Below are 144,179 nucleotides of genomic sequence, written 5' to 3' on the forward strand. Positions count from 1 at the left end.
GTTTTATCAGCAGCACACTTCTCTGATCGAACCAAATTAGTCATTTTTTGAGAGATGGGATGCTGCACACCGGTATACCATTTAACTATGGAGTGACTGAATTTCCCCCTTCAACATCCACATATCCATACTTTCCAGAAGCCATGAAGATGGCAAGGAGTAGCAACCATAGCTTAATGTTTTGGGATTCCCTCAACCACCACCTCAGAGGCCTAAGGTAAGGTCAATTGCTGTCCTACTTAAGATCACTTACCTTAGTGATCAAATGTTGGAACGACAGTGTTAGCCCTCATGCTGCACTCATTTACTATTTTGTAATATATTCTATCACCCCTTTCGAGAAAAAAATGTCTTTTGCTGCATTACAGCCATATTTGAAGCACTGAAATTGCATCCAACTTATCACCATTTTTGTAAAATAAAATGTTTATCTTCCAAAATGGTTTACTGTCTCTCAGGAAGCAGCGTTTCTGCTACATTTTACTGAGTATTTGCATTGGGTACACAATGAAAGTTTAAAAAAAATGCACTTGTACATTATCTCTTAATTAACAAACACTGGAAAAAATACAAAATCATGTAAGTTTCATAATAACATACCAAATGAATTAGGTAAACCCCCTCCTCCCCCCACCTCACCCATTATAAGATAACTTTATTCCACTTGTATCTGCCCTTCCCACCCCCCACACCCCAACGCCCCTACCCCAGAAGTCTTTGATAAACATACAGAACACTACACTTTGACCTCTGCCAACTTTCTAAAAGTGGACAAAGCATCAGGAGGGTTCCCCTCCACCCCATCCCAAACTAATACAGACTACATACCATCACCACTGAAAGCAGGTGCAAAATTGGTTCTCTCCATCTAGAATAAACAAAGTTATTGTCTTTTTTCTATTGAAGTGGGTTTTTCCCCCATTATTCATAATCCAGTACTTTTTAGTCTAAATGTTCAAGGTTTGCAACGAAAAGGTTTTTCCCGGAGAAGACCATTTTGTTATAAAGCTCCGTTTCTGTTTCAGGAATGCAGGCGAGGCAGTCAATGTAGGAATACTGGGCTGAGGAGAGACCATCAATTTGACTCGGTGCTTGTTTCAAAAGACTTGCATAAGGCAGAGGTTTAGGCCACCCTGATCACCTGACCCACTATTTCTTCATACTGCTGCTGGTGTTTCTACAGAGAGGGGAAAAAGGAAAAGGTTAATTTAAGTCTCTGTAAAATGTCAAATGTCACACAAATAAGTTTGATGTAACAACTGATTCAGAAAACTACTAGTTAAGAAATGCTCCCCAACAGATTTATATATTCTTCCTGAATTAAAGGGCCTAAATAGTTCATTTATGGGAAGGGTAGGTATAAGGACAAAGAATAAGCTGAATTGTAGAGATCATCTGTTCCAAGTTTACCTTAATGTCTCTGAAATAACACTACATGGACTTTAATTGATAGTGGATTCTCTGGCATTTTCCATTAACTTAGGGGTTCCTCATAACTTTGTCTTCTTTCTCACTTGGTCCATTTCATAATACCCTCTCCACATCGATGCTTATCCACTTATGCTGAAGATTCCATTCTATGATCAACTTTCTTGAGAGCAGCTCCTCGCTAAACACAACCTCCATTTCTCTCGCAGTGCAATGGCTGAATCTCCTCCATGTTCTTTGATATAACAGCATTAATCTTCCTTTCAAAGCTTTTTCATGTTTATTGCAAAACTAACCAATAGCTACATCTTTTACCTAGATGTCTCTATCGTTAATCCTTCTTGGCCTATAGAATTAACAAATCTCCATCATTTCTACAGCTGCCTCCAAGAAGCCCAGATTCCTTTTTCATGGTAAACACTTTTTCCCCTTCCCCAAGAACTCTTAATATTCTGTGATAGCTAAGTCAGTCCAAGACCTGAACATTTCCATACTTCAGGAAGCTTTAATACCTCTTGATATCTGATAGGTGATCCAGTTCTTACGTCTAGCCTCCAAACTCTATCACAACCATTCCTGTCCTCCCTTTATTTCATCAAAGTCACTCTGGCTAGTGCTCTAAGCTTTCCGGAGATGCACATGCATCCATTGCCTTAGCTTTTAACTGTTACAGTCAAGACTTGTCATATTCGCCTAATGTGACTCAAATCAAAACTCTGTTGGCTCCCTATATCCCTACCTCCTCCCTACAATCTTCAGGCTTTTAAAACCATGGCTTCGCATCACCTAATAACAGTTTCATTCATCTATACGCTTTTAAACCTTTTCAACCTTAGTGGAGTCATGTAGGGGTACTGACTGTCAATCTTGGCTTCTCAATGAAAAGAAAACTCTGAAAGACTTCTCCGTTCCACCACTTGCAAACACTTCATTAACATTTTATGATGCTGCTCACTGCTGTGATAAAGTCTCTCATCTTATTGTGCACCCTCATTAATCAAGGTCAATCCAACGCCACAAAATCTGCTAGCATATTAATGACCTCAGAACAACATATTCAAGATATCTGATACAGTGCGTCACAAATAAACACAAGCCCACTTTACACTGATAGAGCAAACTGAAACTGCTGCAGTACATATGAAAACGAAAAGCAGAAATAGTCAGAAATACTCAGGTCAGGAAACATCTGTCAAGAAACAGAAGTCAATGTTTCAGGTGTAAAACTCTTCCTTCGGACTGAAGAACATTCTGTGACCTGAAATGTCAATTGAATGACTTTTGCTACTCCGCAGATGCTGCCACACTTGCTGATCATTTCCAGCTTTTTCTGTTTTTGTTTTTAGACTTCCAACATCTGCATTATTTTGCTTTTTGTTTAGCTTGTGTGAACAGTTCCTTGAAATACTGCGACTGTTGCTCAATTTCTTTTAATTGGGGTGTCAAACTGAGGAAACATCCAGGGATGGTAATCAGACAGCAACAATTAAGACCAAATATCAGCAGCAGCAGAAGCAGAGCCACTGACTTAAGGAACAAGAGGGAGCTTGGGCGTATTATTTTGGTTAAGTGCTAGGTTGTTGGTTTATCAAGTAAAGGAGCACTTACTAACATTGGTTTCTTTCAAGATTAGAGTACTGGGGTCAGAGTGTAACTTTTCAGTTTACCAAGTGCTAAATGCACCGCCTCAAACCATGGTCAATGAGCAGGTTTATTAATATGGATTCTGGATAAGAGTACCAGATTAAAAAAGATTATACTACTGTATTGTAATTGTGATACATTTTCTGTGGTCAAGAAGATAGATTCTGTAACTTAATGGCTTTAATAAGCTCAAGTGTGATAGATTTATTACTCTATTTTCCCTATTGTCAATACTACCTCAACTGAAACTGCATTATATGAGAACTTCTGTTGAGGAGAATCTGAGAGTGCAGGGTGAAGATGGTACCCCTACACCACTCTGAAAATGTAACAGAATAATACTTTACCTTTTTTGTTTTTTCTACAGCCTACTCAGAAATCATTCAGGCTGTTGAATAAATATAAATATACAAATAAATATCACAGAAAACACAGGTGGCAACCTTAAGGGTTAGTTTTCAACAAATTCTTAGGGTTACATTTTTCACAAGGATATAACTCGAGGGGTGGAGAAAATAAACTGTATTGACAGTCTATGTACAACTTTCAATATTTTCCTTTTTACTGTACACATTCTAAAGTGGGAGAGATAACAAAATAAACTGTATACTCTCAAGAAACATATGACAGGATTTCCCCTTAACTATATTGCATTGCATATATGCTCATATATATCTACGTGTTGTAATGTTAATGCATACAAAGCTTATAACATGCAGCCGATAAAAGATCAGGTTAATTAGGTAACAGTTACACAACATTGGAAATATACAGCAGATCTGTCAGCTCTGAAAATAAATTGTGGGTTAATGCTTTGGGTAATGCTTTGTCAGAACTCAAGATATTTCTACTTTTTCAATAGTCCTTTATCCACTGCAACTGCCATGTGATGTGATCCGTCCTCTTTACTATTGGCAGTTTTGTAAGCATTGTCTTGATCTCTCTCTTTCCAGTATTTGCATGTCTACATCAAAATTACTTTGGTCTTCAGTTTCACACCAACATGTGCCAATTTTAATAAATTACATTGTTTTTTTTCTATCAGAAATTCTCAAAGTTGCTCAATGGATGCAAGCCACTGCCTGTTCCCTCTTCCCTTTCACTTTTTCCTGATCCCTTTTGTCCTTCTATCCCCAATGTTGTTCTAGGTTCTGCTAGGTTTTTACATCCTCTGACCTCCTCCTTATATCACTCCAAACAATTTGTTCTTCTTACATTCTTGCCAAGTTACAAGCTTGACATGATGCTCAGCTCTTTTTCTGATGTCTTCATTTCTGTGCTCCCTCTTCACAGCTCCTCCACCTCTTCTCCCAGAGTCCTTTTGGAATTTTAGCATTCCCTTTGTTGGTTGAGAGCCGCCAAATAGTTGTTCTGTACTCCCTTTACTCATTCTAAGCTACCTCTCTGACTCTTCTTGTTCTTTTAAATTCCCAACCTAGGTTGCCTTTATGATGCTATTCTGTGGCACTATTACAACATGCTATCTTGTTGAAAGGTTCGATGATAGGTGTTGTTTGAGACAATGCGTGGGTGGAATTTAATCTGGCCACAAGAAGTAGGTGGAGTGGGGGGCCGTGGGAGGAAGGGGACATAGAATCAGGAGGGAAAATTAATTGGGGGGGAGGCAGTGGTTGGAGTGCCAGTCACCTTCCAAACTCTGTAATTGACTCAGTGGTGGGGAATGGGGGAAGGTGGCCCGTCCGCACAGGGATCAATTAAGAACAACTTATGGGTTTCTTCTCGTCGTGTGGTGGTGGCGTCCCTGAGGGCTTGGGGTGGGGTCCCTCCTTCCCTCACCAAAGAGTTCCCTCCCCAGCCAGTCCTGCCTGCCTGGCCCCGGAAAGCTGGACCTCACTTACATGGTTCCAGGGAGGTGTCCACAAAGCTGTTCTGGGTTGGGTGTAGTTCCAGCAGTGGCCATTGCTCCCGGTGGTGGTGCTGGGATTGAAGAGCTGTCAGCTCAAATTAGCTGTCAGCTTTGGAAGTGGAATCTGTGTGCTTAAAGGGCAGGCGTCCTGACACCAGATAATCAATCGCCTGAGGTCACAGAATTAGGTCGGGGCTCCCGAAACGGCCGAGGCAGGTTGCTCCCTGCTTTGCTGCCCATCATTGGGAACACTACCATCACATTAAATTCAGTTCTATGTCTTCTGAGATCCTGGATTTTCATATCTTGTCTTTTGTAAAAATAATGTGGCCCAAAGTAGGAACTGCTCAACTCAGTTGGCTAACAGTGTGATTCAGAATAATGCAGTGCAGGTTCAATCCGCGTACTGGCTGAGGTAACTCTCGGGGGCCTGCATCCTCACCTTCCCCATGGTGCAGCTGCCAAGCTACCGAGACATCTTGGATCCTCCTCACCTCTAGGATCATGTGAAAGCAACCAAGAGAGTGGAGGCAGCAGCACACACCCTTCCTCCACTATAATAAAACTTGCAACAAACTTACATTCCTTTAATGGTCAAAAAGCCAGCAAGAAAAATGATCCAACCATGGGTAACAAGAGAAGTGAAAGGTTCTATTAGGTCAAAGGAAAAGGCACATAAAGTTGCCAAAAAATGTAGTAAGCTTGAAGTTCGGGGGCATTTTAAAATTCAGCAAAGCACAACCAAGAAATTGATAATGAAAGAGAAAATAGAACATGAAAGTAAACTAGCGAGGAACATAAAAACAGCTTTGTAGACACCTCCCTGGAACCATGTAAGTGAGGTCCAGCTTTCTGGGGCCAGGCAGGCAGGACCGGCTGGGGAGGGAACTCTTTGGTGAGGGAAGGAGGGACCCCACCCCAAGCCCTCAGGGAGGCCACCATCACACGGCGAGAAGAAACCCTTAAATTGCTCTTAATTGATCCCAGTGCGGACGGGCCAACCTTCCCCCATCCCCCACCACTGAGTGAATTACAGAGTTAGGAAGATGACGTGCACTCCAATCCCCACCCCCCCCCACCCCGAAAATCATTTTCCCTCCAGATTCTATGTCCCCTTCCTCCCGCCCCTGCCTATTTCTTGTGGCCAAATTTAAAAAAGCTTCTATAGGTACGTAAAAAGAAAAAGGTTAGTAAAGACAAATGCAGGCCCATTACAGGTAGGGAATGGAGGATTTGCAATGGATAATAAGGAAATAGCAGAGAAATTAAACAAATATTTTGTGCCTGTCTTCACAGAGGAAGATACAAAAAACCCCCCTGAAATACTGGGGAGCCAAGGGACCAATGAGATTGAGGACCTGAAAGAAATTAGTATTAGTAAAAAAGTGCTGGAGAAATTAATGGGAAAGTTGATAAATCCCTTGGACCTAATGATCTACATCCCAAGGCATTGAAAGAGGTGATTGTAAAGAGGTGGCACCAGAGGTAGTGGATGCATTGGTGATCATCTTTCAAAATTCTATAGATTCTGGAACGGTGCCTGCAGTTTGGAAGGTAGCAAATATAACCCCACTATTTAAGAAAGGAGGGAGAGAGAAAACAGGGAACTACAGACCGGTTAGCCTGACATCAGTAGTAGGGAAAATGCTAGAATCTATTATAAAGGATGTGATAACTGGGCACTTATAAAAATGGTTGGATTGGGCAGAGTCAACATGGATTGCTTTACAAACCTGTTGGGAGTTTTTTGAGGATGTTACTAGCAGGTTAGATAAGGGAGAACCAGTCGATGTGGAGTATTTAGATTTTCAAAAGGCTTTTGAAAAGGTCCCACATAAGAAGTTAGTTAGTAGGCAAAATTAGAGCATATGGGATAAAAACTGAAATGCTGGAAAAACACAACAGCTCTGGCAGCATCTGTAGAAGGAGAAACAAGGTTAACGTTTCCAGTCTGTATGACTCTTCTTCAGAGCTAAAGAGAAGTAGAAATGTTTTGGATTTTATACTGTTTATATTTCAGATTTCCAGCATACACAGCATTTGCTTTTATATTCGAGCGTATGGGATTGGGGGTGATATACTGGCATGGATTGAGGATTGGTTCATGGACAGAAAACAGAGTAGGGATAAATGGATCATTCTCAGGTTGGCAGGCTCTGACTAATGGGGTACCACAAAGATCAGTGCTTGGACCCCAGCTATTCATAATCTATACAAATGATTTGGATGTGGGGACCAAATGTAATATTTCCAAGTTTGCTGATGACACAAGAATTGTTGGGAATGAGAGTTGTGAGGAGGATGCAAAGATACTTCAAGGAGATTTAGACAGACAGCGAGTGGGCAAGAATATGACAAATGGAATGTTATGTGGAAAAACGTGAAGTTATCCACTTTGGTAGGAAAAACAGAAATGCAGAGTATTTCTTAAATGGGGAGAGACTGGAAAGTATTGATATCCAAAGAGACCTCATGTTCTTGTTCATAAGTCACTGAAAGCTAACATTCAGGTGCAACAAGCAATTAGCAAAGCAAGTGGTACATTAGCCTTTATTGCAAGGGGATTTGAGTACAAGAGTAAGGAAATCTTGCTGAAGTTGTATAGAGCCTTGGTGAGATCACATATTGCGTGCAGTTTTGGACTCCTTACCTAAGGAAGGATATACTGACCAGAGTAAGCGTGTAACGAAGTTCACCAGACTAATCCCTAGGATGGTGGGATTGTCCTATGAGGAGGGATTGAGGAGACTGGTTTGTATTCTCTAGAGTTTAGAAGAATGAGAGGTGACCTCATTGAAGTGTACAAAATTCTTACAGGGCACGACAGGGTAGATACAGGAAGGATGTTTCCCCTCATTGAGGGGTGTCTAGAGCCAGGGGACACAGTGTCAGGATAAGAGGTTAGCCATTTAGGGCCAATATGAGGAGGAATTTCTTCAGTCAGCGGGTGCTGAATCTTTGGAATTTTCTACCCCAGAGGTCTGTGGAGGCTCAGTCATCAAGTATGTTCAAAGCAAAGGTCAACAGGTTTCTAGACACAAATGGCATCAAGGGATACCGGGATAATATGGGAAGATGGCATTGAGGTAGAAAATCAGCCATGATTGAGTTAAATGGCAGAGAAGGCTCAAGGGGCCGAATGGCTTACTCCTGCTCTTATGTTTCTAAATCCTTAGCATAGGTTTAACTGTAAAGTGCAATTTCGAAATCATTTACAACTTGGACATACTTGAAAATTAGGTGTCTACCACAATTACTGCTAACCCAAACTAGCTACATAGGCCTGGTGTATATTAAGATTCAAATCATTCTCTAATAACACATCTTACAGCAATGTTGTTATAACTTCCCTTCATTTATTTATCCAAAATGGATATCTGGTTTGATTTTGGCTCTAAGCCCAAATATATCACGAAGATAGGAATTCCTTTCTTTGGTAACTGATCTTCCCTCATCTGATGCACGAATACTATATTCAGAATACATCCTGCTTTCATTTTGCTGATCGTTCAGAGTGACTGGATGAAGGCTCTCTGTCATATTCTACAGAAGTAAAAGTTTTTAGCATGCTCAGATTTTTTTGCGGGGGGGGTGTTCCTTGATTGCGCTCTGGACTTCCTCTTGAACCAACAGTTGTTCATTTTGTGCCCCCACAATAACAACACATGGAATCACGTCTGGTAATTTTGTGCAGCCATGCAGTTCCAGGTTGCAAGGGGTCACAAGCTCACTGGATTTAATGAAATGCCTGATGGTTGTCCAATATGGAGAATCTAGCTTACTCCAACCATGGGCTCCCCAGTGCTCATGAGACCACAAAATGCTATTTGCTCAGACTCAGGTTTTTAATTTCTTGATCTAACAGCCATAAAATTATCTGGAAGATCTCCACAAAATGATCCACCAGTATTAACTCATTGAGTATTTTTAATCATCGCCCTCCAACCACAGTTTTTAAGCACCTATTTGTACTGCTAACTCTTCACAATATGAACACAGGCTTTACATTACACTTTAAGTTTACACCCATATGCTCCTGGTGTGAAGTCAAAACAACAAAAATGGTTTAATTCCATCATATTCAAGTATCCACTGGAGCTAAATCTGAAGTACTTTACCACACACAGATAGTATCAGCTTCTCCAGCCATATTTCTTTATCTGATTTATGTTCATTCACTAGCGGTTCAAAAGCAACCCCCTTCCTTAAAATTTGAAATAAGGCCAGATTAATTATGCTAATATGTACCGAATTATGTGCTGAATCCCATAATGTAGCTCCTTTCAGCTTATGTTCTCTACCTAATGGATATAAAACTATTCTTCCTTCCCTAGACACACTGGCATGCTGTCTCCTCTCTTAGATTTCTCTTCATTTCCAACATTGCTACTTCAATTGACTTTTGACCTGATATTTGCAGCATTGCTTTTTCATTCAGATAGATAGTTAAAAGTAGAACCTATTTGATCTCTGACACGGATCCCATCTTCACCTAGGCTCCTCACCAAGGCTCCTTCCAAACTCTTGATCTCTACCACTTAGAAGGACAAAGGGAGCAGATGCACGGGAACACGACCACCTGCAAGCTCCATTCCAAGACACTCGCCCTCCCGATTTGGAAATATATCGCTATTCCTTTATTGTCGTCGGGTCAAAATCCTGGAACTCCCTCCCTAACAGCACTGTGGGTGTACCTAAGTTACATGGATTGCAGCGGTCCGAGGTGGCAGCTCACCAGCACCTTCTCGAGGCAAGGAAATCTGCCATCTTTACCTGTGACTACATGTGACTCCAGACCCACAGTAACGTGGTTGACTCTTAAATGCCCTCTAGATCAGGGCAATTAGAGATGGGCAATAAATGCTAGCCTAGCCAGCAAAGCCCACATCCCATGAAAAGAAAAAAAAAGCTTTCATAAACTGTTAAAGTTGGGATTTTGAAATCTGTTGTTTCATTCAAGTGGCCCAAAGTTTCTGGAATCAAACATCTCAAAGTCAACCAAAATTAGTGCCTTTTGTTTACTGCCCTGGTAAAGAAAATGTAGCCCAGATCAAACAATTTACCCTCAATATGCTAAACTGTAAACTTGGTTCTTGTAGGATTCTCTCTATTTGACACTAAACTAAATTTGTTTCTTTTTAAATAACTAATCCAATTTATTTACATTGAAATATACAGATGAAATGTTCGGCTTTTATTCTGTCTAATCAAGACTTGGATATTGGGAGTGGGTGGCTCTAAACACATATTGGAACCAAGCAAAGGGGTATTGAACTTGTGGTCAATTCCTCTGAAGAAAGAAATTTCACTGATGGGAGAAACTAGGTGTTCTATAATGATCCTGCTCATCACTGATACAACAGGGAGTCTGCTTTGTGTGAAATCAGAGTCTATCACAGGAAACTTTCATCCATAGCAGCCAGTCATTTCAGGAATGATAATAATCAAAATTCCACCTGGCATCAAACCATAACAAATACATTAAAAGAATCATAGATAGTGGCTCAAAGCTGCATGAACCAGCTTCACAGTATACAGTAAGTAGCTGAATTAAATGATATGCTTCATGAAAGAACATTTAACATTAAAAAAAGCTACCTGATCTAATTTTACAACAACAAAGCCAAGTAACTCACTTTGAAATAAGGAAAGTATCTTCACAACCAATTTTTGGAAAAAAAATACACTTTTAAAATGTTCATTATTAAAATAAAAGATCAATATTCAGAATCTGTGGAAGGTGTAAGAACATCAACCTGGCTGAGACTTAACAGCAACAATCTGACTCCTCTTCCCACCCCTGGCTGTAGACTGACCCTGTTATTGAACACCACACCATTATCTCCCAGGCAGTCATGGATTTCATCTAGATATCTTCCCCAATACTTCTCCAATCTCTAAGTCTCCCAAGCCATACTGCCACTTTCTACCTTCTCCCCAAATTTCACAAACAGGAAGTTACCAGGACCACTTGTTAATCTTTTTTCTTGTCCCACTGAACTCATATCCTCTTATCTTATAAAATCATACAGCATAGACAGCTATCATTCAGTCCATCATGCTTATGTCAGCTCTTTTGAAAGAGTTATCCCAATTAGTCCCACTCACCTGCTCTTTCCCGTAGTCCTTCAATTTAGATTTATGTTTAACACTTGCCATGAATTCACTGGCAGAAACTCAATGGGCCAAGTCACTTCCTTCTGTGCTATTCTATGAATTCTCACAATTGGTTGTATTTTTTTCTCCTGATGTTTCTTTGTGAAAACGCTTAATCTCGTTTCCGGTTTCCTTCTCTGTTTGGATGAATTCTTTGTCCTCTGTCAAGAGTTTCCTTTGTTGTGGTTGGCAAGTTGTTTGATAATGTCTGTGTCATTACCTGTGTCTCCAGTCTCACACCCAATAGCAACCACAACAGCTTCATGTCCCATTCTACTTGCAGCCTTGTTTGCTAGATCATCTTTCACTAACAATGTAAACTACCATTCAAAGCACATGATTTCCCTTCTCAGCATTCCAGGGGAAAATTTCTCTCCAACAAAACATTCACTTTTCCGTCACCTCTGCTTCATGAGCTCCTCTCTAGGTACTTTAATTTTAATAGCTCAGTGGGTAGCACTCCCACCTCAGACAGACTAAGAAAGTGACTATCAGAGCAATGGACCCCAACTCTTACATTGCAGCTTTTCAGAGTAAGCCTGGATCAAAATTTTAAAAAACATCACCAGAAGGGCGTGGGTTCAAGCCTGTCAGGAATAATTTTCATAATATTTTTGGAATTTATTATAAAATAACGATGTCTGTGTCTGTATTTGTGTGTGTAAGACTTAACTGGATTAAAGGCAGCTGGTCTGAAGGCTTTGATGTAAACATGGGGGAAGTTTAGAAACAGCGGGCTGAATTTTGCCGTCGGCGAGCAGGGGGCGGGGCCTACTCGCTGACGCACTAAATGGCGTAGGATGACGTCAGGGGAAACACCCGACGTCATACCGCCCCATTTAAATTTTCAGGAAGGCAGGGGCACAGCCAAATCAGCTGTGCGCCCGCCGACCTGTCAATGGCCAATTGAGGCCATTGGCAGGATAATTAAAACAATTAAAGGACCTGCCCGTCCAACCTTAGGGTTGATGGGCAGGCCAGGAGCCCCGGCGGGCTTCTGAAAAAACATGAAACCTCATCCACCAGTGAGATGAGGTTTCATGTAGGGTTTAAAAAACTTTAATAAAGTTTCAGTGAAATTTATTAACATGTCCCATCTCGTGTGACATTGTCACATGAGGGGGACACGTTAAGGATTTTTTTATTTTTCTATTTTTAATGTTTTAACAACTTTCAGCGATCTCCCTGAGGCAGCAATTAGCCTCAGGGAGATGTACGCTTTTTCGTGCGCATGCACTCTCGCATTTGGGGAATCCCCCCTGCCCGCACAGGAAGTAGCGCTTCCTGCCGGGTGTCACGCTGGGCGGGCCTTAATTGGCCCGCCCACTTAAAATGGCAGCGGGGCCCGCTTCTCCGGTGGGGATCGGCTCCCCGCCCGCCGGAGATTGGGTCGGGCCCTCCCACCCAGTAGGCAGAAAATTCTGCCCAGTGTGTTTATTTCTTCCCAAGGATTACTGGTAAAATTTAGTACTATGAGAGATTTTTATTATCATAAAAGTAAAGCCCAAAGACATAGTGGAACAATGGGTACTTGCATTCAAAGGGAAAATTAGGTATAAAGGAGAGAAAGTTGTGAGTAAGGGTAGATATTTTTTTAAGATCCAAAAGGTGTGAAAAGCCTTCAGCATCTATGTCTTCAAAGAACTGAAGTTAAGAAAACTCACTTTGAATTCCACTGGTTCAGGGTCTTGTGTGTCACCTTGCCTGGGTCTTTTAAAATTTGTGTCTTTTACTGTTGCTTTAACAAAGTGTAACTGGGGGTCAGATTAAGTAGGGGATTTAGAAGTTATTATAGCAGTAATTTGTAGATATATGTATGCGCTTAAAAATCACTTTTCTTGTTAATAAATGTTTAAACTAGTTTTGTAAAAACTTATAAGACTTGGTGGTCTGAATTCAAGGCACGCATCTCGAAATTTAGACAAATTGTAAAACAAGTTGTGGCAGTTGTTTCAAGTTTCCCTTTGGGATTTGAACAGCTCAGCACTTATACCATCGGCTGTGCCATAAGAAGTCCCACTTCAGACACTTGAGTAAAAAAATGTAGGTGGACACTTCAGTGTAATACTGAGATAATACTGCATTGTCAGAGGCACTGTCTTTTGGAAAGGCATAAAGCCAAGCCCCGACTACTCTCTTAAGCGGATGTACTAGATCCCATGGCACTATTGTGAAGAGGAGCTGGGGAGTTATCCCTGGTTACAGGTCAGTATTTATCCCTCAATCAACGTTATAAAAAGATTATCTGGTCATTATCACATTACTGTTTGTGGGAGCTTGTTATGTGCAAATTGATTGCTCATCACCTACGTTACAACAGTGATTACACTTTCAGAAGATACTTCATTGGCTGTAAAGCGGTTTGGGACCTCCTGAGGTTGTGTATAAATGCAAAGTCTTTCTTTTCTTTCTGAGCCCACCATAACAGATGAAACAGCTGTCAAGTCCTTTCTTCGTGTGTTGCTAACTAAACACTCCTCATGTGGCAGACAGTGGTTTGTCAAATATAGCACATAATATTTTTAAATATCAAAATTTTCAATCTCTTCTGTAATGAGGAGATCAAGTGCAGATTGAGTAGTCCCTCTACCTGACATTGCTGATATGTTTTAATGTATGATCTGACTTCCCTGTGCATTGCCACATCCATTGAACTTTCTGTGCTTATCACCTTAACACTGTTTCAACCACAGCCATATTATGAATTCTGAGTTCAGACTTGGCTGTTTCTATTTGAACGTTTTGTCTTATTTATCTTGCACTACACTCCCTTCTATTTATGAGCTGTTTTACTCACCTTTTCTCTGTCTTACGCCTTTTCACAGCCTGACTGAGATGACCTTTATAAAAAGAAAAAAGTATCAAAAAGTTTAATTGTTTAAAATAACCAAATTTTGATGATGGGACTCTATCCAAAATGTTAACCTATCTTTACTTCAGACGCTGACGGACCTGCTGTATTTTTCCGATATTATCAGTTTTTATTCCAGGTTGACAGCATATGCAATTTCTTTTCTTTTTACACCTCGGTCAAAGTCAGGGAGAGTAGAGAGGATATACTAAGACAGTGACTACCAGAGCAATGGACCCCAACTCTTACATTGCAGCTTTTCAAAGTAAGCCTGGATCAAAATTTTAGAATACATCACCACTGCAAGACACAAAGAATTATGATTGATTTGAAAAGCTGTTTGATGCACTATCCTGCTCCACACCTTGATCATTTTTGAACAAAAAAAACTTTTCAAAAGTGTTGCACACGAGGTATCACAAATGTCACGTTACAATATTTTTCTGACTGGGGAGAAGCAGGGTATTTACAAACACTTGCTAACCCTATAAATAAATTAACCCACGACATACCTACTTCTACTTACAGGTGATATAACCTTTTTTTGTTTCAGCCTATCACCTGGTTTAATGTCAGCACACCATTGCAGATTTGCTGGTGTGATTTAACTAACAAGCCTGGGTGGCACCTTTGGGGTACCTTCTTTAAGGGGTACTGAAGCCAGCAGTTGATGGAGTTGTACTAATGTCAACTGAAATAATTATTCTATGATAATCCAGGGTTGGCTGAATGTGAATTCAATTCCTTCAGTGGTGGGATTAGCAATATCTTCAAACCAGCACCCCGCAACCACCCCAGGAACTATCTTCTGCTTTCACAGTTTACATAAAATACGTATCATAAATGGTAAAAGCCAAAGGGAAACGAGGTTGATATAAATTTTCTACAGACTCATTTTTATTGAGGCTCTTGATAATGAGACTCGTTCTTTAAAATGTAGATTTTTAAATAATATTTCACTGAATAATTTGGTGCCAGTGCCTGTTTATAACAAACCACTCTGCTTTTAACACTTAATAACAGTAGCGATCAATGAGTGGGTTATCATTACCTACACAGGAATGATCTTTTACTGATTTATACAGAATCTGTTAAATATAGCACTGCGCTAAAGGTCTGATAAGCTACAGAGAAGGGGCTATTCAAACGATTATGCACTCGGCACCACAGACAGAGCTGCTGCAATGTACATGGGCAATGGTATCTTCATTACATCAATCCATAATGTCCCTTTGTAAGAGCTAAATGATCAGTTCATCCTTTGTAGCAATGATTCTCAAATTGTAGGATGAAACATGGTCCATTCTCAATAAATACAGTTTAAACATTCCAAATAAAAGTTTATTTTTATGCTGGTTGGCATTGGGTTATTTCATGCAAAAGTAAGTAAAAGAATAAAGAGCGCACAACACATCATCTAGAAAGCTTTGTCAAGGCTTGGAGTTTAATTTACTATTTGGGAACTGTAGAAATTACTATAAATCACATAGCATGTACACTATCTGAAGTGATCAAAGTCACATAAGGAGTAAATATCTTTTAAATTTTATTACCAACACCAATATGCATAGATAGTGAGGAAGTACAAGCTTTCTGAATCTTTTTATTAGGTGGGCCAGTGGAAGTTTGAGAGCCATTGCCGGACAGTATAAACCTTTCTTTCATAACATTTATATCCAGATAAACAGAACTTACAATCTCATCACCCTCCTTGGGAGAAAAAAAACGCCCGCCTTCTCCACGCTTTCGCTGCATTGCGTGGCGGTGACGTGACTCATGGAGGTATTTCTGTAAAATAAAAGCTACACGGTTACAACAATAAATGAATGGTTATAATAAGACAACATTTTAACTCATAAGAACAGCCTATTTAACACCAGCAGACAGAAGTCAGATTACCTATTTTGCAGGTTGTTTTCACATACCATGACTGGGCCTAGGTTCCCAAGACAGAAAAAACATTTGGGCATCACCCCTTTAAGAGATGGTCATGTCATTCATATGAAGTTCCCTTTCCAAATATTATAAAACACATTTCCCTAAAGTTAGCCTTATTACTTTCACAGTTTGCTATTTAATATTTTTAAAATTGTTGAAGTATTATGGGCTGGTTGGGTGAGATCTGGGTATGGCAAAGACAGATAATTAGCCATAGTCCGCGAGGGACCATAGGCATCTCTTCTCTGTTAGAGAGGTACAAGTTAAATAGCATGTGGGGCATTACTCCGCATCAAGCATGGGGCAAGGCAAGGAGGCAGGCATCAATGAACCAGCCGGTACAGATAATGAACTCGTGCCACTGGCGTAATTCAGCACCACAGTCTTACCATCTAGCTAACTGAGCTAACCAACCCCCAGTGACCAAAACAGGCAGCCTATACTGTGCCAATGCAGAGCCCTGTCTCTGTCTCATAGCAAGTTGCTTGCTAAGTTTACCAAGTTAAAGGAATGAGTATAGGGCTAGAATCATCTTCCCTAAGAGCAGAGACCAAGCTTTTGGATAAAGAAGAAAAGATTAACTTCCAGTCACTCTTTAACTGCACCCTTCCCACATTTCCAACTTTAGTGTGAGCTGTCATTTGGAGTAATGCATATTTAACAGGAAGGGGACATTTAAAAAAATCTAAGAGAAAAGTAAAATACTGCAGATACTGGAAATCTGGAATAAAAACAGAAAAGCTGGAAAAACTCAGCAGGCCTGACAGCATCTGGGAGAGAGAAGCACAAACGCTAACTCTGTTTCTCTCTCCCCGGATGCCGTCAGACCTGCTGAATTTTTCCAGCATTTTCTGATTTAATTTTGTCTTAAAATATCTGGCCTAATATGGGATAAGTTTAAACTCTTCTGGGACAGATGTCCTCTAGGCGAATTCTGTCCTGTGTATGTGGTGTTGAGTTTGAGACTGTGTATCCTTATGTATGTTATTTCCCCAAGTGCTTTTATGCTATTTACTGTTTCCTAATTTGTTTTGTATCACTGCCTTGTTTTTATATATTACTCATAATAAACATGATCTTTGTTGTACTTGCTCGTTTCTCTTAATGAAAAGTAGTGCAAAGTGCATCTTTGCTCTACAACACCAAAAGTAGCTCCATTTGGCAGCAGGATGGAGAGAATGCTCCCAAATAGGAGGAGGCTTGGGTCAGATGAGAGGAGGTCCATGTGGGACACAAATGGCAGCATATATCAGTTGGGCTAAATGGCCTGAATCTGTGCTCTCAATTTGACATAAAATTAACTTATTTCTCTCTGCCAATGTTAGAAATTCAGGTTCCTTTAAGAGTAAACCAGGACAAGCTTCAGAGTGAATTGAGAGCAGGTGATGCTCATTGAAGCCTGTACTTAAAAGTTGGGTTTTTCCCCAGTACAGGGGTTTTGCTTCTGGACAGGGAAAGGGTCTAGAAGGGAAGAGAGGTAAATGATATTTATATTGAACTATAGTTTAACAAAAAATCAGTTGTGATTCACAGAATGTCTTCTGCTGCCTGATTCGGTTAGTGGATATCCACCTATTGAACACTCTCTACTACAGTATAGCGCTGGGTAACCTTTTAAGTGGTCAGAATATGTAGGATTAAAACATGGTGTTGTTTTTGGATGATTCTAAAGAGCTGAGGAGATTTCACTGCTCATGCAACAGAACTGACATTCAGACTGTAAATGAAATAAAAATATGAACAGTTGATGATATTTTTCAAGCAAACATATATAGATTCTAGTTGCAATGAGATACGGGTTAGTAATCTAGGCATACAATGGAAGGAAATAAAGCCAATGTGCTATTTTTTCCCAGTCTTCCAAAATATTGTTATTAAAATTTTATTACCAGAACAAACACTAGTAAAAATATGGGAATATAGTTTAGCCACCACAAAAGATCATTTAATTAAAAACATTTGTCTGTGGTCGGTAAAATTTTATTCATCTCAGGGAGGCAGACCTACTTCATGCTATTTTACTTACCCTCCTTTCTTTTGGGATCCGACCTTCTGCCTCTAGCTTGGCTCTTGCTTGTCGCCTTTTTAAGATTCGGTGATACTGTTTGGCGTTTACATATAACGGTTCTTCTTCAAGTAGCTCTGCACCTGGCAAGGGGATTCTCTGCATAGCTGGAACTGTACTAGCCCCTGGTACCATCTGCATGAGTTATCATAAAAAAAGCCATTGGAAAAATTAATCAGGTAGCTTACTCTCCAGTATAGATTGTTAATTTTGCAACATATATATATTGTACATCCATCATGATTTTGTACTTTAGTGTATCCTATGAAAACCAGCAAACCTCAAACTTGCTGCTTACCACAGCTTAGGTGACACAAACAAGACATGTTCCTGTCAATTCTATAGGAAATGCAGTACCATTTCCTCAGTAAAATAAAAGCTATAGCAAGCAGCTTTTTAGTAGAGCATATGGAATGATAAAATGCAGATTTATGCCAGCAAGGCAAAATATCAACCAGCTGTTGGAGATTCTCTGGCAATGGTTCATTGGGGTTATGGAATATTAAAGATAAATCACTCTGCATCACTCTCATGCCTTAAATCGCTTGTTCAAGAGTGTGACGGCAGTAGCTTACGAGCAGATTGTTCATCTTCATGGACAGTGCCCAGAGACAATGGAGAGGGGTTAGGACACAAGGAACAATCACAACAATATAATGAGATAAATATTCATAGAGATTACATTAATGATTTTGTGGCTATTTACATTTCTCACTCTACTCATAAATAGAAAAAAGAAAAATAAAGGAATGGGCAGGTGGGCAACCTGCCTCAACACACAACTGGTCTGCTTTACTTTAAGGCAAATAGGAAAACCAGCACATGGTGAGGCGATTGCGTGGTGGTGTTGTCGCTGGACTAGTAATCCAGAGATTACCCAGGTCCCCATGGTAATGCTCTGGGGACCCGCGTTCAAATCCCACCACGGCAGATGATGGTATTTGAATTCAATAAAAATCTGGAACTACAATTCTAAATGATGAACATGAAACCATTGTCAATTGTTGTAAAAGCCCATCTGGTTCATTAATGCCCTTGAGGGAAGGAAATCTGTCGACCTTACCTGGTCTGGCCTACATGTAACTCCAGACCCACAGCAATGTGGTTGACTCTTAAATGCCCTCTGGAATGGCCTAGAAAACCATTCAGTTGTATCAAACAGCTACAAAGTCTCAAAAAAATGGATAAAACCAGATGGACCACACGTCATCGACCTAAGCACCAGAAACGACAATGGCAAGCTCAGCCCTGTCGACCTTGCAAAGTCCTCCTTACTAACATCTGGGGGCTAGTGCCAAAATTGGGAAAATTGTCTCACAGACTAGTCAAGCAACAGCCTGACGTAGTCATCCTCACCGAATCATATCTTACAGATAATGTCCCAGACATTATCATCACCATCCCTGGGTATGTCCTGTCCAACTGGCAGGACAGACCCAGCATGGGTGCTGGTACAGTGGAATACAGTCGGGAGAGAGTTGCCCTGGGAGTCCTCAACATCGACTCTGGACCCCATGAAGTCTCATGGCATCAGGTTAAATGTGGGCAACCTCCTGCTGATTACCACATAGGGCCCTCCCTCAGCTGAAGAATCAATGCTCCTCCATGTTGAACACTACTTGGAGGAAGCACTAAGGCTGGCAAAGGCGCAGAATGTACTCTGGGCGGGGGACTTCAATGTCCATCACCAAGAGTGGCTCGGTAGCACCACTACTGACCGAGCCGACTTAGACCTAAAGGACATAGCTGCTAGACTAGGTCTATGGGCAGGTAGTGAGGGAACTGACAAGAGGGACAAACATCCTTGACCTCTTCCTCACCAACCTGCCTGCCATATATCCATGACAGTATCAGTAGGAGTGACCACCGCACAGTCACTTTGGAGATGAAGTCCCACCTTCACATTGAGGATACCCTCCATTGCGTTGTGTGGCACTACCGCCGCGCTAAATGGGATAGATTTCGAACGGATCTAGCAACTCGAGGCTGGGCACCCACGAGGCATGTTGGGCCATCAGCAGCAGCAGAATTGTACTCAAACACAATCTGTAAACTCTTGGCCTGGCATATCCCCCACCCTACCATAACCATCAAGCCAAGGGATCAATCCTGGTTCAATTAAGAGTGCAGGAGGGCATGCCAGGAGCAGCACCAGGCATACCTAAAAACGAGGTGTTTTTAGGTATAACGAGGTATAACACAGGACTACTTGCGTGCAAAACAGCATAAGCAGCAAGTGATAGACAGAGCTAAGCAATCACAGAACTAATGGATCAGATCTAAGCTCTGCAGTCCTGCCACATTCAGTCGTGAATGGTGGTGGACAATTAAACAACTCACTGGAGGAGAAGGCTCCACAAATATCCCCATCCTCAATGATGGAGGAGCCCAGAACATCATGCAAAAGATAAGGCTGAAGCATTTGCCACAATCTTCAGCCGGAAGTACCAAGTGGATGATCCATCTCGGCCTCATCCAGGGGTCCCTAGAATCACAGATGCCAGTCTTCAGCCAATTCGATTCACTCCACGTGATATCACGAAACGGCTGAAGGCACTGGATACTGCAAAGGCAATGGGCCCTGACAACATTCTGGCAATAGTACTGAAGACTTGTGCTCCAGAACTTGCCGCGCCCCTAGCCAAGCTGTTCCAGTACAGCTACAACACTGGCATCTAACCGGCTATGTGGAAAACTGCCCAGGTATGTCCTGTACACATAAAGCAGGACAAATCCAACCCAGCCAATTACTGCCCCATCAGTCTATTATCGATCATCAGTAAAGTCATGGAAGGGGTCATCAACAGTGCTTTCAAGTAGCACTTGCTTAACAATAACCTGCTCACTGACGCTCAATTTGGGTTCCGCCAGGGCCACGCAGCTCCTGTTCTCATTACAGCCTTGGTTCAAACATGGGAAAAAGAGCTGAACTCCAGAGGTGAGCTGAGAGTGACTGCCCTTGCCATCAAGGTCACATTTGACCGAGTGTGGCATCAAGGAACCCTAACAAAACTGGAGTCAATGGGAGTCGGGGAAAAACTCTCCACTGGTTGAAGTCATACCTAGCACAAAGGAAGATGGTTGTGGTTGTTGGACGTCAGTCATCTCAGCTCCAGGACATCACTGCAAGAGTTCCTCACGGTAGTGTCCTCAGCCCAACCATCTTCCACTGCTTCATCATGTGGTCAGAAGTGGGGATGTTTGCTGATGATTGCACAATGTTCAGCATCATTCGCGACTCCTCAGATACTGAAGCAGTCCATGTCCAAATGCAGCAAGACCAGGACAATATCCAGGTTTGGGCTGACAAGTGGCAAGTAACATTTGCATCACACAAGTGTCAGGCAATGACCATCTCCAACAAGAGAATCTACCCATCGTCCCTGGATATTCAATTGGCATTATCAGCACTGAATCCCCCACTATCAACTTCCTGGGTTTACCATTGACCAGAAACTGAACTGGACTAGCCATATATATACTATGGCTACAAGAGCAGGTCAGAGTGTAGGAATCCTGCGATGAGCAACTCACCTCCTGGCTCCAGAAAGCCTCTCCACCATCTACAAGGCACAAGCCAGGAGTGTGACGGAATACTCCCCACTTGCCTGGATAAGTGTAGCTCCCACAACACTCAAGAAGCTTGACACCATCCAGGACAAAGCAGCCCGCTTGATTGGCACCCCATTCACAAATGTTCACTCCCTCCATCACCGACGCACAGTAGCAGCAGTGTGTACCATCTATAAGATGCATTGGGGATTCACCAAGGCTCCTTAGACAGCACCTTCCAAACTCACGACCACTACCATCTAGGAGGACAAGGGCAACAGATGCATGGGCACACCGCCACCTAGGAGTTCCTTTCCAAGTCCCTCACCATCCTGACTTGGAAATATATCGCCGTTCCTTCACTGTCACAGCGTCAAAATCCTGGAACTCCTTCCCTAACAGCACTGTGGGTGTACCTATATCATGGACTGCAGCAGTTCAAGAAGGCAGCTCACCACCACCTTCTAAAGAGCAACTAGGGATGGGCAATAAATGCTGGCCCAGCCAGCGAAGCCCACATCCTGTAAGTGAATTTAAAAAAATGTAGCATGGCTGAGATTCCCTCATGTCTTCACCTGATGTATCACTTTTTTTTTGCTTAGCACACTGCCTAATCAGGTTGACTAATGGTTGGATCAGAGAAGAGAACCACAGAAAAGAACTTACATCTTCCCATCTTACAACTCAATACATCTTTATCACACAAGTTAGACAGATAACCAGTGATTCAAAATGTATTTGTCTCAAGGGTGAAATCCCCTCTTTGCGATCTTAAACGGCCTTGCTATGATTTGAGGAATAAATATTCTGTAAATGGTTAAACTGTAATCTATACACAAGATTGCTCAAAACTAGACTTACCATCACCATACCGCCTGCATTGACCATACTTCCGGCAACTGGTAGTGTTACCGTTACAGTGCCTTGGCTGCTATTTGTGGTGCTTGTGCTGGCTCCCGTCTGGACAATTTGGGCCCCAGCAAGGCTGGCAGCAGGAATCGTGATCATGCCTGTAACAGGGACTGCAACTTTAGCACGTAACACAAAGAGGGGAAAGACAAGACAAAAAGGAGACAAACAAAAAAGAGGGAAGAGTGCAAACAGAGAATAGGTTTGAGACAGAGAGATGTAAGAGAGAACAGAGGGAAAAAGAAAAATGAAAGGAACAAGATTAATCCCTTCACTTTTCAGGAAAATATTAAATATAACCTTTAAAAACTTGAGTAAAAATAATAAAATTAAAAGCAAAGCAAAACAACCCCTTGCTCAGAACATTGTAATTTAAAAAAAATAAAACTGGTCTAAAAGTAATGCAAAGCAGAGATCATTGCAAATTAAAATGGTCCAGATTTTCAAATATTTCGCTAATATGCTTTAATCCTGTTGTGAACAATGTCACTGCCACTTTCAAAAACAGTTCCTCTGACATGTCTTCCTTCTTCCTTAACCGAGGTTTTCCACCCACGGTGGTTGACAGGGCCCTCAACCGTGTCCGGCCCATCTCCCACGCATCCACCGTCACACCTTCCTCTCCCTCCCAAAAACATGATAGGGTCCCCCTTGTCCTCACTTATCACCCCATCAGCCTCCACATTCAAAGGAGCATCCTCCGCCATCTCCAGCATGATCCACCACCAAACACATCTTCCCTTCACCCCCCCAGTGGCATTCCGCAGGGATCGTTCCCTCTGGGACACCCTGGTCCACTCTTCCATCACCCCCTGCACCTCAACCCCCTCCAACGGCACCTTCCCATGCAACAGCAGGTGGTGTAACACCTGCCCCTTTATTTCCCCTCTCCTCACCGTCCAAGGGCTCAAACACTCCTTTCAAGTGAAGCAGCATTTCACTTGCACTTCCCTCAATTTAGTCTACTGCATTCGCTGCTCCCAATGCAGTTTCCTCTACATTGGAGAGACCAAACGCAGACTGGGTGACTGCTTTGCGGAACACCTTTGGTCTGTCCGCAAGCACGACCCAGACCTCCCTGTCGCTTGCCATTTCAACACTCAACCCTGCTCTCATGCCCACATGTCCGTCCTTGGCCTGCTGCAATGTTCCAGTGAAGCTCAACGCAAACTGGAGGAACAGCACCTCATCTTCCGAATAGGCACTTTACAGCCTTCTGGACTGAATATTGAGTTCAACAATTTTAGATCATGAACTCTCTCCTCCATCCCCACCCCGCTTCCGATCCCCTTTTTTTCCAATAATTTATATATATTTTTCTTTTCCCACCTATTTCCATTATTTTAAAATGTATTTCCATCCATTGTTTTATCTCTACCTTTTAGCCTATTTCGATCCCTTCCCTTCCCCCCACCCGACCCCCACTAGGGCTATCTGTACCTTGCTCGTCCTGCTTTCTACCCTTAATGTCACCTATTAGCACATTTCTTAGCTAATATCACCACCGTCATCATCTCTTTGTCCTTTTGTTTATGACATCTTTTGGCAATCTCCACCTATCAATGGCCCTCTGTCCAGCTTTACTTGTCCCACCCCCCCATAAACCAGCTTATATTTCACCTCTCTTCTATTTTTCCTTAGTTCTGTTGAAGAGTCATACAGAGTCGAAACGTTAACTGTGTTCCTCTCTGCAGATGCTGTCAGATCTGCTGAGTTTTTCCAGGTATTTTTATTTTTGTTTTGGATTTCCAGCATCCGCAGTTTTTTGCTTTTATCTTAATGTACTACCTCATGTGTGCTTTGTGCAGAGTTTGGAGACATTTATGATATAGTGTGAGTATAGCAATATTTTGGGGTTAAATTTTATGATCAAACATGGAGCGAGCTCCCAATCTCAGTGATGCTACGGGACCACAGCAGTGAAATGAAGCTAGATGCTTTTCCAGAAAAGGAAAGTAAGAAAAAACAAATCACAGGTTATGTTACCTTGATGACATGCAGTCCATTTGACTCAAAAAAGTATAACAGAGATCTGTGAAAAGGCTGCTTGCCTTACTGACCATAAAAGAAATATGACCCAAAGAAGGGCTGGGGAAAGGGACAGTAAGTGATAGATTTTTGTTGAAATTTAAAGCAAATTAAAATAAACACTTTTTTTTATCTCTGGCATTTATGAAGTTAAAATTAATAGGCCTATTTGTAATGGAGTGATTTTTGCTTTCTAATCTAAATGTTGATACCATTTATATATAATGGAAAGTAAGTACTGGCTTGATGCAGGAAGCTTGATTCATGGTTGCTTTCACTGAGCACAGTAGTTCTTACTTAGATATATTTAGCCAATACCAAAATGGCATCTCTGAATAATGCATATAACTCATTTAAATATTCTGCAGTAAATGTCAATGCTGACCACTTCATCTTTTGCTTAAACTTTTAAAATTTCAATTAAATGTTGAAACTCCTCCTAATGAGAACTGGAGAAACAGCAAAATGCTATGCCTCCCAGTAGATAATACTGCACAAATCCTTGTACCCTGTAGTGCTGGCTGTGAATGTAGTAGCATGGTCCAAGAAGGCTACGACAACAAAGCTGACTTTCTCTCTCCTATTCCTACCTCTGACTTTTTATTTTTAATCACCTTTGCTCACCAGCTATATTTTTCTGGAGCCAGCTGCCAAGAGCTGTGCCAGTACATGGGGTAGGTTTGTCCTTCAATTCTCCTCTCCACCACAATGTAGGGAAATACCCTGCCTCAAATCAGCATTTCACACTAGCAGAACTACAGAGACCTTGGATTGAGACACCCACAGTTGCAAGGGTGGCCTCATTATTGTAACACATTTTCAATACATGATTTAGAAACATACAAAACAAGCAAACTCTGCTAGGTGCTAATAACACGAGGCCCTTATGCAAACAAACACAGGTCCGTTAGTGCATGCATTGATGTAAGAATAATGAAGCAGGTTTTCTTGTTCCTACGCTTGGGGCTGTTGGAGCGTCTGGAAACAGTGAATATCAGACAGGCTCCATTTGTGCATATATTCCTCCCTAACCAACTTTCCTGTAATTGCTGTACCCAGGAAATCCTACAACACAAGATGCAGGAAGAGGCACAGTTGAAGTGGAGCTGCATCATGCAAAAAGAGCTTGCCTTTTCAATCAACATCAAGCTGCTGCAGAAAACCAGGTCATTTGTGGACAATACTGATGATGATGAAGAATAGTTCTTGCATCTATATGGTGGGCAGCACTATTGATAGGACTTTTGTGAAAATTATATTTTACAATATCTATTGCATCCTGCATTTCCTACTCTTAGTAACAGCAAACCTATTCCGGCCCATATGGATGTGTTGAGACTGGACAACCTCTGGAGATTTGGTTTGCTGAACAGAAATGATATGAAAAATAAGGGTGCCACATGGCCATTGCATTCAATTGAAGAAATATAAATTGGAGTGAAAACTGTGAAAGATCAGGAAATTCCAGTCTAACGATAACTTAATTATCAATTCCAAAAATTGACTTACGATAAGCGTCTGTAATTGTTTTCCTAATGTGCAATTTCATACATTTATTGCTGCTAATAGCTTACCTCAGTAAATTTTGTTACTTTTGAAGATGCTCCTTGAAAGAGCAGGAAATATCACATTTAACCCTTTTATCCTTCATACCTTTTAATTTTATTATTCCCTCTTTTCAAAAATGCATAACCAGCTCTTGTTTTTCTTGAAGACATTCAAGTCTGATTTTTTAAATTAAAAAGTCCACTTTTTCTACTTGCTTTGCAATACTTGACCATTATTATGACCATCAAACAATTCTCACCATCAGCAAAGAAGACATCAAATCTCAAGCTATGACCACATTCTTCCCCTGCTCTCTGTTTAGTGTTGGACTTGGGAAAAGTGGCAACACTAGTTGTCTCAAGGTTGACACTGTTATGAGTTGCATGGTGTACTTTACTAAATTGTAGAAAAGTGATCACCAATGCATCCATTAGCAACTTGGTTTTACCACAAAAGTAGGCTCCTCTGTACACTAGCCATACATTGCATTTAGTTTTCAAAGCACAAGTCAAACAACTAACCCATTGAGCAGTCACACACAAGTCACATCAGTTTTGAGCCAGAGTAAGTGCACTGTTAATGATTGCTCACCCTATCAGAAGGGATCAGAAACTAAATTTAACTTACATTAGCAGCTCATAACACATTCATAGGGAAAATACACAAAATTCAAATAATGAACAGTTATTCATAGAAATGTGGCCAAGAGACCCATCAGAAATTCTACAGTGACAGTAGGAAAGAAGAGGGGAAATCATCTGATTGAGTCACTACTGTTTGCTTTTATCATTTGATCAATGCCAAAAAATGAATTCCAACAAACTTGCTGATTACCTTGCTGGAGTATGGTGCCGTCTGCATTAACTGGTTGATACACAATTGTCTGCCCCTCTGCAGTCTGTGCCACCTGCTGTCCTTGCACTATTTGCTGTTGACCATATTCAGTTATGAAAATAATTAAATATTATTTTTTGCCACTGTTCCAAATTAAATACAGTTAGACATTTATACATTGCTTGTAATTTACAGAACATGTAACAGGGAGATAGCCATACACAGAGTATTTTAGACAGCTCAATGGAACTAATCTGGTTAGCAATTTTAATTTTAAGTTATAACTTTGTAGATGCCAGCTGTAATGATGTTGATGACCAATGAATCTTTTTAAACAGGTAAGTAGGATGGATATTTGGAAGATGTTGTCACTGTGCTGTACAGCCACTGGCAGTAGGTCAAAGCTGGCAAATAAGTTCAAAGAATTCCTTCTGGCTCAATCTCGTTGAGGACATTAGGTAAATATTCACATGCATAACCCAACATTTTTTTTCAGCTATTCTCTGGCTTTGTCTTACACTTGCCATAACAAATGCCTCCCTCTAACTACTAGTTCAGGATAAGGTCCTAATATGGTCTTCTCAGAGGCTGCTGGGAATGGCTACTAATAAGTATCATTTAATAGGAGGAGTTATAGGATATCTTACTTTTATCATCCATCTTGACTATAAGCTGCTGATATTCATTCATCTAGGCCAAATGGATTGGGACAGCAAACAGTTTTTAGATTCTGACAAGGAATTATTAGGCTGTAACCTTTCTCCTATTTGCACCAATTAAAACATAAGTTTGAAACATTTTGAGAATTGAAAATTGCAAAGATCAACTTAGCTTTATTCATAAAGGGACCATGTCAATTTTTGGAGTTTTAAGCCTTAACTGGTTGAACAATGGCCTTTGGAGCTAGTTTCAGAGAAGTAATTTATATAATGACATTTTTAAGAAATAGGCCAAAATGTTTCAGATACAAATGACTGTCCTGTAAATGCAACAAATATATTTCAGCAGGCAAATATAGTAGCCATCTGGTATGTACCTAATTCTCACCAGCAATAGTGAGATGAATTACATTATTAGTGGTGCCAATTGAAGGAAGAATGTTGGCCCTAAGTATCATGGGGTTCTTAACATTCAACTTAACAGTAAAGGTTGGGTGGGGGGGCACCTTGGTTTAATGTTTCATCTGAAACATAATGAAGCATTTCTTCAAAACAGCACAAAGTGTCAGTCTAAATTATGTTTACATGTCTAGAGTAGGACATCAGAACTAATTGAAATGTTAACTCTGTTTCTCTCTCCACAGATGTTGCCAGATCTTCTGACTATTTCCAGCATTTTCTGTTTTACAACTTAGAGTAGGGTCGGAAAACATAAATTAAGTCAGAGGTGAGAGCGATACCAATTGAGTCAAGCTGGAACCTTTCAGCCAAAGAGGCCAACTCTCACCTTTGAAATAGACTGTAGAACTTGGAAGGTTCAGATAAAAAGGGTAACTAACATTCTTAAGTCCCTTTTTAAAAAGGAGCACATTATAAATAAGGCTAAAGTTTAGATACAGAATTAAAACAATAGAAACTGATAAACAACACATAAAAAACAAAAATCAGATTGAAAGTGATTTAAGTATTTATCTTTGTCATATAGGGTTAACGTTCACAAGATTTAAGTGGCTTTAATATTTTAATACAGAATTAAGTTTCAGCATTACATGTGCATGCTGAAAACTCTCGATAGCTAATAACACTACTGTCAAAACATAATGGATGTGCTGTCAGTATAATCAAGATGATCGATTTCAACATGCACCAACAATGATTTTAGATTAGATAAAAGTCTGTTTGATTCATTAATATATGGAAATATAGCGGCATAATATAGACTGAGATTTGTAATTCTAGGTGTAAGGTGAAAAAGACAAGTGTAAATGGAATGGCGAGTTGCCAATTTCCACACTCAAACACCTCTCCAGTCAGTTGTAGGAGTGGTACCGATGAGGCTTGGCTTCTGTGTAAAATAGGAATTATGCATTTGATGAGGTACAAGGAATTATGGACTTGTCATCCAGAGGCCAGGGTAATGCTCTGGGGACACAGGTTCAAATCCAACCACAGCATTTTTTGAAATTTAAATTCTGGAATATAAAGCTAGTCTCAGTAATGGTGACCATGACAACTATCATCAATTGTAAAAACCCACCGGGTTCACTTTAGGGAAGGAAATCTGCCATCCTTACCCAGTCTACCAACCTTACCCAGACCCACAGCAATGTGGTTGACTCTTAAATACCCTCTGAACAGGGCACTTTAGGATGGACAATAAAAGTTGGCGTAGTAAGCGATGCCCACATCCCATGAACGAATATTTAAAAAAAACACACACACACAAAAATTGGATTACTTCTAGGATAATCAGTCATCTAGTTTCATTCATGGATCAGTGGTAGCACTCTCGCCTCTGGATCTGAAGGTTGTGGGTTCAAGTCCCATGCCAAGACTTGAGTACAAAATCTAGGCCAACACTCTTGAGCACTGCCAAATGCGATGTTAAACAGAGGCCCTCCCATCCCTTTCAGCTGGACATAAGGGATCCCATGGCGCTATTATGGCCAAAGTTTGCCCCAAAACCAAATCACTAAAACTGATTATCTGGTCATTTTTGCATTGTTATTTGTGGCACCTTGCTGTGTGGAAAATTATCTGCCACCTTTCTGCCATGACAACAGTGACTAAACTTCAAAAATTACTTAATTGGTTATGAAGTGCTTCGCGACTTCCTGAGGTTGTGATTTATATAAATGCAAGTCTTTCTTTTGAACTGGACAGTGAACTTTATTGAATGCTGCAATTTTTAAAAATGTATGCATAAGCAAACCTGTTTTACCAAAGTAATATCATCTGTTGATTCTGGACTGGGCAAAAGCTGGCAATTCTATGCCATCTGGAGTTCGAACACAAGAAATCTTGGAATGAGAAAACTTAATTTCTACCATCAATCCTATTCCTTCCAAATATGAATACCTCCTGCATTATCCCCTTCCCCACCCATCCCAATAGCATCATGGAAACATATAGCACAGAAGGTGGCTATTCGGCCCAATCTATCTGTGCTGCCTCTCTGAAATAACCACCACTCCACTTGTTCTCCATAGCCCTACAAAAGTTTACTTTTTATGTATGTATCCTATGCGCTTTTAGTATTCAGGTAACTTACCTGTGTTTGTCCTGCTGTTACAGCTGCCTGAGGCTGCTGAATAATAATTTGTTGCGCCTGACCTTGTTGGTTCTGGACCTGAACAGCCTGTCCACTTTGAAGCTGGAGCTGACTTGGTTGAACCAGCTGAATCTAAAAAGAATGCATAAACAGTCCATATTAGTAACTACAAATTATATGAAGATGCAATAATTGCTTGTGGTTTAGAACAAGCTGAAAGTCCTGTATGTTCTTTGAGTCTGGCAAATTATATCAATGACTCTATTACAAATAGAAAGCTACAAGGTACACTCCTCATGGATATATTATCAACAGGATCCACTACTGGATACCGGAATGAACTGAGCTACTTTTGCTTTAAGTGATTATTGTTTTTTATAAATTATAATGGAGCAAGAAAAGGTCATTCCAGTTGCCAATGAGATCACTGCTGCAGGTAGCCTTATTCACTGATTCCCTTTACCTCAGTTCAATCCATCGATCATCACATTGTTCCAAATTGAAGTTCTCAATATTCAGCATATGCAAAGTTATGCTTATATTTTGAAGCCCCAGAAAAAAAAAACAATTTAACTAGCCAACAGCCCAATAAAAACATACTTAGCTCCATCTAAATTAGTCCACTGTGTCTGTGCTGCTTCTCTGTCAGCCACCAATCAGTCCTATTCCCCTGTTCTTTTCCCAAAGTCCTGCAAATGCCTCTTTACTTAGTCAATCCTCCTTTAAGATGCTCCTTAAAACCTACCTCTTTGGCTGAGCTTTTGGTCACCTGTCCAAATATCTCCTCACATGGCTTGATGTGAAATTTGGTTTGGTAATGCTCTTTTGAGGCATCCTGGGACATTTTATTACTTTAAAGATACTATTATAAATGAAAGTTGTTAACAGGGACGCAAAATTATGAATTTATAGAATGTCAATTTATTAAGCAAAGAAAATCCAGCAATCCAGAAGTAAGGTCACTGTGGTTCGTTACCGTTTGGGGATGTAGTCTATCAGGTGACATGACAGAACACTATTGGAAAAAATCATATCAGGGAACTATTACAACGGCCTCTGTTTGGGAATTCACTTAAGCCAGTTTATATGCATCATTCTACCTATATATATATTAAAAACAATTTCCTTCATTCCTCCCTTGAAAGTGCTGTCTCTTGCTTGCACAGAGAGTGGTAACCTTCTCTGAGACCGTACCTCATTGGCCATCCTTCATGTGTTAGCAGTGAGTGTTGTTAGGCTATTCAACAAGCAAACATCATTACTGAGCCTAATGATGTCCTGACCTGACATCTACAACAAGTGCATTTTCCAGCAGGTGTCATCTGAAAGTAATCAGTGTAGACCCCTGGCTGATTTTAAACTTTCAGAAGTATGGAAATCAATTGAATTACACTACCTATCTCTGGCTGAGATTGGTCAACTCAGCACAGGGCAGGAATCAAAGCTAGTCGGAATAGTTTAGTACATCCACACACTATTTTGTTACAATAGTTGTGGATCAATACAACAGAAATATTATTATCCCTAAATCAAAGGAATTAATAGGAGGAGAAAAGAGATTCTTTTATGAGAAAGAACTATATGCTGACCTGTTGTATACCTTGTCCTCCGGAGACAGGAACCTGCATAATTGTCTGTCCCTGACCTGTAGGTACTGCCTGAACCATGATTGGCTGACCGGTTGACGTGATGAGCTGACCACCACTAACTTGGACCATTAATGGCTGACTCTAGACCAATAAACAATAGAGAGGGATAACATAAAAGATAAAAGCAGAGTATTAGTGCTGTCTTATTGATACACAGAAGCAGTGCATGTACAACACCTATATCATTTTCGATGCTCTGGGGACCTGGGTTGGAATCCCACCACGGCTGATGGTGAAATCTGAATTCAATAAAAATTTGGAATAAAAAGTCTGATGATGACTGAGAAACTATTGCCAATTGTTGTAATATATAATGCCCTTCAGGGAAGGAAGTCTGCTGTTACATTGCTGTGGGTCTGGCCTACACGTGACTCCAGACCCACAGCAATGTGGTTGACTCTTAAATACCCTCTGAATAAGGGCAATTAGGGATTGGCAATAAATGCTGGCCTATCCAGCGATGCCCACATCCCATGAATGAATTGGAAAAAAAACTGGCCGCATTGCCCATACAGCAAATTTCTAGTCTTGCAGTTGATTTCGAGGAAGGACAGGGAAAAGAGTGAGTTATCCATTCCTGCATACCACCTGAAGACTGGCAGTAGAGTACAATTTGTAAATGCAAATCACAGTAAACCACATGCACAAATGGAAGTATTTGACCTATTGGATTCATACCTGTTGTTGAATCTGTCCCTGAACCACTATCTGTTCAGTTGAATTGCTGTTATTTGCCGTGTACTGTTCCATTATTAACGTGAATATGTAAGCAGATTCTTGGCAGAATGTTGTTCAAATTGAACAAAACCTAAAAAATAGTTAGAGCAAGATGTGAAATTCTAATTCATTTTGTAAACTTTCTGGTATCAATTTTAGGTACTGCACAAATTTTCTAGATTTATCACAACACTCCAAACAATATAAGCATATGTAGGTAAGACAGGCAAGACAGCGAGATACAGGTTGCATGAGGTTTAAAATTCATGATTGAAATATATAAATATGCATAAATGCATCCAACCAAACATATTGTAGGAAGAGTCTGACAATGGAGGTCATACTATGAAAATGTCCTTTTCTCCTACCTCCTTAATGTTTCAATAATGGATTGCTCAAAATCTATACAAAATTGTAACTTAATTAAGATCTTGTACAACAATACCTCGTGGTTGTTCTGTATTCCTTCCCTTTGCTTTCTGCCCTCAAACCTTAGGAGGTTGTCACGTAGGAAAGTGCTCATAATCAAAGGCCAGACAGCAGGTAAGCAAGCATGAGTTTCTCAGGCTAGTGTTTTTGACCTAAAAAATCTTCAGCTGCTTCATCAGCAAGCCTCCCTCCAATCCAAGGTCAGAAGTGGGTGTGTTTATTGACTATTCCACAGTGCTCAGCTCAATTCAAAACTCTCCAGGTTACAGCAGGAGCTGGACAACAGTAGGCTTGGGCTGACAAATGGCAGTCATCATTATTTTTATATATTCTTTAATGGGATGTGGACATCACTGGCAAGGCCAGCATTTGTTGTCCATCACTAATTGCCTGTGAGAACGTAGTTGTGAGTCCCCTTCTTGAACTGCTGCAGTATTGTAGGTACACCCACAGTGCTGTGAGGAAGGTGATTCTGGAATTTTGATCCAGTGATAGTGATGGAATGATGAGTGGTTTGGAGGGGAACTTGCAGGTGGTGGTGTTCCCATGCATCTGCTGCCCTTGTCCTTTTAGGTGGTAGAGGTCACGGGCTTGAAAGGTGCTGTTGAAGGAACCTTGGCAAGTTGCTGCAGGGAATCATGTATATGGTACATACTGCTGCCACTGTGGAGGGAGTGAACGTTTAAGTGATGGAGCAAGAGGACTGTTTTGTCTTGGATAGTGTTGAGCTTCTTAAGTATTGTTGGAATCCCCCCTGGCTAAAGTGAATTGGCAAATTAGGTTAAGGGATAGGTCAATAGAGATACAATGGCAAACATTTAAGGGGATATTTCAGAGTACATTCCAACGAGTCAGAAAAAGTCCAAGGGACCTTTAGCTAGAAAGGTTAAAGATAGTATCAAACTTAAAGAAAAAGCATATAATTGTGCAAAGGTAAGTGGAAGGTCAGAAGATTGGACAAAATATAAGGAACAGCAAAGGATGACTAAAAGATTAATAAGGAGGGAAAATTTAGAGTACGAGAGAAAGCTAGCCAGAAATATAAAAATAGATTAAGAGTTTCTATAAATAGTTAAAAAAGAAAGTTAACAAAGTGAGCGTTGGTCCTATAGAAAGTGAGTTTCGAGAATTTATAATGGAAAAAAAAGGAAATGGCAAATGAATTGAACAGGCATTTTGCATCAGTCTTCATTACATAGGATACAAGTAACATCCCAGAAGCAGCTATAAATCAGGAAAAGGGAGAGAGGGACTCAGGAAAATTACAATCACCAGAAAAGTGGTACTGAGTAAATTGTTGGAGCTGCGGGCTGTAAAGTGCCTGGGTCCTGATGGACTTCATCCTAGGGTCTTAAAAGAAGTGGCCAGTGAGATAGTTGATGCATTGGTTTTAATTTTCCAAAATTTCCTAGATTCAGGGGAGGTCCCATTAGATTGGAAGATAGTAAGTGTAACTCCATTATTCAAAAAGGGAGGGAGACAGAAAGCAGAAAACTACAGGCCAGTTAGCTTAACATCCGTCATAGGGAAAATGTTACAAGTTATTATTAAAGAAGCTATGGCAGGACACTTGGATAAGTTCAAGGTTATCGATCAGAGTCAACATGGTTGTGTGAAAGGGAAGTCATATTTAACCAACTTATTTGAGCTCTTTGAGGAAGTAACATGTGCCGTGGATAAAGGGCAACCAATGGATTTACTGTACTTAGATTTCCAGAAGGCATTTGGTAAAGTGCCACATCAAAGGTTATTGCGGAAAATAAAAGCTCATGATATAGGGGGCAACATATTGGCATGGATAGATGATTGGCTGGCTAACAGGAAGCAGAGAGTAGGCATAAATGGGTATTTTGCAGGTTGACAAAATGCAACGAGTGGTGTGCCACAGGGAACAGTGCTGGGACCTCAACTGTTTACAATTTATTTAAATGACTTGGATGAAGGGATGGATAGGATGGTTGCCAAATTTGCTGATGACACAAAGATAGGTAGGAAAGTAAGTTGTGAAGCGGACAAAAGGAGGCTACAAAAAGGTATAGATAGGTTAAGTGAGTGGGCAAAGATCTGGAAAATGGAGTATCATGTGGGAAAATGTGAAATTGTCCATTTTGGCAGGAAGAATTAAAAAAGAGGCATATTATCTAAATGGAGAAAGATTGCAGAGCTCTGAAATGCAAAGATATCTGGGTGTCTTAGTGCATGAATTGCAAAAGGCTAATGTATAGGTACAGCAAGTAATTAGGAAAGCTAATAGAATGTTATCATTTATTGTGAGGGGAAATGAATACAAAAGTAGGGACGCCATGCTTCAAATATAGAGCACTCGTGAGACCACATCTGGAGTAGTGTGTAAAGTATCGGTCACCTTATTTAAGGAACGATGTAAATACGTTGGAAGCAATTTAGACAAGGTTTACCAGACTAATACCTGGTCTGGGTGGGTTGGTCTGATGAGGAAAAGTTGGATAGGCTAGGCTTGTATCCGCTGGAGTTTAGAAGAGTAAGAGGCCACTTGATTGAAACATATAAGATCCTGAGGAGTCTTGCCAGGGTGGATATGGAGAAGATGTTTCCTCTTGTGGGAAAATCTAGAACTAGGAGTCACTGTTTTAAAACAAGGGGTCTCCCATTTAAAACGCAGATGAGACAAATTTTTTTCTGAGTCACGAGTCTTTGGAACTCTCTTCCTGAAAAGGCGGTGGAAGCAGAGTCTTTGAATATTTTTAGGCAGAGGTGGACTGACTCTTGGTCAAGGGGGTGATAGGTTATCAGGGGTAGGCAGGATGCAGATTTGAGCCATGATCTTATTAAATGGCTGAGCAGGCTCGAGAGGTTGAATGCCCTACTCCTGCTCCTTGTTCGTATGTTCATATCCATCCATGCAAGTGTAAAGAATTGTATCAGAGACCTGACTTGTGCCTTTAGATAGTGGACTAGCTTTGGGGAGTCAGGAGGTGAGTTACTCGCTGCAGAATTCCCAGCCTCTGACATGCTCTTATAGGCACAGTATTTAAATGTCTGGTCTAGTTCAGTTTCTGGTCAATGATAACCCCCACGATGTTGCGTTATGAACCCAGCTGATGTTACTACTGGACAAGTCATATCCCCAGGGTCGAAACTGGCTTGATAGATCCTAACTTTTATTTTTGGTTTAGAAACATGGATACTGAAAAGGGTCACAGGAGTCTGATGAACTTATAACAAAAAAATAAAACATTTATTAAAACAAGAATAAGATGAACTATATTACACTACTCCTTCACCCACAACCATACCTTTACAGATACATACAGATTCGTAAGGATAACACAAGTTACAAATTCTATCCAACACTCTAATGTTCATAGTAGGTATACAGTGCACATAAACCAATACGCAACCTGTGGTCAGACACACCACACTCCAAGATCAAGTGATGGATGCCACCCAAAGCAGATGCTATGGATCTTTCATCAACTCCCCCAGACACTCGTCACGCTGTCAGCCAACTGGTCTCATGGAAATTCCATTTTTCATGCAAGGGTTTCCAATCTCCATTCTTGAAGAATACACCTTGGAATCTTCTCCCGAACAACACCTTCTCTCAGATATCTTGAACAAGGATCCACCTCCAGAGCTTCAATCTCTCTTTCCAATGTTCCTCTCCCCTGGTGCATTCAAGCTTCGCATTAGATGCGCTGTCTAAGATCCTCAGCCATGCTAACAGAACACCACTGCTTCACAGGCCTGTAGTAAGGAGTCACCAACCTTTGGCTGTTTTGTTTTATTATTCATTCACGGGGTGTGGGCATTGCTGACCGGCCAGCATTTATTGCCCATCCCTAGTTGCCCTTAAGAAGGTGGTGGTGAGCTGCCTTCTTGAACTGCTGCAGTCCATGTGGTGTAGGTACGTCCACAGTGCTGTGCGTGAAGGAGTTCCAGGATTTTGACCCAGCAACAGTGAAGAACGGCGATATATTTCCAAATCAGGATGGTGAGTGTCTTGGAGGGGGACCTCCAGGTGGTGGTGTTCCCATCTATCTGCTGCCCTTGTCCTTCTAGATGCTAGTGGTCGTGGGTTTGGAAGGTGCTGTTGAAAGAGCCTTGGTGAATTCCTGCAGTGCACCTTGTAGATGGTACACACTGCTGCTACTGTGTATCAGTGGTGAAAGGAGTGAATGTTTATGGATTTGGTGCCAATCAAGCAGGCTGCTTTGTCCTGGACAGTGTCAAGTTTCTTGAGTGTTGTGGGAGCTGCACTCATCCAGGCAAGCAGTGAATATTCCATCACACTCCTGACTTGTGCCTTGTAGATGGAGGACAGGTTTTGGGGAGTCAGGACATGAGTTACTCGTCGCACGATTCCTAGCCTCTGACCTGCTCTTATAGCCACAGTATTTATGTGGCTAGTCCAGTTAAGTTTCTGGTCAATGATAACCCCCAAGGTTGTTGATAGTGTGGGATTCAGTGATGGTTATGCCATTGAACATCAAGGGGAGGTGGGTGGATTCTCTCTTGTTGGAGATGGTCATTGCCTGACACTTGAGTGGCACAAATGTTACTTGCCACTTGTCAGCCCAAGCCTGGATATTGTCCAGGTCTTGCTGCATTTGGACATGGACTGCTTCAGTATCTGAGGAATCATGAATGGTGAACATCATGCAATCATCAACGAACATCCCCACTTCTGTCCTTATGATGGAAGGAAGATCATTGATGAAGCAGCTGAACATGGTTGGACCGAGGACACTACCCTGAGGAACTCCTGCTATGATGTCATGGAGCTGAGATGACTGACCTCCAACAACCACAACCATCTCCCTTTCTGCTATGTATGACTCCAAACAGCGGTCAGTTTTCCCCTGATTCCCACTGACTCCAGTTTTGCTAGGGCTCCTTGATGCCACACACTGTCAAATGCAGCCTTGGTGTCAAGGGCACTCACCTCATGAGTTCAGCTCTTTTGTTCATGTTTGAACCAAGGCTGTAATGAGGTCAGGAGCTGAGTGGCCCTGGCAGAACCCAAACTGGGCATCAGTGAGCAGGTTATTGCTAAGGAAGTGCTGCTTGATAACACTGTTGATGACCCCTTCCATCACTTCTCACAAGCCTACTTTGTTCTGAGTCTGCTCCTGCAGCTCTGTCCCTTTAATTCTGAGCCTTTTCCTCTGCTCCTCACTTAACTTCACTTGACAGGACATTTTCCAGATTCCTGTTCTTTTCCTTTGACTAGAAGGTCTTCTTGGGACCTCCCCCTTGTCCCACTCCCTGGTTTTGGGACCTTTCTTTGTTCTGAGACTTTTCTGTCTTCACCCTGTGGTTTCCACATACAACTGAACTAAAACTGCTTTCTGTTTCTCCCTGTATCTCTGTGGGTCTCTCTCTCTCTGGGCCCCTGTTGCTAAGCAACAGCACAGTTTTTTCTACCTTGTGTTTGTTCTAACTTGGTAACACAACTCTTCACTTCAAGAGTCCAAAAACCTCATTAAAAATGCAGGTATACAAACAGGGCTTCAGACCTGCCGGCTCCATCTCAGAGAAAAATTCTAAATGAAGCTGGACCTAGGTTTCACCTTAACACACAAAAATAAAAAATAATGTAAAATTAAAGCTATAGTTTATTCCTAACACCCACAAATACAAATATATATTACTTAAGCTATCTCTAGTTCCTAACAGTTGATAGTGGGGGATTCAGCAATGATAATGCCATTGAATGTCATGGGGAGATGGTTAGATTCTCACTTGTTGATGGTCATTGCCTTGCATCTGTGTGGCGCGAAAGTAACTTGCTACTTATCAGCCCAAGCCTGAATGTTGTCTAGGTCTTGTCCCATACGGACAGTATCTGAAGAGTTGCGAATGGTACTGAATATTATGGAATCATCAGAAAACATACCTGCTTCTGATCTTATGATGGTCATTGACGAAGCAGCTGAAGATAGCTGGGTGCAGGATACTAACCTGAGGAACTCCTGGAGCAATGTCCTGGGACTGAGATGATTGGCCTCCAACAACCACAACTATCTTCCTTTGCAATAGCTATGACTCCAACCAGTGGAGTTTCCACCCACAACCTGATTTCCATTGACTTCAAGTTTGCTGGGGCTCCTTGATGCCACACTCAGTCAAATGTTGCCTTGATGTCAAGGGCAGTCACTCTCCCCTCATCAGTGCCATACAAATGCCAGACTTTACTATTTCCAAGTCCAACCCACTCCCATCGACCTTCAATGGCACACCAATCCCCCAATTTCAACAGCTTGGGAATCATTGACCAGAAGCCTAAATGGTCCAGCCATACCAACACAGTGGCAATTTCAGTAGAGGTTAGATATTCTGATGAGTGGCTCACTTGATTCTTCAAAATTATCATCTACAAGGTGTCATTCAGGACTGTGATGGAATAATCACTTCTTACATGGATGGGAGCATCTACAAAAATATTCAAGAACAGAATGGCCTGCTTCATTTGTACCCTTGGCGTTGGAAACAATATCTACCCTATCCACCATCAACACATTGCAGTTATAGTATGTAATACCTACAAGATGTTCTGCAGTAATTCACCTAATTTATTTTGACAGCACCACCAAGCCCTGTAACCTCTACCTTTGAGAAGGACAAGCGTGGAAACATCATGGAATACTGTCAATACCAAGTTCCCCGTCAAATCATACACCATTTCTAACTTGGATCTAGATCAACACTCTCTCATTGTGGTTGGGCAAAAATCTTGGAATTGCCTAACACCATCAGTGAAGCACCGTGTTCACAATGAAGCTAGCAGTTCAAGGAGGCAGCTTTTTCATGGCAACTAGAAATAGATAATAAATGCAGCCTTCCTCAAGTCACACACATCCCAAGAACAAACAAGATAAGTATGGTCACATTCACTGTAGTGACAAGTCTTTTTTTCAAACCCTCAGATACTTGGATGTTCCAAATGTAGCCTATGATTGTGGACCCCAATCCATGCCTGTCCCGGTTAGCAACACAAAGAACAGAAAAGCTGAATAACAGAAAGTCCCTAGCTTATAAGCATGTTTTTGTCTTGATGTACAAGCAATTAAGATGATATCATCCATGATCTTGATTACGATAATCTTCAATGCAATGTCATCCATTACAGTCATGTCTAACCTAATCTGCAATTTACATTGATCCACCATTTGCTTAACAATTATGGGAACAAAGGCCACATGCTCCACCATTCCGTTTAAATGCGAGAATACCAGCCTATAGTTGCAAGCTACAAGTCATAGAGACGTTAATTTAAACTGCCCCATTCACTAATTGATAATCTCTAATTTGACTAATAATCAAAATTTCTTAGGGTTTTGAAACAAACAACTATCTAGTAGGCATTAACTTTACAGTGATATACTTAGGGCTACTACTTTAATGGGAAACAATGATGTATGTGTCATAAAATGAAAATTCTATTTTCATTACTTAAGTGCGTAGATAAGTGGTGAGAGCAACGTCTGTAAACTTGCTAGGGGGAATTCACAATCTTGGGATATTCCTTCAACTTACCAGAAAGCATTTTGCAAATAAATTGATCAATTTGTTTAATAAAGCTAATAGTCAAACCGCTTATTTTCAACTTGTTTAATTGCAATTTCCAATTTTTAAACAATTCATTTATGGGATGTGGACATCGCTGGCTAGGCCAGCATTTATTGCCCATTCCTAATTGCCCTTGAGAAGGCAGTGGTGAGCTGCCTTCTTGAATTGCTGCAGTCCATGTGGTGTAGGTATGCCCATGGTGCTGTTAGGGAGGGAGTTCCAGGATTTTGACAAAGCGACAGTGAAGGAACGGCGGTATATTTCCAAGTCAGGGTGCTGAGTGGCTTGGAGGTGGACTTCCAGGTGGTGGTGTTCCCATCTGTCTGCTGCCCTTGTCCTTCTATATGGTAGTGGTCGTGGGTTTGGAAGGTGATGTCCAAGGAGCCTTGGTGAGTTTCTGCAGTGCATCTTGTAGATGGTACCATTGGTGGAGGAGGGACTGAATGTTTGAGGAAGGGGTGCCAATCAAGCAGGCTGCTTTGTCCTGGATGGTATCAAGCTTCTTCAGTGTTGTTGGAGCTGCACTCATCCAGGCAAGTGGAGAGTATTCCATCACACTCCTGACTTGTGCCTTGGTGAGTCAGGAGTCGAGATATTCATTGTAGAATTCCTAGCCTCTGGCCTGCTCTTGTAGCCACAGTATTTATGTAGTCCAGTTCAGTTTCTAGTCTATGGTAACCCCCCAGGATGTTGATTGTGAGGGATTCAGTGATGGTAATGTCATTGAACGTCGAAGGTGATGGTTAGATTCTCTCTTGTTAGAGATGGTCATTGCCTAACATTTGTGTGGCATGAGCGTTATTTGCCACTTGTCAGCCCAAGCCTGAATATTGTCCAGGTCTTGCTGCATTTGAATATGGACTGCTTCAGTATCTGAGGAATTGGTGCTGAACGTTGTGCTGACCTTATGATGGAAGAAAGGTCATTGATGAAGCAGCTGAAGATGGTTGGGCCTAGGACACCACCCTGAGGGACTCTTGCAGTGATGTCCTTGAACTGAGATGATTGATCTCTAACAACCGCAACCATCTTCATTTGTGGTAGGTATGACTCCAACCAGCAGAGAGCTTTCCTCCTGATTCCCACTGACTCCAGTTTTGCTAAGGCTCCTCGATGCCACAGCCATTTCTGGAGTCCAGTTTCCCCCTCTACTTTGAAGGGTGGAAAGTTTTCTTCATTGCAATTCCTGCTTACATGGAACTGTGACGTACAGAAATTCTGCTCATCACCTTTGAACTTGAAGCTTTTACCTCTCATTCTGATTGGGTTTCTTTTGGTCAACATGTCAGTTTAAACCAGTTTCCACCAGTTTGTTAGTATTTGTGTGGGTGAGGAAGGACTGCAAGTCCAATTTCCAGGCAGCTCAGGAAGAGTAACACTGTGATCTGCCACTGCATAAGCAAGTGGTTGCTTTGAACAGTCTCAAGAAATTGAGAACTCAAAAGCCAGTAGCACAAAAGGTGACATTTCTGAATCTTATGTTTCTAGAATTCAAAGGTTTCATGTTATTGTTTTTAACATAACAGCTCATATAAGCATTTTTCTCTTGGGGTGCTATACTGTATTCACCATTGCTGTAAGATATATGAAATTCAGGCAAACAAAAGGTTGTTAAGAATTAAACCAGTCTTGTTTTGCCACTTCCCTCATGATCACAATTGATTCAAAATGTTCCGCTGCAGCACCATCCAAACATTGTTGTTATTGGTTACAGAAGCCTTAAATATCAATAATTGTAGTCCACACAGGATAGACTACCCAAATCTAGTGTGTTGATGAAATTGAAAATAGGGACTGAGGAAAATGGAAGCAGCCACAATAGCATCTATTTTAAATTTTCAACTTCTGTCTCTCATGTTTATTATATTTTCAATAAAAGCTGTACTAGAAATATTAGTACATACTCCCTTCATATGCCATTGAAGAAAATAATGTTCCCTTACTGAACCACAATGTGCACTACTGGATGAGGGGTTGAAAAGGAAGTGGAGACACCAGGTATAATGAGTATCAGCAACTTTGACTGAAATATCGATTCCAAAAGGACAATTTTAATTATGTTAAGATCTTCAAAACTGTGGGACTGTTCAAGGCTGTTGTAGTGCTTATTTCCTAACACATGAGGGAACTCTGCATAATTCTGAAGACCTAGAAATTGAAACATAATAGACATCTGATAAAATACTTAAAAATGTTTTTTTGCTCAGTGTGCCACTTAAAAACTTTCTTTCAGTACCCATTTCTATCAATAATTCAAAGTAGATTGCTTCTACTATTCAATAAAACACTTTCACTGGCAGAAATACATTGGCAATTCAACTAGAGATCAGATAGACTGGATAAATGCTACTTGAAAGGAACAAAATAGACATTTGGGCAGTAGGAAATGACCATTATTTTTAAATCACCACTTACACTGTAAGCTTTTACATCATTTATGTATATCTTATATGCTGAAATAGCAAAGGTTTATTGCAACTGAATGAGGCCCATATCAAACTTGCTCAGATGTACAATCCATAGCTCAGACTTCATATGCATATTTCATGTTTATTTTACTCTTTCATGGGACAGGGGCTTTGCTGGCAAGGCCAACATTTATTGCCTATCCCTAATTGCCCTTGAACTGAGTGGCTTGCTAGGCCATTTCAGAGAGCTATTAAAAGACAACCACATTGTGGATCTGGAGTCAGACCAGGTAAGTATGGCAGATTTCCTTCCCTGAAGGGTATTAGTGAATTAGATGTGTTTTTATGACAATCAATGACAGTTTCATGGCTACCATTACCAAGGCTAGTTTTATATTCCCGATTTATCAGTTGCCATGGTGGGATTGGAAACCTTATCCCTGCAGCATTAGCCTAAGTCTCTGAATTACTATTGCAATGATATTACCACTACACCACCATCCCCCCTCAACATCTAAACTATTCAACTAAACTATGTTAACTATTTTTGAAATGAAGGGCATTAGTAACAGCAGAGACAACTCATATAGCTGTCTGTGAAGAAGCTGATTAATAGTTTACTCCTGTGGGGCGCTTGCAAGGTTCCCACTTGCTATGTGAGCAAATGAGACATTGGCCAGATTACAGGCAACAAGGCTGAATTTACAGGGAGAATTCAGGAGATTTAGCATGTTTATAGACTGAGGGACCTCTCAAAGTATCTATTCCCCTCTCTCAATTTTCTTCCCTTATCCCATTTTGGCTGAACTTGGCAGTTCATGATATCCCCTGATGTATCACGCAGATACCAATTTCCAAGTGTGGTGTATCAGAATCGAATTTAACCCCCAACAAATTATCTACATATTTGCACCTGCTAGAATGAATTATTGGATAGAAGTCAGGAACAGGAATTTTATCTTATTTTACCTTCCTTCTATTTCAGATGGGGTGTCTTCATATAACTCACCTTTGCTGATGGCTGAAAAGGCCAATCCTTGAGAGGCAGGTTCTGCCAGAAGCGCCACACATGAAGCTACTGGGTGTCGTTGTGGGCTAATTTTTTGGCGTTAGCGCCTGTTGCCAAGCCACTGTAGCCACTAGGTCACTGCGGTGGTGCAAGACAGCTCACAGGTGTTGCCATTTTCCTCTAACTAGTGCCTCCCAGATGCAATAATCAATGCTTAGGGCCTTCACGCCACACTTGCAAGCACCCTTGAAGCGAGTTTTGGGCATCCTACTGGTCGCCTGGCTCCGACTACCTCACCATACAGAAAGTTCTTGGGTATGTGATTGTCATCCATCCTGTAGACGAGCCCAATCCAATGAATCTGCCTCAGTTTGATAACTGCTATCGAACTTGAGAACTCTGTCTTTGAGAGGACTGCCCCATTTGTGACTTTGTCCTGCCAGGATATACACATAATGCTCCACAGACAGCAAAAATGGAAATTGTTGAGTTTCTTTTCTTGATAGCCGTAAGTCGTCCTTGTGAACGTCCATGTTTCACAACCAATTAGTAAAGTGCTGCAAACACAGCCTCTATGAATCATCAGCTTGGTCCTAAGGGTCAACTTGATGTTATTCCATGCGCATTTTGAGAGTTGGCTGAAGGTGCTAGCTGCTTTCCCTATGCCTGTATCAAGCGACAGAGTGTCTGCCACCGTGCACCCAAGGTAGCAGTATTTGCTTTTTCCAGTGGGACGTATATAGTGTGATCAGGAGCTGAGATGTCCCATGACCACAATTTTCTTGATACTCATAGTCAGGAAGAACAAGTTTTGGCATGGGAGAGGCAGTCCATGAGTCTTTGTATCTGAGCTTTTATGTGGGTGACCAGCACAGTATCATCAGCACAGGGGAGTTCTTTGATCAGGATGTGAAATGCTTTTGTCTTTGCTTTTAATCTTGATAGATTGTAGAGCCTTGCCATTTGATCAAATATGCAAGTAGACTCCTTCCATATCGGCAGGGAGGGCAAAGGTCAGAAGCATGAAGAAGATACCAAACAGAGTGGGGCTAGGACACAGCCCTGTTTCACTTCATTCTTCACTCTGAAACTGTTGGAAGCAGAGTCATCAAACTGTACAATACAGTGCATATTGTCATGGAAGGACATCACTGGAGCAGGGAGGGGGTAAGGCCATAAAGGAATTTAAACACAGGAGTTTAAAATGAGGCATTGTGGGACCAGGAACTAGAACAGATCAGCGATGATTTGGATAATGGCCCAAATGTGGCCTGGTACTGGGTAGGATACAGGCAGTAGCAATTTGCATGTATTAAAGTTTCTGGAAGGCAGAGATGCGAGAAGAGCATTGGCGTCATCAAGCATAAAAGATGAGAGTTTCAAAAGGATAATGTTGCAGATGTAAAAGTAGGCAGTCTTTTGATGGATATGAGTTAGAAGCTCAACTCGAGGCTAACTAAGATCCCAAGTCTGTGAACGAACTGGTTCAATTTGAGACAATGGTAAGGATTTTGTGGCAAAGACTGAAGAGAGAGTCAGTCTTCCCAATGATTAGCTGCAGAAAACTGTTCCAGCCAGGATAATGTTGGACTAGCAATCTTATAGCATAGATGCAGTGGACGAACTCAAAAGGAGAGACAGATACAGCTAGGTGGCATCAACATACATGTGGAAGCTGGCCACATATCTATGGATGGTGCTGTCAAAGAGCAGTATGTAAATGAGGAAAGGGCTGGGTCTAAGAACACTGCCTTGGGGAACCCCCGAGGTGACTTTTCATAGGTGCAAAGAGAGACTAAGATCATAAGAAATAGGAGCGGTAATAGGCCATTTGGCTCATCAAGCCTGCTCTGTCATTTAATAAGGTCATGGCCGATCTGATTGTAGCCTTAACTCCACTTTCCTGTCTGCTCCCTCATAACCCTGGACTCCCAAGTCCATCAAAAATCTGCCTAACTCACGAATATATTAAATGACATAGCATCCATAGCTCGCTGGGAAAGAGAATTTCAAAGGCTAACAACCCTCTGAAAGGAGAAATCCCTCCTCATGGGGCATCCCTTATCTTTAAACCGTTCCTCCTAGTTCTAGATTTCCCCAAGAAGGGAAACCTCCTCTCAACATCTACTCGTCAAGCTCCCTCAGATCTTACATGTTTCAATAAGATCACCTCTCATTCTTCTAAACTCCAATGAGCCCAACCCTAAGACATCCTCTTCATCGCAGGAATCAGCATAATGATCCTTCTATGAACTGCTTCCAATATAGTGCTGCACACACTACGTTTGGTGCGATATCACCAAAGCCCTGTACAGTTGTAGACTTCCCTACTCCATTCTCCTTGTGATGAAGACCAACATTCTATTTGCCTTCTAATTAACTCCATCGCTGAAGGCAGGAGTCCAGTTATGTTTTCACCCCTGTTTTTAAACAATACCTCAAAAATTAATGGACGAATTTCAACAAAACAGATAGGGTATGGCCCAAGGAAAAACTGTTTTGGGCAATGATGTGGGTTTTGTTACGATTGGGAAATAAAGTGAACTGATTTTCAAAAAAAAAAAAGAATTTTGTGGGCTGTTTCATTTAGAATGTTGTTGATTGTCTCACCTGCTGTGCTGGAATTTGTCTGTTATCAAAATATGAGCAGAGTTTTCAGAGCAGGTTTTGGATGTGGATTGGCCTGAAGCCTCCTCAGCAAGATGGAAGCTCTTATTAAAAAGATTTATTTTTTCAGATTTGTAATTACAGAGCATCAATCAAGCAGGAAAAAGCCTAACAGCTGCATAGTTGTAATCGCGTTGAGTTAACATAGTATGGCAGAGATATACTCTCTGAGTGCCCTTGAGACTTGCTGCTCCTGCATGCTAACTTTGTGGTTCACGTACAAGGATACCTAGATCCCTCTGTACCTCATCATTCTGCAGTCTCTCTCCATTAAAACAATATTCTACTTTTTTTATTCTTCTTGCCAAAGTGGAAAACCTCACATTTTCCCAGATTACGCGCCATCTGCCAAATTTTTGCCCACTCACTTAACTTATCTATATCCCTTTGCATCCTCCTCACAACTTGATTTCTTACTTATCTTTGTATTAGCAGGAAATTAGGCTACAATACAGTCAGTCCCTTCAGCCAAACCATTAATATGGATGGTAAATATTTGAGGCCACAGCACTGATCCCTATAGCACTTCACTCGTTAGCTTACCAACCTAAAAATTATCCATTCATACCAACTGTTTAGTTTCCTGTTGGCTAGCCACTCCTCAATCCATGCTAATATATCACCCACTACATCATGAGCTCTTATCTTATGCAGTAACCTTTTATGCGACGCTTTATCAAATGCCTTTTGGAAATCCAAATATACTACACCTACTGGTACACCTTGATCCACCTTGCTTGTTACATCCTCAAAGAACGTTAATAAATTTGTCAAACATGATTCCCCTTTCACAAAACCATGTAGATTCTGCCTAACTGTATTATGATTTTCTAAATGTCATGTTACTACTTCCTTAATAACTATTGATAAAGATCCTCTGGCTACAATTGGGCAAGTAAAAGTGGAATCAAACAAGGGCAGTCCCATCAAGCTGGAGGATAGGAATTATAAGCGTGCTCAACATTTTCAAAAATTTGCTTCTGGGATGTAGGCGTCGCTGGTTAGGCCAGCATTTATTGCCCATCCCTAATTGCTCTTGTTCAGAGGGCATTTAAGAGTCAACCACATTGCTGTGGGTCTGGAGTCACATGTAGGCCAGACCAGCGAAGGATGGCAGATTTCCTTCCCTAAAGGACATTAGTGAACCAGATGGGCTTTTCTAACAATCAACAATGGTTTCATGGTCATCATCCAGATTTTTATTGAATTCAAATTTCACCATCTACCATAGTAGGGTTCGAACCTGGGTCCCCTGGAATACCAGTCCAGTGACAATACCACTATGCCACCGCCTCCCCTGTAGCAAAGACTGCAGAGGGGTCCAGGTGGAAAAATGCACCACAGCCATTCATAGGAATGCTGTTTGTAACTTTGGTTAAAGACATTTTGATGTTATCAGGAACCCAATTAGAGGGATTTAGTTGGAGCTGTGGAATCTTTGGAGAATAAATGGAATTGGTAATGGCATAGGCTTCAAGAGCACAGGGTTGCTTATTTGAGAAAGTGGTGATGGCAGCTGTTTTGAAAAGGGAGGAAGGGAGTTGTCAGTGACGGAAGAGATGACAACAACTTGAAATAGACAGTGAAGATAGGGCTGAACAAATAGAGCTGTAAATGGAGTGCCAAATTCTAGGCAGCTGTAAACAACATAAAGGAGATTGCCCAACAGTGAACATATTAGGAAATGAGGTTGAAAGGTAGTGGGGAGGGGGGGTTTGAGGTGGTAAGGAATATAAGGAAGTGATCAGAGATGGCTCATCAGTAATTGAGAAGCCATGGGAGATACCAAGATCAAGGCGGTAGCCATGAATATGGGTAACAGATCTTAGATTATGGAGGACAGGAGGATAGTAAACTCAAGGAGAATGTATAGGGGAAGCAGAGTTGGAGATTGAAATTGCTGGAGATAAGTTACTTAATGAAGAGGCAGGAAAGAGAATACCAGTTCCTAGACTTTGACGAGAATCGCCACAGCAAATCAATGTTCAAAAAGAAACAAAAAGGTTTATAAGAGTGAAGAAAAAGCTCTCTAAGGAATTCTGATGTCATTCATTCAAAAATATGAAATTTAAACTGACTAGCTGCAAGAAATGTACATGTAAGTGTGACAAAAACACATTTATCTAGCTCTGAAAGATTAATATAGTAGCTTGACAGTAAATTAGTGTAATTTCAATAATTTCCAAAAAAAAATCATTGTTTTTCATTTTGAATAATTAATGATAGTGGTTTGCTGACTGCAAGTTTGTGTCAACGTTTGTTACTTGTTTATTGGTATGTTCAGTACCTTTCCAATTGTCATTCATTCTTGTTTAACAAAATCATTTTAATCAGCCAGGTGCAAATGTGACTGAATCTTTGTGGTCTGATGAATGCATTAAGTACAAGACTTTTAGAAACTGTTTCAAAAGAGATGTCACGGGTGAAAGCATCTGCTTATCATGTGCTTAGAATATCTGAAGAAATGTGTACCAGCTTTTATTTTTTCAATTATTTTCCATCTAATTTATCAGCTTGGTACAGGCAATAGCCAATTTAAGAAAAAAAAACTCAGTAGTAGTAATTATACCAAATCAGACTTCCACAGATTTTCCCAATTTGCATTTATTAAAAATCTTTGTATCTGTTGCATTTCCTATTTTGTCTCAGCAAGATGTTGGCAGGAAAATGGAGGAGAAAGATACGAACGGAGCAACAAAAAATAACGCAGGTCTTTGTAAGTTTGTTCATAAATTTCATGTCAATGGATGTGAAGTTGATTAATGAGCTAGTAATGGGGCAGTCGGGAAATGTAAAATATTATTTACAAATTGCTGTTACTAGTTACATAGCAATTGTAGGTGCAGGAAAACAAACAGAAGAGACTAAAAAAATTAAGATTTCAAATTATGATAAATGTTTGCATCATTCACAGCATTTCAGAAAACTTCAGTTTTATAAATAATAAGACAGGCACCTGTATTTCTTATTTACATTCTACAGTGTACAGCTGAGTTTCATTATGACAAAAGCAAAGCATTGCAGAAGCTGGAAATATGAAATAATATTTCCAGCATATTCTGTTTTTATTTCAAGTTACTGTACATTACTGATTTTTCAGCATCTTCAAGATCTAGTATGGCAATGCTGTCAAGAGGGGTACTTAGAACACTGGTGTCCACATGATAGAAGAAGAATTTGCAATTAATGTGTACTACACACCCTTTGTGATGTTTTTAAGTCACCACATCCAGGCATGTCAACAGAATTAAAGCATTAATTGTGGATCTTTTGACACATCAGTACCTAGCTTTGCTCACGATTATTTTTTTCAATGGCCACAGGGTGCTCTGATGGCTCATTGGGTGAGGTGAAATCAAATCTTGCAGGCTAGAATTCAACCACATTGCAGATGGTGAATCTTTTATGAGTTTGAATGCCATAAATGTTAAAATGCAGACTTTAGGTTGTGGCATGTCAACTTCAGTTGTAGAATTTCTGTTGTATTTTTGCCTTCTATATAACTAAAATTTGCATTCCAAAATATTTGAAGCAGGTCACTGCATGGAAACAACATGATCAATGATCATGATCAATACAGGTTACCAATGAATACTGCGGACATGATCAATATTTTTCCTAATCTTCTATGGTATTCTTTTCCAACTTGCCATGTACACCATTTTCAACATGTAAAACATAGGTTGCTCATAACTGTGCTATAACATACAAAATAGAAAGAAGAAAAAAAGTGATTCTTCCCTGCTACTGATTTCAATTTTGGGCACTTGTTCAGTAAGAAAGATCACATTGAAGTAGGATGGTTAGCAAGCAATTTCTGTTATATAGCATCGAGTAAACTTAATTATTTTCTATTATTTACTGACAAATGGTAAAAAGGAGAAAATGGACAAATGGAGATCTGCGTGCTGCTCATTCTTTCACCACATTTTTAAAAAATGATTTCTCCGTATCACCATTGTAATCTAACCAGCATCAAGTTCCAGATATCCATTGCTTTTGTCCTTGTTGACCTACACTGTTTCCTGGTCCAATTTTAAATTCTCTCAACACCACATTCAAATCCTTCTGGCCATACCCTTCCCTAACTCTGAAACCTCCAACCTTACAACTAAACACTCCCGCCACCAGAGCTCTGGGCTTCTCAGACTTTGACCTCTTTTGGAACCCTGCCATTCTCTGCATACCTTTAGCCATCTGGCCCCATATGTCTGGAAATGCCTCACAAAACCTCTGTCTTTCTCTACTTCTGTAAGGCCCTCTTTAAAATGCCATATTTTTTCGTTTGGCATCCAATTTCATCTATGTCTTTCTGAAACACCGAGATATTTTTCTACTTAAAAGGTGCTACACAAGTGTTAGTTATTGTCAGGTTAGTGAATTGGACAGAACTTTGGTAATCCTTCATTATGATTCAGCAGTTTGCTAGATTCACAGTTTACCTTTGCTAGATTTGACATTTCCCAACTTTATATTCTACTTATTTCCAAATGCAAACTCCCAAGTACGTTAATCATTTAGTTCAGAAAATCTTACAAGATGCCCTGTGATATGGGAGTTGGATGCGCCTAGTGATATCTCCAATAATTACTTATTTTTGGATTTTAAACAAGGCTATTCACAAAATTAAGGGCTTATATGATCCAATTAATAAATTCTGGCACTTTGAAGATCCAAACTTTTCAGTACAGTTGTGGAAGCTAACCTTAATGGTTACACTTCCTTTCTCAATAACACTCATCTTTATGCATTTTTAGATCACCATATCATTCGAACTGATTAATCCGATTGGTCTAAAACATATTGAAATCTATTTAATCTTTAATTACTGTAAGCAAAAAAAAAGTAAGAAAAACAGCACAAGAGGAGGGAGCAGATAAAACAGCTGGTGGTCCCCCCAGAGCAGGATGGGGAGAGTGGGATAGGAGCGGCAGCCTTGGTGAGATTTAAAAAGGAGTGGGAGTTGAGAGTCAGAGCGGAGATTTAAAAAGAGAGGGGCTGAGAGGAGCGTGAAGACAGAGTGAGAGCTCCGGGGAGATTCGGGGCTGAAAGGGGTGTGAGGACAGAGCGAGAGTTCCAGGGAGACTCGGGGCTGAAAGCGGCGCGAGGACAGAGCGAGAGTTCCAGGGAGACTCGGGGCTGAAAGCGGCGCAAGGACAGAGCGAGAGTTCCAGGGAGACTCGGGGCTGAAAGCGGCGCAAGGACAGAGCGAGAGTTCCAGGAGACTCGGGGCTGAAAGCGGCGCAAGGACAGAGCGAGAATTCCAGGAGACTCGGGGCTGAAAGCGGCGCAAGGACAGAGCGAGAGTTCCTGGGAGACTCGGGGCTGAAAGTGGCGCAAGGACAGAGCGAGAGTTCCAGGGAGACTCGGGGCTGAAAGCGGCGTGAGGACAGAGCAAGAGTTCCAAGGAGACTCGGGGCTGAAAGTGGCGCAAGGACAGAGCGAGAGTTCCAGGAGACTCGGGGCTGAAAGCGGCGCAAGGACAGAGCGAGAGTTCCAAGGAGACTTGGGGCTGAAAGTGGCGCAAGGACAGAGCGAGAGTTCCAGGGAGACTCGGGGCTGAAAGCGGCGTGAGGACAGAGCGAGAGTTCCAAGGAGACTCGGGGCTGAAAGTGGCGCAAGGACAGAGCGAGAGTTCCAGGGAGACTCGGGGCTGAAAATGGCGCAAGGACAGAGCGAGAGTTCCAGGGAGACTCGGGGCTGAAAGCGGCGTGAGGACAGAGCGAGAGTTCCAGGGAGACTCAGGGCTGAAAGTGGCGTGAGGACAGAGCGAGAGTTCCAGGAGACTCGGGGCTGAAATACGAGGACGACACGATTCAAAACGTGACGTGACGCGGGGGGGCAGCTGATTGGTAAGTAGGTTCAGGTGAGTACTTCTACTTTTTCTACTAATTAAACTGCTGCAGTCCATTAGCTTAAACAAAATAAGGTGAGGACTTTGAACTGTAAAGGAGTCCCCTGTGGCCATCCCCCTCTCTAACAGATATACTGTTTTGGGTGCTGTTGGGGGAGGTGACTTCTCAAGGGAAAGCAGCAGGAGCCAAGTCCATGGCACCACGGGTGGATCTGCTGCACCAGAGGGGAAGAAGAAGAGTGGCAGGACTAGAGTGATAGGGGATTCAACAGTAAGGGGAACAGACAGGCAGTTTTTCAGTCGCAAAAGAGACTCCAGGATGGTATGTTGCCTCCCTAGTGCTAGGGTCAAGGATGTCTCGGAGAGGCTGCAGAGCATTCTGAAGGGGGAGAGTGAACAGCCAGTGGTCCTGATGCATATTGGTGCTAATGACATAGGTAAAAAAAGGGATGAGGTCCTACAAGCTGAATATAGGGAGTTAGGACATAAATTAAAAAGTAGGACCTCAAAGGTAGTAATCTTAGGATTACTACCAGTGCCACGTGCTAGCGAGAGTAGAAATAACAGGATACATCAGATGAATACATGGCTGAAGAAATGGTGTAGGGGGAGGGATTCAGATTCCGGGGACATTGGGACTGGTTCGGGGGAAGTGGGACCAATACAAATAGGATGGGTTGCATCTGGGCAGGACCGGGGCTAATGTACTTGGTGTGGGGGGGGGGGGGGATGTGTGTGTGTGTGTGTTTGCTAGTGTGGTTGGGGAGGGTTCAAAACTAGAATGGCAAGGGAATGGGAACCTGAGCAGGGAGACAGAGGAGGGGGAAACAAGGAAAGAAACAAAAGACAGAAAAGAAGCAAAAGTCGAAGGCAGAAAAAACAAGGGCAAAAAAACAAATTGGGTCATAGTGCAAAGTAAAGCTAAGATGTCTAATAAGATTAAAAAGACAAGTCTAAAGGCATTGTATCTTAATGCGCGGAGCATTCGCAATAAGGTAGATGAATTAACAGCGCAAATAGATGTAAAGGGTTATGACATAGTTGCAATTACAGAGACATAGTTGCAGAGTGACCAAGGATGGGAACTGAGCATCCAGGGGTATTCAATATTTAGGAAGGACAGGCAAATAGGGAAAGGAGGTGGGGTAGCATTGTTGGTAGAGGAGAAATCAATGCAATAGGAAGGATATTGGCTTGGCAAATCATGATGTGGAACCTGTTTGAATGGAGATAAGAAACACTAAGGGGCAGAAAATATTGGTGGGGATTGTCTATAGGCCCCCAAACAGTAATGGAGATGTAAGGGAAGGCATTAAGCAAGAAATTAGAGACACATGCAATAAGGGTACAACTGTAATCATGGATGACTTTAATCTACATATAGATTGAACAAACCAAACTAGCAATAACACTGTGAAGGAGGATTTCCTGGAGTGTGTACATGATGGTTTTTTTTAGACCAATATGTTGAGGAACCAACTGGAGGGCAGGCTATCCTATACTGGGTATTGTGCAATGAGAAAGGATTAACAAACAATCTTATTGTGCGGGGTCCCTGAGGGAAGAGCGGCCGATCATTACATAATAGAATTGTTCATTAAGATGGAGAGTGAAGAAGTTGAATCTGAAACTAGGGTCCTGAATCTAAATAAAGGGAACTATGAGGGTACGAGGCACGAGTTGGCAATGATGAACTGGGGAACCTTACTAAAAGGGTTAACAGCGGATGGGCAATGGCTAATACTTAAGGAATGTATGCATGAATTACAACAATTATTCATTCCTGTCTGGCGCAAATGTAAAACAGGAATGGTGGCTCAACCATGGCTTAGAAAAGAAATTAGGAATAGTATTAGAACCAAAGAGGAGACATATAAAATTGCCAGAAAAAGCAGCAAGCCTGAGGATTGGAAGCAGTTTAGAATTCAGCAAAAGTGGACAAAAAGATTGACCAAGAAGGGGAAAATGGTGTATGAGAGTAAACTTGCAAGGATCATAAAAACTGACTGTAAAAGCTTCTATAAATATGTGAAGAGAAAAGGATTAGCAAAGACAAATGTAGGTCCCTTACAGTCAGAAATGGGGAAATTATAATGGGGAACAAAGAAATGGCAGAAGAATTGAACACACATTTTGGTTCTGTCTTCACAAAAGAAGCCACAAATAATTTCCCAGAAATGTTAGGGAACCAAGGGTCTAGTAAGAGGGAGGAATTGAAGAAAATCAGTATTAGTAAAATAATGGAGAAATTAATGGGGTTAAAGGCTGAAAAATCCCCAGGACCTGATAATCTACACCCCAGAGTGCTAAAGGAAGTGGCCCTGGAAATATTGGATGCATTGGTGGTCATCTTCCAGAATTCTACAGACTCTGGAGCAGTTCCTATATATTGGAGGGTGGCAAATGTAACCCCACTATTTAAAAAAGGAGGGAGATAAAAAACAGAGAATTACAGACCAGTTAGCCTAACATCAATAGTGGGAAAATACTAGAGTCTATTATAAAAGAAGTGGCAACAGAACACTTGGAAAGCATTAATGGGATTAGACAAAGTCAGCATGGGTTTATGAAAGGGAAATCATGCTTAACTATCTACTGGAGTGTTTTGAGGATGGTAACTAGTAGCATAGATAAGGGAGAACCAGTGGATGTGGTGTATTTGGATTTCAAGAAGGTCCCACATAAGAGGCTCGTGGGAGAAATTAAAGCACATGGGATTGGGGGTAATATACTGGCATAGATTGAGAGTTGGTTGACAGACCGGAGATGCAAGGAGGCTTCAGGGCGATTTAGACAAGTTGTGTGTGGGCAAACACATGGCAGATGCAGTATAACGTGGATAAATGTGAAGTTATACGCTTCAGTGTGAAAAGCAGGAAGTGTTATTTAAATGGTGATATATTGGGAAATGTGGATGTACCAAGGGATCTGGGTGTCCTTGTACACTAGTCAATGAAAGTAAATAGACAAGTGCATCAAGCAATTAGGAAGGCATATGGTACGTTGGCCTTCATTGCAAGAGTAGGGATGTCTTACTGCAGTTATATGGGACCTTGGTGAGACCACACCTGGAGTACTGCGTGCAGTTTTGGCCTCCCTACCTAAGAAAGGATGTACTTGCCATAGAGGGAGTGCAGCGAAGGTTCACTAGGCTGATACTGGGGATGGCAGGACTGTCGTACGAGGAGAGATTGGTTCGACTGGGCCTGTATTCACTAGAGTTTAGAAGAATGAGAGGGGGTCTGATTGAGACATATAAAATTCTATCAGGGCTAGACAGGCTGGATGCAGGGAGGATGTTTCCCTGGTTGTGGAGTCTAGAACTAGGGGCCACAGTCTCAGGATACGGGGCAGGCCATTAAGGACTGAGATGAGGAAAAACTTCTTCACTCAGAGGGTGGTCAACCTGTGGAATTCTCTACCACAGAAGGTTGTGGAGGCCAGGTCAGAGTATATTCAAGAAAGAAATTGGTAAATTTTTGGATATTGGGGGCATCAAGGGGTATGGAGAGAAATTGGGAATATGGCGTTGAGGTAGAGGATCGGCCATGATCATATTGAATGGCATAGCAGGCTCGAAGGACCGAATGGCCTGCGCCTGCTCCTAGTTTCTATTTTGATAATTCTGTACCATCCAGCTGCAATAAGGGACAATGAATCTTCTGAGCTTCAAATATGTTGCATTTAAAGTGCATTAGATTTTTAAATAGTCAACAACAGCACTGAATTCAAATTTCTCCCACTATGACTATGATCAGTGAAAAATCAGCAATTAATAGTATTTCACTCTAGTAACATAGTTCAAAAAGCTAACAGCAGACATAAGTCCAGCTTGGAAACAGAAAGCCTAAATACACTGGATAGATGCCGTGTTAGCGCATGCTCATCAGCATATAATGCAATAGTTAGTCCCATTATTAAGGATGATTAGATACTGATATCAGAAGATTTAAGATATGGTAGAAGTATAGGGGGATTCCTCAGTTTTCTTTAGTCATGGCAAGTTCTTTAAACCCTTGGGTCAAACTGGGACATGTACATGACTTAGATTAACATGCTATGGAGAAGTCACCAGGATCTATCAGGGACACTTTTCATAGAATCATGCAGTACAGAAGGAGCCTATTTGGCCTATCATGGGTGTGCCAGCTCTCTGGAGAGCTACCAATTAGCCTACCACACTGCTCTGTAACCACAGTCCTGCAAATATTTCCTTTTTAAGTGTATTCAATTTCCTTTTGAAAGTGCTGAGAAAGTTAAAGGGAGTACGTGGAATAGTACAAGCTGAGTGAAGAGTTAGCAAGGATGTGAAGGGTAAGTTATGTCTAACAGATGTTGTCTATATGGATTGCTAGCAGACAACTATTAAGATTCCACAATTGAAATTATCAACAATACAAAATCATAACTGGAGTTGACTGTGCGGTGTCAATCAGTAATTGGGAGGTAACACTCAGTAGGGATAAACAGAACACACCTTTGATTGACAGGATATAACAAATGGTGTTTATCAGGAATCTGGACTGGAATCTCAGCTTTTCACCCTGTATATCAATAACATGGATGAAATAATACTTGCGCCTCTCACGACTTTGCTGACCTAAAATGCTTTACAACCAACAAAATACTTTTGTATTTTAATTATTGCTGTGATGCAGAAAATGTGACAGTCAATTTACACACATGTGATTACGGCCAAGTCACGTTGTGGATGTTAGCTGAATATACATTGTCCAGGACTCCATGGAGAATGCCCTTTCAAGTGATGCCATGGGATTTTTACACTCGCCTAAGAGGGCAGAGTGGGCCTCATTTTAATATTTCAACCAAAAAGATGGCACATCTAACAGTGCAGCACTCCCTCAGATAACATTGTGATTCAAGACAAGAGTGCTACCACTGAGTCATGGCTAAGACTTGGAAAGTTTATTCAAGTTTGTAGGCGACAAACGGTCATGATCATATTGAATGGTGGAGCAGGCTCGAGGGGCCGAGTGGCCTACTCCTAATTCACTCAATTAGGAAGCACTGTACTTTACATAAATAGGAGCAGGAAGTTATAAAGGGACATAGATGATCAAGTGCACAAAACTGAAGTTCAAAATGGGCAAGTGTGAGGTCGCCCACTTTGCATTGTGGAAGGCAAGTCGGAAAATTTTCTTTATGGTGAGAGTCTAGGAACTGTGGAAGAGAGAATAATTTTGAACACCTCCATCTTATTACCTCTGGATCTTCTATATTTGAGGGAATGCAAGGCTAAGCAGAAGTTAACCCGGTAAGTCCTGTTAACATTCTGGTACATCTGTGTTATATCCTTTTCAAGGCCAATCTATCCTTTTTGTGGTATAGTGCCCACAACAGAATACAGTACTCCAAATGGGTTATGGCCAAGGTTCTATAACTGAAGCATCACATTTCTCTCTATATTCCAGTCCCTCCTGGACAGGAAGGCCAACATTCCATTAGCCTTTGTAATTACCTTTTGTATCTGTACATGAACATTTAGTGATTTATGTGCATGGACACTTTGGCAATCCTCCATTATAATTCAGCAGTTTCGGCTCAGCTATACAGCAGTGAAATTAGAAAGTACTTTTTCCTCAAAGGGAGCAGAAATCTGGATTTGTCCTCCAAAAAATCTACAAGACTGATATTGACAAACTTTTAACAGATAAGGGAATCAAGAGGTAGAAATCAAAGGAAGGCAAAGCAGGATTTGAGGTACAGATCACCCACCATCTAAGTGAATGGCAAAAAAGGTTCAGAGAAATGAATAGCCTACTCCTGTTCCTAAATGTCTTAATTTACAGGTATTTAAAAAGGAAAAAAGTAAAGGGAGTATTGGTCCTCTAAAGAGTGACAATGGGGAGTTAATAGTAGATAATAAAGAAATGGTGGATGAAATGAACAAATATTTGAATCCGTCTTCACTATGGAAGATACAAAAAACATTCCAGTAATAGCTGTAAATCAGGTGGTGAAAGGGAGAGAGAAACTTGGTGAAATTACAATCACGAGGGAAATGACACTGAGCACACTGATGGAGCTACAGACTGATAAGTTTCCAGGTCCTGATGGACTTCATCCTATGGTCTTAAAAGAGGTGGCTAATGAGATCGTAGATGTGTTGGTGTTAATTTTCCAAAATTAGTTACTTTTTAGGCTCAGTTACCAGATTATGGCAGAGAACCTATTTTGAAAAGGTACACATTAAACACAAGTTAGAAAACTGAATTGTGGAAACATTTAAATTAATTGCTTCAAATAATTGTTTGTAGAATGAATGAGAGTGAAAACAAGTTACCGACTTCAGAGAAACAAGGACAAGAAGGGGAGGCGGTGGCATAGTGGTATTGTCACTGATTAGTATTCCAGAGACCCAGGGTAATGCTTTGGGGATGGCAAATGGTGATATTTGAATTCAATAAAAATCTGGAATTAAAAGTCATGAAACCATTGCTGATTATCGTAAAAATCCATCTGGTTCACTAATGTCCTTTTGGAAAGGAAATCTACCTGGTCTGGCCTACATGTGACTCCAGACCCACATCAATGTGGTTGACTCTTAAATTAGGGATGGGCAGTAAATGCTGGCCTAGCCAGCGGTGCCCACATCCCATGAACAAATACAAAAAAAAGATGAAGTTAACCATTGTTCAACCACTTAAAAAAGATTAATGTTAAAATTATATAGAAATTTTCAGAAATACACAAATAGCTACCCATTCAGAATAAGGATAAGTTACAACTTAGATATTGTAACTCAAAATAGATTTGTCTATTTTCTATTGTCACCAATTTTGCAAAGATTCTGCATTTAAATATTTCATTTTGGAACAGCTAATAAAAAAGACTTGCATTTACATGGCACCTTTCACAACCTCAGCACATTACAGCTCTCAAAGCACATTACAGTGTAGCTCCTGTTAGAATGTAGGAAATGCCATAGCCACTGGAGCAGGTCAGAAACTGGGTATTCTGCATGAAGTGATTCACCTAACTCCCCAAAGCCTTTGAACCAACTACAATACCTAACTCAAATATCTTGATATTTAAAAAAGATTTAACAAAATGACCGTTGGTCCTATGGAAAGTGAGTCTGGGAATCAATAATGTAAAATAAGGAGATGGCAGGTGACCTTATTACTCTTTTAGTCATCATTTGCTGTTCCTTATATTTTTTCCAATCTTCGGGACTTTCACCTACCTTTGCACAATTATATGCTTTTTCTTTAAGCTTGATACTATATTTAACCTTTCTGGTTTTTGGACTTTTTCTTACTCATTGGAATGTATCTACTTTGTGTATCCTGAAATATCCCCTTAAATTTTTGCCACTGCATCTCTATTGCCCTATTCCTTAGCCTAATTTGCCAATTCGCTTTATCCAGCTCTGCTTTCATGTCCTCATAACTGCCCTTATTCAAATTTAAAAACATAGTCTTGGACCCACTTCTCTCTCCCTCAAACTGAACATAAAATTAAATCATATTATGATCGCTGGTGCCTAGGGGAGTCTTCACTATGAGATTGTTAATTAATCCTACCTCATTGCACAATACCAGGTCTAGTGTAGCCTGCTCTCTGGTTGGCTCCAGAACATGCTGTTCTAAGAAACTACCCCGGAAGCATTCTATGAACTCCTCACCTAGGCTATCTTTACCCATCTAACTTTTCCAGTCTGTACATGGATCAAAACCTCCCATGATTATCGCTGTGCCTTTCTGACAAGCTCCCATTATTTCTTCCTTTATGCTCCACCCTACCATGTGGTTACTATTAGGGAGCCTGTACACGATTCCCACAAGTGACTTCTTACCTTTACCATCTCTCATCGCTACCTAAACCGTTTCCGCATCCTGGTTTCCTGAACTTAGGTCATCCCTTTCTATTGTGCTAATACCATCATTAACTAACAGAGCCACCCCTCCACCGTTTTCTCACTTTCTGTCCTTCTTAAATGCCTTACACCCTTTAATATTCAGAACCCAATCCATGCCCTTCTGCAGCCATGTCACTGTAATGGCTATCAAATTGTACTTATTTCTACGTACGCTCTCAGTTCATCACAGAAAGCAGGAAACTACAGGACAGTTAACTTAACATTTGTCATAGGGAAATGTTAGAAGCTATTATTAAAGACATTATAGTAGGGAATTTAGATAAATTCAAGGTGTTGGGAGAGGGAAATCATGTTTAACCAATTTATTGGGGTTCTTTGAAGAAGTAATGTGCTGTGCATAAAGGGGAAACTGTTGGATATACTGTACTTAGATTTCCAGAAGGTATGCAATAAGCTACTACGACAAAGCTTATTGCAGAAAATAAAATCTCATGGTGTTGGAGTAACATACTAGCATGGATGGAAGATTGGCTAGTTAAAAGGAAACAGAACAGGCATAAATGGATAATTTTCTGGCAAGATATAACAAGTGGTGTGCCACAGGGATCAGTGCTGGGGCCTCAACTTTTTACAATTTATATAAATGACTTGGATGAAGGGACTGAAGGTATGGTTGCTAAATTTGCTGATGACACAAAGATGCATTGGAAAATAAACTGTGAAGACATAAGGAGGCTACAAAGGGATATAGATAGGTTAAGTGAGTGGGCAAAGATCTGGCAAATGGAATATAATGTGGGAAAATGTGAAATTGTCCATTTTGGCAAATAGAATAAAAGAGAAGCATATTATCAAAATGGTGAGAGATCGAAGAGCTCTGAAATGCAGAGGGGTCTGCACGTAGTAATGGATGAATCGCAAAAGGTTAGTATGCAGTTACAGCAAGCAATGAGGAAAACTAATATAAAAGCAAAATACTGCGGAAGTCTAGAACAAATAAAAAAAATACCTGCAAAAACTCAGCAGGTCTGACAGCATCTGCGGAGAGGGATACAGTTAACGTTTCGTGTCCGAATGACTCTTCGTCAGAACTAAGGAAAAATAGAAAAGAGGTGAAATATAAGCTGGTTTAAAGGGAGGGGGGGGTGGCGGGACAGGTAGAGCTAGATAGAGGGCCAGTGATAGGTGGAGATTGCCAAAAGATTTCATAGACAAAAGGACAAAGCGGTGTTGGCGGTGGTGATATTAGCTAAGAAATATGCTAATGGAGACATTAAGGGTAGAAAGCAGGACAAGCAAGGGACAGATAGCCCTGGGGGGGGGAGAGGCGGATCGAAATAGGCTAAAAGGTAGAGATAAAACAATGGATGGAAATACATTTAAAAATAATGGAAATAGGTGGGAAAAGAAAAATATATATATAATTATAGGAAAAAGGGGGATTGAAATGGGGTTGAGGATAGAGGAGAGAGTTCATGATCTGAAGTTGTTGAACTCAATATTCAGTCTGGAAGGCTGTAAAGTACCTAATTGGAAGATGAGGTGCTGTTCCTCCAGTTTGCATTGAGCTTCACTGGAACATTGCAGCAGGCCAAGGACGGACATGTGGGCATGAGAGCAGGGTGGAGTGTTGAAATGGCAAGCGACAGGGAGGTCTGGGTCATGCTTGCGGACAGACTGAAGGTGTTCCGCAAAGCGGTCACCCAGTCTGCGTTTGGTCTCTCCAATGTAGAGGAAACCGCATTGGGAGCAGCGAATGCAGTAGACTAAATTGAGGGAAGTGCAAGTGAAATGCTGCTTCACTTGAAAGGAGTGTTTGGGCCCTTGGACGGTGAGGAAGGGGGAAGTAAAGGGGCAGGTGTTGCACCTTCTGCTGTTGCATGGGAAGGTGCCGTGGGAGGGGGTTGAGGTGTAGGGGGTGATGGAGGAATGGACCAGGGTGTCCCGGAGGGAACGATCCCTACGGAATGCCGACGGGGGTGGGGGGGGGGTGAAGGGAAGATGTGTTTGGTGGTGGCATCATGCTGGAGTTGGCGGAAATGATCCTTTGAATGTGGAGGCTGGTGGGGTGATAAGTGAGGACAAGGGGGACCCTATCATGTTTCTGGGAGGGAGAGGAAGGTGTGAGGGCAGATGCGCGGGAGATGGGCCGGACACGGTTGAGGGCCCTGTCAACCACCGTGGGTGGAAAACTTCGGTTAAGGAAGAAGGAAGACACGTCAGTGGAACTGTTTTTGACGGTGGCATCATCAGAACAGATGCGATGGAGGCGAAGGAACTAATAGAATGGGATGGAGTCCTTACAGGAAGCGGGGTGTGAGGAGCTGTAGTCAAGGTAGCTGTGGGAGTCGGTAGGCTTGTAATGAATATTGGTGGACAGTCTATCACCAGAAATTGAGACTGAGGTCAAGGAACGAAAGGGAAGTCAGTGATGGACCACGTGAAAATGATGGAGGGGTGGAAATTGGAAGCAAAATTAATACATTTTTTCAGATCCAGACGAGAGCATGAAGCGGTACCGAAACAGTCATCGATGTACCGGAGAAAGAGTTGTGGGAGGGGGCCTGAGTAGTACTGGAACAAGGAATGTTCCACATTCCCCATAAAGAGACAGGCATAACTGGGGCCCATGTGGGTACCCATAGCCACACCTTTTATTTGGAGGAAGTGAGACAAGTTTAAGGAGAAATTGCTCAGTGAGAGAACAAGTTCAGCCAGACGGAGGAGAGTAGTGGTGGATGGGGATTGTTCGGGCCTCTGTTCGAGGAAGAAGTGGTGAGCCCTCAGACCATCCCGGTGGAATGATTGGAGATACCAAACGCAGACTGGGTGACCGCTTTGCGGAACACTTTCAGTCTGTCCGCAAGCATGACCCAGACCTCCCTGTCGCTTGCTGTTTCAACACACCACCCTGCTCTCATGCCCACATGTCCGTCCTTGGCCTGCTATGTTCCAGTGAAGCTCAACGCAAACTGGAGGAACAGCACCTCATCTTCCGACTAGGTACTTTGCAGCCTTCCGGACTGAATATTGAGTTCAACAACTTCAGATCATGAACTCTCTCCTCCATCCCCACACCCTTTCCCATCCCCCTTTTTCCTATAATTTATATATTTTTCTTTTCCCACCTATTTCGATGATTTTTAAATGTATTTCCATCCATTGTTTTATCTCTACCTTTTAGCCTATTTCGATCGATTCCCCCCACCGGGGCTATCTGTCCCTTGCTCGTCCTGCTTTCTAACCTTAGTGTCCCCATTAGCACATTTCTTAGCTAATATCACCACCGTCGACACCTCTTTGTCTTTTTGTCTATGACATCTTTTGGCAATCTCCACCTATCACTGGCCCTCTATCCAGCTCTACCTGTCCCACACCCCCTTAAACTAGCTTATATTTCACCTCTTCTCTATTTTTCCTTAGTTCTCATGAAGAGTCATTCAGACTCGAAATGTTAACTGTATCCCTCTCCGCAGATGCTGTCAGACCTGCTGAGTTTTTGCAGGTATTTTTGTTTTTGTTCTAAGAAAACTAATATATGGCGAGGGGAATTAAATACAAAGGTAGAGAGATTATGCTTCAGTTACACAGGACACTGGAGAGACCACATCTGGAGTAGATGATTAATGATTACTTTGTAACTGTCTTCACTGAGGAAAATACAAGAAATCTCCCAGTATTAGAGATCCAAGGGACTAGGGAGAATGAGGAAATGAAGGAATTAGTATTAGTAAGGAAGTTGTGCTGGAGAAAATAATGGGTCTGAAGGTTGGTAAGTCCCCAAGACCTGACATTCTTCATCCGAGTGTTGAAAGTGATAGCTATGGAGGTAGATGATCAGCAATGCATCCACTTCCAAAATTCTTTAGTATCTAGAACGGTTCCTGCAGATTGGAAGGTAGCAAATGTGACCCCACTATTTAAGAAGGCAGGGAGAGAAAAAACAAGGAATTACAGACCTGTTAGTCTTACATCAATAGTACGGAAATGCTAGAATCTATTAAAAGGAATGTGATGAGTGGACACTTGAATACTAATGTAAATGAATAATAATGATCTGATTGAGGCATAGTCACCATGGATTTATGAATGGGAAATCATGTTTGACAGACCTGTTGAGAGTTTTTTTTGAGAATGCTACTAACAGAATTGATATTGGGAGTTGGTGTCAGCCAAAAAGAAACAACTTTGCCACCTGAAGATACGTTTTTTTATGTTTGCAAACATCCTTTAGTGACTAGAAAAAATAATTTAATTTTAACTCATATCTGATTTGTAAAAATTAAATCAATGCTGTTTTGCACACAAGTTCCCATATTAACAAGAGTTAATTGTCTTTGACTAGCCTGCCCAGCATTTCATGCACAAACTTACTACAGAGTTATCTTCCACAGATGTTATTTGCAGAGCATTATAACTTGCATTGCCGTAGCACTCCTCAAATTCGGGAAGAGGTCTCGGGTCCGGGGATACAAAAAGGAGAAAGTCAGCCTGGAGAAGGCTAAAGAGGCTGGGGTTGTGTCATTTTTTTTTGTAGGGTGAGCGGGCGTGGGGTGCGGAGAACAAGGGGAAGATGGCATTAATTACAATGACATTCTTCCACCTGGATCAACATCAGGGGAGCATTTAGTCAGGAGTTCAAAGGGAATCTGTAAAGTGAGGGCTGTACAGTAACACTGCATTCCTAGACCCCACAGTCCGGCCCGCCATTTCACAGCACAAATACTGTATACACAATATCGTTAATGGAAATGTGATAACATGAGGATAAATATTGCCCCTCAAACAGCCGCCCCTCCCCAGCAATAATAATATGCCAACAGCCCCAAGCACTCGCGGGTCCAGGTTTGCTTCCCTCCAACAACACCACTCACCCCCCTCCTCCTCCTCCTTTCCCTCTATCCGATCACACGCGGCCGCCATTTTAGCCCCCACTTCACGCTATTTTGGGGGTCGCGGACGGAAACGCGGACCGGGTAGGGTGGGGGGGGGGGGGGGTGGCGATAATGCGGACCGCGGAGAGCGAGAGGCAAATCGGACCGAAAAGGGTGAAGCGGGGGGGGGGGTTGCCGCAAGAGCAACGGCGGCAATGAGGGGGAAGAAAGTGATCGCGCTCGCTTCCCGCCAAACCCCCTTTTCTGCTGCTCGCTTGGTAACTTTGAATATATTTGCTTTCCCCTCCTGTCCAATCCCAAAGACGGGGCGGGGGGGCGAAATAATCTACCCCCACGTCGCATCACTGCCTCTCCTCACTTCCATTTCCCTGTCCAACTCTAGCTCTCAGCCTGTTGGCAGCAATTTGCCGGACTTACCCCGCGCTTTTGCCCCTCTGATTGGCTCCGGTATTAAACACAATGCCCCGGCGGCGAATAGGAACACAGCAGCACAAGATGGCGACCAACTGCGAGCGGCCTTCTCCTTCGCGAAACCGCTTGCCGCGCATGCGCTGCCTGGCCAGGGGAGGTGATGCCACTGCGCCGGCGCGGCATCAGGAGCCCTGGCTGGGCGGGTGGACGATACCGCGCAGCCGCAGGGCGAATGAATCACGTGCCCGCCGCCCGATGGGCACGTGACTGTATATGGTGACGCTCTCCGGCCGCCATCTTAGTAATGGAAACTTGCTCTGCCCATTAGTGGGGTGGCAGTTGTACATTTGAATATTTGTCTCATCAATTCCTGACAACACTTCACAGCTAATGTATAATTGTGGTTACATGAGTCTCCTCTAGAGGGAAAAAGGGGGGGCAGCAGAAAGAGGAGCCGACCTAGGCGTAGTCGGATGACGGACATCACAGAGCGATTGCAGAGGAGTTACAGTGGATATGTCAGGATGGTACAAGACAAGATGAGCGTGAGAGACCACAACAGCAGATTTCCTGGTAGGGTAGCTACAAGCAGCTGCAGGACAAAGACCACCAATAGGTGTGCAGCAAGATCCCACAAATAGCAATTGAGATAAGAATAAAAACAAAAAACTACTGCGGATGCTGGAAATCCAAAAGAAAAACAGAATTACCTGGAAAAACTCAGCAGGTCTGGCAGCATCGGCGGAGAAGAAAAGAGTCGACGTTTCGAGTCCTCATGTTCTGTTGAAGGGTCATGAGGACTCGAAACGTCGACTCTTTTCTTCTCCGCCGATGCTGCCAGACCTGCTGAATTGAGATAAGAACTTGGAGCAGGAGTACACACTATTTGGCTCTTTGAGCCTGCTCCACCCATTCAATAAGGTCATGGCTGAGCGTCTACCTCGATTATACGTTCCTACACTATTCACATATTAGTACTCAAAAATCCATCGGCCTCTGGTTTGAATTTTAAAAAAAAATCTTTCATGGGATCTGATTGTTGCTGGCAAGGTGAGTATTTGTTGCCCATCATTAATTGCCCTCCATTCAGAAAGAGGTGTTGAGCCACCTTCTTGAACCATTGCAGTCCATCTGGTGAAGGTATATCCACAGCACTCTTAGGTAGGAGTTCCAGGATTTTGATCCAGCGATAGTGATGGACTGGCGATAAATTTCCAAGTCAGGATGGTGTGTAACTTGGAAGGGTGCTTACAGGTTGCGGCATTCCCATGCATCTGATGCCTTTGTCCTTGTTCTTCTAGGTGATAGAGGTTGTAGGTTTGGAAGGTGCTGTCAAAGGAGGCTTGATGAGTTGCAGCAGTGGATCTTTTGGCTGGTACACATTGCTGCAAGTGGTGGCGGGAGTGAATATCTTTATCACTTTGCAGCCTCTCTGTGTCCTCCTCACAACTTACTTTCCCACCTAACTTTCCATCATCAGTAAATTTGAATCACAGAATTGTTTCAGTGCAGAAGGAGGCCGTTTGGCCCATAGTGTCTGCACCGACTCTCCAAATAAGCAATTCACCTAGTGTTATTCTCTCGCCTTCTCCCAGGAACCTGCACAATCTTCCTTTTCTGACAACGGTCTAATTCCCTTTTGAATGGATACATTACACTTGGATACGTTATGTTCAGCTAAATTTGCTGATGACACCAAGATAGATAGGAAAGTAAGTTGCCAAGAGGAGTTGGAGAGTCTGAAAAGGGATGTAGACAGGTTAGGTGAGTGGTCAAACATTTTGAAGATGGAGTATGTGGGAAAATGTGAACTTGTCCATTTTGACAGGAAGAATGGAAAAGCAGTGTACAATTTAAATGGAGAGAGATTGCAGAACTCCATGATATGGAGGGATCTGGGTGTCCTGGTACATGAATGAGAAAAGGTTGGTATGCAAGTAATTAGGAAGGCAAATGGAATGTTGACATTTATTGCAAGGGGAATGGAATATAAATGTAGGGAAGTTTTATTACAGGACGTTGGTGAGACCACATCTGGAGTACTGTGTACAGTTTTGCTCTCCGTATTTAAAAAAAATGCGTTAGAAGCAGTTCAGAGAAGATTCACTCGACTCATTGATGGGATGAGGGACTTACGAGGAAAGGTGAAACAGGTGGGGCTATACCCATTGGAGTTTAGAAGAATGAGAGGTGATCTTATTGAAACATATAAGATCCTGAGGAGATTTGATAGGGTAGATACTGGGATGATGTTTCCCCTTGTGGGAGAGACTAGAACTAGGGGGCACAATTTAAGAAGAAGAGGTCTACCATTTAAGTCAGAGATGAGGAAATAGTTTCTCTTCCCCAGAAAGCAGTGGGGGCTGGGTCATTGAATTTATTCAAAGCTGAGTTAGTTTTTGATAGACATGGGAATCAGTGGTTATACGGGGTAGATGGCAAAGTGGGGTTGAGACTATGACCAGATCAGCCACAATATTATTGAATAGCGGAGCAGGCTCGCAGGGCTTAAAGGCCTACTCCTGCTCCTAAGTCCTATGTCCTATGTTTCTAAGGCATTGTTACAGGTTGTAAATGGCTGAGATTCAAGCACTGATCCTTTCAAGTAGATAACTTGTATTTTTTATATATCACATTAGGCCATTCCACCTTAATGTCATCCCCCCACCACGTGAAGCATTTTTACCTAACACAATGAGAAATAATAAATTGTAGCCCTAATTTTAACATGGGAGCTGGAGTTAGATAAGTGGGGTCCTGGGTGGTGACAAACAATTTTAATTTAATCAAGGCAAGGCCCGGGCAGTTTTAAATCTTGGAGCTGATCTGCCTGTCCCCAGACATTATCCGCTTGCAACTGGCAGAAAGTGATAGCTACCAACTGGGATGGAAGGAATAGCCCCTGGGATTGCGGTAAGTCGTGTGGATGGGGTTTTGCGAGAGCCTTGCAATTGGGCTGGGGAAACTTAGGGAGATCTAAACTTTCCTTCTGGGATTGAGAAGAGTATTAAAAGGAACGTTTAAAGGACTTATTTGCTTGGGCCATACCTGGCTCCAATTCTTCTTCTTGATAGGTTCACTTGGTGGGAAAGCAACAACGGTATCCCCACGCAGGCCACTGGTTAGATAGCAGCTGGACCCCGATGATAATAAAGAAAGACTCCACTCGTTTCTGGCCGGTGTCTTTGCATCAGACTCAGTGGAGCAGGTTAAAATGGAAGACTGTGGGGAGAGAGTGGGACTTTGGAGGGTCAGTCTCTTGGTTTGCTTGATCTCTAATTGATAAACAGAGTTAAAATCACCTTTTGTCTCCTTAATATTTGGTGGAGCCAAAAAAATCTCTTCCGTCATTGAACAACTTCGTAGGTTTCAGGATTGCTGATGGGGAATCAGTTTGGGTTGTGATGGTACTGTTTTGTGTGTCTGCTGTGGCTCAGTTGGTAGCACTCTTGCCTCTGATTCGTGAGGTTTTGGGATCAAGTTCCACTCCAGGACTTGAGCACGAAATGGCTGATACTCTAATGAAGTACGGAGGGTATGCTGCACTGTCATAGATAATCTTTCAGGTGACACATTAAACCTAGGCCCTGTCTGCCTCCTCAGGTGGCACTATTTAAATTGGGGTATAGAGTACAAAAACATGGAATTTAAGTTATGATGAACCTTTATAAACCACTAGTTTGGCCTCAACTGGAGGATTATGTCCAATTCTAGGCACCAAACTTTAGGAAGGACGTGAAGGCTTTAGAGAGGGTGCAGAAAAGATTTAAGAGAATGGTCCCAGGGAAGAGGGACTTCAGTTACAAGGGTAGATTGGGGAAGCTAGAGAAGAGAATGTTGAGAGGAGATTTGATAGAGGTGTTCAATATCATGGGGGGTTTAGACCAAGTAGATAGAAACTGTTCCCTTTGGCAGAAAGATCGAGAACCAGAGGGCACTAATTTAAGGTGCTTGGCAAAAATGCCAAAGGCGACATTAGAAACCATTTTTTTTTACGCAGGAAGCAGTTAGGATCTGGAATGCACTACTTGAGAGTGTGGTGGAGGCATATTCAACTGTGGCTTTAATAAGGGAGTTGGATAAATATCTGAAGATAAAAAATATGCAGGGTTAGCAGGGAAAGTATGGCAGAGTGGGACTAACTGAACTGCTCTTGCAGAGAGCTGGCACAGATTCGACAGGCTGAATGGAACTCCCTCTCTAACATCACAGTGGGTGTACCTACACCACATGAATTGCAATGTTTCAAGAAGGCGGCGCATCACAATCTTCTCAAGGGCCATTAGGGATGGTCAATAAATGCTGGCCTAGCCAGTGATGACTACATCCTGAGAACCAATATAAAAAAAAAATTAAGTTGTAGGGATATGGCCAATTTTGCTAACAATTTCACAAAAATTAATTTCTGGATCTTGGTAACTTCAACTTTACAAAGTGTTATCTATCCCTAACACTCTGAAACAATCAGATTACAAAAATGTGTTGCAAACAAGCTAAACAGAAAACTCAAAGGGACTGAGGCAGCAGCTGCTATTTGTCATCTGCCATCACTTTTAATATCGAGAAATCTAAGAGTGTTAGGTCTCTTAAGACAATATTTCAAAATGACTTTCAGTACTTGTTTGCAATGATAAAACTTGAAATAGCTGATACATTTGATGTTACCTGTAGTATTAACTAAAGAAACATTGGCACATGGGAACTGCTTGCAAGTTCCCCTCCAAGTCACACATACCATCCTTACCTGGAAGTATATCACCATTCCTTCATCATCGCTAGGTCAAAAAATGCTAGAACTCACTACCTAGCAGCGTTGTGGGTGTTCCTATACCACCAAGCTGTAACAGTTCAAGAAGGAGGCTCAATACTACCTTCTCAAAGGCAATTAGGAATGTGCAGTAAATGTTGGCTTTGTCGTATCCCATGAACAAATATTAAAAAATGGAATCCATCGCCCTTCCATTAAAAAACAATGTCGTTGTGCCGACACAATATTTTTGTTTCTCAAACGCTGTAATTCTCATAGAGAGGCATAAGCCCTGATTTAAATGAGGCAGGAGTTGGGCGGGTTGGGGTCGAGGCAGGTGGAAAGCCCTCTGCATTTGGCAGTGAGACCAGGGAGATCTTATGGGGGATTATAACTCTGCTACTGACAGAGACCGAGGGGGTGAACAGTTAAAATTGCCCCTAGGGTTCACTCACTGATGTCCCCTCATGATCCCACAGGCTATGATAACCTGCTCTTCTGAACAGGCAAGGAGGCCGTCCTCGGGATACGGCAGAAAGAGGGATGTAGTCCTGCAGTCAGAATTTAGGGAGCTAGGTAGGAAATTAGCAAGCATGACTTCAAAAGTAGTAATCTCCGGATTACTCCCAGTACCATGTGCAAGTGAGTATAAAATAGGAGGATTAAGGAGATGAATGTGTGGCTGTAAAGATGGTGGGGGAGGGAGGGCTTTAGACTCTTGGACATTAGGACCAGCTCCGGGATGGAGTTCCTTGCGGGGTATTTTGCTAGTGCTGTTGGGGAAGGTTTAAACTAATATGGTAGGGGTGTGGGAACTAGAAGGGAATATCAGAGAGGAATTCCAAGGTGCACAGAATATTGAGAGAGATAGATAGCACTAGAATAAGGAATAGTAAGTTAATTTGTGGAGGCCGAGTAAGGGAGAAAGTAATAATATCTAAATCAGGGTTACTGTGCACGTATGTGAATGCGTGGAGTATAGTAAATAAGATTGCTGAGTTACAGACATAAATTCCCATGTGGAAATACGATGCTGTAGCTATAACAGAGACCTGGGTCAAAGAAGGGCAGGACTGGGTGTTAAATATTTCTGGATATAAGGTGTTCAGGAAAGATAGGAAAGGAAGAAAAGGTGGTGGGAGGGTTGGGTGGGAGGTTGGAGGGTGGGGGAGGGGTGGAAGATGGGTGGTTAGGTATTGATTAAGGAAAGCATTGCAGTGCTGAAGAAAGAGGATGTCCCAGAGGGGTCAAGAATGGAATCTATTTGGCTAGAACTTAGGGACATAAAAAGGTCTAATTACATTACTTGGTGTTGTCTACAGGCCATCAGCTAGTGGGAAGGATGTAAAGGAACAAATGTGCCAGGAAATTACAGAGAGGTGCAAAAATCATAGCATAGTTATAATGGGGGACTTTAATTATACAATTATAGACTGGATAGTAGTAGTGTAAAGGGCAGTGAGGGGCAAGAGTTCCTAGAATGTGTTCAGAAAAATTTCAGTTCCAGCCCAATGAGAAAGGAGACATTGCTTCACCTGGTTCTTGGAAAGCCAGCGTGGATTTCTTAAGGGAAAATTGCGTTTTACTAACTTTCTGGAGTTTTTTGAAGAGGTAACATAGGCTTGATGAGGGCAGCACTGTTGATGCGGTGTACATGGACTTCCAAAAGGTGTTTTATACAGTTGCACAACAGCCTTGTGAGTGAAGTTATAGCTCATGGAATAAAAACGAGAGCAGCAAGCGACATAGGTACGGAATCGCCTGAGCGACAGGAAACAGAGAATAGTGGTTAATGGATGTTTTTCGGGCTGGAAGAAGGGATCAGTGTTGTGACCTTGCTTTTCCTGATTTATATTAATGACCTAGACCTTGGTGTACAGGGGATAATGTCAAACTTAGAAGCATTGTGAACTGTGAGAAAGATAGCGTAGAATTTAAAAAGGACATAGACAAGTTGGTAGGATGGGTAGAATTTAAAAAGGACATAGACAAGTTGGTAGGATGGGCGGACAGGTGGTAGATGACGTTCAATGTAGAGAAATGTGAATTGATTCATTTTGGTAAGAAGAACGTGGAGAAGCAATATAAAATAAAAGGCACAATTCTAAAGGGGGTGCAAAAACAGAGGGACCTTGGTGTATATGTGCATAAGTCATTGAAGGTGGCAGCTCAGGTTGAGAGTGCAGTTAATGAAGCATTCAGTATCCTAGGTTTTATTAATAGTGGCATAGAGCTCAAGAGCAAGTAGGTTATGTTGAAATGGTTTAGGGCACTACTTTTGCCTCAGCTGGAGTATTGTGTCCAGTCCTGGGAGTCACACTTCAGGAAGGATGTGGAGGGATTGGAGAGAGTGCAGAATAGGCTCACGAGAATGTTTCCAGGGATGAGGAACTTCAGTTATGAAGATATATTGAAGAAGTTGGGACTGTTTTTCTTGGAGAAAAGAAGTCTGTGAGTAGATTTGATAGAGGTATTCAAAATCAGGGGCAGGTGTTCCCACTTGTGAAAGGTTTGAGAATGAGAGGGCACAGATTTAAAGTAATTGATAAAAGAAGCAAAAGTGATATGAGGAAGAACTTTTCATACAGCGAGTGGTTAGGGTCTGGAATGCACTGCCTGGGAGTGGTGGAGGCAGCTTCAACTGAGGCATTCAAAAGGGAATTAGACAGTTATCTGTACTATAAGGGTCTGGCACATATAGGGTTAATGTGGGACAGAGTACAGTACTGCCCACGCAGTGATGTAAGAGAGCACAGGACCTGCACCAAGGGTCAGTATGGTGTTGGACAGGGCCGCGTGCAGACCTAAGCATGGAGACAGCTGCTAGCTTGTATCCTTTACTATATATTTGTAAATGGTTCTGTTAGTTAATAAAGACTTACAGTTAACCCGCTAAGAACTATGAAGATTTCATCAAACCTACCGAGATGGACACTCCACAACATGGTGGCAGCAGAGGGGTAAAAACCCTCAAATGCATGGACAAACCGAAATGCTGGAAGGCTGAGAAAATTTCAACAAAGCATTCTGACCTGAAAAGAAGCCCCAGAAGCAGAGGTGCAGAGGAAAAATCTCCAGGAGAAAGCTCCAAAGCAATGCTTGGAAGCTGAAGGCAGAGATTTAAAATCCCTTACTGCAGCAGAAAAGAAGACTCCACTGAACCTCCTTTGGAAATCCAGCATCAGAGTGCAGAGTCTGCAGAACTTGCAAGGATGAGCTAAACCTTTTAAAGTTCTAGGCTGCAGCAAGCCCTGAGAAATCTTAAGTAATTCAATGTCAGAAATGTAGTTTGAAAGAAACCCGTCGCTAAAACCTGCTCCCTGAGTTGGAGCCTGAACACGCTCATCGTAAATGGGAAAAAAAGGAAAGAGTTAATGAACTATTTCGGGAACACTGCGACTATACAACTTCATAAAAGGCAAGGCAGAAGCTAGAACTCGATGGACTCGCGAGCCAAAAAAAGTAAAACGCTGAACAAGGAAAGTCTGCAGGCAGCCACTGTTAAACATTTTTTTTCAAGCTGAGCGCCATCACCATTGTTGCGGAGCCCACCAAAACTGGCAAGCGCGGGATACCCCTTTCTCTCTGAGTGAATGGCAATACCATCGTGAAATTCAGACAGCTCTTAAAGCAGAACATACGCTTTTAAAATTTTGAACATGGATCAGAATTCCACACTTTCAAGTCAATTCGGACTAATCCAAAGTCCAGATAAATCACAAAATTGGGAACTCTGGGGGAAAAGATTCTTATGATACAGCATTGCTTCAGGTTTAAATAAAAAGTCAGAAGAAGAGCAAGTGACACGCTGCTTTATTCAGTAGGCCCGACTGCAGACATCATTGCAAAGCAGGGAATTAATTTGAAGAGGCACTAAAATCATTCAACATTTATTTTAATCTAAGAAGCAATAAAACACTTGAAAGATCTAAATTCAATAAGAGAGTCCAACAGCCAGGAGAACCTGTTGATTCATTCATCAATGATCTGATCAGGATGGCAGAAGGTTGTGAATACAGATTTAAAATCTGAATTCATCAGAGACAGAATAGTAGTAGGAGTAGCAGTTGCTGCGTTCTCTGACCTCCTGCAAGCAAAGGAAGACCTAATCCTGGAAAAGGAAATCTAGATAGAATAAATTGTGGTGCAGAGCTCAACCCACAGTTCAGCTAGTTAAGCAACAAAAACACAAGGACACTCCAGGCCAGGGAAAGCAAAACCATGAACCGGCCAGCAGAGCGACCATGCCAAGGCTGTAGAGCAAAGTGCCCCCATAGGTGAGATCAATGTCCTGCAATTTCAGCCCAATGTTTTCAGTGCAACAGGATTGGACACTATGGCAAACTTTGCAGGGCACCCTGAAACACACAGCCCAAAGATTATCCACCAGGTCGAGACTGCAAGCCCGGGAGAGACACAGCCATGCTTCTTGGTGAGGTCAAAGATCTTGGTTTCTCATTTTGGAATGTGGACATTTCAGTCAATGGCCATTTCACAAATGTTAAATTAGACACAGGAGCCAGCATACCAGTCCTGTTGGACAAAGAGCAATGGCTGGTGACCCAGCAGCTGATGCTGCCCACGACCCCCCTTATATGGGCAGGAGGCATAAAACTCCCAGTGTAGGGCTTCCTGTAGGCAACACTGAGATACAAGAATAAAACAATCCGTGAGACCCTCTTTGTGATCTACAACCAAGACTGTTCATGACTAAGTTGAAAAGCCTCTGTTAAGATTAACCTGTTATAGAAGATTGACAAAGTCAGCCAGCAAGGGCCTGGCTCCAAGTACAAATGTGAGTTCCCGAAACTCTTCACAGGATTGCGGTGAATGAAAACGCTTACAGGATCACGCTGAGAGGGGATGCTAGAACTGGGTACCTATTCACACCACACAAGATCCCCCACCCACTCATGAAGCAGGTGCAGCAGCAGCTGGACAAGATGACAAACATGGGAATCATCTCCACAGTCACACAACTAACTACATAGTGCTCTGGGGTGGCCCCAGTCCAAAAACCTGAGTCCATCCATATGTGCGTCGACCTGACGCAGCTCAGTAAAGCCATAGCCAGAGAAGTACATCCCATGTCCTCATTGGACGAAGTCCGGACTAAACTTTCGAAGAGTGTATTTTCAAAACTGGTCCCAAACAGCGGCTTTTGACAACTCCCTCCTGAATAAGAGTTCAGGCTTCTGACAACATTTATTACCTCTTTGGCAGATTCTGCTTTAACTGCCTGCCATTTGGAATATTCCGACATACGATGTTGGCCATTTTCCAGGGCCTTCAGGGAGTCATTTGGATGATGTATTGGTTTCACGGCGCAACAGTGGATGAACGTGACAGGAGACCCATAGCAGTCTTAGAGTGCTGCAGGAAGCAGGGCTGACACTTAATGACAAATACGAGTTTTCCAAAGCATCAATTTGATTCCTGTGCCACGTTGTCAGCAATAAAGGCATTGTAGTAGACCCACAAAGAACCAAGGCTATCAGCGAGTTTCTAACCCCACCCTCAATTCTAGACCTCCAGCAATTCTTGGTGAATCAGTTGGCAAAGTTTTTACTGAGTTTGGCACAGATCACAGAACACTTGAGGCATCTACTTAAGAAAGACTGAGCACGGTGCTGGGACTCACATCAAGAACAAGCTTTCACTTGCATCAAGGCGATGCTGCTCTCCATGGACATTCTGGCCCACTGCGACCCAGTCCTTCCCATCACCATAGCTGCGGATGCTTCATCCACAGGCTTGGGAGCGGTCCTGTTCCAGGAACAACTGGATGGAAGTCCTGTGTATTACAGGTCCAGAGGGCTGTCGGACACGCAGATGAGGTATGTCCTCATAGAAAAGGAAGCCCACACAGTTACATGGGGCATGCGAGAAGTTTTCAGACTGTATCATCGGCTTGAAGGTTACAATCAAAACAGACCACAAGCCACTGGTCTCCTTATTGGATGAGAAAAAGCTAGAAAAGGTGCCTCCCAGAATCCAGAGGTTTCACCTGCGCCTCATGAGGTTTGCCTATGAGATGGTATACATCCAAGTGAAAAATCCAGACAACAGCAGACATACTTTCAGAGGCCACAGTGGACCTCCCAATAAAACAGGATATCAAGCTTATTGAACAACTGGAAATGTACTCCCAATTGACAAGGCAACACCTGTCAGCGACCACAAGTAAACTCCAACAGATCCACCAAGAACAAATGCGCGATGAGGAGTGTGCCTGCATTCACATATACTGCCAACAAGGATGGCCTCAGAAAAGACCAAACAGGCACCATGATTACCTGGTTTGAACAACAAAAACACTTTATAGATGACCTCGTGGTCTATGATGAGCAACTGGTCATCTCAGTCTTCCTGAGGCCTGAGATCCTTCACAAAATACACCAGGGGCGCCTGGGGATCACTAAGTGTAGAGAATAGGTCCAATCTGCTGTCTGTTGTCCAGGCATTTCCAAGGCAATTGAAGACACCATTGCAAATTGCCAGGTGTATGTGTTGTACTAGCAGGACCAAAGATGGCCCGCATCCCTACACAATTCCCAACTGGGCCGTGGGAGAGGTTGGGCATTGACCTCTTCGTCTTCAACAGCAAATCTTTCCTTATAGTGATGAACTACTTCTCCAGATGAGTTGAGGTGAAGCAACTATATACAACTACCACAGAGGCAGTAAGTAAGACACTAAAAGAGATGTTTGCGAGCCATGGCATCCCGGACAATAACGTATCCGATAACGGTGCACAATTTTCAAATGAGCACACTTCGCACACTTTGCCACCACATCCAGCTTCCACCACTAGCTCCTTGAGATACCCACAGTCAAATGGGGAGGCTGAAAGAGAGGTCCATACGGCAAAAGCCCTCCTCAAATAGAACAAGGACTTCCCCACAGCATTGCTCACTTTACAATGTGGCCTGTTCCCATCGGACTTGATGGGAGGGAAACTTTGCACACAAATTCCAATCCTACCAATAAAGCTCATATCAGGATTGGCAACCAAGGATTACCAAGGCATCCAGGCAAGAAAGCAGTCTTACAGACAGAAGCAAGCTTCTCCCTACAACAGCAAGTACTGCACTAGACACTTGCCACAATTACAGAGAGATGACAAAGTCTGGATTAAAGACTTCAATAGAGTAGGTACCATCATTAGGAAGAACGAGGACCAACCTCGCTCCTACCTGGTTGATGCTGCAGAGGGCACAGTCATGAGAAACAAGAGGAGTCACCTCCCCATCCCTAGATTGCCATCCCCACTGTGCAATGGAAAGATATTGAGGAACATACCCAGATGCCAGAACAAGCCCCCATCCTACAGGAAGAACCAGCAGTGACAAAGCCTACAACTCCCCTGACAGTGGTGCGAACAAGATACAGAAGTGTTATAAGGTCTCCAGATTGCATGAAGCTTTGAATTCAAGGACTTGAAGGGAGGAGATGGGGTAGTGATAACGTAGTAATGGCAATTGTTATGATCCTTAGCTGAGGCTACCACTGGACAGGCCTAATCCCAGGGTGGAACTTAACTTGATAGATCCTAACTTTTATTTTTTTGTTTATATACATGGAGAGGGGCTACTGAACAGAGTCATTGGAGTCAGTTAATGAACTTTTAACAAAAAGCATAAAACATTTATTAAACAAGAAAAGATGAACTATATTACAATACTCCTTCACCCACAACTATACCTTTACAGATATATACAGATTTGTAAGGATAACACAAGTTACAAAAGCTATCTTATACTCTCAAGTTCACAGTAATTACACAGTCCATGTACCAATTGGCGACCTGTGGTCTGACACACCACACTCTGAAATCAAGCGACAGATGCTACCCCAGACAGATGCTATGGATCTCTCCTCAACAACCCCCAGACGCTTGTTACATTGTGAGACAACCGGTCTCACTGAACTCCGTCTTTCACACGAGGGTTTCCAATCTCCGCTTTCCAAGAACTCGCCTTGGAATCTTCTCCCAAACCAACGCTTTCTCTCAGATGCCTTCCGCAAGTGTTCACTTCCAGGGTTTTGAACTCTCCTTCCAATATTCCTCTTCCCTGGGTTACCACATGCATTCAAGCTTTCTTCTGCGCTCTCTCCTTCTCACTGAATCAGCTGTCAATAGTAGACTACTGCTTCACATGCCCATAGCAAAGAGTTACAGACCTTCAGTTGTCTCTTTGGACCTTCTGACTTTTTCCAAACCTTTATATCGCATTGACTCTGTGTTCTGCAACTTGAAGCTTTAAACTTGAAACATGGAGCCTTTCTCTGACCCTTACTTTTAATTTCAATTAACAGGACCTTTTCCAGGTTCCTGTCCTTCCTTTGACCAGAAGGTCTGCTTAGAACTTTCTCCTGCTCCACTCCCCATGATTCTTGGGGACTTTCTTCTTTAGCTTGGGACTGGCAAACTGTTCCCTTTGCTGCAGTCTCTCCCTGGCAGCTACCTTCAACCAACTTTAGCTTGGAACTGGTTATCTGAGCTTCTAGGTTGTTTCTGCATGGCAGCTGTCTTCAAAACCAATTGAACAAAACAGCTTCCAAATCAAACTGCTATTCTCTTAAGCTTTTCTGTGTGGGTGTGGGTGGAAGAGCCGTGCCTCTCTGGACCTCTGTTGCTAGGCAACAGCCCAATTTTTTTTACTCTTGTGTTTGCTTACCTTCTCTTTAGGAGACATAAACTCTCATTAGAAATGCAGGCACCTTTTAAAGTGAAACCAAAACTCAACTTGACCTTTTTTTAAACACACAAATACAGAAATACAAATCAAACTTAAACTTTAAAGCTAAACCTAATTCCTAATACCCACAAATGCAAATATAACTTACTTAAACTATCTCTATTTCCTAACACAATGTAAATGTATGATAGTGATAACAATGTAAGACATAACCATAGAAAAGTTACAGCACAGAAGGAGGCCATTCGGCCTATCTTGTCCATGTCAGCCGGAGGACACCCAGGTGCCCTTTCTAATCCCATCTTCCTGCACCGGCCCATAGCCCTGCAGCTTACAGCGCTTAAGATGCAGATCCAGGTACTTTTTAAATGAGTTTAGAGTTTCTGCCTCTACCACCAACTTGGGCAGCGAATTTCAGACACCCACTACCCTCTGCGTAAAAAAAGTTCTTCCTCATGTCCCCCCTACACCTTCTGCCACTTATCTTGAATCGATGTCCCCTGGTTCTAGAATTCTCCACCAAGGGAAACAATTTTATCCTGTCCACTCTATCTATTCCCCTCATAATTTTGTACACCTCAATCAAGTCACCTCTCAGCCTTCATTGTTCTAAGGAAAATAACCCCATCTTATCCAATCTCTCCTCGTAGCTACACTTTTCTAACCCTGGCAACATTCTTGTAAACCTCCTCTGTACTCTCTCCAGAGCTATTATGTCCTTCCTGTAATGTGGTGACCAGAACTGCACACACTACTCCAGTTGTGGTCTCACCAGTGTTTTATACAATTCCGACATTGTATCCTTACTTTTATATTCTATACCTCTGCCAATGAAGGAGAGCTTTCCATATGTCTTCCTTACAACCTTGCCTACTTGAACTGCTGCCTTCAGGGACCTGTGTACTTGTACACCAAGATCCCTCACTTCATCTACCCCTCTTAGTATATTCCCATTTATTGTGTAATCCCTGTAACTGTTTGACCTCCCTAAATGTATGACCTCACACTTCTCTATGTTAAAATCCAGCTGCCACTTTACCGCCCATTCCACCAACCCATCTATATCATTTTGGAGATTATGGCTATCCTCTACACTATCCACTACTCGGCCAATCTTTGTGTCATCTACAAATTTCCCAATCGTGACCCCTGTGTTCACGTCCAAATCATTAATATACAACACAAACAGCAAGGGTCCCAATACTGTGGAACACCACTTGAGACAACTTTCCATTTGCAAGGGCATCCATCAACCATTACCCTTTGTTTCCTGTTACAAAGCCAACCTTTTATCCAGTTTGCCACATTACCCTGCATCCCATGGGCTTTTACTTTCCTGACCAATCTGCTATGTGGGACCTTGTCAAATGCCTTGCACATCCACTGCACTACCTTTATCAACCACTTCCTCAAAAATTCAATCAAATTTGTGAGGCAAGACCTTCCTTTAACAAATCCATGCTGACCATCCCTGACTAGTCGATGCCTTTCCGCATGACAGTTAATCCTGTCACTCAGGATTGATTCTAGTAATTTGCTCACCACCGATGTAAGACTAACTGGCCTATAATTGTCTGGCATTTCCTTTGATCCCTTTTTAAACAATGGAACTACGTGTGCATTTCTCCAGTCCTCCGTCACCTCCCCTGTATCTAGTGAAGATTGGAAAATCATTCTCAGAGCATCTGCTATCTCCTCCCTGACTTCCTTCAGCAGCCTTGGAAACAACCCATCTGGCCCTGGTGACTTATCAACTTTCAAGGATTTCAATCCTTCGAGTACTTCCTCTCTTTTTATGACTATCCCGTCCAATATCTCGTACTGTTCCTCCTGGACCACTATATCTACATCCTCCCTTTCCTTTGTAAACACGGAAACAAACTATTCATTCAAAACCCTTCCCACAGCCTCTGCATCTACACACAAGTTTCCATCTTCATCTCTGATAGGTCCCACTTTTTTCTTAACTAACTTTTTAGCATTAATGTATTGGTAAAACATCTTTGGGTTATCTTTAACTTTACTTGCTAATCTTTTTTCATGCCCTCTCTTTGATTTCCTTATTTACTTTTTTACTTCGTCCCTGCACTTCCTATATTCGTCTAGGCTATCTGCAGTGCTTAGTTCTTTGTGCCTATTGTACGCTTTCTTTTTCTGTTTGATCTTCCCTGTATTCCTCTAGATAACCAGGGAGGTCTAGATTTGGCAGTACCACTCTTATTTTTGTAGGGGACATGTCTACTTTGTACAATTAGGATCTTGCTTTTTAGTGCTTCCCACTGGTTTTCCACTGTTTTATCCTCCAGCAGTGCTGTCCAGTCCACCTCAGCCAAGTCCCTTCTCATTTCTGCAAAATTTGCCTCCCCCCAGTTCAAGACTTTTACTCCTGCCTTATCTCTGTCCTTTTCCATGGTAATGCTAAATCTAGCTGAACTGTGATCACTGTCCCCGATATGGTCGCCAACTGTCACTTCACCCACTTGCCCTTCTTCGTTCCCCAAGACTAGGTCTAGAATTGCATCTCCTCTCGTTGAGTTTGTCACTAATTGGTTGAAAAAATTTTCCTGGACACACTGCATGAATTTTTCTCCCTCAGTGCCCCTTATATTGTTTGAATCCCAGTTGATGTTAGGATAGTTGAAGTCTCCTACTATTATTGCCGTCTTGTTCTTACAAGCAGAAATTTGCCTACATATTTGTTCTTCTGTCTCCCTTTCACTATTTGGGGGTGTGTAGTATACTCCCAGTAGTGTGACTGCCCGTTTTTTATTTCTAAGCTCAATCCATAAAGCCTCGTTTGTTGACCCATTTAGTATATCATCCCTTCTCACAACTGGAATTGATTCTTTAACCATTAGTGCTACCCCTCCTCCTTTTTTATCTCCTAATCTATCATGTCTGAAGACTCTATAACCAGGGATATTAAGCTGCCAGTTTTGTCCCTCCTTTAGCCAGGTCTCCAATATAGCAATGACATCCTGCTGCCATGTGTCTACCTGTGCCCTTAACTCATCTACCTTGTTTGTAATACTCCTTGCATTGAAGTATAAACAGTTTAACCCCGTCAATTTCCCTTGCTGGACACTTTTTAAACTTTGCTTCTCCTGTAACTCCATGTCTATCACAATGTCCCTAGCTAATGTTCTACCTCCATTTTCCTGATCTGAATCTGACCTATCTGATCCTACTCCTGGGATCCCGTAAGGTAAACTATAATCATTTAAAATGGAAATTTTAATTCCTACCAACTCTGTACTTACAGTACACGTTCTACATCTTTTCCGTTGTGATTTGTCACCTCTTTATGAATAAAAGAAAAATTAGCCAATCAAATGAAAGTGTGACCAAGAGATCTGCTTGAGTTATATATAACGTGTCACTGCAAGTGTGATGGAACAACAGGCACTAGATGCATGATTTCAATATAACAGTAAATTTTACAAATGCTTGCCCCTGATATGTCAGAAGTGTATATCAGAAAATTGCATACAAGCCTTCCATGATTTTCCATCGATTGAAATGAATGGGTAAATCAAAAATTCTCTCTCGCTCTCTCTTTGTGTCTCTCTCTGCTTGTAGCTACTCCTACCAGGAGATCTACTGTCATGATATGCCATGCTTGTCTGTCTTGCACCATCCTCACACATCCACTGTAGCTCGTATGCAATTGCTCTGTGACGTCTGTCATCCAACTATAACTAGGTTGACCCCTCTTTCTGCTGCCCTCCAATTTGCCCTCTAGAAGAGATCTCTGTAGCTTTCAGCTCTGATCAAATAGCTAAAACACTGACATTTTCTTTTATGGGTGTCACTTTATAGAGTTCTTTTTGGTCTTGCAATTTCAAGCACCTCTTCATTTATCTTAAGATCTGTGTCTGGAATTTTAAGCATACATCTTAGCATCCACGTTTCAAAGACCTCTATTTTCTTCCACAGATCTTTATTGATGGTCCAAGTTTCTGAGGCTCACAGGAAAGAGAATGTAGCAAGTTATGAGCTTTTTCTTTGTTACAGACTTGAGTTTTCTTGTTGTTAGCACATTCCTCACCTTCATGAAATTCCAAAACGGACCATTTCAAATTAGAGCTAGACCATTTAGGAGTGAGATTGCGAAGCACATTTTTACAGTTGAAATCTGGAACTCTCTCCCCAGTTGGTCTGTCAATTGAAAATTTCAAGGCTGAGATCAATTTTTTTTTTATTAGTTAAAGGGATGTGGAGCAAAGTCAGGTGAATGGAGTTGAAGTACAGATCAGCCATGATCTGTTTGAATGATGGAACAGACTTGAGGGGCTGAACACTACTTCTGTTCCTTTGCTCCTATGGCTATGTTTGCTGTAATGATGTTGCAAGATGCTTGCAAGGATCAGAATTTCTTCAAAGCTCGCACACCATTAGGATTAATATTTGTGGTCTCATTAATGACTGATCAAGTCAATTTCAGTCATGCTGCTGTGCTGAGACACCCAGTAGAGGCCTGCACACAGGCAGGAAGGGAAAATTCAGCAAAGAATCACTCTGGTTTGATGTGTGCATGTCCTACCTTAGCAGAAACTGCATGAGAGTGAGCCTTTTTCCCAGCCTTTGAGCAGCAGATGGATCTGATCTGGGGAGATGGGATTATAAATGTGGAAATATAAATTTTGTGAAAACGGATGAGCTGCAATTTTTTCCAGCCAAACATTTGGAAAACCGAAGCCATCACCTTGTTCCTCCACCACAAACTCCATACACTAGCACCTGATTCCGTCTCCCTCCCTGACCACTGTCTCATGTTGAAGACAATTGCAACTTTGGCATACTATTTGACCCTAAGCTGAGCTTCCAACTCCATATCCTTTCCATCACAAAGACCACCTACTTCTGCCCTCGTAACATCTCATGTTTTCACTTCTGTCTCAGTCCACCCTCTACTGAAACTATCGTCTATGCTTTTACCATCTCCAGACTCGATGATTCCAGCACTCTCCTGGCTGGCCTCCACACATCATAAGCCGCAGCTCACCCAAAACTCTGCTGCCCGTATCTTAATCCTTAACAAGCCTTACTTCCCCTCCATCACTCCTATCCTCACTGGCCCAAATTGTCTCCCAGTCCCGTAATGCTCCCAATTTAAAATTGCCTTTCCCTATCTCTGCAATCTCCCCCTGTCCTACAATCTCTGAGAAATCTCTGGCCCGTTGTCCATTCCATATTCTCCTCACCCCACCACTGATGGCCATGCCTTCCATCTGGACCCTAAGCTCTGGAATTCCCTCCCTAAATTTCTGTACCTCTCTATCACTCTCCTTGCCTATATGCCCTCCTTAAAATCTACTACTTCGATCAATCCTTTAGTTACCCTCCCCTAATACCGCCTTCTTTGGTTAGTTGTCAATTCTTGTTTGGTGTGCTTTTGTGAAGATGTTTTGGGATGTTTTCCTATCGTTAAAAGCGCTATCCAAATGCAAGTTGTGGTAGAATTTTTCTTTGAAGAGCAGGGAGCAGACGGTTAATGCATTTTGTTTCCGCAACTCTCCCAATCAAAAATCGAGTAAGACACCATACAAGTAGAGATCAGTGAAGTATATCCTAAAGCTCCTGACAACATAACTTTAATGTTTGTTACCTTAACTTTAATAGCATCCAAAAGTAGAAGAAAGTAATTACCAGAAGTTCTTCCTTTATCTTTCATGGCACAATGAGGCTTTGCAGTCGAACATCATTCAACCTACAAGGATCAATATTCTGCACAAAACAACAGCTCATTAAAACCAATGAAACTAATTTTGCAAATCAGCCATTAAGAAATAGAAGTACCACAGACAGTATTGAAGCACATGTCTGAGATGAGATTGCAACAGGAACTAAACAAGCTCAAGAAGTGAATACAAAATGCGTAACACACAGGCCAAGGGTGGAATCGTCCCAGATTTGCACTAAGTGCTTTAGCAGGCGTGAAAAGAGACGTTTATCTGCTGGCCGCAATGGCGGGATTTTGCGCTGTATTGTCCCCTTCCCAGTGCGTTTGGCCTCATTAATAATGCATCATGGGAAACATGCCAGATCACTGGTGGGTGGGCTCGGATTTACCTGCCATGCCGTGACCTCAGCGCTTCCTTGCTCCGGCGCCGTATTTAAAGCGCACCAGAGCGCAGCCTACTTCATGTCTACAGACAAGGACTGCTCCAGGCGACAGATGGTTCTGAAAGCAAAGGTGATGGCAGTCCCCTAATTTAGTGATGCCTCTTTGAGGTGTCTGCTGGATGCAGTGGAAGATCGTCATGATGTCCTCTAACCCTACTCTGGTCACAGGAGGTCCACCAGAGTCACCAGTCTGGCCTGGGAGGCGGTGGCAGCGGCGATTAGCGCCACTCGAGCACAGAAGAGGACAGCCATCCAGTGCAGGAAGAGGATAAATGCTCGCATCCGTTTTGCCAGGGTAAGTCAACCATCATCAGTCTCAACTCACACATTTACAAACCCATCACACATCCACAAGGATCTCACACCTCAAGGGACAACATCACTAACACTCGCACATACCCTCACATTTCTAGCAGGCTCATATCCCCTGGAGTTCGCGTTCTCATTCTGTCCATGGCTCCGCTCACCACACAAACATTCCATGCAGCGCCATGTGTCCTGCTCACACTCTCTCCATCTGTTTTCATGCAGGAGAAGCTGGCTCACAACAGCAGGGAGAGGTCCCAAACCGGGGGCGGAGTGGCCCACATTAGGCTCCTCACTCACTTTGAGGAGCATGCCATCGTGCTGACTGGTGAGAATGTGGACCATGCCTGTGGCATGGTGAGGTTGGCAACAAACAGCCACATGAGGATCCTGCACCACATGGTCCTCCTCGCATCGCAACTGTGAGTGCTCTTTCTCCTGCTTTTGACTCTGCAGCCATGCACTAATTATCTCCGCTTTGGTTCACAGGGAGCTCTGCCAAGCGACCGACACCCTCAGCCAGCCAGTCCCTCAGGTCAGAATCACAGAATCACAGTGCAGAAGAGGCCCATCAAGTCTACACCGACATGTGAGAAACACCTGACCTACCTACCTAATCCCATTTACCAGCACTTGGCCCATAGCCTTGAATGTTATGACGTGCTCCATCAGCGTCCTCACCTCCAGCCAAGAGGATATCTCCTCCATTGAAGTGCTGGAAATAAGCAGCCTGGGAGAGCCGTCACAGTGCTTACCCACACCCTCCACCAACTCACACCTTCCACCAATGCAGAGACACACACCTCAGTGGGACCTAGATCTAGAGCAGGCTTGGGTTCACAATCTGGTGGCCACCGCACGGACATGTGTCCACAGCAGGAGGAGGAAGGTTCAGCCAAGTTCCCCGGCACTCAATGGACAGCTGGGGAAGAGGCATCTGAGAGGTCTGAGCCAGATGACGAGCCTCTGGATTCAGTCTTCCAACTCATCCTGGAGAGTCAGCTGAAGGTGGGACCATCATGCAAAACTGTTGGAAGACCTCAACAGAATGGCATGTGAGTCGAAGGAGTGAGTCCACCTGCTCTTTGATGAAGTGGTGCCCACGTGCGCATATGGAGATCTCCAGGGGAAGGATGGTGGACGCTATGGAGACCCTTGTTCAGAACGCGGAGATGCGCGCAGACCTGCACTCCATCGCGGTAGCCATGGGTGAGCTCCTGTAGTGGCAATGCGAGAAGGAAACGGGGTATGTCAATGTCTCTCCAGGTGCTCCTTCCACTCGAGGAGTCAGGCCAGGGCACCTCGGGCACCAGAAGGGAGGCGGTGTGGCAGCTAGAGACCTCTGGGTCATCCACTCAGAAATCTCAGAGGCTATCCGCTCCCTTTGAGTCCCCTTTGCCTGTGATCCCCTCAATCTTGTCTAACCGCAGAGGGTGCAGCTGGTCCACAGGAGGACACCAAAGCAAGCCGGTGCCCTCAAGGCCTTGGCTCTCCAGAGGGTGCATGCTAAAGTTTTCAGAGGCAACAGAGCCAACCATTGCTCAGGCTGTCTCCACCCCTGCTGTGGATGTCAGGGCAGCACAGTTAAGAAATTCTGATCACAAGTAGTTGTACAGGTGAACACATTTTGTCACTTTATAATCTGAAAATATGTTCACTTTCACTGAATAATATGCGATGGTGTCTTTCAGCTTCATTTACAGGCATCGTGACTCCTCCCTCTGCATTACTCCCCACTAGCAGTTCAACTGCACACAGCCATACCATGAGTGATTCTGGAGGGAGAAGTGTGTGTGGCAGGGCCTTTCAGAGCCTCGTGCAAGCACTGTCCCACATACGCAGAGCATCTATCCATCACACTCATCTTACTGTCCTGAGCATTTTCAATGCTGCCTGCTGGGGTTCTCTTTCAGTTCTCCATCTGAGCGACCTGCATCTCCACCTGCCCACTGGTTGCTCTGCCATGCAGCACCTGTGCCTATCAAACACGAGACTCTGTTCACTTTCGATTTCTACAAACTGGTAGTTGTCAAGTTCTCGTAAGCTTCCCCATCCTTTCCCCTCCCCCAGTCACCCATGTTCCTTCCCCCATCCCTGTGGAACCCTCTGGCATCACCTTCCACCTCCCCACCGTCACCTACCAAAATGAACCCTTGTCATTCTGGGATGTCCAGGTGAATGTGCACATTCCCAACTTTCCTGAAAATCCCACCCCCATCCATATTGACCTCCCCCTTCCCACCCTCAGGGTCCGCGTCTGCCTCCAAGTCCCCACCAACCACCCTTACCATCTCTTCTACCATTACTGATACACCGTCACCCTCCCCACTGGCTCCCTCTGCCCCCTCTCACTCTCACCATTCCCTCCTACCACACCCACCCTCAGTTCGCTCCCCAGGTTGGAGTCATTGACTCCACAGATTCCACAATCCTCATCCTTTCTCTAATGAAACTACCCATAAAAGTAGTGAGGCCGCAGTGGGCATGAATGCTCTTTACTGCAGGATGCTACATATATAATAAGTTGAAATCTTCTAAGCGCGGGAGTCACTACAGACCATTTAGTGCACAGGGTAATAGCCTTAGATTTGTGAAAAAATTTGTAATGAAATATAAGCCTATTGTCTAAAATGTGGCAGCTTGCTGCTATAACAGTTATCTTTGTTGACCTTGTGAACTGACTAGAATTCATCCTCACAATCTGCGCAATTTCCACGCACATGGTTTGTGGCTGCTGCTTATAATGGCAGTTCTCTTACACCCACTTCCACTATTTCGCTCCCTCCTCCTATTAACGCTGAATCTTGATTTGAACAAAACTTCCATCACTCTTCAAGAAGTTTGCACCTCTCTTCTTATCATTATGGCATTGCTGTTTGTGGAACCTTGCTGTGCACAAAATTAGCAGCTACATTTCCTACATTACAACAACAACAACAACTTGTATATTTATATAGTACCTTTAACATATTAAAATATCCCAAGACAATTCACAGGAGCATTATAAAGCTCCTGCTCCTAATTCGTATGTTCGTATGTAAAATTTGAAAGAGCCACATAAGGTGATATTGGGTCGAATGACCACAAACTTACTCAAAGAAATAAGTTTGAAGGAATGTTTTAGAGGAATAAAGAAAGATGGAAAGGCGGAGAGGTTTAGGGAGGGAATTCAGGAGCTTAGGACCTAACCAGCTGAAGGCATGGCCACCAATAATGGATTGATTAAAATTAGGGTTGCTCAGAGACCAGAATTAGAGGAGTGCAGATATCTCGAAGGATTAAAGAGTTGGCGGAGATTACAGAGATAGGGAAGGGTGAGGCCATTGAGATATATGAAAACAAGGATGAGAAATCGAGGTGTTGCTTAACCGGGGGACCAAGTAAGTCAGCAAGCACAGGGGTATGAGTGAACGGAATTTGGTGTTATTAAATACATGGACAGTTTTGGATGAGCTCAGATTTAAGGAGGGTAGACTGTGGGAGCCTGGCTAAGAGTGTGTTGGAATACTCAAGTTAATAGTGACTGCATTTTGAACATCCTTTATTGCCCGTAAAGTGCTTTGGGATAACCTCAGGTCATGAAAGGTGCTATACAAATATAGGCCCTTCTTTATGCATTATGTAGTTCTGATGTAAACAACTGCATGGAGCTTTTGCCAGGATATTCAAAATCTAACATAAAAATAGTTAAACTATGTCCTGTCCAGTGTCTTTAAAACTGAGATGTAAGGGAACTGCAGTCTGGCCAATCACATGGGAGAATCAGCATATAAGTTTGAAATGCAAATAGATGTATTGAGTTACCTGTCCGACATTTTAGCACCATGCATCCAGGAAATTGTGTTGATATTGCAATCTAGAGTGCATATTAATGTTTGTAAGAGATTTGGGTAAAATTTTCTCATTGTTCCCTGGTTGGTATTCTGATGGACTAGACTGTCCACCCAACCAATTTTCCTTCCATCATTTATCCCCTTTGTGTTTAAGTGTTTCTTAATAGGTAAATTAAGTCTTCTTTGAAGGATTAGGGTAGAAATTCTGATTGGTCACTTACAAACATTTAACAACAACAACTTACATTTATAATAGCACCTTTAATGTAGTAAAATGGCCCAAGTTTCTTCGCAGGAGTGTCATCAGACAAACTCTGATAGCAAGTCACATAACGAGGTATCAGAAAAAGTGACCAAACCTTGGTTAAAGAGGCATGTTTTCAGGAACAAATCAAAGCAGTAGAGAGGTGGCAAGGTTTAGGGAGGGAATTCAGAGCTTAGGGCCCAAGCAGCTAAAGATACAGCCGCAAATGGTGGAGCCAGAATTGAAGGATTGCAGAGATCTTGGAAGGTTCTAGGGTTGAGGAGGTTACAGAGGTAGGGAGGCATGAAACCATGGAGAGATTTGTATATAAGGGTGAGAATTTAAAATTGAAGCATTGTCCTTGTTCAATTAAGGGGAGAAGGATAAACTTGGCAATTACAGGCCAGTCATTAAATGTCAGTGGTGGAGAAGCTTTTAGAAGCAATAATCTGGAAGAGAATTAGCAGCCACTTGGAACAGCATGGATTGATAAATGCAAACTTGTTGACGGCAATTGTTTTTCACCAACCTGATTGAGTTTTTGATGAGCTAATAGAGAGGGTGAATGAGAGCAGTGCTGTTGAAGTTGTGTAAATAGACTTTCAAAAGGCATTTGATAAAGTACATTTTCTTGGCTTGTTAGCAAATTGAAGTCTATGGGATAAAAGGGACAGTGGCAGTATGGATACAAAATTGGCAAAGGGGTAGAAGATAGAGAGTTGTAGTGAATAGCTGTTTTTCAGAGTGGAGGAATGTTGCGGTGTTCCTCAAGGTTCACTGCTTGGACCACTGCTATTTTGACATAAATTAATGACTTGGATTTTTGGGTAAAGAGCACCATTTTGAAATTTGCAGACGATACAAAACTTGGAAATGTGGTAAACAGTGAGGAAGGTAGTAATAGACCAGTAGGATGTAGACAGATTGATGGACAAAAGTAAATACTGCAGATGCTGGAAATCTGTAATAAAAAAAACAAAATGCTGGAAATACTCAGCAGGTCAGGTAGCACCTGTGGAGAGAAGCAGTTTATGTTTTGTAGGTTGTTGATCGTTCATCAGAACGCAAATTGGTAGAATGGGCAGATACATGGCATATTTCATTGCATAAAAGTATGATGCGATGTAAGAGGAGTGACAATAAACACTAAGTTGTGCAATTACACAGGAGGTGCAAGAAGAGACACACCTTGGGGGTGTTCATGCACAAATCTTTAAAGGTGGCGGGTCAGATTACCAAAGTAGTTAATGAAGCATTTGTGATCCTGGGCTCACAAATATGGGTGAAATCTTGTGGAGATGACAGGGGTCTCAGCTGCCGGCTGGAGAGTCGGCAAGAAATCCATGTTGCCTCCTTTCAAGAAGGCCCGCTGCATCATGTGCCAATCAGGCATTTGACAGGCCAGCAACGGGCCTTACCCTGAGATTAAGGAACCTGGGGGCGAAAGTCCTGCCAGCCAATCAGAGACTGGCAGCTCTTTACTCAGCAACGCCACCAGGAAGATGGTGGCTTCCTCCGGCATGACATGCACCCAAGGCCCCAGATTAAGGAGGGACCCAGGCACAGGTGAGTGATAGTGGGAAGGAGATGGTGGGTTTTGATTGCAGGGGAAGGAGGTGAGTCAGCAGACTCAATGGGCCAAATGACCTCATTCTATAGTGCACTGTGCTTTGATTCTATCGTTGCTGGACTGGGAACCAATGTAGGTCAGCAAACACAGGATGGGTAAATGGGATGGATAAATGGTGTGAGTTAGGATAAGGCATCACAGTTTTAGATGAGCTCCAGTTTACGAAGGATGTTAGGTTTAAAACGCTCAAAATATTATTAAATGCAATATTTTTGCACAGCTGGTACCTATTTCAAAATAAGCTCACATCAGAAAGTCAGAATGCAGTATGTACGTGCTAAGCTTTTGTATATGAACTTCTCTGTTTGGAAAGTGTACCCTGTAACATCATAAAATATTATTCCTGTTTTAAATACACTGCTACAGATAATGCTTGGTTGCCCCGGTGTCACTAACAGAAAGCCAACTGCACAAGCACCCCTTCAAATTGATGCAACCCTATTATCATAATTAAACATAACGTCTAATAAAGTCACAATTTAAATTATGACATGTTCCATATCCAAGGTCACATGGGCATGGCCTAGACCGTGAAAGGGCGGCAGACAGTCAGAGGGAGCCTCTGCATAGGCCACCCCCCATTTTGCACCCATGAATGTCTGTTTTTGCAGGCTCAGGATAATGTTTCCTCACATTCCCCTTTTCCTTATCAGGTGACCAAAGTCCAGAGGTTTTGTCTATAATATTCTTAATTGTTGTTTAGATGTAACTATGTTTTAGCTACCTTCCTCCTCCTCCTTCAGGTACCATGCCCTAAGAGGGCATTGGTGACCATGGACTTCCATTGGATTGGTCCATGATCATGCTTGGCAAAGTACTGCAATGGTTTGCCATTGACTTCTGCAGTATGGCTGACCAGGAACCTCGAGAACAAGAGGGCACAGAGTTACAGTAATGGGCAAAAGAAGCAAAAGTGACATGAGGAAGAACTTGTTCACACAGCAAGTGGTTAGGATCTCGAATGCACAGCCTGAGTGTGTGGCAAAAGTAGATTCAATTGAGGCATTCAAAAGGGAATGAGACTGTTATCTAAAAAGGAAGAATGTGCAGGGTTATGGGGAGAATGGTGCTAGGGGAATCACTCATTCGGAGAGCTGGTGAAGACATGATGGGCTGAATGGCCTATTTCTGCGCTGTAACATTTCTGTGTTTCTCTCCCTCTTGCTGCCTGCCATCAGGCATATTGGAAGGATTTACAGGCTCATAATCAACCTGCTGGCCACATTATGAATGCTCCTTCCATGGCCATCAGATCCTGGCATTGGACTTGAACCCAGAGGTAGGGATGCTATCACTGCACCAGAAGACCTCCTTTTGGCTAAACACAGACCCATATTGCCAAACGTAAAATTATGAATATTAATATTGTCAAAGCTTGACTGGAAATGTAACATCAAATAAAATTACTGCATTAGAAGCAGGTCCTTGGCTTACTAAGGAAAATTAATCTCTACATATCATGACTAGTACGGAAATGTTCATTAACAATACATTGTGCAAGAGAGACTTTGGAAACAGAGGATGTTGGCTGCGGCAGATTTGTGTAGTAAAACTGTCAGTTTATCTTCACATTTTCTTCAGACGAATCAAGAGAGTAATTAACCTTTGTGGACTGTACAGTGGATGTTCATGATTCATTATTGCAATGTAAAATACTGCCTAATTATAATGATGTTTCCTATATTTCTCAATGCTCTATAAATTGTAAATAAAAACTTAGCTATTTTTAACCTTTTAAAATTTCCAATTGGAATGGCCATATTCACTCAGGTAACTGAAATCATCGGACAAATAAGATCTAGCACATAGGCTATCGCAACTATGCAAGTCTTAGTGTCAGGTCATGTGATAGTTTCTGGATCTCAAAGACTGATGAGGATCACCTAAGAAAATTGCTGTGAAATGATTAAGAAAAACTATTTAAAATCCAAATTGTGACACCATTTTACATTTACAGTGATTTATTTTCCACATTTACGTTTGGATTCTTCTAATGTGTTGGTATTGCAGAACCTGTGGAGGAATATGGGACACTGGGACGGTGTTAGAAATTGGTCTCATGGGCCAAAGCAGACTATGACCACTCGGAAATTGGTCCTCATTATCGTAACTTAGATGCCAGGCCACTTGTTTGCAGACCTATAATAATGGCCTGTTGTATTGCCAACCACGAGGGATGCCTGAAATACAGACCTGGCTAATCCAAATGCACCTGCAGATTGGGTATGCAGTATCCCACTGCTAAATTTTTTTTATTCATTCATGGGATGTGGGCGTCACTGGCTGGGCCAGCATTTATTGCCCATCCCTAGTTGCCCTTGAGAAGTTGGTGGTGAGCTGCCTTCTTGAACTGCAGCAGTCCATGTGGTGTAGGTACACCCACAGTGCTGTTAGGGAGGGAGTTCCAGGATTTTGACCCAGCGACAGTGAAGGAACGGCGATATATTTCCAAGTCAGGATGGTGAGTAACTTGGAGGGGAATTTCCAGGAGGTGGTGTTCCCATCTATCTGCAGCCCTTGTCCTTCTTGATGGTGGTGGTCATGGGTTTGGAAGGTGTCTAAGGAGCCTTGGTGAATTTCTACAGTGCATCTTGTAGATAGTATGCAAGGCTGCTACTGTGCATCGGTGGTGGAGGGAGTGAATATTTGTGGATGTGGTGCCAATCAAGTGGGCTGCTTTGTCCTGGATGGTGTCAAGCTTCTTGAGTGTTGTGGAAGCTGCACTGATCCAGGCAAGTGGGGAGTATTTCATCACATTCCTGACTTGTGCCTTACACATGGTGGATAGGCTTCTGGGAGTCAGGAGGTGGGTTACTCGTCACAGGATTCCTAGCCTCTGACCTGAGTAACCTATAGTTATGATTGTTTAAGGCTCATAAAACAGACTCAAAGTTGTTGGACTTAACTATTGTTGAAAAAAAGGGACACTTTTTTTGTCCAAGTATTTCATCTTGTAGGCAAATATGTTTTCTAAATGAGTACATTAGGTCATTGAGTACATTGGGTCATGAGTACATTGATGGCATAGTGGCATTGTCGCTGGGTTAATAATCCAGAGACTGAGGGACCCGGTTTCAAATCCCGCCACGGCAGATGGTGGAATTTGAAATTCAATAAAAATCTGGAATTAAAAGTCTACTGATGACTGTGAAACCATTGTCATTTGTTGACTCCAGATCCACAGCAATGTGGTTGACCCTTAAATTCCCTCTGAAATGGCCTAGCGAGCCTCTCAGTTGTATAAATCTGCTTCAAAGTCACAAAAGGAATGAAACTAGATGGGCCACCAGGCATTGACCAGGAAAAGACAAATAGCTGCTGCTACTAGACTGGGTCTGCGATAGGTGATGAGGGAACCAACAAGAGGGGAAAACAGACTTGACTTCATCCTGACCAACCTGCCCGCTGCAGATGCTCTGTATCGGTAGGAGTGACCACTACACAGTCGTTGTGGAGACGAAGTCCCACCTTCACATTGAGGATACCCTCCATCGTGTTGTGTGGCACTACCACCATGATAAATGGAATAGATTTTGAACAGATCTAGCAATTCAAGACTGGGCACCCCTGAGGTGCTTTGGGCCATCAGCTGCAGCAGAATTGTACTCGAACACAATCTGTAACCTCATGGCCTGGCATATCCCACACTCAGCCATTACCATCAAGCCAGGGGATCAACCCTGGTTCAATGAAGAACACAGGAGGGCATGTCAGGAGCAGCACCAGGCATATCTAAAAATACGGTGTCAACCTGGTGAAGCTATAACACAGGACTAGCACAAGACAGCATAAGCAGCAGGTGATAGACAGAGCTAAGCGATCCCACAACCAACGGATCACATCTAAGATCTGCAGTCCTGCCACATCCAGTCCTGAATGGTGATGGACAATTAAAGAATTCACAGGAGGAGGAGGCTCCACAAATGACCCCATCCTTGATGATGGGGGAGCCCAGCACATCAGTGCAAAAGATAAGGCTGAAGCATTTGCTACAATTTTCAGCCAGAAGTGCCAAGTGGATGATCGGTCCCCAGCATCACAGATGCCAATCTTCAGCTAATTCGATGCATTCCACGTGATATCAAGAAACGGCTGAAGGCACTGGATAATGCAAAGTCTATGGGCCCTGACAATATTCTGGCAATAGTACTGAAGACTTGTGCTCCAGAACTTGCCACGCTCCCAGCCAAGCTGTTCCAGTACAGCTACAACACTGGCATCTGCCCAGCTATGTGGAAAATTGCCCAGTTATGCCCTGTACACAAAAAGCAGGACAAATCCAACCCTGCCAATTACTGCCCCATCAGTCTACTCTCGATCATCAGTGAAGTAATGGAAGGGGTCATCAACAATGCTATCAAGCAGCACTTGCTTAGCAATAAGCTGCTCACTTTCGCCCAGTTTGGGTTCCGCCAAGGCCACTTAGCTCCTGACCTCTTTACAGCCTTGGTTCAAACATGGACAAAAGAGCTGAACTCCCGAGGTAAGGTGAGAGTGATTGCCCTCGATATCAAGGCCGCATTTAACCGAGTATGGCATCAAAGAGCCCTAGTAAAACTGGAGTCAGTGGGAATCGGGAAAAACTCTCCACTGCTTGGAGTCATACATAGCACAAAAGAAGATGGTTGTTGGAGGTCAGTCATCTCAGCTGCAGGACATCACTGCAGGAGTTCCTCAGGGTAGTGTCCTCTGCCCAACCATCTTCTGTTGCTTCATCAATGACCTTCCTCCCATCATAAGGTCAGAAGTGGGAATGTTCGCAATGTTGCACAATGTTCAGCACCATTCGCAACTCCTCAGATACTGAAGCAGTCCATGTCCAAATGCAGCAAGACCTGGATAATATCTAGGTTTGGGCTGACAAGTGGCAATTAACATTTGCGTCACACAAGTGTCAGGCAATGACAATCTCCAACAAGAGAGAATCTAGCCATCGCCCCTTGACGTTCCATGGCATTACCATCACTGAATCCCCCACTATCAATATCCTGGGGGGTTACCATTGACTAGAAACTGAACCGGACTAGCCATATAAATACTGTGGCTACAAGAGCAGGTTAGAGGCTGGGAATCCTGCGACTAGTAACTCACCTCCTGAATCCCCAAAGTCTGTCCACCATCTACAAGGCACAAGCCAGGAGTGTGATGGAATACTCCCCACTTGCCTGGATGAGTACAGCTCCCATAACACTCAAGAAGCTTGACATCATCGAGGACAAAGCAGCCTACTTGATTGGCACCACATCCACAAACATTCACTCCCTCCATTGCTGATGCACAGTAGCAGCAGTGTGAACTATCTACAAGATGCACTGCAGGAATTCACCAAGGCTCCTTCGACAGCACCTTCCAAACCCATGACCACTGCCACCTAAATGGATAAGGGCAGCAAATATATGGGAACTGCGCCTCCAAGTTACTCACCAGTCTGACTTGGAAATATATCGCTGTTCCTTCACTGTCGCTGGGTCAAAATCCTGGAACTCCCTTCCTAACAGCACTCTGTGTGTACCTACAGCACATGGATTGCAGCGGTTCAAGAAGGCAGCTCACCACCAACTTCTCCAGGGCAACTAGGGATGGCAATAAATGCTGGACTAGCCAGCGAAGCCCACATCCAGTGAATGAATTAAAAACAAATTAGCAAGGACACCAAATGTAAAGGGAATGTGGGGAACCCTTTTTTTTGTGGAAATTATGAAGGTAATTGAATTCTGGGCATTCTTCCTCCAGAGTTATTTTTAAAAGTTTGTAATCTTAATTCGGGGCTGTGAATATGCCATTCAGCAAGAAACCATGGGTCAAGATAGATGTCCAGCAGCAAACGCCTGGAGAGGGATGAGATACTTTGTCTATCTAAGTTAACAAAGAATTGCTGTTGCCAAGCTAAAGGCTCTTGCTGATCAGTTAAAAACACCTGGCCTATGATCAGTATTCTCTGAACATCTTAGTCATTAAAAAAACTCTCAGTCAGCGAGTGAGTGTGTATGGGTGCCTTAGAAGCAGGCTGTGAGGAAAAGACTCTTTCCCTCTCTCTGCCCCACCTTTGTGTTAAACCTTCCTCAGAAACGTCTCATCAGAATGAATTATTTTGTTTTTTGAAAGTTTGCAAAGTTGGGATAAGTAAGAGTCATCAAGGACAGTTTCACCAACAAATCCATCTGAAAGAACTTCCGGATCAATTGTGTTAGATCTGTTAGATCAACAGTGTCGAGATCTTTTTGAATTTTATCCTTTTCAAAAGAAACTTTCCCATACTCCAGCCTTTGCAGGGGACTGTGTTTGTTTTGTCTTGTTTTGTGTTTGTGTGTGTTTGGGGGTTTGAATATCTATTTTTTTAAAAAGGGGAAAATCGTTACACTTCTAAACTACAACCTGTATGTCAACCAGTTTATTAACTTGTTTTGAAAAGTAGTTTGTTTTATGATAAATCAATACATTTTTGTGTTTACTGAAAGAAGCCTGGTTACAGTCTTTTTATGTTGGGAATAACAGTGTCAAAGGGTAACAATTGGCCAGTTTTGTGGGTGAATTAAACATTTAAATTATTGTTACGACCTGTGGAGAAGTGGGGCTAGAATCAACTGTGCATTCCCCCCAATCACTGTCCATAACAGGAACAACAATTTATATTTGGTACATTTGGTATCCTTTATATTTGCCTCAGAATTTTACAGCCCTGCTGTAAAATGTGGGTGAGTTGTTCAAAACTCCATTGACTTTGGCGAGACTGTAAAACCCTGCCAGCGGAAGGGGCTGTAAAATTTCGCCCTTGCTATTCTTGTGCATTGTCCTGATGAGTGCGAGATGAAAAGCTTTGACAAAAACGCCTTTTTTTCACCAATACTCAAGTAAGTTCTGTACTATCAAACAACTATTTGTTGAACTTAGTTCCTTTGGGTGACATTTGTTCATTTGTTCTGTTGTCGGGCTTCAGTTCCTGAATCTATTCATTCAGATACTGCTGGGTGTTGCAAGTAGAATGATACTAGGCTATAAGTGTTGAATTATAAGGACGGGTTGCATAGATTAGGCTTGTAATCCCTTGACTGTAAAAGATTAAGGGGTAATCTAATAGTGTTTTAAATAGTTAAATAGCTTGATGGGGTAGATGGAGAGAAACTACTCCCTCTGGTAAGGGGAGTCCAGAACAAGGAGCATAACCCTAAAATTAGAGCTCGGCTGTTTAGGGGTGATGTTGCAAAGCATTTCTTCGCAAAGGGTAGTGGAAACCTGGCTCTTCATGCCCCCCCCCCTCCCCCCCTCACCCATGCCCCCACCCCCCCAAAAAAGCTGGCAGTTAACTGACAATTTCAAAACTGAGATTGATAGATTTTTGTTAGATAATAGTATTCAGGGATACCAAGATGGATTTTAAGATACAGATCAAACTGAATGTGGATAAGGGTCATGGGTCTAAATAGTCCATGCCTGTTCCCCTGTTCCTAGCACTTTTCTATGTATCATGTCAATTTTGTTTTCAATTGAGAAATCTAACTGAAGGGACCACTGAGATCATCACCAAGGTTAAAAAGATTAGAATAAAATGAATTAGGAGAAATGCGTTGTTTGAATTATTTATTATTTCTGAGGAATAATATTTCTACATTAAACTTTAGCTTGGTAGTAGAGAACTTGAATGATGCTGAAAAGAGAGACATGTTGTTGAAGCTTTTCATCTTGCACTCATCAGGGCAAATGCAAGAATGCTCCCTTTTCTCCTCCGGTGTAAATTGTGATTATTTGAAATTTGGCATTCTTGCGTTTGTCCTGATGAGTGAAAGACGAAAAGCTTCGGCAACATGTCTCTCTTTTGAGCAACATTGAACTTTATTAGTGTGTTTGTGGGTTTTAGCATTAGGGATGGCAGCTTTAGTTTTCCATGCCATTCTGCTCCTGATCTCAGTGGGTTTTTGTTGGAAGCCACTGAGTGGAGAGCAGCTGGCTCCTCATTGAAGGGGAAGAGGGAAAGTCGGAAGAATAATTATCCCAGCTGCTATTTGCATTCTCCTTTAGCTCTGGATCAGAATTGGAACAGGCTTGGGAACAAGTCACCTGTGCCAGTAATAATACTTCCCAATTTACTCACAAGGTGGCATTAGTCGGCCTCTCTAGAAAAGTGACTTTTTAAAAATGAGATATGTGCTCTGTTTCCAAGTGCAGTAGGTAACGTGGGACCGGGGGATACAGTTCCTTTGTTTTTATTTTTAATCCAATCTTGGGTGTTTTTTTGTTTTTTTAGGAATTAATTTCTGCAAGTAGCTTTCTTAGCACACAACCAAGGGAACTGATGTCAAGCCCGGCTGAACGCCTCTGCATTCTGCACCCATATATCCACCCCCTCGCCTTTCCTTTCTGTCTCTGTCATGACTGGATTATCTGGAATTAAATATTTTACATTGGATAGCATAGCTGGAACAGTCCCCTGTAACTCCAGAAGCTGTGCCCACATTTATCTGCATTGTGTGCTATTCTATCACATTCTTCAGTCGCTTTTAAGCTTTGTGGTATGGAAATTCAGCACCAAAAAGGTACAGCCTGGATTGGGGTGACATCTGTTTTTGTTTTCAGCATCGTTAAATCCAAACTACACTTCGCATGGAAAGGAGTCAAACATTTGTGCATGATGATACATTAAACCACAGGAATCAGGAGCTATTTGACAGTCTTCGTCTAAAAAATGTTTGACAAACGCTCTTTTATTCCACTGTTTGCCAACACCATGAGACAAGGATGCAAATCATGTTGTTCTGTGTTATACATAGAAAATTGCATCAGATTATATCTTGGCATCCAGTACTAGATGAGCAGAATTTCCTCCAATTAAATCTTGGGAAGACCGAATCCATTATTTTTGGTAAAACTCAGCAGGTCTGGCAGCATCGGTGGAGAAGAAAAGAGTTGACGTTTCGAGCCCTCATGACCCTTCAACAGAACTGTTGAAGGGTCATGAGGACTCGAAACGTCAACTCTTTGAAGGGTCATGAGGACTCAAAACGTCAACTCTTTTCTTCTCCACCGATGCTGCCAGACCTGCTGAGTTTTTCCAGGTAATTCTGTTTTTGTTTTGGATTTCCAGCATCCGCAGTTTTTTGTTTTTATCTCTGTTATTTTTGGTCCCTGCCCCAAACTCTGTTCCCCAGCTACCAACTCCATCCCCCTTCCTGGTAACAGTCTGAGATTAAGCCAGGCTGTTCGCAACCTTAGTGTCACATTTGATCCCGAGATGAGCTCCTGACCTCATATTTGTGCTGTTACGATCCCAGCTAATGTTAATAGTGGACAAATCAGATCCCAGAGTGAAACCTGGCTTGATAGGTCCTAACGTTTTTTGAAATTGCGGAGGAAAGTTACTGAACAAATTCACAAGAGTCTGCTGATGACCTTTTAACACAACGAATAAAGCAAGAAAAATGAACTGTGTTACACCAGATAAAAAGGTTGGAAAGATCTCAATACAAACACAAGAAAATGATTCAAACCGCACTATTCCTTTTACCCCAGCAATACCTTTACTGACGCATAAAAATTCAGAAAGTTAAAACAATTTACAATAACTATCTTGTACCCCATACTTACCCTGAATGTTAGAGTATATGTGAATTAACAGGTGAACTGTGGTCAGACACAACACACTCCAAAGTAAATGACAGATGCAACCCAAGCAGATTCCATGGATTTCTCAACAACAACCCACCCAGATGCTTGTCACACACTGGTCTCACTGAAACTTTGTCTTTCTCACAAGGGTTTCCAATCTCCACATTCAAAAAACACACCTTGGAATTCCCTCCAAACGTTGCTCCCAATGGACAGCTTCAACTACGATCCCCTCCAGGGTTTCAATTTCTCCTTCCGAGATTCCTTTTTCCTGGATCTCCGCGTACACTCAAACTTCACCTTCCGAGCACACCTTCAGATCTTCGGCCATACCAAGCAGACACCACTGCTCCAAAACGGTACCTTTGCCCCTACCACCTGCAGCAAGGAGTCACCAACTTTTGGCTGCACGTTCGGATCTTCCAAACCTCCCCCAAGCCCCCCTGCTTCGAGTGCTCCTCGCAGCTTTCTCTTTAACTCTGAGCCTATTTCTCTGCTCCTTTCTCTCAACTTTATTTAACAGGATCCGTTTCTGATTTCTGTCCTCGTCCCTGGCCTGGGGCTCTCTCCTGGGACCTCTCCCTGGGACACCTTCCTTCTAATGACGCTCTGGTTCAGGTCACCAGGCCTGCAGTTTTGCGCTATTTCACTTCTTTGTTTCATTTTCTTCTGCGCAGGTGTGCAGGGCTGGTTCCCGGCCTGAGGAACAAAAAAACCATTAACTGCACATGTGCGAAAGGCCCGAGCTCATTAAAAAAATCTGAAATGCGACTGCTGATTCAAAACCAAGGTAAGTATCTGATTTTGTTACAATGCCATCAATAAAACTGCCTATTTCCTCTTCTGTAACATCACCTGACTTCACTCATGCTTGAACTCACCTTCTGCTGAAACCCTCATTCATATCTTCGTTACCTCTAGATCTGACTATTCCGATGCGTTCCTAGCAGGTCTCACATTCTGCCCTCTCTAAACATGAGGTCATCCAAAACTCTGCTGCTTGTGTTTTAACTTGCAGCAAGTCCCGTTCCCCTATCACCCTGTGCTCGCTGAGCTACATTGGATCTCGGTCAAGCAACATCTTGATTTTAAAATTTTCTTCCTTGTTTTCCAATCCCTCCATCACCTCACCCCTCCCTCTCTCTGTAATCTCCTCCAGCCCAACAACCCTCTGAGATCTGCTCTCCTCTAATTCTGGCTTCTTGCGAATTCCCTATTTTAATTGCTTCACCATTGGTGGTCGTGCATTCAGTTGCCTAGGCCCTAAGCTCTGGAATTTCCTCCCTCCACCTATCCACCTCTCTGCCTTGCTTTCCTCTTTAAGACACTCCTTAAAATCTACCTCTTTGACCAAGCTTTTGGTTATCTGACCTAATATTTCCTTTTGTGACTCAGTGTCATACATTTTTTCCAATCACAGAATCACAGTGCAGAAGAGGCCCTTCAGCCCATGGAATCTGCACCGACATGTGAGAAACACCTGACCTACCTACCTAATCCCATTTACCAGCACTTAGCCCATAGCCCAATGCTCCTGTGAAGTGCCTTGAGGCACTTCATTACGTTAAAGGTGCCATATAAGTTACTGTTGTTGGCAAAATTGCAATGTGCCCACCAGCACTGATCCTGACCGACCTTCTGTGATCAAGAGGAGGTTCTCTGATTTGTGTCCCAATGGCAAAATTCACTGAGGATGAACCTGGAGTGCCCATTCATCCATCCACATAGCTGATGATTGTCTGGCATTGGAATCACTGGGTCTCTTCCTCCTCAGAACCAATAGAGATTTCCAGCTGTAACGTATTTTGCAAGGAGGCCAATTGAAAATGCTTTTAAAAATTATCCTCCTTTTGAGGCCCAGAAGGTAGCCTGGATCTAAGATCTCCAATAGTTGAAACAGTTGTTGGGGAGATTTGTGTGCTCTTGCATGCACAAGATTCCATTGAAGTCTCAAAGCATGGAAAAATCCTGCTGTCAGGAGCCTCAGTCCCACAAATCCCCCAGTGAGAGCCATCTTTGAGGTAAATAGAGGTTCTTCCACCAAATGACTTAAAAGAATCACAAACGTCTTGGAGCAATGGAGGTTGAGGAGACATTTGTTAGAGATGTACAAGATTATAATGGGTTAGATAAGGTAACAATGAAAAGCTGTTTCATTAGCTTATGGCACAAGGCCAGATTTAAGGTTTTGGACAAGAAGTACAGAATGAGGAAGAACATTTTTTACACAGTGAGTGGCCTTGCTGCCTAGCAGGTTGGTGGAAGGGGAGACAATCAATTATTTTAAAAGGAAACTGGATGGGAACTTGAGGGAAATAAACTTGAAGGGCTGGGGGACTCGAGTTGTGGAGTAAAACTGACTGAATTCCTCAGTTAGAGTGCCGGCTTGGACCCGATGGGCCAGTTAGCCTACTTCTGTGCCATAATGACTCCATGGACTGAATTTAGTGCATGTGATGCAGGTCTTTGCAGCAGCCCCAGGAGAAATGCAGCTGACCATGGCAATCATGTAGTGGCCACCCAATTAATGACCTGAAGCCCATTGAATGCTGTCGTGGGGACAGGCCACGAAGCTCTGATCTTTGCATCATCTGAAGCGCAGGCAGATCCTGGCACAGTTTTAAAGGTCAGCCAGACTTGCATTCAGTCCTGCAAATGGCATAGCAGCCATCCTGAGAGGGAACTTGCTCAAGACTGAACCTCTCCAACCTGAAGGCTGACAAGTGCTCATTACAGGAACCCCAGAGGCTAACCAGTGTTGAAACCAATACAGGAATTACAGCTCAACTTGGGAGCCAAGAAGATGACCAGGAGGGTGCAGGAGACATGCTGGAGGGAAGATGGTACTGCCACAGTTTCACAATGCCTCCCTGTAAGTTCTCCAGATTGCAACGGAAAGGTGGGAGCATCTCTTCTCAAAGGAATACTGACCAAGGAAGCCTCGAAGGAGATGGCAGTGGAGGTCAGTAGCCGTGGGCGTCACCCCTTGATCCTTGGTGAAAGCTGCAAACGGGTCATTGACCTTCTCCAGGGTGAGTCTTACATTCCGCTTTCCTCATTGGAGCTTGCATGTGGCAATGCAAAATGGAGCACTGCAATGGGAGGAAGTGACCAATGAGGCACTGGCATGATCCATGACTGCATCTCAATGACAGACAGACATCTGGCTTTGCTTACCCTCTTCATCTCCCCTGACAGAAGATGTATGGAGGAGGCTATCAGGAGCCCACATCATTGGCCAACAAAATGCCAACAGCATATGTGTTGTATTGGTCTTTGTTTGGATACTCACAGTGTTCCTCCTCCTGCCTGCAGGTGAAACAGGCCTATAGCAATAAAGACAGTCTGAGACCAGTGGAAGAGCCCCTGACATCAGAACACTGACAGCAGCAGAGAAGGAGGCCCTGGTCTGACTGGATTGCAGAACAGGCTGCAGATGGCAAGACTGGAGTGACAACCCAATAGATTGAGGAGGCATTGAGCTTATGTACCCACCGCTGGACATATGGAGATATACAGCAGGCATTGATGGAAAGAGGAGATGCGAAACCCTTAACTATCTTGTTCATTCATGCCTTTGCACTCCAGAAGGACAGGCAGCCACCGTAGTGTATTGAAAATTGCACTGTGTATTTTGTCCACTTGAAGATAACATACAGATGTGCACCACCAGAGGGAGCCTGGAGTCAGCTCTCTCTCTCTTCAGATAGCATGCCCCAAGAGGGCACTGGTGAGCATGGCCTTCCATGTGTTGGTCTGTGTTTATGCTTAGCAAGGTACCGCAGTGGTTGGCAATTGCCTTCTGCAGGTCCTGGCTGACCAGGACCAGCTCTTACTGTCTGCCATAGGCATACTGGAAGACTTCTAGGTTGATAAACAACCTGTTTGGCTGAGTTATGAATGCACTTTCTGTGGCCATCAAGTCTCAGAGTGGGGCTTGAATATGGAGCTTCTGGCTCAGAATACTACCACTGTGCCACAAGACCTCCACAGGCCTGGAGTCTGCTTGGAAGAGATAATAAAGGATCCATGTTTAACAGCTTGTGCAGTTCTAATTTTAAATGCCTCTGGCTGGATATATAACTGTTTCTGTCCCAAGAACTTCACAGCCACTTAGACCAGTGGCCTGCATTCTACCTTGGAGGAGGAGGAGGAGTCCTCAGTGGGTGCAGCAGCTCATTATTCATCTGCATCCTCCACCAGCCTAGATATTGTCAAACTGGTGGGTATGCGCTTGTGATTAAACTCAAGATCACAAGCTGGAGAGCACATTGCAGACACGCCCGAGCTGCTGACAGAGCCTGTGACAGTCAAGGCCACTGACTGACAAGTCATGCTGATGATGGGTCTCTAGTCTCCGCCATACAGAACATGCTGGAGTTGCAGTGAGTGGTAAGGTAACATCTGGTGAAGCACTTGTAAGCACATCGAGCAGAGTACCTGGGTGGACCAGCATCATGGGTGTTTAGACTTGGCAAATGTTAATGTCTGATAGAATTGTTCCAATATATGTATTCCACAATTACTGATGTTGATTGTTTATGGTTTTATTGCTGCCTTGTCAGATGTTCCCTACACCCATGCTCTCTCTGGGCTCCCAGTGCAAGGGCAGGTCAAGTGTGGTCAGCTCCTCAGCTGTGTCAGTGCATGTGGTGAAGCTGGGCACCAGGCACTGCAGTAAGATATGAAGGAGGTGATATCTGGGCAAAGTGAGTGTGAGTCTATTACACAGACATTGAAAAAATATTATGGTTGCAGGAAGCGGGTGTAAATGAGATTTTCCTGAGCCTCCCTTGCAGGTCTCTCAATGCACCTTAACTCTGATACAAGTGTTTGATCATCCTGTCCCACCTGCTCAGTTCCCTCTTCCACAATCTCCTCATCAGATGAGGTGTGGCAATCCTCCAGACACAAGGTCTTCCTCCCCACCCCGCTCTCTGCACTGCTAGGTTGTGCAGAGGACAGCAGACTACGATGATATAAGAGACCCTCGCTGGGGCATACTGCAGGGGATCACCTGATCAGTCTGGTCACTGGAACCTATGCTTGATGGCTGCCCTGGTAGACCCATAGCAGGCAATGTACCTTTCTTGGGTTACCGAGCATGGATTCTTCATGGTCATCAGCAACCACATCTTCAATGGGTAGCCCTCATCTCCAAGGATCTATCCCTGAAAGCATAAGGGGAGCTGGAAGATCTATGACACCCTGGACTGTCAAAGGACATAGGCATCATGACTGCTTCTGAGAAACTGGGCAAACACCTGCAGGATGCATTTTTGGTGGTTGCAGACCAGTTGAATGTTGAGGGAATGGAATCTCTTCCTTTTTATGAAGGTCGCTGGCTGGTCCGTGGGAGCCTTGATGGCCACGAGTGCAATTGATGATCCAGAAGCCAATGGCCCTCTCTACCTGGCTTTCAGGGTTGGTCCAATAGTGCACATTGGTGCCAGCCCTCTTGAACAAGGCATTGGTCACCTCTTTAATGCAGCGATGGACTGCGGCCTGGGTGATGCCACACACATCCACAGTGATCCCTGGAAAGAGCCAGATGTGTAAGCTGAGTGCCATGGCTATCTTCAGGACCACAGACATTAGATGTCTACCAAGGCCCATGGGTCACATCTCATCCTGCAGCATGGCGCATAAGTTAATGACAGCCTCTCTGTCCAGTCGCACTCTTCATTGACGCTGTTGCTCAGATATCTACTGGTAGTTGAGGTGAGTCCGGTACACTCTATGCTGCAATTGGGCCCTTCTCAGCATGGCCGCCTGCTGTCAATCCCCTATGCACCCTTCTGTGGCTTGCCCGCTCCCCTGGCTGATCCCCTTGCTGCTCTAGCTGTAGTTGGAGTCCCTCTTCTATCTGGGAGTCCAGGAAGACTGGGTCCCATGGCTGTTGGTCTCTCCCTTTTTGTGCACTGCCCTTCCATTCAACCTCCCCTGGGACTCTCTCCTTATAACTCCTCTTTGAACCAGCAGCAATGCTCCTCCACAGCCCTTGCTGAGAGCTCACCGTCACCATCAGCTCTCACGGCTGCTGGGAGTCCACCAGCAGACTAATCTCTCCTCTTGGAGACCTGCCTCTGCAGACCACCAATGGCCTCCTCTCCCCTCCCCTCTAAGGTGATAAATGAATCAAGGAACCCATAGTCTCACTATGAACTGAGCTCTCGGTGCTGCCAACTTTAACTGATCAGGGATCTGATGGCCTGTGACACCAGTGTGCCACTCATTAAACCCCAATCTCTCCATAAAAATACAATTGCTGACGATTGCATGCAAATGAGTCTAAGCTACCTGTGCAACAAGCTCAATTGCCTTCCTGCTGCATCATAGCAGCAACATTGTTTTGGAGCTTTTCCAATACTGGTAAAATGTGAAACCGATGTCACGACATCAGGGTTCCAGTCCAGCGTGTCCCCTCCTGATTTTACAGGTCCCCTGCTGCCTCCTAACCCAATCTAAGGGCCCCATAAAATTTAGTCCAAAGACTCTCGGGGTGGAATCGTCCAGATTTGCACTAAGTGCAGCAGCAGGCTTGACCCACCAGCCACAGTGGTGGGTTTTCATGCTGTATGCTGTATGCCTGTCATATTTAAGTATGAAGAAGTAGATAACGAGCACAAATAGACATAAATGCAATAAAAACATAGCAAACATAACATCTGAATATGCATAAAATCTGGCTGACACAATCAGCCAGCAATACAAGGTGAACAGCTGTTGACAGGCCAAACTTCAACAGAAGCCTTTCTGGCGGGTTCCGCCTCATTAATAATGCACTCACGGGAAACACGCCGGATCGCTGGTGGGGCAGCCTCTGATTCGCTGCCCTGCTGTCCCCTCAGGCCTTCAGTAATCCGGGTACCATATTTAAAGGGCACCCCTGCACAGAGCTGGCACTCTCTAAGGGATCGGAAGCTGCTGGAAAGTCATGACTAGCAAAGGGAGGAAACATGCTGCCTCCAAATCTAGCGATGCCTCCCTCAGACACCTACCGGAGGCAGTGGAGACCCACCATGAAGTCCTCTACCCCCGCTCTGGGTGCAGACCAGCGAGCAAGGTCACCAATGCAGCATGGGAGATGGCGACAGTGGTGGTCAGCGACAACGCCCTGCAAAAGAGGACAGCCACCCAGTGCTGCAAGAGGATGAATAATCCCCTCTGTTCCGCCAGGATGTCATTAATTCCTGTAAGTCAGGAATTCCTAGCATCAAGGTCCTCACAGGCTTTGAAAATAGAGTCACCCAGCTGGCCAGTGACAATCTGTGCTGACGGTGAGGTCAGCGGTGCTCAACCAAGTGAGGATTCAGCAGTGCAACATCCATCAGACAACCAAGATGTGAGTGAGTTCCCCCATTCCGCAGTCCCCTGCCATGCACCAATTATTTCTCCTTGTTTTTGCAGGTATATCTGGGAAACAGCCGAGGGGGTCCACGATCCAGGTCCTCGATTCAAGCCCCGAAGACACCTCGGAAGAAGAATCTGATGACACCCTAATTGAATACTGCCACAGCACTCACCCACACCCTCCACCAGTGCAGAGACACACACCTTGGTCGGAGCTAATTCTAGGGTAGCCCCGGGGTCACAATCCGGTGAGCACATCCCACAGCAAGTGGTGGCAGGGACTTCCCAGGTTTCCAGCACTCAGAGGACTGCTGGAGGCCAGAAACCTGCTGACTCAGTCAGATGAGGAGCCCCTGGACTTGGCCATACCTCAGTTGCTGGGGCTGCAAAGGCAAACTCGGGAACATCAGGAAGGGATTTCTGCTACACTCCTCAGATTGTAAGGCACGATGGAGGAGTCCGTCCGCCTTCAGGCTGAGGTGATAGTGCGGGCGTGCCAACGCACCGAGGTCAATACTAGTAGGATGGAGGCCTCCATGGAGATCTTGGTCCAGGACATTGGTCATGCACTGTTGCATGGGCTGAACTCCATCTCTGATGCCATAGTTGGCTTCCAACAGTGTCAATGTGAGAGGTGTGCAGGGCAGCTCGATCTCACTCCAGTTTCCCCTTCTCCTCAAGTAGTCAGCCAGGGACCCTCGGGCACCCTTAGGGAGAAGTATCTGTGGGTGCACACCTTGACGCCACCCACCAAAGCCATTCTGGGAGTGTCCAGCCTATCTGAATCCCCTCTTCTTGTGACCCTAGCAGCCCCAGCTCCAGAGGCCAAGGAGGGTGCCACTGTCACACAGCAGGACTCCGAAAGCAGGCCGGGGCCCTTCAGAGGACACCCCCCCCAAAGTCATCACCGATAGGGCATAGCAGTCAGCAGGCTGCCTCCACCTCTGCTGCGAATGTCAAGGGAGCACCAAGACATAGTGGCAGGGTTAGGAAAGTTAAGAAGATGTAGTTGCACAACCTGGGCATGGATGTTAATCACTTGTACATAATGTTCGTGATTGTAAATAAACTCCCAAGAAAGCCTCCTTGCTCGTGACTTCTTGTTCTGATGAGCAGTGTTCGTGTCACTCAGATATAAAACCTTGGTTCCTGCACAAGAAAAAGGCAGCTGTCTCAGTACAGGGGCCTCTTCCCTGTGCAATGTGTAACCTTCAAACCAAAGTGATGGTCCAGCTTCACACTCGCTGGACACATCAGTGATGCCTGCACCTCGATGGTGCTGGTCATTGCTGCCAGAATGTTGAGGGCGGGCGTCACAGAGTTCCCTCATTCTCTCTGTGTCCTCTCAGCACCTTAGAGGTGGGGCTGACCCCCCCATCTTTTCAGCATCTGTGACCGGTGACACTGTGCTCCCGAAGGGGACAGGCGCTGAAGGCTGACAGAAGATCTGGTGCATTTAAAGTTTCACAGTCTGTGTCTCCATGATATGATCCTGATCACAGAGCGAAAGCGAGCTGCCCTCAGCCAGATCAGCTTTCCTGATCCCGGGTGAAGTGCACAAAGTTCCGTGCCTTCGCAAAGATGGTACCCGTCACCTCCTGGATACACTTGTGCGTAGAGGCTTGCGAGATCCTGCACAGGTTACCTGGGAAGTCCTGGAAGGAGCTGCTGGCGCAAAAAATCGAGTGATGCGGTCACTTTCACGGCCACTGGCAGTGGATGCCCTGTATGTCCCTGTGGTGCTAAATCCTGCAGCAGGTGGCATATGTGAGTGACCAGTTCCCTAGATAAGCTCAGTCTTCAGTGACATTGGTTCTCGGTCATCTGCGGGAATGACAAGCGCTGTCTATAGACCCTGGGTCCAGTGAGGTGCCTACGAGTGATGGCTCGCTGTGGATCTTCAGCTGTGTGTGCAGCAGGCCCTGCCGCCCCTTCATCTTGAGGGAGGTGCTGCTCCCTTTGCCGAGCCAGGCACCTCTGCTCCTCTCTTCTTCCTCTCTGCCCCCTGTAAGCCATGGGGAATACCGTTAAATCACCAGGCTCCATGATCCTGATGTTCTTCTCCTGCAGGATCAAAGAGAAAGATGCGTGGGTTAGCATATGTGTCCTAAGACCTCTCCTGGTTAAGTCTGAAGGCTCCTTCACGCATGTCGGAGAGTGATGGCCACCACTTGGATGGTCAGTGTGTAGTGCACTCATTGGCTGTCCAAAACCCCACCCACTTCCGCCCCATCCACCTGACCGATTGGCAGCAGCTTTGCCCACTGGACTGCAGGCTGTGCTCTCAGCTCAGGCACAGGCATTCTCTTAACCCGCACTGCAAGGCTGCACTGTTAGCTTGAACCATAATGGATACTGGTCCAAACCTTAATAAAGACATTGCAAGGGGCTGTGAGCGCTTCCACCAGTGACTGTGTCATGACCGCCTTTCACAAGGGGATTCTACAACTTTCCCAGTCGACCATGTGCTCTGCTGCCTCTTCTAAAATACACATTAATTTGCAGCCTGCTCCTGAGTGGTGAAAAATTCTGGAGCATTTTGACGGCACTTTCATGCTTTTACGTTGCTTGAGAGGGCAGAAAAGATTTCGAGGTCCGACTCCAAGCACGTCAATGGAGCTGCAGTGGAATGGTCGCTTTTGACAAGTTTTTTCAAGTGCATCTCCCTTTCCCTCACCGCCCCCCCACCAACCCATGCTGGCATGTGCTTGTGTACTTCCTTCAGTTTGTGTTGCCTTGCCCCCTCCATCACCCCCCCTCCCCCCCAGAGAATTTGAGTTCAAATCTCACCATGACGTTTTGAGAATTTGAATCCATTTAATGAAAAATGCTTGTAATAAACTGCCGTCATCAGTAAATGTGACTGTGAAGTGATTAGATAATCATAAAAGCCCAGATGCTTTGTTAATGCTTCTACTCTCAGCTGTGGCTCAGTTGGTAGCACTCTCACCTTAGAGTCATAAGGATCCTGGTTCATGTCCCACTCCAGAGCTTGAGCGCAAAAATCAAGACTGACACCCAAGTGCAGTGCTTAGGGAGGGCTGCACTGTTGTAGGTACTGGTTTTCGGATGAGGTGTAAAATTGAGGCCCCATCTGCCTGCTTGGGTGGCACTATTTCAAAGAAGAGCTGGGGAGTTTTCCCTGGTGGTCTGGTCAATATTTATCCCTCAATCAACATCACAAAATCAGATTTTTTTGGTCATTATCACGCTGCTGTTTGTTGGAGCTTGCTGTGTGCAAATTGGCTGCCATGTTTCCTACATTGCAACAGTTACTACACTTCAAAAGTACGTCATTGGCTGTAAAACACTTTGAGACATCTGGTAGTTATGAAAAGTGCTATATACATGCAAGTCTTTCTTTTGTGAAAGAAACCTGATATCTGACCTGTAGAATAATAATCTCATTGAAACATTAAAGATTATGAAGGGGCTTGACAGGCTGGATACTGAGGCATTTCCCCTGGTTGGGTAATCTAGAACAAAGGGGCACTGTCTCAGGATAAGGGGCCAATTATTTAGGACTGAGAAAGGAAGAGAAATTTCTTCACTCAAAGGGTTGTGAATCTTCGGAATTCTCTACCTAAAAGGGTTGTGGATGCACCATCATTGAATATATCTAAGACTATTTCATGTTGTCTAAACTTTTCACCTTGCACTCCTCAGGACAGATCGTTAAGATTACCAACAGTAAAGGGAACAACAATTTATACTGCATGAGAAGAGTGCTGACTGGTTGGCAACTGGACTCTGATTGATAGAGGCAACACTCAAGTTCTGTACTACCAAATGACTATTTATATTTAAGGCTGGTATAAACAGATTTTTAGTCTCATAGGGAATCAAAGGATAGGGGGGGCAGAATTTTGCCCTCGTCCGGTGGGCTCAGCAGGGGCGAGCGGGAGTGGTCGGGAAACTGACAGCTGCCTGCAATCAGGCTGCAACAGCAATTTCACGCTGGTGAGCCAGTTAAGGCCTGCCTAGCGTGAACACTAGCTGCAGAACATTCAAGAAGGGGCAGGCGGGAGTGGTCGGGAAACTGACAGCTGCCTGCAATCGGGCTGCAACAGCAATTTCACGCTGGTGAGCCGATTAAGGCCTGCTTAGCGTGAACACTGGCTGCAGAACATTCAAGAAGAGGTGGGCGGGAGCGGGTCCTGTCGGCCACCGGGTCCAATGGTGACCCGGCGGTCGGTTCAAAAATGGCGCAGACAGCCCCAGGGAGGCTGCCCACATTGGAGTTGGTGCAACAACTTGGCTACAAACAAAGATGTAGACACCAGGCGGGAGCTGAGGTCGGCTGGGCACTTGGCTTTTCTGATGAGTGCCTCGCCGTCCTCCAGGAGGAGGTGGTTGCCAGAAGGGACACCCTTGTCCCTAAAGGTGGGAGGAGGAGGCCACGCACCTCACAAAGAGGGCATGGGAGGGGGTGACAGGCCGGGTGAACAGCTACAATGTGGTGCGGCGCATCTGGGTGCAGTGCCGGAAGCACTTCAATGACTTGCTGTGCTCAGGAAGGGTGAGTACTGTGTTGGCATGGGTCACTGTATTGAAGTGTTTTGGGCTGGCCATCCCCCTGTGGGGCTCAGGGGCGTTAGAGTTTGAGTGCCAACTGGCAATGACACTAGAGCTGTCCAAGGGGGTGAGCCCTCACTGCTTTGACTGAGTGCCTTGCGCCTCAAGGGCCATGACCCAGATGAGACCTGCAAGGTGCTCCTCAGGTGGGGTTGGCCAGGTTGCAATGGTGCTGCAGGTAGAGAGTGAACTAATCAATGCCCCTCTGTCCTTTCAGGAGAAGACATCCCATAACAATATTGAGAGGCCACGAACTGGCAGAGTACCTCCACACCTCCTCATCCTCTCCAGGTATGAACTGGAGGCCTTGGTGCTCGAGAGGCGCCATGCACCTCGATCAACCTGCCGCGGAGAGGCTGGGGTGTCAGATGAAGGTAAGAGTGCAGTGCACTGAGGCGAAAGTTTCAGATGCTGCAAACAATCTTGTATAGTCTCATCATTGATGGGAGCCTCCAGGCTGGATTCCTGATTGATCATTGAAAAACAATGTCATCAAGATGCAGATTTCCATCGTCTCATCAGGGTGTTTGGCATGCACAGTGACAGTGTGATGACTTAAACTAATGACATGTTCTTCTTCTCCCTTAGATCTGCCACCAAACAGCCAAGTGCAGGACCTCCAGGAACTACCCATGACACCGGAGGATCACCATGCTCCAGAAGCACCTGCATCACACCCACTCTCTGAACCAGGCACCAGCGCAGATACCAGCACCTTAGTGGGCCTTAGTTTGGTGGCTAGTATTTCGATGCTCGTTGGTGAGGGCACTTCACACTCTCTTGAGGCGCAGGCAGAGACAGAGAGTGCCCAGTTGGAGGACTGCTGGAGACCAGGACGATGCTCAGTCAAAGGCTCATGATGAGCCTCTGGAGTCGACCATTAGGCAGCAGATGCTGGAAGTCCAGCGGGGTGTGTGGGAGGATCTGGCGGAGATCCATGAGGGTATGTGTGCCCTGGTCTCCATTGTGGGCGAGTCCCTGTGGAGCATCAGCACTGCATTCACCCTCATGGCCGAGCACACTGCCTCCTCCATGGAGAGAGTGGTGGATCTCATGGAGGTGCTGCACCTGGAACAGAATCACGGGTTCCTGGGGTTGCACTCAGACCTGCAAGCCCTCACACAGGCACTGACTTCAGGTGGTCAGTGTCCATGTGTGAGATGGTATCCCAGCTAGGTGCCCATCAGTATCCCAGCTAGGTGCCCATCCATCAATGGTGAGCAGGGAGGTCCACAGTGACCTCATGTTGGCGCACGAGCTGCCTGTCGTCCCTGTGGACTCCTCTCAGGGCACTGCGAATGATGGCAACAGCTCCTCTGCCCCTCTGCCAATGACCGTGGCATCTGATGAGGCTGGGTGACTGAGGAGATGCCAGCCGTGGCACTGGTTGTTCCCTCACAGGCTCCACTGGCCAGAGGATGCCTGCCAAGGGTATCAAGGCCAACAAGACAGTAGAGTCAGCTGGCTGGCTCCAATGCCGGTGTCAACGATGGGGGAGCACCTAGAGGTAGCACCCGTAAAAGTACGTTTAAAGCACCTTAAGCACAAGAGGGGCTAGTCATGGGTGATCTTTTGTTCTTCCATTTTTAAAAACTTTTTTTAATGGCATGACCACCAACACCTGATATTATTCTGTTCATAATCTGTGAATGCCAACATTATACTACTCTTGCTTTTGTGTTATTGGCCTGAGTATGCTTCATCTGTTTTGTAGGTGCAGGGTACACCAGTATGTAATGCTGGACATGGGTGGCTCGAAACTTTATTACACAGGCACTGAATGTATCTTGGGGGAAAAGAAAGGGTCATTTCTGAGATCCAGGATGGTGGCGGCAGCCCTGGCATGAGGTGGTAGCGCTTATTGGCAGCCTAGCTGAAGGAGGGTTGGATCAAGGTGTCCCTGGTGTCCCTGCCTCCTGGAGGTTACCGAGGTCTGCCTCCATGCCCTCAGCATTCTCCTCACCGTGCTCCTCTTCTGACTCACTACTGGATTCATCATGTGTAGCCTGTGGAGCTGCGGCAAGATCCTCTTTCTCCAGTGGGTTCCCCCTTGCCAGTGCGAGACTGTGGAGAGCAAAACATGCAATCACTATCAGTGACACCCGCTCTGGGGGGGTGTTGCAGTGCACCTCCTGAATGGCCCAGGCATTGGAAGTGCATCTTCAGAAGACCTATGGTTCCCTCTACCACTGCCGTTGTGGAGGCATGACTCCTGTTGTACCGCTGCTCCGTCTCTGTTCTTGGGTAGCGGAGAGGTGTCATGATCCACCTTTTCAATGGATAGCTCTTGTCACCCAGCAGCCATCCATCCAGTCGGGCTGGAGCACTGAAGTGCCTCAGCACCTGGGAGTGTCTGAGGATGTAAGCGTTATGGGAGCTGCCTGGGTACCTTGAACAGACTTGCAGAATCAGCATCCTGTGGTCACACACTATCTGCACGTTCATGGAGTGGAAGCCCTTCCTGTTAACGAAGGCACCGGGCTCACCTGCTGGCACCTTGATGGCCACGTGTGCAGTTGATAGCACCCTGAATGCGAGGAAACCCAGAAACTGCTGCAAAGCCTCTGGCTTGCCTCGTCCATATGGAAGTGAAGGAAAGTCAATACCCATCTGAACAGAGTTTCTGTCACCAGCTTGACACAACTGTGGACAACTGATGGGGAGACTCCACTTAGATCCCCCGCTGACCCCTGGAAAGAGCTGGAGACATAGAAGTTGAGGACCACTGTGACCTTCAGAGCCAATGGCATGGGGTGTCCACCTACACAGTTGGAGCTGATCTCAGGCCCAATCATCTGACAAATGGAGGTCACGGTCTCCCTGGAGAGATGGAGCCTCCTTCAGCCTTGCACATCAGACATATTGAGGTAGCTGCATCGCTGCCTGTAAATCCTGGCAGCAGGATAGTGACGTTTTCAGCGGCCCCTTCCGCTTTGGACTACCTACTGGCCCTGCACCCCATGTACCTGCCCCTCTCCTCCCACAGGACCCTCCCCTGGAAGCTGCATTGGTACACGTGGCCTCCTCTCCCTTCTGCCCTTTTCTTCTTCCTCAGCGGAGGTGCCTCCAGCGGAGACCACAATCCCCAATACTAGGGTAAGGGAAGGCTGGCTGATACCTGGAAGGGTCCACATGGTCCGAATCCTCAGGGACCTTGGAGACATCAATGAGTCCTGAAATGGAAATGCTAAGAATGAAGCCCCGATCAGAGATGATGCTGCCAAGTACCAAGAAGCAACCAGCAGCAAACTATCTCCAAAACCCCTCACTACTCACACTGGCAATGCGGCTGACCCTTTTTATCCCGCCTGTGGTTAAGGCTTTGCAAATTGTGGGCTGCCCGCCTGCCCATTTTGCCTGTGCGCTGAGCGAAAAATTGCATGGGCAACGTTAAATTGCCATCAGTCAAGGGCCTTAACTGGCTTCTTAATTAACGGCGGGCTTGGCTCTGACTCTCGCATGCGCCCGCTACCGAAATAGTGCGTGAGTGTGTGATGACGTCGGGACACTTGTCATTTTACGCTTCTTTGGGTCGGGCATGCGTCTGCCCAACGAGCGGAAAATTCTGCCCGGGGAGTGGGCCAGAAAGTGGAGTTGAAGCCCAAGATCAGATATAATCATGTTGAAAGATGGGAGCAGACTCAACGAGCCGTATCATCTTATCCTGCTCCTACCTCTTATGTTCAGTTCTACACCAATGTGATTGAGTTTTAGGTGCCCTCTGGCATGGCCTAACATGCCACTCAATTAGATCACCAACTTTGCTTGTCGAAAGATGGGAAATAAGCCCTGGCCTTGCCCAACCACATCCCGAGAATGAGAGCAGATCAGGGATAGCAATGAAGGTGAACAAGGTGAAAGAGACATCGAGGAGGGGAGCAGAAGAATTTCAGGACAGGCATTCCTGGAGTAATGAATTAAACACTTGATAAATCAGACTATAAACCTGAAACAGACACAGAAAATGTTGGAGACAATCAACAAATCAGGCTGCATTTGTGGAGAGGAAATGTGATGAAACGCGAATACTTACCTCACTTTTAAATTGACAGTTGGAGGTCGGAGCTTAGGGTCTTCTATGCATGCGCGAGCCAGTAAATATCCGCACATGCATAGTTCGAGTCTTTTTAAAAATGTTTTTCAGGATTTCTGCGCATGTGCCAGCCAGGAAATGGCCACCCATGTGCTGTTAGTGTTTTTCCAATTCTTCAGGCCAGGAACTGGTCTTGCGCGCTTATGCAGAAGAAAAGGAAGCAAAGAGGTGAAACTGCCCAAAACCGCAGGTCAGGTGACCTGAATCGGAGTGTCATTAGAAGGAAGGTGTCCAAGGGAGCAGGACTCAGTGAGGGGAACAGGGAGAAAATTGCAAACCAAAGAGTGGGACAGGAAGAGGTCCCAGAAGGAAGTCCCAGGCAGTGACAAAGAAAGAAGTCCCGATATGTAAAGTTGGAAGAAAGGAGCAGAGAATTAGGCTCTGAGTTAAAGAGAGAGCTGCAAGGAGCAAACTTTAGTGAAGTGGGCTTGAGAGAAGCCCTGAAGATCCAAGGACGCAGCTGAAGGTTGGTGACTCCATGCTGTGGGTTGCAGGGGCCAAGATACCCTTTGGGGGCAGTGGTGCTCTGCATGGCATGGCCAAAAATCTGTAAGTGTGCTTGGAAGGTGGAGCTTGGGTGTACTCGGTGATCCAGGGGAAAGGAACCTCGGAAGGTGGGATTGAAACCCTGGAGGTGGATCCTTGTTGAAGCCATCTGAGTGGGAGCGATGTTTGAAGAGAATTCCAAGGCAAATTCTTCAAACATAGAGAATGGAAACCCTCATGGGAAAGACAAGGTTTCAGTGAGACTGGTTGGCTATCAATGTGATGAACGTTTGGTTGGGTTATTCAGAAATCCATGGAATCTGCTTTGGTTGCGTTTGTTACTTACTTTGGAATGTGACATGTCTGACTGCAGTTTTCCTGGTAATCCACATGCACCTCATACTTACCCTGAACATTAGAGTATAAGATAGATAAGTTAATTTTTAAAATCTTTTTGAATTTGTATGTGTCTGTAAAGATATAGCTGGGGTAAAGGAATAGTGAATATTTGAATCATTTTCTTGTGATTTTGTATTGAGATCTTTCCAACCTTTTCGTCTGGTGCAATAGAGTTCATTTTTCTTGTTTATAATTGTTTAATTCTTTGTGTTAAAAGCTAATCAGCAGACTCCTGTAAATTTGTTCAATAACCTTCCTCCATAGTTTCTCAAAAAAAAAGCTCGGATCTGTCAAGCCAAGTTTCACACTGGAATCTGGCTCGTCCAGTTTTAACATCAGCTGGGTTAGCAACAGAAAATAGTTAACATTCCAGGTATGAAATTGTCTGTTTATTTCTGGCCAACAAATGAGAGAAATACATAGACATTACGCAAGGAATAGAGCACAGCAGAAGACTGATTTCAAAATGGGAGGAAAAAGAGTGAAAGAAGTAGAACTTATGAAGGAAGGCATTTAAGAGGGAAACATTATCAAAGCACTCACACTGCTAAATCTGAATACTTCAAAGTAAGCATGGGAATGGAGGACATAAATTTAAGTAAATGAAAAGGACATTTCCTGGCTGACATCCCACCTTCCACCCTCTGCAGACATGAGTGTCATGTTTTTATAATGATATAAAGGCACCAGTCACTCATAAGGGATTGTGCAAACACATTGTGGGTTCATTTATTGAGACTAGGCACATGGAAATATTTATACAGCGGCATAAAGCTTGAAGACATCAGAGGTGCAGAGCCGAATGTGTGCTCTGCTGAAAGTAAAAGCAAAACTAAAACTGGATCACATGACACACTTCCTTTCTAGTGATGCCATGCTGCAATTCCTTAAAGGCATATTACAATAATGAGCTCATCCAAAACTCTGCTGCCTATACCCGAACTCACACCAAATCCTGTTCACCCATCACTCCTGTGCTTGTTGACCTACATTAGGTTCTGATTTGGCAACATCTCAGATTTTAAGTTTTCATCCTTGTTTCAAAGAGCTCTATGGTTTCTCTCCTCCCCCTCTCTGTAACGTTCTCCAGCCCTACAAACCTGCAAAACCTCTGTGCTCCTTTAATTCTGGCCTCTAGATCATCCCTGATTTTTTATTTCTCCACCATTGACGGCCGTGTCTTCAGCTACCTAGGCCCTAAGCTCTGGAATTCCCTCCCTAAACTTCTATGCCTCTCTACCTTTCTCGTCCCCTTTGAGACACTCCTTAAAACCTACCTCTGACCATGTCACTTGTCTTTTACTATCTCTTATTGTGACTTGGTGTTAGATTTTGTTTGATAATGCTTCTGTGAAGTGCCCTGGAACATTTGATATATTAAAGATGCTATATAAATGTAAGTTGTTGTTTCAAATGGAACATATTTCTTCATTCAAAGACCAATAATGATTAGAATAATCTGGTAGATGAGGTAAGGGAAGCCAAGAAAAGTGGGAACATTCAAAGTGCACTTGAATATTATAATGAAATAGGCTTCTAGTAGGCTGAGTTCAATGCACCAAATGGTGTTTTCTCAGGTTCTTTATCATACTTGTAATTTAATATATTAAAACCCTTGCACCTGCATGCATTTCTCATTAACCTTTTTCCATTATAAATTCTCAGGTCCACATTTAGAATGGAAATTGCCTGTGTAAACTTGTCAGCCTCTAATTACACCCTCCATTAAAATCATTACAATGCTACCACTGGTGGGAGGGTGGCATCACACTGTGACAGGTTTGTGTAGATAGTTTCTATTATGAATATGGACATAGGAATTTATAAAGGTAATGAAATAAAGAAAAATAAAGATGGCATGTCTGATATCTGATGCACCCTGGTCCAGTTGTGACCCAACTTGAATTTTGCTCCACAATAAGACTGTACTTGGTCTTTCATTGCTATGTGCAACACCACAGCAGGTAGACCATTCATTCATGTGTGTTCTGCCCGAAGGCGGGTCCTTGGCTCATTACCTGCTGATGCTTCATCCTGTGCCACTTTCTTGGCAGCTTTTTTCAATGGTGGTTTGCCATTGCCCTCCACTCTCAGAGGCAGATCAAGGTGGCAGGTCAGAAGTCCACCTGAACCTGGAACAGGAATCAACCCTGCACTGTTGGCGCTATTCTGAACCACACACTATCCAACTAGCCAAAGAGCTAAATGGCCCCAAAGTAAACTATTTTTCTTAAAAATTAAATTAAATATAATTTCATCTGGCAGTTTTTGACTTACACTGTCGCTTATGGGAATAGTTCCCTCCCCCCCCCCCCCCCGCCCCCCGTTGTGGGGGAAGTGCGGGAGCAGGCACAGATAGGCACGCCTCCAATTGGCTCCCCCGATTGGGGGCATGTCACCATTTTATGTGGGCGGGCCAATTAAGGCCCACCCAGTGTGACGTCCACTCGAAAACGCTATGCGCTCCCTGTGCGGGCGGGGGTGGGGGAATTCCCTCAGCTGGGAGTGCACTCTTTCGCATGAAAGAGCACACAGATCTCCCTGAGGCTAAGTGCTGCCTCAGGGACATTGGCTCCGATTTAAAATTTGTAATACAAATGATAAAAAAATTCGCCTGACATGTCCCCTCATGTGACACTGCCCGTGGATGAGGTTTCATGCTTTTTCCAAAGCCCGCTAAGGCTCCCGGCCTGCTAACCTTAAAGTTGGATGGGCAGGTCTATTAATGACCTTAATTAGTTTTTCAATGGCCTCACTAAGCCGTGAACAGGTCGGCGGGTGCGCAGCTGACTTGGCTGCACCCTCACTGACCTGAAAATGGAAATGACGCGGGGTGACGTCAGGAGTTCCACCCGATGTCATCCTGCGTCATTTTGCATGTCGGCGAGCGGGCACTGCCCCTGCTCGCCGACCGGAAGATCCTGCCCTATGTGTCAACCGTGGCTCGGTGGCTGTACTCTCAATTCTGAGCCAGAGAGTTGTAGGTTCATGTCCCACTCCAGAGAACTAAGCACAAAATCAAGGCTGATACTTCAGTGCAGTACGGAGAGAATGTTTCACTGTCGCTGCTGCTATCTTTCAGATGAGACTTTAAGTGAGACTCTGTCTGCCCCCTCTGGTGGATGCAAAAGATCTCAAGGCACTATTTGAAGAAGAGCTGGGGAATTTTCCATGGTGTGCTGGGCCCTATTAATACTACAAGCAACATCACTAAAACAGATTATCTGGTTGTAATCACATTGAGGTTTGTAGGTTTTTCTGCCTGATTTGGCTTCTGTGTTTCTTACATTATAACAGTGACTACACTTCAATACTACCTAATTAGCTGTATACACTTTGGGATCTCCTGAGGTTATGAAAGCTGCCATATAAATGCAAGCCTTTTTTTACCTTTGCATTTTGAAGCCCATTGGTATTCTGGCAATTGCATCAATTTGAATATGTAACGTGAGCTGAAGGTAAGGTGCAATTTTAAAATTCAAACCATGACTTCTACCCTTCGGAGATTTGTAAGATCCAGGACATGACATCTTTTTGTTAATTTTTGTATCTATTCACTGTAGTTAAGTAAATATATTGCCAGTTTTGCTTTAGCCTTGAGGATAAGATTCTAGACATTTACATGGAAATATTTGAAAAAGCATAAGTGTGAAAATGTTCCCACTTCAAGAAGGAGTGAAACCATTTTGACACTTAATGCTGGCCAGCTTTCAAATAATATAAATAGTCTTAGGAGCAGTAGACTATTACCACAGCTCTATCCTCACATCAGTAAAACCAGAAGGTTGGTATAGTCACCAAAACGAAGGGCAGTTACAGACAATTGACTTGATAAAAGGCTCCTAGCCTTTTCCCACCACTTTCATACAGAATGAGTTTGGCTTAAATGTCAGGTATAATACCTGACCACTACTACTCTGATTCATTATATCTTATTAATGGTAATGTGACCACATGGGTAGATAGATAGATTGGAAATTTAATGGATCATAATTATACCAATTTCTGCGCCAATTTTGTTGATGGAAACTTAGGATGAAATTTCGTGCCAAGTTCACTTTCCTTTTATGTTAATTAAGAACCCGTAAAACAGGCTCAAGTGCAGTGCCTCCAGTATGAGTGGTCTGCTGACTTCTGCCATGCAGCCTCATTCTCTGAGCCTCTTTGGTTCCCCTTCCATTGTACTGCAGGATGGGGCTATGACCATTGGGATGTCCATTCCGGCTGCATTAGTTCTTCTGAAAGTGTGGGGGGAGGGAAAGAGGGGGATCTGAACAAATTCGGGAACACCAACATTGCCAGCACTTTCCTTAATTAGAGTAAGTCCGTGAGTAAGTCAATGGAAAAGAATTTTGCATTCCGCTTTTAGAAATCTCAAACGTGTCAATATCAGCCGTCCTTGTGCCATGCTGAGTATAAGGTTTCCAGAATCACAGAATTGTTAGGGCACAGAAGGAGGCCACTTGGCCCTTTGTGTCTGCACTGGCTGTCCGAATGAGCAACTCACCTAGGACCATTCCCCCGCCTTCTCCCTGTAACCTTGCACATTCTTTCTTTTCAGTAATAGTACAATTCCCTTTTAAATGTTCCAATTGAATCTGCTTCCACCACACTCTCAACCACTTTTTGCGTAAAAAAGCTTCCCCACATATCAGTTTTGTTTCTTTTACTAATTACTTTAAATCTATGCCCTCTTGTTTTTGATCCTTTCGCTAGTGGGAACAGTTAGACCATAAGACATAGGAGCAGAAATTAGGCCATTCGGCCCGTCGAGTCTGCTCCGCCATTCAATCATGGCTGATAAGTTTCTCAACCCCATTCTCTCGCCTTCTCCCATAACCTTTGATCCCCTTACCAATCAAGAACCTATCTATCTCGGTCTTAAATACACTCAATGACCTGGCCTCCACCGCCTTCTGTGGCAATGAATTCCATAGATTCACCACTCTCTGGCTAAAGAAGTTTCTCCTCATCTCTGTTCTAAAAGGTCTTCCCTTTACTCTGAGGCTGTGCCCTCGGGTCCTAGTCTCTCCTACTAATGGAAACATCTTCCCCATGTCCACTCTATCCAGGCCTTTCAGTATTCTGTAAGTTTTAATCAGATCCCCCCTCATCCTTCTAAACTCTATCGAGTATAGACCCAGAGTCCTCAAACGTTCCTCATATGTTAAGCCTTTCATTCCTGGGCATTCTCGTGAACCTCCTCTGGACCCTCTCCAGGGCCAGCACATCCTCCCTGAGATACAGGGCCCAAAATTGCTCACAATATTCTAAATGTGGTCTGACCAGAGCCTTATAAAGCCTCAGCAGCACATCCCTGCTTTTATATTCTAGTCCTCTCGAAATAAATGCCAATATTGCATTTGCCTTCCTAACTACCGACTCAACCTGCAAGTTAACCTTAAGAGAATCCTGGACTAGGACTCCCAAGTCCCTTTGCACTCCAGATTTCTGAATTCTCTCCCCATTTAGAAAATAGTCTATGCCTCTATTCTTCCTACCAAAGTGCATGACCTCACACTTCCCCACGTTATATTCCATCTGCCACTTCTTTGCCCATTCTCCTAACCTGTCCAAATCCTCTGCAGCCTCCCCGCCACCTCAGTACTACCTGTCCCTCCAGCTATCTTTGTATCATCTGAAAACGTAGCCAGGATGCCCTCAGTTCCTTCATCCAGATCATTAACGTATAAAGTGAAAAGTTGAGGTCCCAACACTGACCCCTGCAGAACTCCACTAGTCACCGGCCGCCATCCTGAGAAGGACCACCTTATCCCCACTCTCTGCCTCCTGCCAGACAGCCAATCTTCTATCCATGCTAGTACCTTGCCTCTAACACCATGGGCTCTTATCTTACTGAGCAGTCTCCTGTGTGGCACCTTGTCAAAAGTTTATCCTTATCTACTCTGTCCAGACCCCTCATGATTTTGAATGCCTCTATCAAATCTCCTCTGAACCTTCTTTTCTCTAAGGAAAACAGTCCTAACTTCTCCAATCTATTTTCATAACTGAAATTCCTCATCCTGGAGCCATTCTTGTGAATCTTTTCTGCACCCTCTCTAGTGACTTCACGTCTTTCCTAAAGTGCGGCGCCCAGAATTAGATGCAATACTCCACATGAGGCTGAAATAGTGACTTATACAAATTCAACAAAATCTCCCTGCTTTTGTACTCTATGCCCCTATTAATTGAAGCCCAGGGCACTGTATGCTTTATTAATTGCTCTCTCAACCTGTCCTGCCACCTTCAATGATTTATATACATATACACCCAGGTCCCTCTGCTCCTCCATCCCATTTACTGTTGTACCCTTCATTTTATATTGTCTCTCCATGTTCTTTCTACCAAAATGAATCACCTCACAGTTCTCTGCATTGAACTTTATCTGCCACCTGTCTGCCCATTCCACTAACTTGCCTATGTCCTTTTGAAGATCTACACTGTCCTCCTCACAGTTCACAATGCTTCCAAGTTTTGTATCACCCACAAACTTTGAAATTGTGTCCTGTACACCAAGGTCTAGGTCATTAATATATATCAGGAAAAGCAAGGGTTCCAACACTGACCTCTGGGGAACTCCACTACAAACCTTCCTCCAGCAGGAAAGATGCTACCCTCTGTTTCCTGTCGCTCAGCCAATTCCGTATTCATGTTACTGTCATCAACCCTCTCCGTTACGACCGGTCCCCGGGCGAGGCCCTCCAATTTATGATCCTGGATGAGATATCCCAAATTATTATATTCCCGAATGGGACCCCAATTTTGTTATGCTCCCGGGTGAGGAGGAATGAGCTGGCTCCCCTTTTTTATTCAACCCCCTCAGTTGGTGGCAACAAGGTTACTTTAAAAAGGATCCCTTCCCTTGTGGATACCTTTTCCCAGTCCAAATGTATTTATGTTTTAGAAAGAGCCAATTTAATCAGGCTTTGTTGAGTTAAAGAAAGAGTAAGTCTGTTAGTTACTAAAAAAACCAAGAAAAATTAATAAAAACACAACACACGTACACACAGATTAGAAATGAGAAGTTGAATCCAAAAATAAAAGTTAAAAAAGATAAACGAATCAGTCTGTGGCTTGTCCTTGAGAAGTAGATGGCAAACTTTGCGACCGTTAAGTTGGGTGATTTCTGTAGGGCTGACTTTGGCAGTTTAGCACTTTGGTTTGGAGACACTTGGTTCTGCAGGTTAGCTGAAGGTGCTGTCCTGTTTCCTTTTTGACTGTGGCTTTGCTGACTTTCCTCTAGCCAGAGAGAGAAGAGAGACTTTTACATGCAAGCTGTAAGGATGCCTTGTTTCTGTTCTGCGGTGACCCTCACAGCACACACTGGCACACCAGAACTGGAACACACAGATCAGGTTTTCAGCTAACTTTTTAAGCCCTTTTGTTATGTATTCCTGGAAGGGATAAACAAACATGTATTTCGCCCAGAATCTGCTTTATTTCAACTCAGACCATTTCCACATTCTGAGATATCACTCAACAGGAGATGGTTTCTGCTGAGTTGTGGTAATCAGTCTCCATTGTCTCTGCAACCACAGGAGATTAAAGTTCAGTCTTTTGCATTGCCTTTTTTACTTGTAAGTCTCTCTGTCTGAAGTAGGCCTTGACACCTTTTTAGGTGCAACATTCCATGGTCTCTCTGGACTAGTCAGTCAAGTATAATCAACATAGGAATTTTCCAGCAGGTGTTACTTTACATTTTCAGCCAGTATTTGCTTGTATGTCTTTTAAAAAAAAGTCTCCCTTAAAAAGCTCAATATGCCCGTAAGTAATTTGGGGCTGTGATCTGATATCATGACACCTCCTCAAAAAACTCCAGCAAGTTAGTCAAACGTGATTTTCCCTTAAGAAATCCATGCTGGCTTTCCTAAATTAACTCATATTTGTCCATGTAACTATTAATTTTGTCCAGTATTATTGTTTCTGGAAGTTTCCCCACCACTGAAGTTAAATTGACTGGCTTGTAGTTGCTGGGCTTATCTTTACAGCCCTTTTTGAACGAGGGTGTAACGTTTGCAATTTTCCAGTCCTCTGGAACCACCCCTGAGTCTAAGGAAGACTGAAAAATTATGGCCAGTGTCTCTGTAAGTTCCACTCTCACTCTCCTCAGCTTTGCGCACAGAAGAACTGCAAAACATTATTTGCACAAATACAGGAAATTCACTTGAGCTGTGCTCTTACTTAGGGAGCAGACTGTGTAAATGAATGAGAGTGTTATCAGTGGGCATAATTCAGAAATGCCACAAGCGATTAATGAAGTTTGTATTAAGTGATGTTTCAGCATAAAACTGGCTAAATCAGTTATGCATAAATTTTCTTGGTAGAAAGCAACTCAACATTGCTCTTGCGCTGCAGTCACCCCAAAACTTTCCAGGAAATTCTGGATTTTATAGCCCATGGAGGGAAGAGATCAAAGAGTACAAGCAAAAGGAAGTTTTACAGAGTGGAAACTCGCTGCGAATAATGTTCCAAGGGGCCAGTATGGCGATGGAACCACTCTTATTTACTAAATACCAGAAGAATCAGACTCAGGAATAGGGGGAATAATGACAAAAATTGTTGATGTCATCAAAGTGGGTGTATGGAAAATTGTGACGAAGATTGTGAAAGAATGTAGGAGGAAATAGATAGGTTAGCGTAGGCCTGTCCAACCTTTTTGCGTGAGGGGCCATATTTCAATATTTTTCTCACTCGAGCAAATTTCGGAAAGATAAGGTTTGACACACCATTAAACATGAATTTCAAACTAAAAAAAAAGTCAAAGCATTAAACTGATAATTTAAAAAAAGTAATTAATAAAAATTACCATCAAAAAGTGCCAAGCAACAGAACTAACCAATAAAACCATCTTGCCTTTTCGCTTAAGAAGCAGAGCTAGAGTGACAGACTAGGAACTCTATTCAGAAAGGATGTGCAGTAGTACATTTTGGAAGTAAGACCAGGAAAGGGGAATAGCCTTTTTAATGCTATCATTTTAAATGCAGTAGAGAAGCAAGAGGAACCTGGTGTGACAACTCTCAGGTTATTAAAGTGCGCCTGGATAAGGCCATCAAAAAAGCAAATGGAATCTTTGATTTTCTATCTAGAGGCATAGAATATAAAAGCAAAGAGCTCCTGTTGAACTTGTGCACTGTTAGCCAGGCTGCAGTTCGGGCACTGTGTTCAGTTTGTACACATTATAGAAAGGAAATGAAAGCAATGGAAAAGATACATTGTATTTGCACCAGGATGCTCTCAGGGAACAGAATCAAATAATTCATCGTAAAGTAAATTAGCTAGTTGCTTGAAAAAGAATATTAAAGGAGTTGGGAATAAAGAGGTGAATAGGAACAGGAGAAAAACACCAGTGGGTTGACACCAGTGCTGATTTGATGGGTTGAATGTTTTCATGCTGTAACATTTTATGATTACAGATGAACTCCTTTTGACAATTTCTGTTTTACCTTTGAATTAGACTTTGTGTATATCTGAATACAGGATGAAAAGGAAAGAAAGGCTGTTGTGCTCTAAGAAATATTACTTCAGCGCTAGGAATTGCCTTGAGGCTTCTCACAATCGGCCATCATAGTTTCGTCGGAAATCATGTTTACATAGGTACATGGGTAGGCCATTCAGCCCCTCAAGCCTATTCTGGTGTTTACACGGTTTTTCCAAATAGTTAGCAAGCTTTCATCAATGTTTAGACAGTCGGTCAGAACAATCTGCAAAGAATGTCCTGGTACTTGCCATTAAACCCTGTCACAGACTACTTTGTTCCTGCCTTCTGTTAATGTGCAGAAATGTCAGGAGGTTATAATGTAGCTTTGTCCTGTTTACACTACATCAAGAATGTGACTAAAGGGATGTAGCCACACGTACAGCACATGAGCCTTTGTAATTAAAGAAGGTAGCACCAGATGGAACAGGAACAGGAGGCAAATTGAGTATTACTTCTGCCAGCATTTTTTAAAAGCAGCCTTCTGTCTCTGACTTACATGAGAGGGAAAACTGCAAGAGGGAGGACATGAGACAGAGAAGCAGTGACAGACAAAAGACCAAATGTCACCTTCTGAATCAATGGGTCTGTCCATAGATGTCAGTCTGTCCCATTCCATTTTAGACATCAATACGAATTGGTTCTGCTGAAATTCCTATAACAGGATGTTTTTATTTATCAAGGCTGTGATGTTTATGGGAGAGTTAAGGCTTGACAAATGTCAATCCACTGCTTTCGTTTAAAGTCAGCTGCTCAGCCTGTGTCAGTGTATTAAATATTGATAATATTGCTGTCATGTCAGTATTGAACAATGCACTTAGTTATAATTGAATGTTGAGATGGACTGTCTGAATTACTGACAGTGCAATTTAGCATCAAGTGTACACAAGAACCAAAAGAACTTTGTGTGTCACACAACACAATGCAGAGAAACTACACATATATTTTCTGCATTCTTTCATTATGCCTGAATGAAAGATTAACAAAATTCAATTTTATTGCTTCTAGAAAAAATGCATTATTTATGTGTCCCAATTTGATAGTTTGTTTTTTCTTAATTCCCTTTTTCTTACCATTCCTAGTGAAGGAATGGAGCCTGTACAATGAACTCTGGAGATCTGTTTTCACATTTGGGGCCTGGCACTCTCTTAACTTGGGGCTGAATTTTGCGCTTGATGGGCGGGCGGGCAGCCGATCGCCGCCGCCGCCGAAACGGGCCGCGCCGTCATTTTGCACAGGTGGGCCAATTAAGGCCCGCCCAGTGGGGTCGCGACTCCCGTGTACATCGGGAAAATCCAATTGGCGGTGGGCATGTTCAGACCGCCGGTTCCAATGGGGAACCAGCAGTCTGTATAAAGAGCGGCCAGGCAGCCTCCTTTAGGCTGTTCACCATGGCCACATAGGACAGGGCATGGTTTGAGGGCAGAGGAAGAAGGGGGGGGGGTGGGGGTCAAGCGGCAGGGTGGGCCAGCGGGGGGCCACTGTGCCCCTCGGTTCCCCGATGCCTGTCTTGCTGTTCTCCTCCAAGAGGTGTCCAACCATCGGGACATCTTGTTTCCGGAGGATGGGAGGAGGAGGGCCCCCCACATCACCAGGCAGGCGTGGCAGGAGGCTGGAAGCTCCCATGACGATGTGCGGCGCACAGGAACCCAGTGCCGCAAACGCTTCAATGATTTGCTGCGCTCTGGAAGGGTGAGGACCATGTCGGCCTTGGCCATTTGACCCAGCAGGTAGCCTTAGCCTTTGAGGCCCCCCCCACATCTTAGTGTTGTTACTGCATTGGGCATTTGGCGCACACTGGGTGGGCAAACAGATAGTGACCATGCTTACATCAGCCTTAGTGGTTGAGGAGAAGATGGGTTCTCCCTGCAGCATATGTTGGTGTTTGTCGCATTTGAGTAGTCTGGGGGCAACCTGCAGGCGAGGCCGCACGACACATACTCAGAACACCAACACATGTCTTATTGATGGTGATGAGATGGTGGAAGGGGAGCCTCAAGGTGTCGTGGCCAAGAGCCATCTGCTGGCCTCGGTGCCGCACCTAGTTGCACCTCCTTGCCATGGGCGCTAAGACCCGTGTGTTGTTCAAAGTGATGGACGCCGAATGTGTCCAAGGTGTCTATTGGGGGAGGGGGTTGGGAGCAGCCGTACTATCTTCTGGGGACTGATCACCAGTAGTGTGGACAGGAGCCGCTGGAGGCCTCAGATGGGCCACTGTGGTTGGGGTGCAGCGTGCGCATGCAGAGTACATGGGCGATCAGCCCCTATAAATGTTCTTCTCTATTTTGAAGGCAAAAACTGAGAGCAATATGAGGGAGCGGCAGCAGACTGGTGGTGGGCACGCCGTGCTGCAGCACCTCACCATGTATGAGGAGCAGGCCATGGAGCTGGGGAGGAGGCAGGCGGCCAGGGCGGCAGGTGTCGGCGAGGCTGGGGTGCAGCGGCCGGGTATTTGAGGGCCACAGTCCCATCCATTCTGTCTCCCCACCATCCAAAGCACTGATAATCGCTGCAATCGTTAATGCAGCAACACTGCTCATTCACAGACTGATACAGTCAGACGTGTGGGTCATACACAAAGGTCCCTCGGCCCCTTGAGGATGCGCGTCTCTAGCACCTTCCAAAGTCACCTTATCCCATTTGTGACCACTATCCCCATGGCCTAACATGTCATGGCATCGCTGCTGCACATCCAAAGACTTATTGCATCTTAGGAGGGTTTGTACCTCCACCACCCTTTCAGCCAGTGCGTCCCACATTACTCTGTCCAAAAGGTCCTCAGCACCTCACCTGTCAACCTCATGGCACTCAACTTAAATAAATGCCACCACGTTAGTCATCCCTGCGCCAAGGGGAAATGTTGCCTTCTGTCCACCCATTCTATGCCCCTCATAACGGTATGAAGGTCAATAATGTGACATGTCAATCTCCTGTGCTCCACGGCAAATGTCGCAAGTGTTTGCAATGTTTCCTCATCACTCCAACTCTCCAGGCCAACATGCATCCAGGTCAGGAACCTCTGCACTCTCCCCACTCCAATGCCATCTCTCCCATGAAGTGCAGGTCACAACTGAACACAGAAGTGTAGATGTGGCCTCGACAGCGTTTTCTGCACTTGCAACATGACCTCCCTTTTCCTACATTCTATTCCTCGGCTAATAAAGGCAAGTCTGGCTTTGACCTTGTTAAACGCCTTATGTTCCTGTTCTGCTACCTTAACGGGTCTGCCCAGCAAGGTCCCTGTAATCGTCGTGACTTCCCACAGTCCTACCATTACTCATGTATTCCCGTACCTTGCTTGTCTTGCCCAAGTGCTTAACCGAAAACCTATCCACATAACATTCCATGTGGCATTCCTTAGGTCATCCGACCAGTCTGTCTGTATGCGCGTGTAATGTTTGGGCCTCCTCTTGACTATTTACCGCCCCACCAATGTTCATCTCCTTAGATTCTTGAAGGGTGAGCGACTTATGAGGCTGGGGGTGAAAGGGATGAAAGGAGCTACTGACTGAACTCTAACTGATGCACTGTCCTTGTTGTTAATTTCAGCATCACCACCTCATGGCCGCCCCCAACACGTCCAGAGCCCCCCCCCACCTCCACACCTGAGGGCCAAGACTTGCAACTTGCATCACATTATTTCTGCCAGCCAGGCACCAGCGCAGCGACAAACACTTCGGTGGGGAATATAACACCGGCTAGTGTCCTGGGGCACAGTGGAGAGGGCACTTCACAATCGTTGGAGGAGATGGCACGGACAGAGAGTGCTGATGGCGCCAGCAGCCGGAGGACTGCAGGGGACCAGGCACATTCTGAGTCCGGCAGTGATGACGTGCCTCTGGAGATGTCAGCCATGCAGCAGCTGCAGGACAAGCGGCAGGATGCGCGGGAGTATCTGGCAGGGTTGCATGAGGGTGTGCTTCAGTTGATCTCTGTGGTGGAGGAGTCCAGGCAGGGTGTCAGTGAAGGCATGAACCTCAGGACAGAGCTTCAGGCTTCCTCCATTGAGAGATTGGCGACTCTCATGGAGAGGGCCTTCAATCAGATTGAGACTCTTCCGATTGGGTTACGCTCTGACCTGCAAGCCCTCACAGCGCTAATGGCCACAGGTGGTCATTCACAACGTGGGAGATGTTCTGGGCACCAAGTGTCGACCCTCGGTTCCCATCCATCTGCGGTGAGCAGGGAGGTCCAATGTGACCTCACGTCGGCGCAGCAGCTGCCTGTCGTCGCTGCGAGCTCCTCTCAGGGCGCTCCGGATGAGGGCAGCAGCTTCTCCGCCCCTCTGCCAGTGACCGTTGCATCCGTTGAGGCTGCGACAACTGGGGAGGTGCCAATTCTGGAACTGGCCACTCCCTCCCAAGCGGGGCCAGCACAGGCTGCACGGGTCAGAGAACGACCGCCAAGGTCATCGAGGCCAACAGGACAGCAGAGTCAGCAGGCTGTCTCACAAGCCACTCCGAGCAATGGGTTGGCACCTAGACGTAGCACCCGCACACATAACCATAAGGCACGTCAGGCACTCCCCGGGTTTGTCACTGGTGATTTTGTGTTGGCCCCAGATTAGGGAATATATCATTATGTACGTCAGAGCAACATTTGTGCTTTATTTTGGTGGGAATAAAGTCCACTTTTCTGACCATGGCTGAGGGTGTTTCCTTTGTGCTGCATTTGTATGTTTCACAGACATATCATGAGTGTTTGAGTGGACATTGATGTTTCTGTACTAAGCCCTTAGTTGCAGCTGATGAGGTGGAAGATGTAGCACCTAAGTGCCATGTGTGGAAGTGCCAGGCAATGCTGGTCCTGCTGATCCATGTGTGTGGAGCTAGCTGAAGGTTCGTTGGATTAAAGTGTCCCTGCCTCCTTGGTGTAGTAGCGGGTCAGCGTGCTGCCCCTCATCATTGCCCTGTGCTTCCTCATCCTCTGAGCCACTGCTGGATTCATCATGTGCAGCCTCATCCAGGGCGTCAAGGTCTTCATCATCAACTGCATCCCCCCTTTCCAGCGCAAGATTGTGCAGGGCGCAACACGCTACCACTATCAGAGAGACACGATCTGGGAGGTTCTGGAGTGCGTCCCCTGAGCGGTCCAGGCAACAGAAGCGCATCTTGAGAAGACCGATGGCTCTCTCCACCACAGCCCTTGTGGTGCCGTGGCTCCCATTGTACCGCTGCTCTGCTTCTGTTCTTGGATGGCGGAGAGGCGTCATGAGCCACCTTCTGAGGGGATAGCCCTCGTCACCCAGCAGCCATCCATCCAGCCGGGCTGGAGCACTGAAGAGCCTCGGCACCTGGGAGTGTCTGAGGATGTAGGCAACGTGGGAGCTGCCTGGGTACCTTGCACAGACTTGCAGAATCTGTATCCTGTGATCACACACTATCTGCATGTTCATGGAGTGGAAGCCCTTCCTGTTGACAAAGGCACCGGGCTCACCTGCTGGCGTCTTGATGGCCACATGTATACAGTCTATTGCACTCTGGATGCGGGGGAAGCCAGGGATGGCTGCGAAGCCTCTGGCTCGCTGTGTCTGACTTGCCTGGTCGCAGCGGAAGTGGATGAAGGTCAATGCCCATCTGAACAGAACATCTGTAACCTGCTTGACGCAAGTGTGGACAGCTGATTGGGAGACACCACAAAGATCACCCACGGAGCCCTGGAAGGAGCCAGAGGCATAGAAGTGGAGGGCAACTGTGACCTTCAGAGCCGCTGGCATGGGGTGTCCACCCACACAGTTAGGGGAGATCTCAGGGTCAATCATCTGACAGATATAGTTGACTGTTTCCCTTGACAGACAGAGCCTCCTTCGGCACTGCACCCCAGTTATACTGAGGTAGCTGCTTCGCCGCCTGTATACCCTGGCAGCAGGATAGTGGCATCTTCTGTGGCCCCTTCCACCTTGGACAACCTCTTGGCCCTGCGCCCCTTGTGCCTGTGCCTGGCCTCCCAAAGGTGGCTCCCCTGGAGGCTGATTGTCTACTCCTGGCTTCCTCCTTATTCAATCCCTCCCTTCCTCCTCAGAGGAGCTGCCTCCAGTGGAGATGTCAGAACCCATACCCAGGCTAAATGGAGGCCTCTGGAAAGCCGCAGGCCCGATAAAGATTACTGTCTGCAGAGTGCTGAGCTGAAGCTTCAAAGTACAGAGAAAGCTGCTGGAAATCGATCTGAACCGGTAACAATCACACAGGCAAATTTAAATTCTGCATTAAATACTTCAGAAAAAACATTAACAACCCCTCTGAGCCCACATATCCCGCCCGTGGATGAGGTTTGTTAAATCAGTTACCCGCCTGCCCGTTGGGCCCGTGCGCTGAGCCGAAGATCACACGGGCTCCTCAAAATTGGCTTCAATTGCAGAGTTAAGGGCCTTAACAAGGCCTTTAATTAATGGTGGGCGTGCGTCGTGCTTCATAGCGCACCCGCCCAGCTAAATATTGCAATGCCGCGTGCTGACGTCGGGACGTCGCGCAACATTTTAAGCGCTGACGTGCGGGCTCCGCCACCCACTCATCAGCCATAAAATTCAGCCCTTGATGTTTGCACATGGGCAGTTTTCAACTATCCACTCCCTGTGGTGAAATCCTTTTAAAAATTAAGGGAGTTATTTGCAGTCATCCTGACACTTTTGCTGCATATTGCCATTTTGGATTAAGCTATTAATAGATAAATGCAGTTTGCTAGGACATTTCTGTTTCCCTGACAAACATACCAATCCCTCCTAGTAAAATAAACCATTTGAGGAGAATGAATGAAGAAGAGTAGGTTATTCACCAAATACAAAATTGCCACTGAATAGACTGGGAGTTGGAATCCTGGCTGATTTTCCTTTTCCTAGCCCAAGGATAGTGAGGTTAATTGCAGTGTTCTTATGATTTGACTCAGTTGTAGCATGCTTGACAAGTTCCTTGGCTGTCGCCAGGTCAAATTCCTGAACTCCCTTCCTAACAGCACTGTGGGTGTACCTACACCACATTCAAGAAGGCAACTCACCATCACCTTCCCAAGAGCAATTAGAGATGGGCAATATAAGTGCTGGCCTAGCCAGTGACACCCATGTCCCATGAAAGAATAAAAAAAAAGTTAACTATGGGTTCAAGCCCCACTAAGGATTTGCACGTATAATCTAGACTGAAGGACCTGAGAGTGTGCTGCAGAGTCAGAGGTGCTAAGCTGAGCTCTCATCTGCCTGTTTAGCTGGGAGCAATAGATTCCACGGCATTGCCTGAAGAGGAGCAGGGAATTTCAGGGATATTCACTCAATATCCTGAACAATATTTCTCTCTCAACCCGCACTACTAAAAAGATTGTACAGTCATTCATCAATTTGCAGTCTGTGGGACCTTGCTGTGCACAAATTCGTTTATCCACATAACATAAAGGGGATTAGGGGGTCCTTCTCAGGATGGCAGCCGGTGACTAGTGGAGTTCCGCAGGAGTCAGTGTTGGGACCACAACTTTTCACTTTATACATTAATGATCTGGATGAAGGAACTGAGGGCATTCTGGCTAAGTTTGCAGATGATACAAAGATAGGTGGTGGGACAGGTAGTATTGAGGAGGCGGGGAGGCTGCAGAAGGATTTGGAAAGGTTAGGAGAATGGGCAAAGAAGTGGCAGATGGAATAAAATGTGGGGAAGTGTGAGGTCATGCACATTGGTAGGAAGAATAGAGGCATAGACTATTTTCTAAATGGGGAGAGAATTCAGAAATCTGGAGTGCAAAGAGACTTGGGAGTCCTAGTCCAGGATTCTCTTAAGGTTAACTTGCAGGTTGAGTCGGTAGTTAGGAAGGCAAATGCAATATTGGCATTTATTTTGAGAGGACTAGAATGTAAAAGCAGGGATATGCTACTGAGGCTTTATAAGGCTCTGGTCAGACCACATTTAGAATATTGTGAGCAATTTTGGGTCCCGTATCTCAGGAAGGATGTTCTGGCCCTGGAGAGGGTCCAGAGGAGGTTCACGAGAATGATCCCAGGAATGAAAGGCTTAACATATGAAGAACGTTTGAGGACTCTGGGTCTATACTCGATAGAGTTTAGAAGGATGAGGGGGGATCTGATTGAAACTTACAGAATACTGAAAGGCCTGGATAGAGTGGACATGGGGAAGATGTTTCCATTAGTAGGAGAGACTAGGACCCAAGGGCACAGCCTCAGAGTAAAGGGAAGACCTTTTAGAACAGAGATAAGGGGAAACTTCTTTAGCCAGAGAGTAGTGAATCTATGGAATTCTTTGCCACAGAAGGCTGTGGAGGCCAGGTCATTGAGTGTATTTAAGATCGAGATAGATAGGTTCTTGATTGGTAAGGGGATCAAAGGTTACAGGGAGAAGGCAGAAGAATGGGGTTGAGAAACTTATCAGCCATGATTGAATGGCGGAGCAGACTCGATGGGCCGAGTACCTCCTTGATACTAAATCACTTTGGAACATCTTGAAGGCATGGAAGATTCTTTATGATGGAATTAGGATCTTGATATGGTGAAAATTGGAAGCCCTGCCCATCGCCTAGCCTTTTAGGTAAAATATAATGAAATTGGCTCCAGAGGCACCAGGGTACAGGATTTATTGAGCTCCAGGCAAGAAGATCAATAAGACGCCATGTGCTAGTGTTAATTTTTGGAGTTATCATTTTGGATATTCCTCTTGTCATACTTTCATTTGCTTACTGGTCTGACTGAACAGTGAAAGCTTATCATGGGTGTTGCTCTTGCTGCGCTGCAGTGGATGGAGGAAAAAGACAAATGGCCGAAGCAGCAACAGTGGCCTCAACAACCAGAAGGAACAGCAGTTGGCACTCTGTGAAAACAACAAGTGAGGGAGCCTGCTGGATGCAATACAAGAGATGGAGAAATGAGGAGTTGCACTCGTTTTTGCTGTTCTCATAAGGTCATTACATCACTTCCTGCAATGGATCCAAGTCCTATGGGTGATGCTCCTCCCACCTATCACTTCATTTGCCACCTCCATCCAGGCCTTCTTAGTGAGGCTATTAAACATCCTGTTCCAAAACACATACCTCCAGGCCTTGACCTTTACCAGCAACTCTTCCGGGGAAGAGTCTGAAAACCTGGGGGCAACTTTTCTTCTTGTTCCTGTCACCTTCAATATCCAGTAGACTAAAAATTGAACGAATGGAGCCTCCCTTTAAGAGATTCATTCACCTTTAAGTATTTTGCCTCAGTATTCCCACAACCAGGCAAAAACAGAGGACCATAAGACAAAATAGCAGAAGTAGGCCATTCAACCCATCGAGGTGGCTTTCCACCAATGTGAATGACTAGCCAGTCAGTGTTCACATTATAATGAAACTCGGTTGTTAAATCTTGCTTGCTACTTCCCTCACTAATTTTAAAAGCCTCCTCAAAAGCTTTTCAAACCATCATCTCTTCCAGCTCTTCACTGTAACTTTCTCCCCTGTGAAGCATCTTGAGAATTTTTTTAATGTTAAAGGCGCTATATAAACTCACGATGTTAAGTGCTAGCTTTGTACGGAAGCATGTCTAAACATTGCATTCTATTCATTGCCTATGAATCTGAAGATCGGCTGTAATAAGAAGAGTAGAAACAGACTGCCTATCATGTAATGGGATGGGAGGAGAGTGAAGATAGAACATGGGTAAGTGCTTGGGATTGGGTGTGTGTGAGGGGTTAAATGGGAAAAATTCAGAGCACGTCAGGAAGCCGGCTACAACCCGTCGGCTTCTGGTTTGCACTGAGGTGGGATAATGGAGGTTGCCAACCTGCGCCCAGGAGGAATGTTGGCATTTTAAATATGTTGATGAGGCTGGCAGTCTCTGATCTAATCTACTTTGTGGCCGGGCTTGCCAACAAACGCAAGGAAAGCTTTGGGCAGAGTGCCTTTAGAGGACTGCTGGCGGGCCAGGAGGAGCTGGAGTGCTTCCTCCCAGCCCCTAGCCTTCTCCTCCGCCACCCCCCCCAACCCCACCTTGAGCTTCCCCCATCCTATCAGACACCACTCCATACAGGGATCCTAACAGTCATGGCTCAGACCTACCTGGTCCTGAGGCCTGCTCAGGGTGCTCCCTGCCTGACAGGAGTAAGCCTGTCAATCAGGCTGACTTCCAGGGGGTGAACCTGTCAGGGTCAAAGGTGGACACTGGTAAGCTAAAACTCAGCAGCGTGTTGGGAATACTTCCACGTTTTCCTTCTGTGAGGGGAAAGGTCGCGTATGGCTCAGGATGTGTCAGTGTTCACTTTCAGGTTGCACCAACTCATGAAGAAAACTGCTGCCCTCTTGTATTTTAAAGTATTAAATAAATCATGTTATATGTGGTTGATGTCGACACTTGTATTTTTGTATTGCATTTCCATTTTAACAGGGTTTTTATTACGTTTATAAATAAAAGGTGTTGCCATTTTTTATCGATTTGGAAGGTATTTGATTGTGAATTATACTCAGCTTTAAATAATAGTCGACGCTCAAAGGATCAATACCAGCTAAACAAGCTAAATCCAATTGACACCTTGTGAAGCAGATATAATTTACTTTCAATAGGAGAAAAAGTAAAAACAAAATGCAATCATAAATGTCAAATAAATTTATAATTTAAAATGCTGGCTTGTAGTGTAACAAAATCTGAGTAATATTGTGGGTTCAGCTCTTCCTGCCAGCCATGGTTTGGTTGATCGCAGTCTGACCTCGTCAGAGGTTGTGGGTTCAAATCCCACTCCAGAGACTTGTAGGTTAATGCATCAGCGCAGGATTGAGGGAATGCTGCAATGTTGGGGCTTCAGCCTTTCAGATGGAACATTAAACAGAAGCCCATCTGGACTGGTGGGCATTAAAGCACTATTTTGAAGGAGAGCAAGGGAGGTCTCTCCGGCCATTTTTTATTCTTTGAGCAACACCACTAAAAAAATGACCTGGTCATTATCACATTGCTGCTTGTGGGAGCTTGCTGGATGAAAATTGGTTTCCTCATTTCCTACATTATAACAATGACTATACTTAGAAAGTACTGTGACTGAAAAGTGCTTTGGGACATCCTGAGGTTGTGAAAGGCACTATATAAAGTGTTTTGCTCTTTTAAGTGGTGAAATTTCAGTAAGTACAAAGGAAGTCTTTGTATTTCTGCAGACACAACACTCGCCTCCATCAGAATGGCATCCTTTGTTCAGCTTTGGATAACGTCTATAGGTGGGCCACGTGCATTCAGGCTTTATAGTGTTAGCGTTGACTTTGAGATCCCATTTTTGGATTATCTTTGGGACACAGCTTTGCTTTGGGGTCAGCTTGGGATTCAACTTCAGGATTTGGAACTGTGCCGGTTTGTTGTGGCCTTTCATCAAATTCAGACACGAATGGGTAGACCATGACGGCGCAATAGTGCACAAGCTGTGATAGTGAGCTGCTAGCCTGTTTCACACCTCCCTCGATTTTTTTTTTCTGTTGCCATCAATGGAAATAAAATTGAGAGATGTCTAAAGGGCTGCCAGCGTGCTTTCATCGGCACAAAGTCAAGATCTATACCACGAGTATCGAAATGAGTGTGATTAAAAGATACAAGGACATTCTGCTCCCCATGCAGCGCAATGCTTGCCTGCTGTTAAGAGATGAGGAAGGTCATTCGGATGATTTTTTTCTTTCTTGTCAGCCATTCAAAAAGAAATAAAACAACCTTATTACTGCAATCAACTGGGTCTTGAATGACAGTAGGGTTTTTGCTCTCGCTGAAAATCGATTTGAATTGTTGAATTAATCATGTCTGAAGAAATTGTTCCTGACACCAGTCTTTTGCTGATTTGAATGTATGTTTAACTTGAAGTATTGCTCGGGACTTAACCTTATCTACAGATCTCGTACTCTCTTGAAAGCCTTCCTTCTGCACCTCCTTACAAGGCTAAAGAGCTCCAGTATCTCTCATCTTTCCTCACAGCACAACTCTGAATCTGGGAAGCAGGCTCCTGGCTGTACTTTTCACTGTCTCCAGGGCTTAAACATTCCCCAATATATCTTAGCCAGAACAGACACCAATGTCATCTGCTTCATTGTAACTGGTATTAAGGGTTAATGTTCTTCCATGATCCCACCTGAAGTCAAGTTGTTCCCACCAGTCTTGCCCTCAATTTTCTTCCTCCCTGCCTTCCCTCCCTCCTACCCCAACAAACTGGGGAGCTGGCTGATCATCCGTTGCCTGCCACACGTAAATGTTAACAGCAACAACTTGCATTTATATGGCAACTTTAACATAATAAAACGCCCCAAGGCACTTAACAGTATCATTATCAAACAAAATTTGACACTGAAGGACATAAAGAGAGAATAGAGCAGGTGACCATAAATTTCAATGAAAGTTTTAAAGGAAAAGAAGGAGGTAGAGAAGATGAGAGGCTTAGGGAGGGAATTCCAGAGCTTAGGACCTAGGCAGCTGGAGGCCAATGTTGAGGCAATGAAAATTGGGAATGTGCAAGTGGCCAGAAATGGGGGAAGTGCAGAAATCTTGGAGGTTACAGGTGGTTAAATGATGATGGGGAGAAGGGCCCAGAAACCCACCTGATTTCCCTGTCTTCTGTTGCTACTGCCAATGACCCTAGGAGACAGTTGGCAATAGTTTCTGGGACAGGACAAAATTCCTGCTGGTTCTTCATTTTGATGGAAAGGGCCCAGTCGATGGCCTAAAAGAAAATTTCTTACTGATCGTCATGCCTCTTCTATTGGGCATGTTCCTCTTCTGGAACTGTTCTCCTTTGAAGGAGAAGCTTTCTAAATTATCATAAGAGTAAATTAGGAGAAACTATTTTGGCCGAAATGTCACCAACCAGATTTAAAGTCAAAAGTAAAATACTGCCGACGCCGAAAAGCTGAAATACAAACAGAAAATGCTGGAAAAATTCAGCAGGTCTGGCAGCATCTGTAGAGAGAGAACCAGAGTCAACATTTCGAGTCCATATGAATCTTCTTCAGAGCTTTCATCCGAAAATACTGGAAGTACTTGGCAGGTGAGGCAAAACCTGTGGAGAGAGTTAATGGCCAGAATCTTCTGCCCTCTCTCAGCGGCATGTTTGGAGGCAGGGAGGACATTTAATTGGACAGAAGAGTGGCCCATGGTCAACCTTTCCGCCCTGCCTCCAATTGAGGTCCTTAAGTGGACAATTAATGACAATGTGAGGCCCTCATCCTGCCACTGCTGGTATTAACCCAGGTGCAGGGGGGCTTGTCACCATGTGGCGTGCACGACAAGTAAATCTGGGTGGGCTGCTTGTCATCTCCTGGGGTGGGGGGGGGGGCGGTTGCGGGGACAACCCTCCTTCGAAGACACTCGGTGCCCGATTGAGGGACCCAGCATTGGGAAGGGTGCCTGCTGAGAGCCACCCCTTTGCCCTTGCTGCATGTTCAAGAAAGGGTACGAGGAGAAGTATACATTTTTTTTTATATCAAATAATAATCATACTGCCTGTGGTATTATGACTCACTTTAAAGTTGATCAATAAATAAACCTTTGAAGTTGTAACCTCCAAATTGAATATTGTACTATGAATTAATTAGAAGCCTAAGGCGCTTCTAGTAGCATATAACCAATTAAACAAATAAGTAGGAGATGGAATGGATTAACCACAATAATTATTTTGTATCAAGCATGCAATTAAATGCCAATTGACATAGAGTTTAATACCTCCTCTCTGCAAGGAAAATACTTAGGCACAAATATGCCATGAATATTCTGTTACATATGAAAGCACTATTGTTTGTAGAACAATTAAAATTCATTAGCATGACCGTGTTGAAATCAGCGTAAAATTCCAGAAATTGCACACAATGTACAATTTGAAAAATCACACAAGAACAAACATAATCCACTGGCCTATCTAACCTCTTCCAGATAGTTCTGGTGCCTTATGCATCATGATTCAGACACTCCTTACCCACTCAGAATCATTTAATCTCCTGAGAGAGGCGATAATTCAGGTTAAAGCATAGGCCAATTAGGGCAAAACACCCTGGAAAATCCATCTCTGATCCCTTTAGATGAAATTAATTCAGGAGATCATGGGCGGAATTTTATGCCGGCAGGATTTTATAGTCCTGTCAAAGTCATCGGACTTTTGAACGGCTCACCGCATTTTATGGCCCCAGCCCCATAAAATTCCTTAATTTACTTAACATTCCTTAACATTACTTAAGGAGGGACATGTTTGTATTGGAAGCAGTTCAAAGAACGTTCACTAGGCTGATTCCTGGGATGAGGGGTTTGTCGTATGAAAAAAGGTTGAGCAGGTTGAGCCTGTACAGATTGAAGTTTAGAAGAATGAAAGGTGATCTCATTGAAACATATAAGACCCTGAGGAGGCCTTTCAGGGTAGATGCTGAGAGGATGTTTCCCCTCATGGGGGAATCTAGAACTGGGGGCACGGTTTCAAAATAAGGCTCCCATAAAAGATGGAGATGAGGAGAAATTTCTTCTCTTAGAGGGTCATTAGTGTCTGGAATTCTCTTCCCCAGTGAGCAGTGGAGGCTGGGTCATTGAATATATTCAAGGCTGAGTTTGACAGATTTTTGACTGACAAAGGATCAAAGAGTGATGGCAGGCAGGCAGGAAAGTGGAGTTAAGCCCACAATCAGATCAGCCATGCTATTATTGAACGAGGGAGGAGGCTTGATGGGGCGAATGGCCTACTCCTGCTTCTATTTCTTATGATTTTATGTTTAATGTTCAAGGTGTCATCTCTCAAATCTTTGAACATCTGTAGTGCAAAAGTTAGTGATTGACTGAAATAAGCATTTTTCTGTGGTATTACCATACTTGGCTGCCTAACTTGGAACAAATCAAAAGCTTTTTACTTGATTCTCAGAATGTGAGTGATAGCTGGCATTTGTTTCCCGTCCTGCCTTGCCTTAAGAAGTTGACGATGTAGGACCGTCTTCTTGAACCACTGATATGGCTGAGTGACTTGCTAGACCTCTCCAGAGGTCAATGTTAAGAGTCAACCACACCGGTGTGGATTAGCATCATATAGAGAGTAGGCATGGTAAGGATGACAGTTTCCTTCCCTAAAGGACATCAGTGAACTAGTTGGGTTTTTTTTAATGAGAATCCATCTAGATGGACACTTGTTACTGACACCAGCTTTCTTTTCCCAGATTATTAACTGAATTCAAATTCTGAAATTGCCATGGTGGTGTTTGAACTCTTGCTCTTTGAATAATTAACCTCAGCATCTGGATGATTAGTCCAGCAGCATAAACATTACGCGATCCTACCTGCTTAAAAAAAATTCTAGAAATTCACTATGGTTCAATGAGAAATGCCTGGTTTGGTGGTGGAGGCAGAAACCCTCAGCTCATTTAAAAGGTACCTGGATCTGCACCTAAAGTGCTCTAACCAGCATGGCTACAGACTAGATACTGGTCCTTTTCACAAAAAAAGGAAAGAAACCGGATGGACCAACTGGCATCGACCGGAAATGACAACAGCAATTTCAGCCCTGTCGACCCTGCAAAGTCCTCTTTACTACCATCTTAGGGGGCTAGTGCCAAAATTGGGAGAGCTGTTTCACAGACTAGTCAAGCAACAGCCTGACATAGTTTTCCTCATGGAATCATACCTTACCGATAATGTCCCAGACACCACCATCACCATCCCTGGAGAGGCCCAGCAGAGGTGGCGGCACAGTGGTACGCAGTCGGGAGGGAGTTGCCCTGAGAGTCCTCAACATCGACTCCAGATACCATGAAGTCTCATGGCAGCAGGTCAAACATGGGCAAGGAAACCTCCTGCTGATTACTATGTACCACCCTCCCTCAGCTGATGAATCAGTGCTCCTCTATGTTGAACATCACTTGGAGGAGGCACTGAGGGTGGTAAGGGAACAGAATGTACTCTGGGTGGGGGAGTCAATGTTCATCACCAAGAGTGGCTCGGTAGCACCACTAATGACCAAGCTGGCTGAGTCCTAAATGACGTAGCTGCTAGACTGAGTCTGTGGCAGGTGGTGAGGGAACCAACAAGAGGGAAAAACATACTTAATCTCATCCTCACCAACCTGCGTGGCGGAGTGGGGTGGGTGGCCACATTTCAATTTTTCCCACACTTGGGGGACTGGCGAGCAAATTTCAGAAAGATAAGCTTTGACACAACATTAAACGTGAATTTCAAAAGAAGAGCTGTCGTATGGAAAGAAGCAACTTGCTGAGCAAAAAAAAAAAATCACAACAATAAATTGAAAATTAAAATATGAGCCATAAATAAAGATGAGCATTAGAGTTTGAAAGGGTGGGAGTGTGCGTGTCCAGCTCACTCCCATTCTCAGAGTGCTTGCTCACTCACCTTCACCCCCTGTGAGAGTGGGTGAGAGTGCCTGCTAGTGTATAGGGGTGAGGCTGAATGAGAATCATTCTCCCATTACTCTCTGCTTCCTATTTTTCAGCCAATTTTGTATCCACCTTGCTACTGTCCCTTCCATGAGCAATTGCTTTTCTCACAAGCCTGTTGTGTGGTACTGTATCCAATGCCTTTTGAAAGACCATGTACACCACATCAACAGCATTACCCTCATCGACCTTTTCGTTACCTCTTAAAAAAACTCCAGCAAGTTAGTTAAACACAATTTCCCCTTTATAAATCCATGCTGGCTCTTCCTTATCAACCCATATTTTTCCATGTGACTACTAATTCTATCCCGAGTAATTGTTTTTAGAATCCTGAAGTTGAATTGCTGGGCTTATCCTTACAAACTTTTTTGAACAAGGGCATAATGTTTGCAATTTCCAGTCCTCCGGCACTTCCCCTGAGTCTAGGGAAGACTGAAAGATTATGGCCAGTGCCCCTGCAATTTCTACTCTCACTTCCTTCAATATCCTTGGATGCCTCTTGTCTGGTCCTGGTACCTTGTCAACTTTAAATACCAACAGTCTATTCAACACTTCCTCCTTATCAATTTTTAACCCTTCTAGTGACAGAGTTTCCTTGCCTGTCACCATGGCCTGGGTAGCATCTACCTCCTTGATAAAGACTGATGCAAAGTATTAATTTAATACCTCAGCCATGGCCCCTTCGTCCATGAGTAAATTCCCTTTTAGGCCCCTAATCGGCCCTACTCCTCACTCACTCAGCCACCCTCAAACTCACTCACAGCCACCCTCGCACTCATTCACTTACTCACTCTCTCTTACTAAATCGGCTAGGA

At 43.8% G+C, this 144,179-nt stretch overlaps 1 protein-coding gene across 7 annotated transcripts; it reads right to left on the reverse strand.

Moving 5' to 3' along the window:
* Positions 1–413: 413 nt before the first annotated feature.
* Positions 414–65,604, reverse strand: LOC144683410 (nuclear transcription factor Y subunit alpha-like). Of its 7 annotated transcripts, none has more exons than XR_013577249.1 (11): positions 65,470–65,604; positions 32,358–32,487; positions 31,620–31,760; positions 30,031–30,162; positions 26,821–26,914; positions 22,363–22,511; positions 17,911–18,084; positions 15,642–15,734; positions 13,893–13,935; positions 3,420–3,460; positions 442–1,177 (listed from the first exon to the last, which is right to left on the reverse strand). XR_013577249.1 is itself a non-coding variant. In XM_078546397.1 (10 exons), the coding sequence occupies exons 2-9, from the start codon at positions 32,427–32,429 to the stop codon at positions 3,452–3,454; spliced, it is 864 nt and encodes a 287-aa protein (XP_078402523.1). In that variant the 5' UTR covers positions 32,430–32,487; positions 65,470–65,604; the 3' UTR covers positions 414–1,177; positions 3,420–3,451. The 7 variants fall into 7 exon arrangements, 3 of the variants coding, with proteins under 3 accessions (XP_078402523.1, XP_078402522.1, XP_078402521.1); XR_013577247.1 differs by having other exon boundaries at positions 22,363–22,529; XR_013577248.1 differs by lacking the exon at positions 65,470–65,604 and adding an exon at positions 46,404–46,422 and having other exon boundaries at positions 22,363–22,529.
* Between the last annotated feature and the right edge of the window lie 78,575 nt (positions 65,605–144,179).

Source organism: Cetorhinus maximus, chromosome 8 (assembly GCF_964194155.1).
Source record: "Cetorhinus maximus chromosome 8, sCetMax3.hap1.1, whole genome shotgun sequence".
In the NCBI taxonomy this organism is placed as follows: domain Eukaryota; kingdom Metazoa; phylum Chordata; class Chondrichthyes; order Lamniformes; family Cetorhinidae; genus Cetorhinus; species Cetorhinus maximus.

What these genes read in the sequence shown, in the direction of transcription:
- LOC144683410 (XM_078546395.1), bottom strand. Translation starts at nt 32,429, where the DNA reads ATGGAACAGTACACGGCAAATAACAGCAATTCAACTGAACAGATAGTG. An exon ending in CGGCACCATACTCCAGCAAG is followed by an intron (nt 22,530 to 26,820) that starts GTAATCAGCAAG and finishes TACGTGCTAAAG; the next exon opens with TTGCAGTCCCTGTTACAGGC. An exon ending in CCAAGGAGGGTGATGAGATT is followed by an intron (nt 13,936 to 15,641) that starts GTAAGTTCTGTT and finishes CTTTTTATAAAG; the next exon opens with GTCATCTCAGTCAGGCTGTG.